The following is a 144,179-nucleotide window of genomic DNA, read 5'->3' on the forward strand; positions in this document are numbered from 1 at the left end:
TTGCACACAATATTTCATCAGAAAGCTTCGAGAAAGGATCCTCATAACTACACCATGAACATTTTTTTTTTCTGTTGGTCGTTTCAGGTTGCAGGTTAATAAGGTTAATAAATACCACACGTGCTCTTTGCAACAGCAGAGCAACAATTACAGAAGCCTCGTTTCGCACCTTCAGTTTTCACCAGTTTAACAGAAGATGTTCCATTCTAAGAAGATCTTGTCTGACCGCTCAACAACTTTTGGTGAGACCCAATTAAGAGTAGCTGATATAAACGTGCCAAGTCAGAGTTTACGTCATAAGCTGCCAGTCATGTATTGATATCAGGGGCAGTTTATTTTGTTCCTTGCGAGTGATTATCATTATGTGGATGATAGCAAAGAGGGAAAAAAAACAAACAAAACAGTATAAAACATGGATGTTAGGACACAGGATGCACAGTTCACTACAGACAGATCCTCACAGCAGGAAAGTTTATTGTGGGAACACCATCCTTACTTTATGTTTGTGTTTGTTGTATTCTTGGATGGGTGCTCTGTTAACTGCAATTTCCAATGTGTGAACCTGTTCACCCACATGGCAATAAAACCTTCATTCATTACTCTTCACTCTTTTGCTCTGACCCATTACCTGCTCTTACAGTTTCTCAATCTATTTCTAAATATGTTTCTCTTTTCCACGATTCAATACATGCTAATGTCGACATGTTCAGGTTATTAGGTCAATGTAAACATTTAGCTACATAGACTGAACTTTGTTCCATGCTTTCTCGTAATACATTTACACACAATTCAGTACCATGAACAGACTTTAAGGGGCAGAGGAAGAAAAGAAAGGAAAAAAGAAAAGTACATACCTAGTTACAACTCTGCTTTGGGGTAAATTTTTGCTCCAATTCACCAGCATAACATTTGAAGTAACTGCCGTGTCCCTTGAGCCAATCCAACAGTGAGGACAGGAGTCTCTCTTTAGGGCAAATATGAGCATGGAAGTGTCTTATTAGAGAGCAAGCATAGTAGTGATGCATTATTGTAATAGCAGCTGCACCTTAGGTAATCTATCTTCATGCTTGACACACTTGTAACCTACGCTGTTGGCTCCAGATGGTTAAAAATTCAAAACTTGCCACACAAGAACTCAGTTACACATTTCAGCAAACCACTGTGCTGTACTTCTGTACATGTTCTACATGAAAACAGTCCCTGTGAAGTATCGTGCAGCTGTGCTGACAAATCAAACACTGCTGATCTACTGGGATGTTCCCACGCAACCATCTCAGGAGTTTACAGAGAACGATCTGAAATAGAAAATATCCAGAGAGTGATCCTTGTTCATGTCAGAGGCCAGAGGGCAAATGCCTGACTGCTTTGAACTTTGAGGAAGGCAACAGTAACTCAAATCACCATTGGTTACAACCAAGGTATGCAGAAGAGCATCTCTGAACACACAGAACCTTGAAGATGATGGACTACAGCAGCAGCAGAAGACCATAACTGGTGCCACTCCTGTCAGCTAAGAACAGGTAACTGAAGCTACAGTTTACATGTGCTCACTAAAACTGGACAATAGAAGACTGAAAAAAGATGCCTGGTCTGGTTCTGCCCTGACATTCAGATGGTAGGGTCAGAATTTTGAGCAAACCCAGCCTGGATCCATCCTGCCTTGTACCGGTTCAGGCTGGTGGTGGGGAAATTTTTGTGGCAGACTTTGGGCCCTGTTCTGCCAGCTGAGCTTTTTAAAAATGCCCTAGCCTACCTGAGTACTGTTGCTGTGGTATGCTGTGGTCAGAGAGGGATAGATGTAAAGTGTACCCATCTTGTGTCATAATATACTTGAGGAAAAGACCTTAAACATAGTAAATCTCTAGAAAAAAAATATACAGATGTACTCATCATTATAGGTAATTCTAATAACTGCCATTTATTAGTATACTGACATATTACAAGCATTGTAACAGTACACAATTTGTAACATTGGGATTTTCTTTCTGTTTAACAAATAACAGATGGACTCTAAAACGTTTTAAGGTGCAAAGCCATGCAATTTGATGCCTGTGGCCTCACGCCTTTTTTGTCTGTCAAAAGGTGGAGCAAAGAGGTCCACACAAAGATAAATGTACAGTACAATGCCCATCACTCATTCATGCCTACAGTCAACATATAGGAGGTACCAATCTTTCATTCATGCTGGTGCACATGTACAAGACCCTAGCATACAAGACGATGGTACATCTCAGACTTGTCTGTAAGAGAGATTGTGCTCTATTGAACAAGAAACTAATATCTCTTTAACAGTTGCCCATAGTTTGAAGTATTTAAATCTGACCATCATCCTCCTCTTAACCACATGTTGCCTGAAAGCTCAAGGCTCTGCCTCCTATTCTACTCTTAAGTATCCTAGGAACCTGTCTGAGAGCGAAGTGCTCTGTTGGGGTGATATGGTACTGTGAGGTCTTTGAGATAAGATGGTGCCTGATTATTCAAGACCTTGTATGTGAGGAGAAGGATTTAGATTCTATTCTAGATTTAACAGGGAGCCAATGAAGAGAAGCCAATATGGGAGAAATCTGCTCTCTCTTTCTAGTCCCTGTCAGTACTCTAGCTGCAGCATTTTGGATCAGCTGAAGGCTTTTCAGGGAGCTTTTAGGACAGCCTGATAATAATGAATTACAATAGTCCAGCCTAGAAGTAATAAATGCATGAATTAGCTTTTCAACATCAGTTAGAGAAAGGATGTTTCTAATTTTAGAAATATTGCACAAATGCAAAAAAAAGCGGTCCTACATATTTGTTTAATATGTTTGATTATTAAAATGTATCTGGTGGTCACAAAATTGTCTTACATCTCCATCCTTACCTTACCCAGCTCAGACACTGTGTGTAACATTAAATTGTTATGAGAACTGAGGGTAGCTGTTTCTTATTAAATCAAGGACCAATCATCATAAAACATGTTTTACCATAAAATTAATCTATGTCTGGATTCAGGGATATGTATGATGAGTTATTCATTGTGACATTTGTCATGCAGAAGAGATGGAAATGACAGACTGGCGGGACACAGCACCACAGAGACAGCTGTACGAGGGTCTTCCATTAGAACTATAAAATAAGAAAGGACCGAGTGCCGAGGTCGCTCACCACTCACTCCTCAGCTTTTGGCTCACAATATTCCTTGGACATTTCAGATGCTCTATCAGGACCAATTCAATAGCATCTGAAGGAACAATCTATCAGGTGAACTGTGGACTCAGCAGGGAGAGCATCCATTTCTCATGGAGTCACTCAGAGCACCTGGGGTGATTTAAGATCAACCACCGTGCCTGCTGATGCAGTGCACGGCCGCTGAAGGCATTATTTCAGGACGCATCTTAATCACGAGGTCTGCTGAAAGAATGATTTCATGCATTTATCCAGTGACAAACACATCAGCAGAACAAAGATGTATTCTCCGTGCTAAAACTTTTGATGCCCTTTGAAGAATTAAAATTTACTCGGATGTGTGTGGGTGTGTGTGGGTGTGTGTGTGCGTGTGTGTGCATGCGTGTCTCTCTTAATAAAAATGTGAAGTGGTGATAACTGTAAATTTTATCTTATACATTACTTGCAGTCAGAAAATTCAGCTCAACAGTAATATTTGTGCTGTACCGTCATAAAAACTTGACAGTCACACAGTCAGACATTATGAAACGTTAGAACATTTTTCTCTTCATCTTAAAACCTGGGCTAAAGTCCTGGTAGTGATAATGTGCTGTGTAACCTCAGACAGACTCAGACATTGTTGCTAAACCAATATTAAAATTATGACTCATTATGACAATCCTTGGTAATTTTTAATAAACCTTACACCAAGTTGACATGTATGATTAGACAATGCAGAAAAAGCTTTATACAGCATTATAAATGCTGTATAGAAATGATCTCACTGACACTGAAGAAACCTGACCTTTCAGGTGTGTTTCAATACCACTGATCTCAGTGATATCCCAACTTTGTATAATGTTTTGGTTTATGACCAAGTGGCTGCAAAAGCATCAGCTGTGCTTTTTGTTTATAGCAAATGTTTGCATGGTAACACTATGGAGGGAGGGCGACTCCATCCTGCACTGCGGAAGAGTAACAGTCTTCATCCACTACAGACAGGACTCATTTTCTTATTTTATCAGTGCTTTTATGGCCACTCAAAAATGAAGTACAACTACATATGTAGACTCCATCTTTTGATGCCCTTTGACAATGAAAAAACAGGAGTATTAAAAATACTAATATCTCTAAAACTCATTCACACACTACAGAAAATTAAAGTAATTCAAATTAAACTAGGCTCTCAATTTAGAAGCGAGTCAAGCAGATTTTAGAGTGTAATTAAAAAAAAAAAGTCTATGCATGAAACAAAGTATGGGATATTAGAATAACTTGAGGGATGCAGCCACATGTACTGTAAGTTGCCTTTACCATCCATGTCTTGTTGATGGATAATTTACTTTCTTGTTATCATATTTTTCAAAATGTTAGTCAAGAGAATACCACTCAAAGAATAAATGAGATGCTGCGTTTGGAAAATGTTTAAAAATATCAGATTACTGATTGTATTGTCATTTTTATCCATTTCTGTACGCGCTTGCAGAAAACCACAGATTCATACACACACACACGTAAAACTGGCTCCTGTCTCCGCAAAGAGGAGCACACGTCTCTCAGCGCGACATCTGAATAACCAGCTCTCGTTTAGCTCCACAATGAAACAGGTGTTCAGATCCTATAGCCCAGCAGGGGTGTGATGTGAGTGGGTGGGAGAAAGTGGGGGGTGGGGGCTTCATCTGCTGTTTGAAAATATGTGACAGTAAATATCAGCTTTATAGATAATGCATACAAGCTGTGATTTATTTTGTTAAAATAATGGGAGTATTATTGATTACTGTAGGTTTTCTTTGGTTTAATGGTCGGAAGTTTTGATGTTGTAACACATTTTTTTGGCGCTTTAACCCAGTGAGAGGAAGCGTGTGTGCAGTCGTCCCATCTGTTTTCGTCTTCCTGTGGTATCTCTCATCTCAGCTGCTTGCCTGCCTGCCAACCATCTTTGCCATGAAGTGGGGATGTTTCCTACAGGCTCTGCAATGCACACGGAGAGCCCTCCTCTAACACACAGCATCCAGGCCAAAAGCTGTCTCCAGCTCTGTGCCATTACGGCTCTCAGTCAGGAAAATGAAATGTCAAGCACAAGAGTTTTATTTTTACACTTTAGAAACTTGTACTAATAATTGAGGAAAATCTGTGATTTCTGTGCACTCAAAAGGTAATAACACCATGCGCTTTGTACAGTAGGATCACTCAGTGTTTGATGATATAAAGGCTGGCTAAATTGGTTTTACTGTATTCACCACATTATTCCACACTCTGGTGTACTGAAATGCCTGAATTAAAGGCATTCTTGATGTTATGTCTTATAAATAATTACATGATGAATCAAACTACATGAGTTATCATTGCTGTTTTATCATCTTCAATTTTTAAGCAAAGTGTCCATCCATCCACCCTCCTATCTTCAATATAAATGTCAATTACCATTTTATGAAGTGTTCTGTAGTGCCATCTGGAGGCCATTGTGATTGTCAGTGGAAATTAAGTATGAGGATGCCACTGGGCTAGAGTCATATCAATGCCTAACACCTTTGGATGAGAGCGTGGATAGGACCTTTAGGAATGTAATTTACTCAGGTGCTTTAATGAAGTACAGATTTAAAGTACTTTTATGATTATTAAATGATTATCCAACCCGTAATCATGTTTGTGCAGCACCACTGTTTTCCTTTACACCAGTTTTATTTGTGATTGACACACCTCTCTGCACACCAACTCATCCCAAACCATCTACGCTGCAGGTTTAAATCAAATGTTTGTGGAGGCCGGGTCATCTGACGGAGAACTTCATCACTTTGCTTCCCGGTCCAGTAATTCCTGATGGTTGGAGCAATGGAGAAGAGTATCCTTTAGTTTTAAACCACTGGTTTGGGCTCTAATCTGAGGTGCTGTCAGTCAGCAGGTTACTCTAATGAACTACTAATTCATTTAGATTTGGCAAATTAAAAGTTGCAGTTAATAAAATTACTGTTCCCTGAATTCCATTGAGCTGCTGCACTCAGGTCCTCAGTACTGTGCATGCTGTCATAGCGTCACTGCGTTGTGGACAGCACAGAGCCATCACTGTGATTACTAACACCTGTGCTTTACTTGCATTAAGAGAGTTTTGATAGGTGCGTATATGTTTGTGGACCTCACACCACTAGATGGCAGCAGGTCCAAATAATCTGTAACCTGCCTTCAGCTGCTGTCTGTGTTTACTCCTGTCTGTTCCTTTCTGTGTCTGTGATGTCACAATGTCTCCATCGAAATCATTGAACTTTCATTTTGCTTTGTTATATCCTGGTCTGTGTTACATTGATTATTATATACCGTTATTATTATATACTGTATTATATTGCAATACTATGTAATATAGGCATGCTGTTCAGAGTGTCTTCACAGGCAAGTTTACATTAGTACGATGTGGCATATCTTAAATGAGCCATATTCAAAACATCCTTGGATCCTGTGCAGCCTCCATTGTGCTATTATGTATCTACTGCCTCAACTACTGAGGTCGACACTGAGACCATTTTATTAAAATAAAATGAATATGGTTTCAGCTTTCCAATTAAAGGTCGAATGCTGAGAAGGTGAGTACCATGTTATGACTCCACAATTTACATGGAAACAATAAATTAGCATAAATTAAGCAAAATACAGTAATTTTATACTAATCACAATATTTATATTATGTCATGTACTTTCTGCTTAAATACTGAGGAGTTTGTTTGTTTTTTTAACAAATATTAATATTTAACAAATAATCCATCGTAACCAACAACTTGAAATACCAAGAGGAAACCAGAAAGTAACAGGACTAAATTCTAAAGATTAAATACAGAGCGATAAAGAGCCAGACAAAATACAGATATGAAATATGAAGGAATTCAAACACCCTGGAATACTAAGAACCCGGAATCAACAAGAATCAAACAACACTAAAAACGATTGAACTGAAGATCCTAAACAACCAAAATCTAAATTAAACAGTTCTTAAAGACTCAAGAGTCCAAAAATACAAAACTGAGAGTCTAAAACTCTCAGACATCTCTCTCTCTCTCTCTCTCTCTGTCTCAGGTAGCAGCACCTGTGTCAGGTGAACCCCTTGATTAAAGCCCTGTGGCATAACTAGCATCAACATCATGGCTCATTTTTCCTAAATGTTGACAAACAATGTAAAATACCAAAATTATGAAAATACCTCAATATGTACCTTCATAAATGAATGTGGCCCTAACCTTCAGAAAGAAGGATATCATATATCCCAAAATATCAAATTACTGGTTTACGTTTTCTAAACTAAACGGAACCTTTAAAGATAATTTCTCTTAAAGACAAAATTCTATCAAAAGGCTAAAATCATTTAGGTGCATTTCCAAACACTTTATGAAATATGTGAAAGTCTCCTGGTTTGTTTGTTTTGTTTTAAGCTCAAGTGAATATTCGGAAATATTTTATGTGGATTTACGAAACAGTTTTCTAATGTCTGGAATACTCCATTTTGTTGTTGGGATGCCCCATTAAAGTCCTCCACTCGACTAATGGATGTGAATGTTTACATCAGGTGTTTGAGCAGACAAACAGTCCCCCTGTGAAGATGACCACGAGTGAAGCACTGAAAGAATACCGTGTCCATTTACTGGCCTGGGGGGGGGGGGCAAGATTGCCTGAAGAAAGGATATGGATAAATAAAACAAAAACAAAAATCAATGTGCTGCTAAGGAGACTTCACCATGTTGTTATTGGTTAATTGCATCTCACAAACAACAGCGTGAAAAGCCTCGCTGGCAATAAATCCATTTACTCTGTTTCAAGTCACTTCACATCTTTCAGAAACTGGTGAGCGACACTGATGATTGATAATATCAGCCAACCTGTCATTAAAGCAAGCATGCAAAAAACACACTGTTCCAGCTAAGCTGTGCCAAACAATATTATATGCACATCCCTTCCTACACTTCTGTGATGCATCAGTAACAAATGCATCAGCTACCAACTCTGAATGTCTTTGTTACACAAGTAAATGATAAGAAAAACAATTTAAGCTACTTCCTTTGACTGGTTCAGTGCTTTCAGGCAACATTTTCAGGGTGAGGGAAAGGGGATTGATTGTTTGATTGATTGGGGAAAGGAGAAACCTGTTCCCTCTTATCCAATCAACATTCCCGGCTGGCTACATTATGGATTCCTGTGGGGTGGAAGATGACGTGCCTGGCTAGACTGTTGATGGAGGAGACACATTTGGCTTACTGACACCAGGATTTCTCCGAATTGGACCTGGAGAAACCTGGCTTGTCGTTACAATTCAGGAAGTGTGGGTAGCTGTCTGGGCCTTGGTAAAGCTGCTTATGATGGGAGTGCAGAAAGGTACAGACTCAAACTCAGACTCAGTATTTCTGGAGCTGATTTGGAGGACCAAGGCAAGCCACTGTGTAGGAGAAGTTTGGCTGTGGTCACGCTTGGAGAGGAGATGGGCACCATCAAGCAAGTCAAGCCCAGAGAAAAGACATGAGAAACGAGCAACACAAAGCAAAGCAAGAGACTGGATCGGTTGAGGCCTGGGTCAACAACAGCCACGCTCTCCATTGGAGGTACCCAGGATGGAAGTGTCAAGTATGCTACTGGGACCAAAACCAAGACTCTAAGATTGACTCGAGATCAAGTCACTATTGGCACATGGAATGTCCGCACTCTGTATGCCCCTGGGAAATTAAAGTAACTGGAGCATGCCCTACCGATGGAATATCATATATATATATATATATATATATATATATATATATATATATATATATATATATATATATATATATCCTGCCTGGATAAGGCAGAAATTAGAAGTTGACAATGTGGAATACATTTTTGCTGTTAAGGAACTGAGATGTTTGCACACAATGCAACGCGTTCTGGCTCTGTCCACCAACACAAAACTTCTGGACAGAAGCAACCACCAAACTTTCTCAAACCTCAGTCCTCTTGGCATCCACTGTGTTTTGGAGCTGAATGCGTTCTCATGTAGCGTAAATGAAATCTCTGGTCATAAGCAGTGTTTTTGAGCTGTGCTGTGTTGTGGAAATTGAGCAGAATAACATGAAACACAATTAGTTAATCTCTATTTGCTTTTAATTGAGAGAGTCTGTAACAAGCAGTCCGACATTAAACGTAGCGGTGAACGTTTTAACCTGTTAACTGGCCGAACCACAATCACCTGAAAAAAACTACGCTCTCTGGTTATTATTGGCTCTGTTAAACCCACGTCATTGCTCGTTAACTGTCCTCCGGGATGTAGTGCATTTTATATGAAAGGCTAGACCCTCCCATTTTGATTGACACCTCATTCGGCCAATCATATGAAGAAATGGTTTTTCCAGAGCCAATAATAACCAGGGGGTGTCACGTAGCGTTTCGGTTGATTTTGGTGCAGCCTGTTACATGATTGGCCGAAAGAGGTGTCAATCAAAATAGGAGGGTCTAGCCTGCCATATAAAATGCACTGCATCCGTCCTGTAAGCGGAGTGGACGCAGTGCATTTTGTGTGGCTGTCCTCCATCTCTGAGGGGAGAGAAGCTAGAGATTTGAGGCGCCAGCATAGTCGCTGCCCCAAAACTGTGGAATTATCTCCCTTTGCATATCAGGCAGGCTGACTCACTCTCTGCTTTTAAATGCCCTCTTAAAACACATTTCTTCTCTTTGGCTTTTAACTCAGTCTGAGATGTTGGTTCTTATTGTTTTAATTGTGGTTTTACTTTTTTATATATGTATTTTAAACCTGTTTGCTCTTACTTGTGTACAGCACCTTGGCCTTGATTTTAAAGTGCTTTACAAATAAAATTGAGCTGAGTTGAGAGAGTTGAGGATTGCATAGTCTCTGGGATGAGCTGTCTGCAAACTCTGATAAATATTGGCATACAAAGATAACTGGAGACTGTGCTTGGATGAGGAAGGACTGTTAGAGTTGCCGTAGTTTTAGCATTGATGATCATAGTTCCATATTATTAGGACTGCCGTATGATCCCGTGTGGTTTAGGTCTTTTTCAGCATCCTATAGATAGAAGGGTCTCTCGTACCATGGTTTGTCTTTCATCTGCTTCATTTATTCATGTCCCTTAGACTGCTTCTGAATGACAGTACTGACAGTGACTCAGCATTAATGATGATACTTTGGGGGCTAACATGGTTGGAGCTTTTTTCATGGATGTCTTGATCTTATTTGTTCACGTGGAGGATTATTTTGACCCTGCACTTAGTGGAGATGCAGGTATGCGGGACCTCCCTAAGAGAGGGAGTCCTGGTTTCTGTCCTGGTATCTCTGTCTCCAACACCAATGGGACCTGTTTGTCCAAACTGCTGCATATATCTTTCTGAACTGCGTGTGACCTGTATAGGATGGCTGGAAGGGGCTGAACAATGTAATGCGATGCTCTAAGATTTGCTTTGTATCCTTTGTTTCATAAAATTCCTCATTGCATCACTGGGTGCTCTGTATTGACCCAATTCCTTCTTGCAAGAATACATTTTCTAAAGACAACTATGACAGTAGAATCTCTCTCTTTTTTTCTTTTTTTTTTAATTCAATTCACTAATATTTCCACACCAAAACATCACACTGATGGGCTGGAAGAAGCTGACTTTTTATTGAGAATTTCATTCTTTCTGCTTTACTCTATGGAAAATGCTGTATAAGATTTGCAGAAAAAAAGCATTAAGTTGGCTTTGATGCTCCAGTGTAAACATTTTTAATGTGATTTAAGATGAGGCTTAACATTGATACTTTTAACATTGGTAACAGGCTTAACATTGTATTTGGACAAATCAGCCTTTTAGTAAAAAAAATCTTGTTCACATAAACTATTAAGCAAAATTAGGGCTACACTGTGGAGTTTGAGCTCCAGGCTGTGGTAGTTTAATATCTATGAAAATCAAACCAGCTCCCAGTCATCAGCTTCAGCAGTGACCTGAGGCAGAAGCACAGACGTACAGAAAGAGCACAGTTTAACTAGGAGTATCAGGTTATTTGCCTTAACGACTTGTAACGGTGCTATTCAAATATCAGTCTGTTAAACAAGGTTCTGTATTTATAGCTGCAGTTGGAAATTATATCTTTGCATGTACAAAACTTTAAAACATCACCCAGCAATATACAGTGACTATATAATATATAATGACTGCAGCCATAAATGCAATTTTCAGTGAAATATGGCAAACCAGGTCTGTTAGCAGGAATACAATCACATACAAATAAATCATAATGCAGAAACTGCAAAACACAATTACCAACCTTTACTATTTACATTGACACCACAGCCCCCGATATTACAATTTATGCAGATGCATGTTCAGATATACAAAATTATAAACATATAAAGACATTCTAAAAATCCCGTAGGAAATATGCCAAAAACATACAAAACAAAGCACAGTAGTGCTGGTCTAATCTACATGAATATATCAGAATCACTCAAAGCATTAAACAGATGATGAACATAAAACTAAGATCAGATCTTTATGGAATGCATTAACATGGATGTGGGACTTGAGGCAGACTATGAATCAGGACCAATCAGGACTAAAAAAGCAGATCAGGATTTTCTATAATTATCACTCTGACCTCTGACCAATCTGGTGAAGATCAAGTACATCAATATACTTCATCTGTTCTCTGTCTTCCAGTCATTCTGGACTGAAGTGCCCCTAAATGGAAAAAGTCAAATAAACGTCCCATCTGACCTGCTGTGGGCAAAGAAAAACCCCTCAGCACAGAGTTTACACTGTATGCACGCTGTGGCATAGTAACAGCAAAGCTTCAAACATTAAAGCAGAGCTTTTAAAATGTTCACACTTAATATCACATTCATTTACATCCTTTAGAATCAGTTGCTCTGTTACATTGTTGCGCATGCAAACATCCTAAAGCAGAAATAATAATGTCAAACTTTGCAGCATTAAAATCCACTGACACACTTCTTGAGCTGTTACTCGTTGTTGGTGGTGTGTGTTTCACTGCTCGGCTTAGGAGCTGAGTTTTTAGCCTTTCTCAGTGACATCACAAACCACAGGAAGACGAAGAAACCTGCGTGGCATAAAGGAGGGGAGAGAGTGAAGTAAAGGTTTAGACTGTACAGGAAATACAAATTTAACTGTGCTGTAAGTCACTGTTTATCTATACACAGTAAAAATAAAAGAAAGAAATGTCATCTCAAAAATCTGCTGCACATGCAAGCATATATTTTAATATTATTCAGCATTCATTCATAACACTGGAAGACTCCCAAACTGGCTGGTAAAAAAAAGTTGCTCTATTAACTACCTGTCATTGGCAGGTACACCAATTATGGAGAGAGAACCAACAGGTTCTCTCTCCATAAAAGGGCTAACACAAAATTCAGTCTTTTATAACTTTGCAACATTTGCTTGCATATGGCCCCTCAGAGCTCAGCTGCAGTACCTTCATGTCCCACCAGGGGACACTGACCCACATTTTGGGAATCTATACATGTGATATTAAATCGACTATATCAGAAAAAAATGTTCCTATCTGACCTCTTAGAATCAGCTTATTTTTCTTTTTAAGCATACATTAACCTTTGTATCTTTAATGAAACCATGCCTAAATGCATTAAGAGGCTTAAAAACTGCAATCAAATAACATGCAAATATTAGATTTTCTAAGTTCCTGTTTGGCTTAATAATTGATCAGCTTTATTTTGTCTGAGTAAGGAGAATACCTTAGTTTAAAGAGCCTGCACTCATAAAGTTACCAACAGTCGGGCCGTGATTGGAGAAATTTCCTCGGTCTCGGCCTTTTAGTAAAAAATAATTAGAATCTTGTTCACATAAACTATTAAGTGAAAATAGGGCTGCACTGTGGAGGCTGAGCTCCAGGCTGTGGTAACTTAACATCTATGAAAATCAAACCAGCTCCCAATCATCAACTTCAGCAGTGATCTGAGACAGAAGCACAGATGTACAGAGTACAGTTTAACTAGGAGCATCAGGTTATTTGACTTAATCACTTGTAACAATGTTACTCGAATGTGCGTCTGTTAAACAAGGTTCTGTCTTTATAGCTGCAGTTAGAAATTATATCTTTACATTAACAGAATCACTGACGCACCCACTGTGGAAAAGTTGCAGCAATCTTTCACTCCAGCTTATTAATCAACCAGACACCTAGAGAGACTTGTTTACCTCCTTACTCAGAATTTGTTCTGATCTGATTTAGATCCATCCATCTTTTGCTTATCCGAGGCCTGGTCTCCCCAGCCACTTCCACAGCTCACCCAGAGGGACCCCAAGGCGTTCCCAGGCCAGCTGAGAAATACAATCTCTCCAGCGTGTCATGGGTCTGCCCCGGGGCTTCCTCCCGGTAGGACATGCCAGGAACACCTCACCCAAGAAGAGCCCAGGAGGCATCCTAGTCAGATGCCCGAATCACCTCAACGTGCTCCTTTTAATGTGGAGGAGCAGCAGCTCTACTTTGAGCCCCTCCCAAATTGCCAGCCACCCTTCGGGGGAAGCTCATTTCTGCCGCTTGTATTCGTGATCTTATTCTTTCGGTCACTACCCAAGGCTCGTGACCATAGGTGAGGGTAGGTACGTAGATTGACCGGTAAATTGACAGCTTCACTTTCACACTCAGCTCCCTCTTCACCACGACAGACCGGTGCAGCATCCACATCACTGCAGACACAGCCCCCATCTGTCCGTCGATCTCCTGCTCCCTTCTCCCGTCACTCGTGAACAAGACCCCAGGATACTTAAACTCCTTCACCTGGGGTGGCAACTCCACCCTTTTCCATCTGAGGACCATGGCCTCAGATTTAGAGGTGCTAACTCTCATGGCAGCTGCTTCACACTCATTTGCGAACCATTCTGCTGCGAGCTGGACGCCACCACCTGATGAAGCCAACAGAACTGTATCATCCGCAAAAAGCAGAGATGAGATTCTGAGGCCACCAAGATGAAGCCTTCCACCACATGGCTATATCTAGGGAATCTGGCTATAAAAATTATGAACAGAATCAGTGAAAAAGGGCAGCCCTGTTGAAGTCCAATACCCACAGGAAATGAGTCCAACTTATTGCTGGCAATACGGACCAAGCTCTCACTGCAGTTTGTGCAATGTTGCAGAGGTGTGTCAACCAAGACAGCCGTACAACATCCAGAGCCTTCAGGAACTCAGGGTGAATCGCACCTGACTATAGCTTCAGTTGAAGTCAGTAGGGCCAACCAGCACTATAGATCATTAATGTCATGTCAATTTTATTTCTAGAGCACATTTAAAAACCTTGTTGACCAAAGTGCTTTACAATATCAACTACAAAAATAGGCAAGATAACTCCATATGTGAATAAAATAGAATAAAATAGAACAGCGGGAATGTGTATGTTATGAAGTGCCACTCATGTTAGCTTAGTCCGTAAAAATGCTCCACCTAAGGCCTTTAAGGCCGTTTCACACCGGATGCGTTGCGTAAAAACAACATGAAATTCAGAATCTTTCAGATGCGAACCTGTAACCTACATACACACCGGACGCGCTGCATTTTTGCGACTAAATTGCCCTCATAAAACGCACTGTGAAAGAAAGGAAGCTGACATCAAACAATGATGTAATGAGGTTGTGATTTTTCTAAACAAGAGAAGGAAGAAAAAGAGATTCTGGGTTCATCCAACACATTAGAAAGCGGCAGCAGTGAGAGTTTCATGGTTTGATCCAGGAGTTGAAGCTGCATCACGGATGCTTTCGCACACATTTCATATCATCAGTGGGCAGTTGTTGTTGACAGAGTTGGGATCACATGTGAGGAGGCAGAGAATAATTTCAGAGAGCCGACTGACTCAGAGCAGCGTGTAGCTGTGTGTCTGAGGTAAAATAGTACGAGTTTACTGTTCCCACGTGACTGTATATTCAGTACATCAGTGCGCGTTTTGAGCTATGAACCCACATGTTGCTAAATGCAGCGCTCTGATTTATTCGCAAAAACGCAGCGCGTCCGGTGTGTATATAGGTTACATGACAAGTTCACATCTGAAAGATTCGAAATTTGGCTCGTCTTTTCCCGGGATTTGATTCATGTCATTTTAGGGGAAAATATTAAACCCTATCACTCACCCACTGAGTGAAATTAAAACAGTCAATAAGGGCGAGGAAATCCTTTACCAGTGGTCCAGACTCACAACAAACATGGATGTTAAAATCACAGACAATTAAAACACGGTCATATTTCAACATGAGGCACCTCAATAAGTCACCAAAGTCCTGGATAAACTCCTTAACCCCTTAACTGGCAGCAAAAAAATCACCTGACAAAAACTACATAACGCCTTCTGGTCATTATTGGCTCTGAACAACCCATTTCATAGCCTATTAATCGGCTGCGTCTGGTCCGCGGGCCGAATGAAGTGCATTTATATGGCAGGCTAGACCCGCCCATTTTGACTGACACCTCATTCGGCCAATCATGTTAAGAAATGGGTTTCCCAGAGCCAATAATACTCAGAGGGCGTCACGTAGCTTTGTCAGGTGATTTGGTGCAGCCAGTTACATGATTGGCCGAATGACGTGTCAATAAAAATGGGAGGGTCTAGCCTGCCATATAAAAGGGACTACAAACGGCCCGTCACCGGGCCCTTGCCAGTTAAGGGGTTAATACCTTTAGGTGGATGATACAACAGTGCACAGAGAACTGAGGGAGAAGAGTTCAGTTCCAAAAGCTGCACCTCGAAGCTGGGATAGAAGACAGGTGAAAGCTGCTGGCAGTGAAAATCGCATTTAAATATTGATGCTAACCATCCACCTTTGCCAGTGGTCTGAGGAGAGTTAAAAAAATGAACAATCGAGGGGAGAAGTTCTGAGAAAGAAGACAAATCACCAAGTCAAAGCCATGCCAGGAACACAAAATCCAGATCTAAGGAGTTGAAAAGGTCATTTAAGATGAAAGTCTTGTTTACCAGTGATCTGGTATTCAACAGAGCCACCCGAAGCCTGGTCATGCTAGTACTAGCAGGAGCATGTTCCAACAGGCAAAGATTTCCGGGACTGACGCCACCTCTGGAGGATCGCACCCACTGCCAGACAGGAGGAGGCCCCTCCGGCTGGTCCAACAGAACAAGAGGACCAACAAGCTGGATCCAGCACTGGCATCTGAATCTGAACCAATGCCAGAGTGCAGGAAAAGAAGGCAACAGATCTGTAATAATATGACAGTTTGTCGATCCAACAGATTTCATGTTCGGCTGCTTTCAGCACTGCTGGTATTTGTTTAGACTCTTTTGCTCCAGTTGATCTTTCAGAGTTAACTTCAATAGTTACTTCCTCCAAACCAGCAACATGTTTGTTAGATCCCATTCCTACTAGACTGTTCAAAGAAGTCTTTCCAATTATTGATGCTTCAATCTTAAAAATGATCAATCAGTCTTTATTAGTTGGCTATGTACCACAGACCTTCAAGGTGGCTGTAATTAAACCTCTGCTTAAAAAGCCATCACTTGACCCAGCTGTCTTAGCTAATTATAGGCCAATCTCCAACCTTCCTTTTCTCTCAAAGATTCTTGATAGAGTAGTTGTAAAACAGCTAACTGATCATCTGCAGAGGAACGGTTTATTTGAAGAGTTTTAGTCAGGTTTCAGAATTTATCACAGTACAGAAACAGCATTAGTGAAGGTTACCAATGATCTTCTTAGAGCCTCTGACAGTGGACTCATCTCTGTTCTTGTCCTGTTGGACCTCAGTGCAGCTTTGATACTGTTGACCATAACATTTTATTACAGAGATTAGAGCTTCCTATAGGTATTAAAGGTACTGCACTGCAGTGGTTTGAATCATATTTATCTCATAGACTCCAATTTGTTCATGTAAATGGGGAGTCTTCTTCACACACTAAGGTTAATTATGGAGTTCCACAGGGTTCTGTGCTAGGACCAATTTTATTTACATTATACATGCTTCCCTTAGGCAGTATTATTAGAAAGCACTGCATCAATTTTCATTGTTATGCAGATGATACTCAGCTTTACCTATCAATGAAGCCAGATGACACACATCAATTAGTTAAACTGCAGGAATGTCTTAAAGATATTAAGGCCTGGATGACCTCTAATTTCCTGCTTCTAAATTCAGATAAAACTAAAATTCTTGTTCTCGGCCCCACAAATCTTAGAAACATGGTGTCTAACCAGATACTTACTCTGGATGGCATTACTTTGGCCTCCAGTAACACTGTGAGAAATCTTGGAGTCCTTTTTGACCAGGATATGTCCTTCAATGCACATATTAAACAAATATGTAGGACCGCTTTTTTGCATTTGCGCAATATTTCTAAAATTAGAAACATGCTTTCTCAGAGTGATGCTGAAAAGCTCATTCATGCATTTATTACTTCTAGGCTGGATTATTGTAATTCATTATTATCAGGCTGTCCTAAAAGCTTCCTGAAAAGCCTTCAGCTGATCCAAAATGCTGCAGCTAGAGTACTGACAGGGACTAGAAAGAGAGAGCAGATTTCTCCCATATTGGCTTCTCTTCATTGGCTCCCTGTTAAATCTAGAATAGAATTTAAAATCCTTCTCCTCACATACAAGGTCTTGAATAATCAGGCACCATCTTATCTCAAAGACCTCATAGTACCATATCACCCCAACAGAGCACTTCGCTCTCAGACTGCTGGCTTACTTGTGGTTCCTAGGATACTTAAGAGTAGAATGGGAGGCAGAGCCTTCAGCTTTCAGGCGCCTCTTCTGTGGAACCAGCTTCCAGCTTGGATTCGGGAGACAGACACCCTCTCTATTTTTAAGATTAGGCTTAAAACTTTCCTTTATGATAAAGCTTATAGTTAGGGCTGGATCAGGTGACCCTGAACCATCCCTTAGTTATGCTGCTATAGGCCTAGTCTGCTGGGGGGTTCACATAATGCACTGTTTCTCATTCACCTTATTTACTTTGTTTATACTCCACTCTGCATTTAATCATTAATTGATATTAATCTCTGGCTCTCTTCCACAGCATGTCTTTCTCTCCCCTCAGCCCAACCGGTCGCGGCAGATGACCCCCCTCCCTGAGCCTGGTTCTGCTGGAGGTTTCTTCCTGTTAAAAGGGAGTTTTTCCTTCCCACTGTCACCAAGTGCTGCTCATAGGGGGTCGTTTTGACTGTTGGGTTTTCTCTGTATTATTGTAGGGTCTTTACCCACAATACAAAGCGCCTTGAGGCGACTGTTTGTTGTGATTTGGCGCTATATAAATAAAATTGAATTGAATTGAATTGAATTGAATTTCGGGTAAGTCTTGATGCTGAGGGAAATTAGTTTTTATGAAGTTTCAAATACACTCATGGTATATGGTTGCGCTTACCATATGTACATTTATTTCCCTGAGAAACTTCGTCTTAGACTGGAAAAAAAAAACCATCACTGATTAATGGCACAGAAGCTCATAATGTTTGGTGTCATCGGGAACTTGGTGTTCTCCATGTGTAGCTGAACGGTCAACCACACATGGAGACTACACAATGATAGAATGGAGACTCCGAGGTCATCTGAACACCCAGCTGTTGAAATTCTCTGTTTTCCACATTTCTTGTTTTGTATATGATGTAATCAAGACTGATAAAGTTGTGACTATCCTGAGCTGAAGAAGAAAGTGTGAGCACTTCATGTCATATCCAGTAACACACTGGGCATGGTGTGGAGTTCTGACCCAGATTAATCTGTAAATTGTGACAAATGGCTAATTAAATTTAATAATTAAACTCCTTATTCTGTTTGTTTTGTGTCATTCCTGTTCGATAAACGAACACGCAGAAACCTAAAAGGCTTAAGCAGCAGCTCATATTTTTTCAAATTTCTTCAATGCATACCTGGATGCCGCCCTGTTTTCCCCGTCTTTTGAGCGATTTCTAGGGGGAAAGGGGAGTGGTAGGCGGAGTAGACACTGAGGTATCCCTACCAATAATGGAGGAAGATTTCTTGGTGTATTTCTCAGATTGTATGTTTGCAGTTTAGTCGGACGAAGACTCAGAAGTGTTAGACGATCATAAACGAGTACAGCAGAGCCATCAGGACAGCATAAAAGGAGACTCAACAACAGCAGAGAAAGGAGCCCAGGGAGATGGAGACGACCCACCGTGCACACTGATGCCATTTTCAAACTTTCTATGACAGTGGAAAGTGGTACTCTACTCACCACCTGATGGTTTGCCAGAATAGCTTCAAGGCCGTCCAAAAGTCATTTTCAGTGGTCTCATGGAACTCCTCACACACCCAAATTTTTGCTTCAACCACCGTCCAAGCCATGTTCCACTTGGCCTGCTGGTACCTGTCAGCTGCCTCCAGAGGCCCACAAGCAACCAAGCCCGATAGGACTCCTTCAGCTTGATGGCGCCCTTCCCCTCATCACCATCTTGTTTGGGGATTACCAACACGATAGGCACCAACCACCTGGCAGCCACAGCTTGGAGCAGCAGCCTCAACAATGGATGTGTGGAACGTGGTTCAGTTGGACTCAATGCCCTCAGCCTCCCTCGGAATGCTGTCGAAGTTCTGCTGGAGGCGGGAGTTGGAAGATCTCGGAGACTGGAGACTGGAATGCCCTTCTTCAGATGTTTTGCAGCCCGAAACGTTGCTTCTTTTAAATACTGATGGATTAAAAATTCTCAAGGAGCTTTTTGGTGTGCGGACCTCCTCCTTTTTTATCGAGTTTTGCTTGGATCCAGCACCCTGGTTAAATTTTTTGTGCGTGTTTCTCTTTTGGGTTCAGATCAGGCAGGCCGTTCCTCTCAGTCACACTCCTCCAGGTCTCACTGTCATTGCCCACGAGAACGCTGAAGTCTCCCAGCAGGATGATTGAGTCACCGGGTGGAGCACCCTTGAGCGCCCCACCCAGCGACTCCAAAAATGGTGGTTTCTCTGATCTGTCATTTGGCACATAAGTGCAAAAAAAGTCAGGACCTGTTCCCTGGCCCAAAGTCGCAGGGAAGCAATGATCTCGTCTACCAGTAAAAACTCCAACGTACAGGCAGCAAGCTCAGGGGATACAAGATTACCCACCACAGCTTGACGCCTCTCAAGGAGAGCAACTCCAGACTGGAACAGAGTCCAGCACCTCTCTAGGAGACTGGTTCCAGAGCCCAGCACCTCTCTAGGAGACTGGTTCCAGAGCCCAGCACCTCTCTAGGAGACTGGTTCCAGAGCCCAGCACCTCTCTAGGAGACTGGTTCCAGAGCCCAGGCCATGCATTGAGGTGAGCCCAACTATATCTAGCTGGTATCTCTCAACCTCACGCGCTAGCTCAGGCTCCTTCCCCACCAGAGAGGTGACATTCCTTGTCCCAATAGCCAGCCTCGATAACCGGGGATTGGTCCACCAGGGCCTCTGCCCTTGGCCTCCGCCTGACACACACTGCACCCCACCCCTACGACATCTCCTGTGGGTGGTGGACCTATAGGAGGGTGGGCCCATGCCGTCATTTTGGGCTGCCCCTGACCGGGCACCATGGGATAATGCCTGGCCACCAGACACTCTCCCTCAAGCTCCCTCCCCAGGCCTGGCTCCAGGGTGGGGCCCCAGTAACCCCATCCCGAGCAGGGTAAACAGTTCCTTTGATGACTCTTTCATAGGGTTTTCTGAATCGCTATTCATTGCCCCCAGCATAGCTCCTAGGATCACTGGGACACACAGACCCCTCCACCACAATATGGTGGTGATTCATGGAGGAGTGTTCATTTCACATAAGATAACAAAATCATGTACATGTTGAAAATGAACACACATACACAAACACACATTACAGAAGTGAGCTGAATGAATGAGAGTGGATTGTACTGACCTTGCAGTGGGTTCAGGATACAGAAGAGGTAGAGGACAACAGTGTTCACTTGACCAAATGCGAAGAAGATCAGGCCCCAGGTAATGCCGAGCAGGGCGCTGACACCCAGCAGGGGACAAATACTTTGCCCGACTTTCTTACGGTGAAGCTGCCCGAACTGGTTTGCCAAACACAGACAGACACACGACACAGCTGGTTAGAGACAATCTGAAACTAGTCTTTGAAACGTGTGACAACAAAAACTCTTCTTCAGTGTCTAGACTGTAACTCCAAATGGAGTTCTCTGGACTTTCTTGTTCTCTTACAGCAGGGATCCTCAAATCCAGGCCTTGAGAGCCCCTGTCCTGCAGGTTTTAGATGTGTCTCTGCTTCAACACACCTGAGTCAAATATAGAAGTCATTAGCAGGACTCTGGAAAAATTGACTGCATACTGAGGAGGTAATTCAGCCTTTTGATTCAGGTGTGTTGGATCAGGGACACATATAAAACCTGAAGGACACTGGCTCTCAAGGCCTGGATTTGAGGATCCCTGTCTTACAGTGTGTTTAATGGAAACTAAATTTTTAGTACTAATTTTAAAATATTACCAGAATATGAACAGTTTATTTTATAGGCCAGATTAAGTGACCCATCATACAGTATTTGTATCATGATAAAATAATATTGTATACCTTTCTCATTGCCAGTATATTTGATGCCAATTTGTTGGCAAGAACAGTTTATTGTTGGTTTGGGGGGTTTTCAGGGGATTTATGGACATGAAAAGATTTGAAAATTAAAATAATTATTTAGGCTTAAAGTTAATTTTAAAAAGATTACAAGAATAACGCGCACCTCTGTGTTATAACCAACATTCAAAACACGCTTGACTGTCACCATAAACATGATCATATTAAAGACGAACGCCATGGTGAAGATCCCTGTTGTCGTCACCGTCTTCACTATTTTATTAGTTATATAGCATCTACAAAGAAAGGAGACAGAGATTTAGTCTCACACACAAAAGTCAGATAGGAATTTTTTTAATATAAATGTAGATGACTCTGTGTTTCAGCTTAAATTAACGTCTTGGTGAAAAGAGCTTTGCTTTGTCTTTTTATGTGTACTTTTTCATTTTCAACACTGAAATATATATAGAAACTCTAATACACATGCAAAACAATTAATAAGTTAACATGAATAAAACATGAGTACAACATTTAAAAAAAAATTTAAAAACAGTAAAAAATTTTATTTTTTAAAATATTTAAATAAATAAGTCAACATGAATTATAATTCCTAATTTTACATGCTTACAAATTTTCTCCTTACATTTGAGCGTCTTCATCATGTGACCAGTCTGGAGAGACACGGCCATAAAAGCGTCTGTCTATGCCCACCACCACTGACACGATGACCGCAGGGAGACCTGAAACATAAGAATTGATATACAAGTTTGCTGACTGGTAACCACAGCTTCCTGTTTTTGAAGGATTTCCACTCACCCCATCCCACCACGCTGAGTTTGAGCAGGTATCTGCTGACACCAATGTTGAAGATTTTGATTAACAGAAGGTAGAGATGGAACCCCTCCAAGGCCATCCAGCTGAAAGTGGCCAGCAGGGAGTAATGAAGGGCAAGAGCCATGTAGAAACAAAGCCAGTGGGAGGTCTGTGCTGCTGCAGCTGTATGACTGGGCAGGAAGTGCAGGTTGAGGAGGATCAGGGCAATTACGAGGTTGATGTGGATCTTCATAGAGGCATCTTCTCTGAGTTTCCTGTTAGACAGAGGAATGGTGACAAACAAAACCAAGACGGGAAAAAGAGGATGGAGATACTTTTGATTACAGTGAGAAGAATGCAACCAGAGGAGAATAAATTACCGAATTATGATGAAGAGTAAAACAGTGACGACCAGGGCAAAGAGAGAAACGCTGCAGCCAATCAGAGTAATGTATGCTAGTATCTCCTGGTCTGTCTTTGAGACGGAACCAGTTTCCTGTGGAGAAAAATAACTTTCATGTTATTTTGTCACATTATCAGTGAAATTGAGGTTTTGTGGTATTTTAAGTTTTATTTACTTTATTTACTTGGTGCACAAATTCTGATCTTGGTGGTGCATTCATTTAAGATGATTATCAACAGTTTTTAAGGTGGTTACCTTTAGCATTTCTCAAATGCACTCTGCAACATTTAAGAGGGAAATGCTGTTTTTAACATTTATTTAGTAAGTGCTGTTGTCACAGCTGGCATTTAAATTTTAATACATACTGGTTCAGTAAATCAGCTCCAAGGCTGCTAGTTCAAACTTTGTGTTAGAGGTTTACAATCGCTATGGAGAGAATCTCTGGGGTTTGGGTGGAGGGGGGGCATCTACTGTACACTTTTCTGTTAAGTTTGATTTGAGGATAATATTTGGTAAACAATAACGTGAAGGTTTTGTGTGAAACAGATGAAAACAAGCAAGAGTGGAAACTCTTCGTTTTCATTCAGTTGCACGTGTAGAGGGTTGAAATGATCTCACTTCTGAGATTAAGTATCAAACGGTGATAAAGATAAAAACAGTCACCCCTAAAGTTTTTTTGTTTTGTTACATTTGTAAATTTGACTGTCATTTAAGCACTGTTGTGAGTCCTGTGCAGTTTCACGTATTATGGTGCCATCCCACAGCAGGACGCTAGAGGGCGTATCGCGCTCGGGGTATGGAGTAGCTTTGGGGCACAGAGGAAGAATAAAACTTCCTGTTATGAAGCTACGATAGCTCAACGTGTGTGCCTTTTGCTATTCTCTACCACAGGTCAGTAAAAACACCTTACAATGACTGTGCAATACAGACCATATGTGTAGAGAAGGTTGTTATGAGAGACTTGTACAGGCCGGCAAAAGAAGCCGTTTGTGAAGCGATTGGTGTGTAAATCGTGGCTTATTGATGTATGCTAAGCGATGCTAATGCTAGCGGACTTGGCTAATGTGGAGTAGAGTGGGGAAGCTAACCAAAACTAAATGAGAAACTGCTGGACTCACATGTGAACTTTTACTCATGTGCACTCTATAAACAGTCATATGTTATTCTTCTGGTTATGATGTTTAGTTAAAGTACAGTTTTGGTGGTTTAATACCGAAACCAGTAATGTAATTTGGTAAGGTGACTTAGTGAGTAATGGCGACTGTCGATGAATGACTCTTGATGAGAGAGAAGCGCCATTAAAGGAGCATTGCATTTTATATAGCTGATAGTTTGCATTATAGCATTAGATGTGTTTGTTTTATGAACAAAGCTAATTAATTTTGTAAACAAAATGGAACAACAGCTAAAGGTATGTAAAAATACAGTTCATTCAGGCACTTAATGCTGTAATAGGTGTTTCAATGGTTAAAAGCAAATGTGTTACTGTCTGTTACACATGTAGTTAAAAGGATCGAGTTAAGAACAGCAGTATGAGTGTGTTATGTGTTTATCTTTAAAATGAATGAGTTCTTGTTGTACATTGTGATTATAATTTGTTGATGGACTCAAAGAGACTCTACTGAATAGTTTTATGAAGTTGTGGAAATGTTTTGTGATTCATATTGTCTTGACTCAGGAGCACGATGGCCATGTTTTGTAAAAGAGACTAAAGTGAAAGGCCATTGGTTTATATTCAGTTTAGTAACACTTGAGGTATGTTTATAGATTTTCTGGTGAAGAATAAAACTTCCTGTTATGAAGCTACGATAGCTCAACGTGTGTGCCTTTTGCTATTCTCTACCACAGCACCACACGTTGGCACAGGAAGCCAGTTGCCCCTCAGACGACAAACCTAGGGAGGCAACAAATTTGGGGGCTCGTCCGGGATTAGCGCCCCCTGGTGGACGGGTGCTAATCAGTCAAGAACTGTGGGAGTCACATCCCTCTGATTAACAGAGCTAGCAACCAAAGCAACTGACTCCAGCAATCCACCAATGGCGACTCTACACGACCTACGGTGGGAGATCCAGCAGCAACTTCACCAGCTGACCAGTGCTGCCAACAGAGACTTGCTCTGTCAACTTGCAGTTTCCTGCAAAGAAGAAGGGGGTGACGATTTTCCTGGTGATGATGCCACGGAGGTGGAGTTCTTTGATTTCATCACTGACTTCTTGAGAAGCAAACGACTAAAGAATCTCGAGGATCAGGGGATGTCTCGTCTGCTGGTGTTTCGTGACCTCATCGATGAACTGCAAGCGGCACAGGTAACTGTTGAACACAACCACGCGTCTGATGAAGAGGATGCTGCTTCGGTATCAGAGACTGAACCACCTGTAGTAGCATCAGTAGTGAGTAAGAAAGTATCAAAATCAGTATTTGCTGATCCAGCGACTGGTTTAATAAAACTGACTGATGTAGCTGCATTGTTACCACATAGAGACTTTAAGATGCATGGTGGTCACATCTCAGATTTGGACTCTGACTTGAGTTTTAACAGTATGTGTAAGCAAATAGACGAAGGGCTGGCCGAGGGTTTCTCAGAGGCTGAAATTTTAAGGACCGTGCTTAAGATAATTAAGCCTGGTACCTTAAAAGACATGCTTATGACCAAAGATAGCCTGACCCTGGCTGAGCTAAAGCGTTTCCTCAAAGCACACCTTAGGGATAAAAGCAGTACTGAATTATTCCAGGAATTGAGTAACGCAAAACAACATGACAGAGAGAGCCCACAACAGTTTATGTACAGACTGATGGGGGTGAAACAACGTATTATGTTTGCTTCTAAACAAGGTACAGACTTTCAATATGACAGCAAACTGGTGCAAGGAGTGTTTCTTCATTCACTCTACCAGGGAATGAATGAAAAATGCTCATACATCAGACGAGACCTTCAACCCCATATCTCAGACATGGGTGTGACTGATGACTTTATTCTCGAAGTGATTACGAGGTCACTGAGAGAAGACACAGAGAGGAAAACTAGGTTGGGCCAGGCCTATAAACAAAAGACAATCAGTGTCAACACCGCCCAGCAGGATAGCGATAGACAAAATGCAGGTCAGATGCAAGCCGAGGTACAGGCTAATCGCACTGCTATACAGGAGCTGACTGCACAAGTGTCATCTTTGGCCAGGAGCTTAGAGAAAGCCCTCACACCTGTTGTGAATGTGGCAACAGAAAACACTTATCTGCCTCCGCCACGTCCAAAACAGCCAGCCAAGCCGGAAGTTAAAGGCAAATGCCACCAGTGTACATCCCAAGGAAATGACACTTGCTCACACTGTTTCCGGTGTGGAAAAGAGGGACACAGGGCTATTGGCTGCTTACAGAAGGGTAATCTGTCGGGAAACCGGGTGAGGTCACTGGGGGGGGACCACCAGTGACCGCAGATAATGCAGAGTCCCCCATTACAGAGAGGCTGCACCCTAAAGAGGAAATCTCATCTACCAAGTCCACCAAACCACACCAAGTGTCCAGAAGGGAGCGTGTGGCCCAGCTGATTGGTGGTAGGTGCATGGTAACATGCTGCTTGGATGGGGTCAAACTCCAGATGCTATTGGACAGTGGGGCCCAGGTAAGCATAGTGGATAAGTCTTGGGTGCAGAAAGCTTTACCCAATGTACCAATTCAACCACTAGAAAGCCTACTGCAAGACCACCCCCTCAAAGTCACTGCAGCTAATGGAACAGATGTACCTTTCGATGGGTGGATAGAAGTCCTTCTTGAAATCACAAGTAGCAAACATGGCTCAGTTGCTCTTCATGTCCCGATGCTAGTGAGCCAAGCGGGTGTGAGCAGCCCATTACTAGGTTTCAACGTAATCCAAGAGATTATTGCAGGAAACAGTGATCAGACTGCTAAGGCCAATTTAGTGGATCTATTGTCAGAGGCTATGAAAATTAAGAAAAATAGCATTGAAACTCTTGTCTCTGTTGTTCACACAATGCCACACCAGGAAGAGTCAGAACGCTCAACAGTGAGAGTGGGAAAGAAAGGACTCACCATCCACAGCAGTCGGGTCTGCGAGGTGAGATGTCGAATTAGAGCTTTTCCTGCAGGTGGAGTCATGTTGTTTGAGCCAGATATAGAGTGTAGCTTGCCAGATGGGTTGGAGTTGTTTCCTGCTCTTGTTGATGTACCGGCTGGTGCCTCTAAGATTGTAAGAATCCCAATCCAAAATCCCACAAAGCATGATGTTTTCTTGCCTCCGAAAGCAGTCTTGGGATTCATCGAGGAAATTGTTGAAAGTACACCGGTGAACATTCATCCAGTTACCCAGAAGTCAACAGAGCCACTCAGTGACCCTCTCCTCTGCACTACTCAAGTAAGTTCAAACCATGATGGATGGAGTGAGGGAAGAGGAAATTACAGGACTGCCCAGGGTGAAGAAAAATGGCACCCTGATGTCAGTTTAGACCATCTGTCTGAGTCTGACCAAAGCAAGGTACGGCAATTGCTTTATGAGGAATCAGATGTGTTTGCTCGTGATGAAGGACACATTGGATGCATCCCTGGCTTACAACTAAAAATCAACACAACCGACAATACTCCAGTCCAGAAGAGCTACAATTCCATCCCACGACCACTGTATAAAGAGGTAAAGGACTACATCCAAAACCTCTTAAACAGGGGGTGGATCAGGAAATCTGTGTCGGCCTATTCCTCGCCAGTGGTGTGTGTGCGGAAGAAGGACAACAGTCTGCGCCTTTGTGTTGACTTCCGGGAGCTCAACCGTAAGACCATCCCAGACCGTCATCCACTACCGAGGATCCAAGATCTGTTGGACAGCCTGGGGGGCAACTCATGGTTCTCCATCCTGGATCAAGGGAGTGCATACCATCAAGGTTTTGTGACTGAGGAATCAAGACACTTAACAGCCTTTAGCACCCCGTGGGGACTCTACGAATGGGTGCGAATACCCTTCGGATTGACAAACGCTCCAGCCGCCTTTCAGAGGTGCATGGAGGGAGTCTTAGAGGGCATCAGAGATGAGTGCTGTGTGCCTTATTTGGATGATGTCCTTTGTTATTCAAAAACCTTTGATGAACATGTGAACCATCTGAGACAAGTATTTCACCAAATGCGACAACATGGTATCAAGCTTCGGCCCACCAAATGTGAACTCTTCAAGAAACAGATCCGATACATCGGTCGAATGGTTTCAGGAGAAGGGATTCAGATCGACCCGAAGGATTTGGAAGCAGTCTTGGCCCTGAAAGATAAGAAACCCCGCACTGTCGGAGAGATCCGGACATTGCTTGGATTTCTGAGTTATTACCGGTCCTTTATCCAAGACTTCTCACGATTGGCAAGACCCTTGTTTGAACTTCTCCAGAGCCCAACTGAGACAAGCAGTGCCGTCCGACCTCAGTCTGGTAAGGGAAAGGGTCAAGTAATTAAAGGGAACAAGGGACAACTCCCCTCCCGTACACCTGTAACTTGGACTAATGAACATCAAACTGTGGTATCAAGGTTGGTGGAGATGCTGACAAACCCTCCCATCTTAGCCTATCCAGACTTTGATCTTCCATTTGTGCTACACACAGACGCGTCAAATGAAGGACTAGGAGCTGTGTTATACCAACACCAAAACAACAAACTGCGCGTCATTGGGTACGGGTCTAGAACCTTAACACCTGCCGAGAGGAATTGCCACCTACACTCTGGCAAACTTGAGTTCCTGGCCCTTAAATGGGCTATTTGCGACAAGTTCCGGGATTACCTGTATTATGCACCAACCTTCACAGTCTATACAGACAATAATCCCTTGACCTACATCCTGAATTCAGCAAGACTAAACGCTGTGGGTCACAGGTGGGTTGGGGAATTGGCCGACTTCCATTTTGATATCAAGTATAGACCCGGAAAGAAGAATGCGGACGCTGACATGTTGTCCAGGTACCCAGTGAACCTTCAGCAGCAGATGGAGGATCATACAGAAACGATGTCACCAGAGGTGGTCTCTGCAGTGTGGCAGGGAACCAAAATGGCACAAAATGATGAGGTCCCCTGGGTTGCTGCATTGCAATTAAACGTTGATGATGGAAACACTGTGCCTTCAAACGGTGTCTCAAGCATCATACCCAAAGATATCAGAGCAGCACAACAAGAAGATCCAGCTATTAGAGAGGTTGTGTCTCTGAAGCAGAGAACATGGACTCCGAATGAAAAAGAGAAGAGAGCAATGTGTAAACAGACAAGGAGACTACTCTATGAGTGGAACAAGCTAGAGGTAGAAAATGGACTACTCTATCGGAAAACACATCAAAACGTACAACTGGTCCTCCCGGAAAAGCTCAAATTGGAGGTACTGAAGAGCTTGCATGACGACATGGGGCATGTAGGTTCAGACAAGGTTATCCACCTTGCCCGAGAACGGTTCTACTGGCCGTATATGCAACAGGATATTGAGGACTATGTGACAAAAAAATGCCCTTGCATAAAACAGAAACATCCCAGTGTCCCACAAAGAGCTCCAATGGCATCCCTCACCAGCAGTGCACCATTTGAGCTAGTTTCCATTGACTACTTGCACCTGGAGCCAAGCAAAGGAGGGTATGAGTACATCCTTGTCCTTGTCGACCACTTTACGCGCTTTGCACAGGCATACCCAACAAGGAACAAATCGGGAAAGACAGCTGCTGAAAAGTTATTTCAGGACTTTATTCCTCGGTTTGGGTATCCAGAAAAGTTGCATCACGATCAAGGACGTGAGTTCGAGAACAGCCTGTTCCAAAGACTACAACAACTGTCAGGAATTGCACATTCACGAACCACCCCTTACCATCCTCAATGCAATCCAGTGGAACGACTAAATCGGACACTTCTCCAAATACTGCGTACCCTACGAGAAGAGAAAAAGAGTGAATGGAAAGATCATTTGCCTCAGATTGTGCACGCATATAATTGCACAAGACATGAAGCAACAGGATACTCTCCATTTTTCCTCTTGTATGGCAGGGCTCCACGGTTGCCAGTCGATTTGCTGTTTAGCCAAAGGAAAGAGACTGAGGCACGTAACCACCAAACCTTTGTACAAAAATGGGCCGAGAGGATGCGAGTGGCTTATCAAATAGCTGCAGACAACAGCCTTAAGTCCTCAGCCAAAGGCAAGAAACAGTACGATAGACGTGTAAAAGGGGTCACTCTCCAGCCAGGTGATAGGGTATTGGTGAAAAATCTGTCAGAGAGAGGAGGGCCAGGGAAATTGCGTGCCTATTGGGAGAAGGTCGTACATCGCGTGGTGGAGAGAGTGAGAGATGGGCCAGTCTATAAGGTGCAGCCAGAGAGAGGAAGTAAGACCATGCGCGTTCTGCATAGAAATCTACTGCTGCCAGTAAATGACCTACCTCTTGAAGAAGAACTTCCTGTGGACGAAAAGACCAGACGGAAGGGACAAAAACAACCTGAAAAATATGTTGACCAAACAGCAACAAGTAGCTCTGATGAGGAAGATGAGTATACTTACCATCGTGACCTCCGGAGCAGGATCCCATGCTACAGACTCGCAGACCCTTGCCAGCAAGATCCTGTTATTCTACAGGAGCGTCCTCAGCAACGGGAAACTGTCATGGCACAGCGGAAATCGCTAACTCAGCGCAAGTTAAATGCAACAGCCAGAGAGTTCTGTCCTACTAACAGGCAAGAATCTGAGGGAGAGCAGGACATTGTGGAGACTGAGGAGTTGGTCAAAACAAGGTCTGACCAAGTGGATGAAACGGATGGAGGAAACATAGGAGAAAACGACAAGGTAAGGAGGTCACAGAGGAGAGGGCGACCAGCAGAAAAACTCACATATGACACTCTGGGTCAGCCATCATACCGCCATTGGAGAACGGACATGAACGCCCTCTCAGCCAGCCAACCCTACGTGTCCAATCCCGGCTTTCCATCCTCCTTTTACCCCATCCATCCCCAACCATACTACCACAACTGGTACACTCTCATACACTGACGGGTCCACACAAATAGAAACAAATGTCAGGAGACATTCTTTGAGTGGGAGAGAGTGTAGAGGGTTGAAATGATCTCACTTCTGAGATTAAGTATCAAACGGTGATAAAGATAAAAACAGTCACCCCTAAAGTTTTTTTGTTTTGTTACATTTGTAAATTTGACTGTCATTTAAGCACTGTTGTGAGTCCTGTGCAGTTTCACGTATTATGGTGCCATCCCACAGCAGGACGCTAGAGGGCGTATCGCGCTCGGGGTATGGAGTAGCTTTGGGGCACAGAGGAAGAATAAAACTTCCTGTTATGAAGCTACGATAGCTCAACGTGTGTGCCTTTTGCTATTCTCTACCACAGGTCAGTAAAAACACCTTACAATGACTGTGCAATACAGACCATATGTGTAGAGAAGGTTGTTATGAGAGACTTGTACAGGCCGGCAAAAGAAGCCGTTTGTGAAGCGATTGGTGTGTAAATCGTGGCTTATTGATGTATGCTAAGCGATGCTAATGCTAGCGGACTTGGCTAATGTGGAGTAGAGTGGGGAAGCTAACCAAAACTAAATGAGAAACTGCTGGACTCACATGTGAACTTTTACTCATGTGCACTCTATAAACAGTCATATGTTATTCTTCTGGTTATGATGTTTAGTTAAAGTACAGTTTTGGTGGTTTAATACCGAAACCAGTAATGTAATTTGGTAAGGTGACTTAGTGAGTAATGGCGACTGTCGATGAATGACTCTTGATGAGAGAGAAGCGCCATTAAAGGAGCATTGCATTTTATATAGCTGATAGTTTGCATTATAGCATTAGATGTGTTTGTTTTATGAACAAAGCTAATTAATTGTGTAAACAAAATGGAACAACAGCTAAAGGTATGTAAAAATACAGTTCATTCAGGCACTTAATGCTGTAATAGGTGTTTCAATGGTTAAAAGCAAATGTGTTACTGTCTGTTACACATGTAGTTAAAAGGATCGAGTTAAGAACAGCAGTATGAGTGTGTTATGTGTTTATCTTTAAAATGAATGAGTTCTTGTTGTACATTGTGATTATAATTTGTTGATGGACTCAAAGAGACTCTACTGAATAGTTTTATGAAGTTGTGGAAATGTTTTGTGATTCATATTGTCTTGACTCAGGAGCACGATGGCCATGTTTTGTAAAAGAGACTAAAGTGAAAGGCCATTGGTTTATATTCAGTTTAGTAACACTTGAGGTATGTTTATAGATTTTCTGGTGAAGAATAAAACTTCCTGTTATGAAGCTACGATAGCTCAACGTGTGTGCCTTTTGCTATTCTCTACCACAGCACCACACGTTGGCACAGGAAGCCAGTTGCCCCTCAGACGACAAACCTAGGGAGGCAACACACGCTTATAGTTGCTCAATAATTGTGTACACACAGATATTCTCCTACAAAAGCCAAAATCTCACTTTTACTTTCTGAAGTATTAAGGTTTTACTTCATGGATTCCCCAAGAGCACTGTAAATTTATAAAGACCACAAGACTCCATTTAGCAGTGGACCTCAAATATGAAACTTACACATACTCATAAATAAACCTGTCAAGTTTAAAGCAGATATGATTAAAGATTTTAGAAGTAACTGAAGAGCGGAATTAGCCCAATTTTTTGCCTATAATTTGTTGTTCACTGTAATCTGTATAATAAAAACAGAGCAGTCCTACCATGAGCACACCGAAGTACGTGAAATGGTTACAGGAACAGGTGACGTTATTCTGACCAGGTGTCCAATGAGTGGAGCAGCCCTCATGACTAAAATCTTATAAGTCAAACAAACAGATGAGATGCTGTCACATCTGAATTACATCAGCTCACTCAGAAATATGTTTAGTAATTTAATTTACAATACACACAGTTATGCTACACAATCCTGTTTATGACAGATGTGATGCTTGGTTACTCACTGTTTGTGGAAAAATTAAAGAACTGACAGGAAGGTCTTTGGTTTTCCTATGACACACACACACACACACACACACACACACACACACACACACACACACACACACTTTTCACTTTTTTTTTACTATTATTTAAACATTTATACAATGACCAATTACATAGTTTTTATATTTTTTACAAGCAAAACAAAAAATGGTGCTGTTTTAAAAATGATATAAAGCTACAGAGGGCAAGAATGAAGTAAATGATTAAATTGTAGTTACATTTATAGCGGTGGTAAAGTTCATGGTGATGTTGACAGGATCCTCGAGTCCTCTTATTTCCTTATCCTGCACACTCAGGATTACCAGTCTTTGATCATGTACTTCATATAAGACTCCCACATCACTCTACAATGCAGCACATTAATCAGTCAGTTTGAAAGTTTGTCCATTACTGTTTATGTAATATTTCCTCACAATCCTGACTGGAAAAAGCTGCTCAGTAATCTAGTTTCAATACACAAAAATAAAATGTTATGTAAGATTTTCTAACTATTCTAATTATGTTAAAGGGGAAAAGCTACCTGGTGATCCACTCACAGTATTTTTAATCAAAGTCATCTACATCCCAGTAAAAACACAGGGTCAGTCTCTTCTACTGTAATGACTTCTTCCATAAAAATTTCCCTAAATTTCTATTGATTTACATCTTTGGAAAAAAAAAAGTACCTCTTCCTGTTTTGTAAACAGCCTGCGCAATGTGTGAACCTGCTGATGAACCTTTTTTTTTTATAAGACACACTAAATAGGTGTGTGTTATATCACAAATATACTGTATGTTTTTACTGCAGCATTTAGATATGTTAGTATCTTAATTAGATTTCTAATATATAATAACTGCAAAACACTGATCACATATTCAACATTCTGAAATAAATTCTGAATTATTTTCATTCATTTAATTTAATGAAGTTTGTCCTCTCATGGTTAAAAGTTTCCTGTCAATCGTAAAATCATGTGTGTGAATTTACAGTTGTTGGTAAAACCAAATCAAATAAAGTGTTGCCAAAGACACAAATTAACATTAGAGTTTAAACAAATGCAGTCTGACCCTGTTGGTTTCAGGCAGCTTATACAGAGCGAAGATGATCTTGTCATGTGGTTCAATATTCAGGTCCTTTGGTAGTTGAACACGCACTTTGCTGTTGGTGACGCCCTTCAAGTTTGCCTGTATCATTGGCAGAAACAGAAAGAAAAGCTTTGTATCAGCATAAAGGAATCTCATAGCTACTCCTGATGGTATTTGAGCTGAATGAAATATGAATAGCATACATTTTCATTATTTGTTAATTTTTGAAATATATGATAAGAAAATAATATGATCTGATAATTGTGGTCAAAGCAATGTCACAGATATCAAAGCAGTAACTCTTGCAATTATTATTGTAGGGGCTTTACCTTACAATATGAAGTGCCTTGAGGCCACTGTTTGTTGTGATTTGGTGTTATATAAATAAAATAAAATTGAAATAACTCAGTAAAATGATTCATTTGAGATCAAAATGTGTAAATATTTTAAAAATTTGTCATTTAGTAGTCTTTGTTCGCAGCCCAGACCAAGGAATTAATTAGACATGATTGATTTTTCTGAATTTCTTTTTTTTTTTTACCTCATCCTCACTGACATAAATTGCAAGGCCGTTAAAGGGACCACTGGATTTGAACACGAGGGCCACAAAATTGCTAGAGTGTTTTGTTGTAACATTCGCTGTTACATCAAGTGTGCCTAAAAGATTCTCCACGTTCTGCATGGCTCTGGTGGGGAAAGACAAGAATATATATTAAAATGCATTATTGTAATTTACACTCTTCCATTAATTCTTAATAGAACATTCTTAAATATACTTTAATAATAACCTCTGCTCTTCATGTTTTACTCTCCCGTACAGTATATTTGATCAAAGACATTTTATAAATTACTCACAGACACAAACATCAAATCCCAACAAATAATAAAATAAGTTCAGTGTTAAAAGAGTAAAATGCTTACGTAACAGGGTTTCCTTTAGATGAACCGTCCAAAATGTTTGTTGTATACCTCAAACAGCAGTTGGCTGTAAAGTAGATCAAAGGAAACAGATAACACCAGGGGTTAAAGTAAGCCGGTACGGTCCGGTACTGCGTACCACTAAAAGATTCTGCACCTGGTACCTGGAAGAGGGGGAGCGGCTCTCTGCTGTAAAGCTGTCATTCAGAACCGGTCACAGCTGCACTTTGGGGCAGAATAGATCTGCTAGCAATAAGCAGTCTAAAACATGACTTAATCAGTCAATAAAAAGCTTTGGTTTTTTTTTTTTGTTTGTTTGTTTGTTTGTTTTTCTCATTTCAAATTGTTTTTGAACTGTTCGTGCTGTGCTGGAGCCTCAATTCTCCAGCTTCTCTCACCTCAGAGCTGGAGGCATGCTTTAAAACTTTCACCATACATTTAGCCTGTTAACTGGCCACGCATTTAGTGCATTTTATATCACAGGCTAGCTAGACCCTTTTATTTTGATTGACACCTCATTCGGCCAATCATGTAAATGGCCGTACCAAAATCCCTTGAAAAAAACATGTGTGATGCCCTTTGATTATTATTGGCTCTGGAAAATCCATTTCTAAACATGATTGGCTGAATGAGGTGTCAATCAAAGTGAGAGGGTCTAGCCTCTCACTACAGCACTACATGCTTCCTGCGGACAGGACATGGCTAGGCTATGACATGGGTTTTCTGGAGCCAGTAATAACCAGAGGGCGACATGTAGTTTTTCCAGGTGATTTTGGTGCGGCCAGTTAACAGGTTAATGTCTGTCTGCTCAATACAAAACATCCCAATTAAAAGCAAAGAGAGATTAACTAATTGTGTTTCATGTTATTCTGATCAATTTCAACAACACAGCACAGCTTGAAAACACTGCTTATAACCGGAGATTTCATTTACACTACAGGAGAGGGCATTTACCTCCAAAACACAATGGTTTCCAAGAGGATTGAGGTTTGACAAGAAGCCAGAATGCATGGAGGTGGTCATCAGTTGTGTTAAGTGTACAGTGTGTGCAAACATCCCAGTTACTTAACAACTGAAAAAATATATTCCACACTGTCAAGTGCTTCTAATTTCTGCCTTATACAGGTAGGCAACAATAAAGTTTTATATACACTGCTCAAAAAAATAAAGGGAACACTTAAACAACACAATATAACTCCAAGTAAATCAAACTTCTGTGAAATCAAACTGTCCACTTAGGAAGCAACACTGATTGACAATCAATTTCACATGCTGTTGTGCAAATAGAATAGACAACAGGTGGAAATTATTGGCAATAAGCAAGACCCACTCAATAAAGGAGTGGTTCTGCAAGTGGAGACCACAGACCACTTCTCAGTACTGATGCTTTCTGCCTGATGTTTTGGTCACTTTTGAATGTTGGTGGTGCTTTCACACTCGTGGTAGCATGAGACGGACTTTACAACCCACACAAGTGGCTCAGGTAGTGCAGCTCATCCAGGATGGCACATCAACGTGAGCTGTGTGTTCAGAGGCTGGAGGCGCTACCAGGAGACAGACCAGTACACCAGGAGACGTGGAGGAGGACGTAGGAGGGCAACAACCCAGCAGCAGGACCGCTACCTCTGCCTTTTTGCAAGGAGGAACAGGAGGAGCACTGCCAGAGCCCTGCGAAATGACCTCCAGCAGGCCACAAATGTGCATGTGTCTGCACAAACGGCTAAAAACCGACTCTATGAGGATGGTATGAGGGCCCGACGTCCACAGATGGGGGTTGTGCTCACAGCCCAACACCGTGCAAGACGCTTGGCATTTGCCAGAGAACACCAGGATTGGCAAATTCGCCACTGCCGCCCTGTGCTCTTCACAGATGAAAGCAGGTTCACACTGAGCACATGTGACAGACGTGACAGAGTCTGGAGACGCCGTGGAGAGCGATCTGCTGCCTGCAACATCCTTCAGCATGACCGGTTTGGCAGTGGGTCAGTAATGGTGTGGGGTGGCATTTCTTTGGAGGGCCGCACAGCCCTCCATGTGCTCGCCAGAGGTAGCATGACTGCCATTAGGTACCGAGATGAGATCCTCAGACCCCTTGTGAGACCATATGCTGGTGCGGTTGGCCCTGGGTTCCTCCTAATGCAGGACAATGCTAGACCTCATGTGGCTGGAGTGTGTCAGCAGTTCCTGCAAGATGAAGGCATTGACACTATGGACTGGCTCGCCCATTCCCCAGACCTGAATCTGACTGAGCACATCTGGGACATCATGTCTCGCTCCATCCACCAATGTCACGTTGCACCACAGACTGTCCAGGAGTTGGCGGATGCTTTAGTCCAGGTCTGGGAGGAGATCCCTCAGGAGACCATCTACCACCTCATCAGGAGCATGCCCAGGCGTTGTAGGGAGGTCATACAGGCACGTGGAGGCCACACACAATACTGAGCCTCATTTTGACTTGTTTTAAGGACATTACATCAAAGTTGGATCAGCTTGTAGTGTGTTTTTCCACTTTAATTTTGTGTGTGACTCCAAATCCAGGCCTCCATTGGTTAATAAATTTGATTTCCATTGATTATTTTTGTGTGATTTTGTTGTCAGCACATTCAACTTTGGACAGAACAAAGTATTCAATGAGAATATTTCATTCATTCAGATCTAGGATGTGTTATTTGAGTGTTCCCTTTATTTTTTTGATATATATATATATATATATATATATATATATATATATATATATATATATAATGTTTTTGAAATAATTCAGGAACCACAGAACCTCTGGACTACAGCCTAATAGTATATTTATTGCTGCTGTCAACAGGATGTTTATAGAATCTAAAATGAATCTATTCATTCATTTTCTTTTCTTTTCTATTCCTGCTGTCATAGGGTGAGAGGGAGGGTACACCCTGAACAGGGCTAACACAGAGAGGTAGGTACATTCACACCTATGGCCAATCTAGACTAGACATAGACTAGCCTTTTTCGCTGTGAGGTGATCAACACACCACCGTGCCGCTCGGATATGTATTTAGTATTTATGAAATTCAACTAAAAGTTGTCCCCCCAACAGCAAAGACATTTCTAGTTAAAGTTACAGAAATGTAGTAAATTACTTACTAAAAGTTTCATTACAAACTGAACTACAATAATTTCCGCAGGAACCATTTCCTGACACACAGTTCCAGGAAAAAAGATCGCGAGATACAAAAGCCACCAGCCACCAGAGCATGCACCACTTTATCCTGGGAAATGAAGAGAATCAGATTAGAACAAGAAAGCTCACTGCTGTCACTTTACATGCTATAAGTAAAAATAATAAACTGATTCATTTAGATTTATATTTTAGCTGTACAGGCACTGGAATACATTTTTAGTAGTCTGGTGTTTAAATAACTACCAACCCCAAAAATCTAGGACAAGTAAATAAAAACATTTGCATGATGCACATAAAAATACAAACAAAAACAATACACACATGTAAGATAAGATAGGATAGGATAGGATAGGATAAAATATATTTTATTGATTGCACAAAGGGGAAATTAAAGGTAACAGACTATCCATCAAACAATCAAACAAGACAATGCAGGAGGGTGGGGTGGGGTGTGGAAAGGGAGGCTGGGAGGGAGGGAGGGAGCCAGCAGAGGCGAGTAGTTCAGGGGATACTGTGGAGCCAGTCCCAGCTCCCCCCTCGGCTAACAGTTCCTGATAAGAGGTGGAATATTCATCAGCAGCCTTGGTCGCCAGGGATACCAGTTAGCACGGGTCAAAAGAGACGGATGGTGCATCTGTTTACATAACATCCAGGAGAAAATGAGATTACCAGCTATTCAAGGCCAGCCAGGGAGGCCAAATTTCAAATAAACACAATTTGTTAACACAAAACATCAAATTAATCAGTGACACGGGCTGTCACTGATTAATTTGCTGACAGCCCTACAGTCTCGCTGGAGAAAAACTTTCAATGGTGAAAAAAATTCCAATCATTCAAATTTTCTTGGGTCCATCCTCGCCATGCAGAGACAGACAACTTCTCCAAGTTTTAATCCATTCTGCATGCGGACACGGCCTGCGAGCCTCAAGCCTCGCCTCCAAATTGCAGTTCAGTTCCAGCAGATACTGACTCTGAGTTTGTACTGATCTGCACATACCATCACACTGGTCAGGAAGCCCTACCAAGGCCCAAACGACTGCCCAGACTTTCCGAATTTCGCGATAAAACAGGTATCCCCCCATGTCCAATCAGAAGAAATCCTGTTATCAATATGCCAAATATGTATGCATCTTCCATGTCCTTAGTTGACAACAGCCAGGCACGTAATCTTCCATTCTCCCCAGGAGCCAGCCGGGTACGTCCCACTTGGACACGAGGGTTCTCCTTTTTCCCAGTCTCTTCTTGGAGACAATTTGATCAATAGCGTTGAGAGACCAGCTGACCAAAATACATAATTTTAATTTCCAGTTTGGAAGATGTGTAAAGAGAGGCTCTAAAAAGCGTAGCAAAGCAGGGCAGAAAAGGAGATGGTTGGGAGAGAAAGACAAGGCGGCCACCTCCACTGAGAGAAGAAAGAGACACTTTAAATAAAAACACTAAACAGTAAAGTGCAATACAGAAAGCTAAAAGATGTTTTTAAACTAAAGAGAACAAGAATATAGCCTACCCTTGCATGATGCTGGGTCTCCTTGTACAAATGATTTCACCTAAAAAGAATACAGAACACAGTTGGTGTGACAGCAGGAAAACAGGCAAATGAGCAAACCTGCTGGAACTGATAAGGTTTATGGAACGTTTTTAAAATGGCATGTAAATGACCAGAGACAGGAGTAAGCATCAACTTATCAAAAGCTAAAAATACCTTTGGGGCTAATCCTCTGTTGCCACTGAGTCTTCATTAAATGAAGGATGACAGAATGTATTTTTTTTTCCTGTCTGGCAGCTTTTCCAATCAGAATCATCATCTGAATGCACTTTTGTGTCAAACATATTTGCTTTTCCAAGAATTCAATTAAATTCAATTTTATTTATATAGCGCCAAATCACGAGAAATAGTCATCTCGAGGCGCTTTGTATTGTAGGTAAAAACTCTACAATAATACAGAGAAAACCCAAGAGTCAAAACAACCCCCTATGATCAAGCACTTTCAACAGTGGGAAGGAAAAACTCCCTTTTGACAGGAAGAAACCTCCATCAGAACCAGGCTCAGGGAGGGGGGGTCATCTGCTGTGACCTGCTGAGGGGAGGGAGACAGGACAAAAGACATGCTGTGGAAGAGAGCCAGAGATTAATAATAGCTAATGATTAAATGCAGAGTGGAGTACAAATGGAGTAAAAAGAGGTGAATGAAAAAACACAGTGCATCATGGGAACCCCTCAGCAGCCAGACATCCAGATACTAGGGTTACATACCTACATACACAAACATACACAAAGTACTTCCTGGACTTGAGGTTTGGGTATTTCCAAATATTATTTCCAAATATTCCATATATTGACCAGATATTATATATTATTCACTGGGCAATACACTACACCAGCTGAGGGTTTTCAGAGGTGGACGTTAACCTGTGTAAGCTTAGGTTAAATTTGTGCGTCTCAAATGACTATTCCATTTTTTTTCCCAACCTTTGCCTTTGAATTCTTTCCTGCTCTTCCTCATTCCACCACCAAATACCTTCTTAGCAGTTTCTCTCACCACTTCAGCTGTACTTTCCCACTTATCTGGTGACTCTTCCCTGCCACCCAGAGCCTGTCTCCCAATCTACCCTCTTCAAGATTGTACATTCTGCATTAGATGTAGTCTATCTGTCCTCCACTCTTGTGTTACCCTGTGTTCCTCCCGCTTGTTCACCAAAGCCATTTCCATCCTCTTTGAAAATTTCCATAACCATCAGCCCATCTGCATTTCTCTCCTTAACACCTGTCCATACCTGTCCAACATCTGCTCCTCACCTCTGTTACTTTCACCTACGTCCCCATTAAAGTCTGCTCCAGCCTAAAGCCTGCTTAAAGCCTGCTCACCAATTCCCCCCCGGATGCCCTCTCTGATGCAACTCTCCCCTTTTTTCTGGGACTGGCACTGCGAGTGCGCTGGCTTCTGGTGTCTGTGGCCAACAATAATTATAATTATTATGTAGCAAGTTGTGCATTACAGCCTGGAATTAACATTTGTTGTGACTCTACCCTCAACTCTAACTAGCCTCTAGTAGCCAAAGCACCACACTTGAGTTTCAGCCATGGGCATTAATGATTATTAAAGCGTTATCCGTTCTTGTGTTATAGCAATCGTAACCTTCAAAAAGAAACTGTGGATAGTTTTGGAGCCACAATATTTGTATAAAGGAGGTCTGGGTGGATGAATGGGTCAACAAGACACTGGACTTACACATGACAGACTGTATCATCTCCCATTTCCAACTAACAGCCAACATTCTTTTAATGCACAGTCATTCCATAATCTTGAATGTATGATTTATTAATCTTAATGATGACAACAAAGGGCCACTGAGTGTTTCCTGTTCCTAATCAAAAGCTATTTCTGTAAATATGACTATTTTTTCTTAACTATCTGTGCTACACTTCCTGATTCAGGAAATGCTTCCATGGGTCACATTCGAAGGACATGGAAGAACAACCTGTTGTGAGTCAACATCATGTTACATACAGGGGTTGGACAATGAAACTGAAACACCTGGTTTTAGACCACAACATCCCTTTCAGACAGCTTCCTCTTGCGTCCACAGTTAATCCTGTTGGATGTGGTTCGTCCTTCTTGGTGGTATGCTGACATTACCCTGGATACCGTGGCTCTTGATACATCACAAAGACATGCTGTCTTGGTCACAGATGCACCAGCAAGACGTGCACCAACAATCTGTCCTCTTTTGAACTCTGGTATGTCACCCATAATGTTGTGTGCATTGCAATATTTTGAGCAAAACTGTGCTCTTACCCTGCTAATTGGACCTTCACACTCTGCTCTTACTGGTGCAATGTGCAATTGATGAAGATTGGCCACCAGGCTGGTCCAATTTAGCCATGAAACCTCCCACACTAAAATGAGGTGTTTCAGTTTCATTGTCCAACCCCTGTATTTACATATTATTTGCATATTGCTCAAAGCATGAGCAATTTGGAAAGCAACAGACCTGCTCACACTACAAGTTATCAATGCCACTGCTGTAAAAATAAATTCAGAAAGTGATCTATTACTATAGATAGTAATAGGGTCTAGAGTTCTAATGAATCTTAAAGGAAACACATATTAAATTCAAAGAAGAGAAAATCAGCAACTACAACTAGAACAGGACACCGCAGAAAACCAGCCTTCAAAGTTGGACAGGAAATGGCCAATAGAAGCCAAAATATCCCCCATCATCAATTTTAGAGACTGCACCCACCTGGAGCAAACAGTGGTGTAGCAATTATAGTTAGTATTATTATTACTAAGTAGTAATATGGCGCCAGTGTGTTCGGCAGGCCGTCGACCTCTCGTTACTTTGTTTGTGTTTTTATTGTTTTCATGTTCAGTATTGTGCGCTGAGTCTCTGCTTGTATATGATCGCCAGTCTCTCCTGGACATTCAGCTTCGAGCCGAAAGTTTAGGTGTAATTGATTATGGTGGACACGATACTCTGCCCCCACACCTATTGAGTGTTCCAACTCACCTCTTCCGGGCATTGGATTTGTGCTCTCGGCGAAAGCGCCGCCGTTACCGTGGCAAGCGTGGTGGACAGCTGGTGAAACTCAAGGGCTGCCTGGCACGCTCGGCCCCCATGGTTCCAGTGAATAACGGATTGCTGTTCTCTATGCCACGGCGTTTTCTGGATCCGATCGACACTGGCCTGCTGCTCGTCTCTAGCGTGGATAGGTGCACCCTGTCACGTCCCCCCTGCTTCTCTGGGCTCCGCCAGCGTGGAGTTAACCCGAGGAATCTGAAGACACTACCTCGGGTCCCTCGGTCTGCTAAGCCACAGGCCGTGGCCCCAGTTAGGTTCGGCTTGGTTAACGCCAGGTCTCTGGCAAATAAAACCTTCATTGTAAGGGACTTCATCACTTCCAGTAGCCTGGATTTTCTCTGTATAACGGAGACCTGGATCGAGGCTGGTGATTCCAGTGTTTTTGTGGAGCTTTTACCGTCTGGATTCTCCTACTTAAGTTCCCCTCGGACTTCCAGACGGGGAGGAGGAACGGCAGCTGTTTACAAGAACAACTTCAAATGTAAGCCACGTCATATACCATCCTCAAGCTTCGAGGTAACTTTATTTGAAGTGAATTGTTCTAACCCGGTGCTGTGTGCCGTCGTCTACCATCCCCCGAAATTTGACAAGGACTTTCTAGGTGAATTTTCTGATTTTTTTATCAGGTATAATGACTGAGTATGATCATGTGCTTATACTTGGAGATTTTAATATTCATGTATGTTGTCCTGCGAAACCGATGGCGAAGGACTTTCTTACTCTTATAGACTCTTTTAATTTGGTGCAGTGGGTGACCGGCCCCACACATGAACATGGTCATTCATTGGATCTTATTCTCTCTTATGGCTTGCCTGTGACTGATCTAGAAATAAGTGATAATATTATCTCTGATCATATGCCTGTTCTGTTAAATGTTGTTCTATCTGCTGCCACAGTTAAACCTCTCCTTCCCGCTGGTCGGTGTCGAGTTTTTAACTCTTCTACTCTTGCACAGTTTTCTGCTGCCTTTGAGCAGCTTAACGTTCCCTCTGACTTAGATACAGAGCAACTAAGTCTCTGGTTGGACGGATCTTGTAAGTGTATTTTGGATGCTGTAGCACCTAAGAAAATCATGCAGTCCAAAGTAAAAACTTATCCGTGGCTTAATGACAAAACTCGCACCGCCAGGCGGGAATGCCGTAAGGCTGAACGTAAATGGAAGAAGGACAATTTGCAAGTTTCCTTCCAGATCCTCAAAAACTGTTGGCGACACTATCAGAACACCGTCAAGGAAGAAAAAAGGGAATACCTATCCAAGATTATTGTGTCCCATCGTGATAACTCACGTATGTTGTTTAAAATGATTGATTATGCCCTTAATGCCCCACGGCCTGCCTGTGTAGAGGCATGTCCTAAAGCATGTGATGATTTTCTGCACTTTTTTAAAGATAGGGTAGCTGCTGCAAGAGCCCTTATTTTACCACCTATTTGTGATCCTTCCTGTATGGCTCCTTATCCAGCCCTGTTTGAAAAATGTGAATCAGTGAATCTGACTTTTTTAAAGGATATAGTCGAACATATCAAGCCATCAGGTTCTCCTCGTGACCCTGCTCCCCCTCAGTTTCTTAAGGAGGCCTTTTCCAGCATAGGACAGATTATTCTTGATATTGTAAACAACAGCCTGCTGTCAGGTACAGTTCCTGCGAGTTTTAAGCACGCTGTGGTGCAACCTCTTCTTCAGAAACCCGGCCTTGATCAAACAGTTTTAGCTAATTTTAGACCTATTTCTAAGTTGCCTTTTATCTCCAAAGTTTTAGAGAAAGTTGTTTCCACTCAGGTTACGTCCTATCTAGACGAACATAACATTGCGGAAGTTTTTCAGTCAGGTTTTAAGGCCCTGCACCGTACGGAGTCTGCGTTAGTGCGAGTTTTTAATGATATTTTCAGGGCAAATGATGCCAGGGAGCATGTTGTTCTTGTTCTCCTCGACCTAACTGCAGCGTTCGACACAGTGGACCACAGTATTTTATTAGCTCGTTTACGAACCCAGTTTGGCTTCAGTGGCACCGCATTAGAATGGCTTAGGTCTTATCTGGCAGACAGAACCATGTCTGTAAGGTTAGTCGATTTTGAGTCTTCATCTGCTCCCCTACTTTATGGGGTCCCTCAAGGCTCAATCCTCGGTCCCCTGCTCTTCTCACTTTACTTGCTCCCATTGGGCTCAATACTTAGAAAACATGGGATCGCCTTTCACTATTATGCAGACGATAGCCAGATATACATGCCCTTAAAAAAAGGTACTCACTCGATTAAGGCGTTATTGCTGTGTCTTGAAGACATTAAGGCATGGTTGGCCTTAAATTTCCTAAATTTTAATGATAAGAAGACTGAGGTAATGGTGTTTTGCCCCAGTGGCTCCTACGCAACATCTTCCATTGACCTGGGGCCCTTGGCACCTTATTTAAGGCAGACCATCTCAAACTTAGGTGTAAAAATTGATAGCGACTTTAAAATGAATTCCCAGGTCAGGGCAGTGGTTAAGTCCTGTTTTTACCATCTTAGGCAACTGGCAAAGATTAAACCGATCCTTTCAAAACCACATTTTGAAACAGTGATCCATGCCTTCATTACATCTCGGCTTGACTACTGTAATGCTCTTTACCTTGGAATTAGTCAATCCTCCCTTAAGCGCCTTCAGCTCGTCCAGAATGCTGCTGCGCGGCTTCTGATGGGCGGCCAGAACGAGAGAGCATATCACTCCTATTCTGGCTTCACTACACTGGTTGCCAGTACATTTTAGAGTTCATTTTAAGATTCTCTTATTTGTTTTTAAATGTTTACATGGTCTTGCCCCATCTTATCTCTGTGAGCTATTAAACCCATACCTCCCAGCTCGTTGCCTCAGGTCGGCTGATCACCTGCTCCTAGAGGTACCAAGGTCGAAGTTGAAGCTCAGGGGTGACAGAGCTTTTAGTGTTGCTGCTCCTAAACTATGGAACAACTTGCCGTTGCATATTAGGAGCGCTCCTTTATTGGCGACTTTTAAAACTGCTCTTAAGACACATTTTTATTCCCTGGCTTTTAATACATGCTGAGACTCGTTTTATTCGTATTATTTGTTTTATTGTGTTGGTGCTTATTGTCGTTGTTGTCATTGTTATGTGTATTAGTTTATTTGACTTCTATCTGTACAGCACTTTGTTGCAATTGCTGTTGTTTTAAAGTGCTTTATAAATAAAGTAGTAGTAGTAGTAGTAGTAGTAGTAGTACTAAGGTGTAAGACAGCCAGAGCTTAATAATAACTAATTATTAAATTAATAATTAAATGGAGAGTGCTGAATAAACACATAGAGAGTAAAAAGAAGTGAGTTAAAAAGAAACAGTCATGGGAACCCTCCCATCAGCCCAGGCCTGACTATAAACTTTATCACAAAGGAAAGTTTTAAGCCTAATCTGTAGGGGGGGAAAAAAATGATAGTTTAATGTTTTAAAAAGTACACATGCCTTCAAAATAAAACAAAACAAAAATAAATAAATATATTAAAAAAACAGACAACATTTGGATCTGTACATATAAGCAAATGATTACTGATGCAGAGTTAAAAACAATATTACAGCCATAATCTTAAAAGAAAGCTAAATTCGATCTCTAACATAAAGAGAACCAAAGTGTAGCCAACCTGTTCAAATGATCTGATTTGAGAAAAATACAGAACACAGCTGATGTGACAGCAGGAAAACAGCAAATGAGTAACCATGCTGAAATAGAAGGGATTCATAGGATGCTGTTGATATGTCACGTAAATGACTTTATGAAAAGGAAGCATCAATATACACACAGCAAAAAACACTGATCTTATCTCCCACTGAGTATACAGCAAATACAGGTGATATCACATTATTGAAAAATATTACACTGACTGGACGCTGCATATACATTCTGTTCACACAGTCAGCACTAAGTTATCCTTTTAGAAGCTAATTTATCTTGAATTTAAAAAAAAAAGTCTTTATCTTATACTGATTGCTGTATGTCACTGATATGACCAGCAGATGGCAGTAGTACAATTAAAAAAATAATAAAAAGCAAGTTGAATATAAATTATGAATCTTCCAGTTTTGTGTATATTGTAATTTTCCACATTTTATCACAAGAAAAAAAAAGTCAGAATTAAAGCATGGAGGACTGTATCACATTTTGTGTCTTGATTTAAAAATTTGCAGTTATATTTATTTCTGCAGTGTCAACAAAATGCATGAGTGTGATGCCAGGCCAGAGACGGGGTTTTGGTGTGAGATGTTTGAACATAATGTCATTATATCAACTTGAATTCAAGTCTAATGTAGATTTATAGACCAACCATATATTCAATGATTGTGTTCGTTGCACTTGCTATTTTATCCATCAATGGAGCTCTCCAGGCAATCCGACTGAGGTGCATTTAGAGCAGAATTTTCAACTTTAAAAAGAAAATGGGGAGTGTGACAGAAGAAAAAGTATTTTGATATAGCGGCTTTCACAGTTTTCTGATAAAAACGCCAGCTGTCACGTAACAACTGGAAGGACACCTGTAACCAAGGGCGCAGGAAGGAGTTTACTATCCGTAAATACTCGGAGCAAAGTATAAAAACTGCTATTTGATCTTTTACTTTTTTCTTTTTCAAATGTTTCTTGGAACAACAGTGTTGTGTACACCTATATTATTGCATGTATAATTAAATATATGTTAGGGGTGGGACTCGATTAAAAAAATTAATCTAATTAATTACAAGCTTTGTAATTAATTAATCGAAATGAATCGCATTTTAATCGCATTTCAATATTTGACATGAGAAATATTAATTTAAGTTTAGTTGATGAATAAATCAATATACATAAGCTTAAACTTCAAAATGTTGTTTATTTTCCCACCAGTCTACTACACAGACCAACGAAGGGTGGAAGTTCTCCTGTGATAAGCAAACACCTGAAATTAAATTAGCATCATAACTGGATAGTTTTATTCAACATTAATGTCTCACTTGTTATAGTTGGAAATTAATCATTCTCTCAGCTGTATTCCTTGATGTTGTTATGCTTGTTTTAACAGCTTATTTTGAATTAAAGACTTAAAATTAAACCACAAAAAGGAGAAAAAGTTCGTTCTCCGTTTAACAGCTGCTTTTACACAGCTGTGCTTCGCACTCATGGTTGCTAGGCGACAGGAGCGGTGACGGCAGGTGACGCTGATATGAAGGCTAGCCGCTCACTTCCGGCCTTTGTGGTGTTCGTGGGCTGCGAAAGACGTGGGCCGGGTCCTTCGCAGGATGCGGCCCCTAATTTGGACATTGTGCGTCGATATAATCTGTATGCCGGGAACTCGCGCACTGAGAAACGTTCCACGGTGCAAAGTGCGATTAAAATGCGTTAAAATTTTTAACACGTTAATTTCCCCGTAATTAATTAATCGAAATTAACGCGTTAAAGTCCCAGCCCTAATATATATATATTTTATAAACATAAAATGTGGAAAAACCACCAAACAAAATGGCTTGAGTCTTTTATGAAGCATAATGTCATTCCAGGCTGTAGGGCTTACTTTATCAGCTGGCCGCACTGGTACTAGTACAAAGGAGTATTGGGGCCACATTGAGAAAAAAAAATGAATTGTGCATTTTGAGAATAAATTCAAAATTTTTAGAAAAAAATCAAAATGTGCAGATTAAAGTCATTTCAAGTCAAACAACTGCCACGACGCATCTGTTATCCCCTCCAGAATGTCTTGTATAAAGAGTTAGTGAAACTATACTTTAGAATCGGCTTTAGTAACAAGGAAATGATTTCTCTTTTAGTACATAAACACAATGTAGTAATAAGTATGAGGACGTTAAAGAGAGAGTGCAGAAAGCTGCATCTGCTCAGAAGGAAAACCCACACAAACTGGCAACGGTTAGATGGAAGGATGGCTGCACCTTCGTACAGTACAGAGGGGACATGTAGGACCACAAGACACAATAACACAGCTGATCAAGTTGTTTCTACCCAAGGCATTTTGTAGAGAGTGTAGCAGCTGTGCCCATTATTTGACTTGAAATGATGACTTCGACGATTTTGACTTTATTCTCAAAATGCATAAAATGATTTTTTTTTCTCAATGTGGCCCTCACACTCCTTCATATACTAGCAAGCTAAATGTTTCAGCAGCACAAAAATAATTTAGTAACGCGCAGAACTTACTAAATTTAAGTTTGATATGTTTTATTGGTCAAAAAAAATTAATAATGGTCAAAAATGCATTTATGTAGGTTGACTGGCAACAGAATTGGTTCTGACATGAAAAAATCCTCACAGATAATGTAATGAACAAATTATTCACTTTTTAAGCTAAAAAAAACCCCAGATATTAAAAAACTCTAATCTAATAAATCTAAAATAAATATCAATAAAAATAATAATAAGCAAAAGAAATAAATAAAAGTGATACCTCTCGCATTTAATAGACAAGCTGTGTGCCTCTTTACAGCCCTGCATTTAGCCAAACAAAAGGTTAAAAACATTGGCCTCAGCAGAAGAGCCAAAATGATTTTGCTGCCTCTCATTTGAAATTCACTGCAAATTGACTTCTTGTCCAGTAAGTAAACTTTATCCTGTGTATGAAAGTAAACTGACAAACAGCCAACAGACCGTTTTACCTCATTCAGAGTTTCTGACTCCTGCCGCTGTCTCCGGCTCCCAAACGCGCAGAGCCGTTCAGAGGGGGGCGGGGGGAGCGCAGTGCCATGACGCTATGTTGCGCCTTCAAAATAAAAGCACGCGAGTTAAAAAATTTTCTCCTCCGCGGTGTAATTTCTGGGTGGGACAAATGCGCCTGTCTCCAATATTGGAGGAGACACGTCCCCCCCGGTTCCCACGCCTATACCTGTAACCTGTCCTTCTTCCACTTTCGCTCAGCTCTCCTGCACTCGCGCCTGGCAGCGCGCGTAGCGTCATTTATCCAGGGCTCAAATCAAGGTTTGGAAAATCTAATTTTCAGCGGAACCACGGTATCTAAGACAGTCTGGGAGGTTGAGTTGAATCGAAAGGTAAATTCCTCGACATCTGAATTAAAGCCGAGAGACTCAGTATTGCTGATTGCATTAAAGGCTGCGGAGAACTGAGCGGCACTGGAGGAATTAAAAACACGACAGCGCTGTGTAGCAGTGCGAGATTTCACCATATGACAAAAGAAAGGCATGTCAAAGACAACGGGCTTATGGTCAGAAAAAACAGCATCACAAACCTCCATGTTAGAACCAGTAAAACTATACGTTAGAACAAGGTCGAGAGTGTGCCCATGTTCTTGTGTTGGACTAGATACAGACTGCACCAGGGTTATAATAGTTTTGGATTTTACATTATAGTTTAGTTTTAGTTAGTTTTTACTTTTTTTTTCTCTAATTCAGTTAGTTTTAATTAGTTTCAGAGTGGTTTTTCTCGTTTTTATTAGTTTTTATTTTTGGTTTCATGCGTAGTTTTAGTTAGTTTCAGTTAGTTTCAGTATTAGTTTTAGTATTTTCATACCTAATCAGGTGCAAGATTCAAGGCGCAAAAGTGACTATTGTGTAATGAAAACTTGACAAAAAGATACCATTTAAAGAAATATATTCAACAACCAACTGTTCACAAGACATGCTAAATTTGTGTAATATTAAGGACACACATGAACATCAGCAGGAAGAAACAAAGAAAAATATGAACTCCCAAACTCAATAAATTCTACAATAAACTCCACAATAAAGTTCAGCATCAGCGCAGCAGATTAATAACACCTACATGTGGTGTTTGACAAAAACAAACTCTTTGAAGGAGTCAAAGCTCAAATCCAGCTGCATCCTGATGTTCTCACCACCTGAAGCTGCTTCTGTTTTGGAGCTAGCTTGGTTAGATGCTGCTAATTAAACTTGCAGGGTCTTTGCGGCCTCTGTACACAACCCACGGAAGTTGTCGACCTCATGTCCACATTTATGCGTGTGTAGCTGGATTGTGTGTGTTAATTACCTTATTGTCGTGTGCAGGTGTTTGTACTCAAAGAACCTCCATACGGGACTCTGCCTCAGCCATTACTTTGCGGACCAGCGCGGTGAGCGCACGCACATGCGCACTCACACAGTTGTCCTGTGGCGCTCCCAGCTTAAACTCAGAGAGCGGAAAAAATGATTTCATATCAATCCACAAGGCTTAAAAAAAAAAAACAAGTAAATGAAAGTCAGTTTATCAATAATTTCAGTTAGTTTTAGTTAGTTTTGTAAACTCACAATTCAGTTTTAATTAGTTATCCTTTTTTCCTTTTAATTATAGTTTTTATTTATTTCAGTTAACGACAATGTTTTTTCAATTTCAGTTTTCGTTATTTCGTTCGTTTTCGTTAACTATAATAACCCTGGACTGCACAAAATTAAGAGTCAATAAGATGTAGAAAATCACTGGCCAGCGGCTTCAAGGGACAGCATACATGAATATTAAAATCACCAACTATTAAAATCCGATTATAGTTTGGCATTATTCCTGCCAGGAAGTCAGCAAAGTCACCAATGAAATCTTAGTTAAACTTGGGTGGTCTGTATACAACAGCGCACAACACCGGGGAGGCAGAGCAAAGTTCAAATAAGTTCACGGCCACAGAGGTAGAGAAAGGAGAGACCTGTCGGTTGCACCTCATCCGAGCTGAACACAGGAACCAGAGAGGAGGCAATCGGATCCAGGAAGCACCACGACAGAGACGTCGACCCAGTATCTTCAGAGAAGGTGACAGGAGAACACGCCAAACTGGTTTTAAGTTTTATGAACCTGCCGCTGTGTTTCCCACGATGTCTGCGCCTTCTGCACGCAGCTAAAACGTTAATGATCCCACAACAGGGAAATTTGCATGTTACAGCAGCTCAAGTACAAAGGATGAAATAAAATAAAATAGAATAAAAATAGAGAACACTATATACATAAAATATATATCAATACACATATACACACATATACATCAAAACATTATATATGCTTGTGTTTGTGTATGTGCCGCAGACCTGTTTCTATTGGGGCCTCTTAGCCAGGTCATGTCTGTAAATGAGAACTGGTTCTCAAACATTAAGGTTAAAAAAACCTAGGTCTGTTAACAGGAATATTATTATATATATACAGTAAAAACAGCAAAATAATGTAAAATTTCCAGTTTTTATTGCTCATACTGACACTGCAGCTTTTATGAATTAGCAAGGTATTTAGAAATACATGTTCAAATGTACAAACTGGAACAGAAAAGGTTCATATTTTGATAAAGTTACTAAAGTTAGTTACTAAAAATTACTAAATTTCTAAAAATCTTAAAACGGATTACAATAAAATATGCAATAAATACACAATACAACACAATGCTAACAATGTAATCAACATAACAATATCAGAATCTCTCAAAGTATTAAACTAGTGGCAGGTGAGCTTCATTTAAAACCGAGATCAGATCTTCATGCAGTGCAGAAAAGTGGCCATGTGACTTGAAGGAGAATAACCATAAAGGATCTTTTTCTGTAGTTATTCCTTTGACCTCTGGACAATCCAGTGAGAGTTGGTGCACAAGATATATTCGATCTTTTCTCCATCTTCCAGTCATTCTGGATTCTCTTTCCTGCATCGACTTTCACCACCAGAAGTGCCAGAAATGAAGAAGTTTAAATGTGTAGCCATCCTATGTAAGCCGGTCTTGGGAATGATAAACTCCTTACCACAAAGTTTCAAATATTAGAGCGGAGTTGTTAAAATGTTCATGCTGTCACATTAATTTACATCATTTAGAATCAGTTGCTCCCTGATCTGTTACAGTGTTGTGTTTTTAAATGTCCTGATCTAAAACAGAAACAGTATTGCCACACTTTACTGTATAATGCTGTACATTCCACCAACACGCTTCTTGGCATGTTTCTAGTAGTTTGAAGCTGGTTGATGGTGCTGGGTGTTTCACTGCTCGTCGGAGGAGCTGAGTTTTTAGCTTTTCTCAGTGACATCACAAACCACAGGAAGATGAAGAAGCCTGCACGACACAAAGGAGAGAGTGAAGCAAAGGATCACAGTGAGTACAGGAAGTTCTATGGGTGTGTAAATTATACAAATGAAACTGATAATTCATCTGTATCAGGTTAATGTTTATCCATAATCATCCAAAATCAATTACACATTCTTGATACTGGACGTTTCTACACTGATGCGGTAGAGATGATATCTTTTAGATTGAAACATATTATTTTACCTTAAATATTTTTTTGCTAAATTTTAGCATATAATGTAATTAATATTTGAAATTCAACAACAACAGCGAAAAGAAAAAAGAAAAAACTTCACTGCCATTAAGGCTTGGAATGTGTGTAATTGCAATTGCAGGACAGGTGCAGCCCACTGCTCCCTCAGAAGATGGGTCAAAGCACAAGGGAAAAAACAGACCAATCACTGGTGGGGTGGTGACTCCTGTCATTGGTGAAAATATAAAATAAATGTAGAAGTCAGGATAACATTAAAGCTCCATTTCATAACAGTAAAACCTCCAGCAGACATCTTATTACCTTCTGCAAAACTACTTTACCCTAATTTGGTGGCCTTACCCTAAATTTTCATGCAAATACTTTTAGTCACCCCTGGATTAGTAAACATATAATACATATTCCAGCAACACTATGTTTTCAATACTAACAATACTCATTAAGTCAAATCGACATTAAGCAGGGTGCCCGGGTGGCTTAATGGTAAAGCCGGTGACCACATGCATATGCCGCATTGCAGTGTGCGTGGAGCAGGCTCGAGTCCCAGCCTGCCGCCCACGTGTCCTCCCCCAATTTCCTGCCTTCCTCCACTGCTAACAAAGCTGCTGTGGCCCAAAGAATTGATATTAAGCATCATGTAAGAGATTGATGTTCTATGATTTTCTTTAACATTATTACAAATACTTTGTAGGAACCACATCCTAGAAAAAGTCACACACAAAAAAATTCCATGGTAAACAAATTAGATAAAGTACTGTACTCTTGTACAAGGGTATATACCACATAATGTCTTTATATTTATACAATCTATAACAATAAGCCAGGTATAATATATACTTACAAGGTATTCATAGCTTATTTTACTCGTGTGTACAGGATTTTTACTAATAATGCACTCATACTACATAATCTGCTGAAATCAAAGCATTGTGTATAGCATCAGTATAATCATAAGGCAATCATGTTGTTTACATTTGAGCAATATTGCTGAGCACATGGCTTTAATATTGCTCAGTCATGAATCAGTCTATTATTTATGGAAACCCTGACAGCATGATAGACAAGGCTCAGCTAGTCAGAAGTTGGCATCACAGGCTAATCAATAAGGCTGCAGCCTAGAACTGATGTTACTATAAACAGACTGACTCTTTATCTACAAATTTGGGAGTCCCAGTTTCTCACTATTTGCTCAGTGACATAGTGTTGCTGTAGCAACGCTTAAAAATAGAGAGGGTGTCTGTCTCCTGAATCCAAGCTGGAAGCTGGTTCCACAGAAGAGGGGCCTGAAAGCTGAAGGCTCTGCCTCCCATTCTACTCTTAAGTATGCTAGGAACCACAAGTACGCCAGCAGTCTGAGAGAGAAGTGCTCTATTTGGGTGATATAGGACTATGAGGTCTTTGAGATAAGATGGGGCCTGATTATTCAAGACCTTGTATGTGAGGAGAAGAATTTTAAATTCTATTCTAGATTTAACAGGGAGCCAATGAAGAGAAGCCAATATGGGAGAAATCTGCTCTCTCTTTCTAGTCCCTGTCAGTACTCTAGCTGCAGCATTTTGGATCAGCTGAAGGCTTTTCAGGGAGCTTTTAGGACAGCCTGATAATAATGAATTACAATAGTCCAGCCTAGAAGTAATAAATGCATGAATTAGCTTTTCAGCATCACTCTGAGAAAGGATGTTTCTAATTTTAGAAATATTGCACAAATGCAAAAAAGCGGTCCTACATATTTGTTTAATATGTGCATTGAAGGACATATCCTGGTCAAAAATGACTCCACTCCTCAAATTTCTCACAGTGTTACTGGAGGCCAAAGTAATGCCATCCAGAGTAAGTATCTGGTTAGACACCATGTTTCTAAGATTTGTGGGGCCGAGTACAAGAATTTCAGTTTGATCTGAATTTAGAAGCAGGAAATTAGAGGTCATCCAGGCCTTAATGTCTTTAAGACATTCCTGCAGTTTAACTAATTATGTGTGTCATCTGGTTTCATGGATAGATAAAGATGGGTATCATCTGCATAACAATGAAAATGTATGCAATATTTTTTAATAATACTGCCTAAGGGAAGCATGTATAATGTAAATAAAATTGGTCCTAGCACAGAACCCTGTGGAACTCCATAATTAACCTTCATGTGAAGAAGACTCCCCATTTACATGAACAAATTGGAGTCTATGAGATAAATATGATTCAAACCACTGCAGTGCAGTACCTTTAATACCTATAGGAAGCTCTAATCTCTGTAATAAAATGTTATGGTCAACAATAGCACGCTGTGTCCACTGTCAGAGGCTGTAAGAAGATCATTTGTAACCTTCACTAATGCTGTTTCTGTACTGTGATGAATTCTGAAACCTGACTGAAACTCTTCAAATAAACCGTTCCTCTGCAGATGATCAGTTAGCTGTTTTACAACTACTCTTTCAAGAATCTTTGAGAGAAAACTAATAAAGACAGATTGATCACATTAAAGATTAAAGCATCAATTAACGGTAGGACTTCTTTGAACAGTCTAGTAGGAATGGGCTCTAATAAACATGTTGCTGGTTTGGAGGAAGTAACTATTAAAGTTAACATAAGCCAGCAGTTCTGAAAGTAGCTGAACATAGAGATAAGTCTTTGAGATGATTATGAATAATTTTTTTCTAATGCCTAAAATTTTATTTGTGAAGAAATTCATGAAGTCACTACTAGTTAAAGGAAAGAATACTCGGCTCTACAGAGCTCTGACTCTTTGTTGGCCTGGCTTCAGTGCTGAAAAGAATCCTGGGGTTGTTCTTATTTTGTTTCCTTTCTTTTTTTTTTTAGTCTGTCATGTCTGGCAGTTTTCACAAATGTAATCCTGATTTGAAAGCATTATTGTACCAAACATATTTGCTTTTACAAAAAGAGCTCTATAAGTTCTCTATAGGCTACTCTTGATAATTTTTGTCATTTCTTTTATTCATTCAATAATTTTGATTATTGTCCACAAAATATGACTGCCATGTCAGACAGGCATGAAGGAAAGTGAGAAGAAGAGAGAAAAAGAGGGAAGAAACCAAAAGGGGAATTCTTATTTTCTTCAATTAATGATGAATAGTAAGATGTCGTAGCTGTTGTTGGTTTTAATTTTAGGGGTCTCCATGTTCTTTTCGACCGAAAATTCAAACCCAATTAAATTCAAAGTTTCCACAAAAATCACTGGCATGAGCATGTTCCAGTGCAGGCTGTTTATTAGACATCTTAGTTACACAAAACACAGACAGGAAGAGAAGAAGAAAAGGACAGGAAAGGGAAGGGAAGAGCAAAAAAGTAAGACGTGAGACAAAGTGCAGCCAACATTTAAAACTTTGGACAGTTTTAGAAAGGGCTTAAAGACTTTTCTTTTTATAAGAGCTTTTAATCTTTGTGCATAATTTTTAGCTATTTTATCTACACCCTGGTGTATTTTAATTTACAGCATGGTCTGTTATTTAGTGTGTTTTATATTTTTACTGTTTTTATAATGTTTTTTGTTTTGTAGCACTTTGAAGTTTTTTTTAAAAATGTAAAGTGCATTATAAATTAAAGGTATTATTATTATTATTTATATCTTAAAGATGGTAACTGCCTACTTGCCTTTGACCCCTCCTAATTTACATAAAATCTCAACCCCTGAAACTTGAACCCCAACCAATCACCTGTTGAGGCTCTGCCCACTCGTGTCCCACGTGGGCTAAAGAATCAAAAGTCACCAGGGTACCTCAATGATTTAAAACAGAGCTGGCAGGTGTCATAATGAAGGATCTTCTTTCTATTAAAACCTCTGCTAATCTATGTTACAAAAACACAAGCGGATCTGCAGAACTCCTTGTTTGGAGCCTACCTGTCATAAGACTTCCTAAAATACAACATGAGGTTACAACAGTCATGTGAACCAAAGATTTTCCTGCATATGAGTAATAGATATAACAGGCCGTACCTTTACCCCAGTAACCTTAATGTATTCGGTGTTCATTAATTCAGTGTTTGAAACTAATGTGCTTTTAATACATGATATAAAAATAGTGACAGTAAATGTAAATATAAAGGTGATTAAAAATCCACAACACTGTACGGAGGTCTTTTTTATAGAACAACAAACTCTTTTTCCAGGCTAAATGAGCATCTTCTAATTTAGTGAGACGCCATTCCCTCTCCAGCTTTCGGGTTATCTGCTTTAAGCTGTGCGTTTGTGAATTATACCACGGAGTCAGGCACTTCTGATTTGAAGCTTTCCTTTTCAGAGGAGCCACAGTATCCAAAGTCGTACGCCGTGAGGATATAAAACTATTGACGAGATAATTGACCTCACTGGGAGCAGAGTTTAGGTAGCTGCTCTGCACTGTGTTGGCACTGAAGAGCATAATAATGAAGAAATTAGATCCTTAAACTTAGTTACAGCACTTTCACAAAGACTTCTACTGTAATAAAACTTATTCCTCACTGCTATGTAATCCATTAAAGTAAATGTAAATGTTATTAAGAAGTGATCAGAATTTGGAGACTTCTGAGTCAGTGAGGGACAGAAAGTTACAGGAGGTCACTGAACAAACTGCTCTCCATTATGGACAACCCATCTCACCCACTCCACTCCACACTAATGAGGCAGCAGAGCTCCTTCTCCCTCAGACTGATTCAATCTCACTGCCAGAACACTTCAGGAAGTCATTCCTACCGTTCTCCATAAAACTGTATAATATCTCTTCTTTCTGTGACAGGTAAACACACCTGTCAGGACATACAGTAAGATCCTACACACACATTTTTGTATTATATCCTCTTGCTGTCATGGTCCAGGGTCCGGTGGACCCTGTGTGTTTTTGGTTTGGCTTTAATTTATCTGTTCTGGGGTTTTTCTTTTGTTGTGGGTTTTTTTATTCCTTGTGTTTCCCAGTGTTCAGTGTCAGGTCTACGTCTCTGTTCCCTTGTGTCACTTGCTGTTTTATTTTGACAGTCACGTGTTCCCTGTGCTTTGTGTTTAGATTTGCTTCCCCTTTGTCATTAGATTCATTTGGTTCACCTGTAATTCCCTGTTGTTTTCACTTGGCCTGATTTCCTTGTGTGTATTTAAGCCCTCAGTTTTCCTCTGTTCATTTTTGCGTCATCGTCCCCCCCCCTCCTGTGTTCCCCTCTTAGCTGTGTGCATGCCAGTTTAGTATTTTTGTGTTTTCTTTCTCCCAGGCTTCGTGGGTGCTTTTTGCCTTGGTTGAGATTTTGTTGCATTTTTGAGTTTTTGTTTGTTTAAGATTTGTGAGCCTCCAGCAATGAAGCTGTTGAGAGTAAAGCTCCGGTTCATGCGTCCTGCATTTGGGTCCACCCCTTCCCAGCACACAGCCTGCAGCGTGACAGTTGCTGCTGTATTCCAGATTCTTTGTGTACATATTCTGATTCATAGTGTATATATTATATATTATTTATCAATGCAATTTGCACTACTCTCTGTACAATGTCAGCCTTAATATAACTCCACTTTACCTATGTTTTTATATTTTATCTATTTTTGTCTCTATATGTAAAGCTTTGCACTCATTGTTGGCACTTTCACTTTGATGTTTAGTTATTGTATATTGTATTATTTTCTTGCTGCTGTAACAATAATTTTCCTTGTGGGATCAATAAAGTATCTATCTACCAGGCGAGAGGGGGGCTTTTGGGGAAAACTGTTAGGTCCTCAGTTTCCATTCCATATCTCAGAACAAGATCCAGAGTATGATTAAAGTGGTGGCTCGGCTCCTTTACATTTTAAGAGAAGGTAAGTGCATCTAATAATAGATTAAATGCAGTCATTTTCAGCATCTATGGATGTTAAAATCACCCACTACAATGATTTTATCTGAACTGAGCACTAAATCAGATAAAAAAAATCTGAGAAATCAGACAGAAACTCTGAGTAAGGACCAGGTGGACGATAGACAATAACAAATAAAACAGGTTTTTGAATTTTCCAGTTAGGATGGATGAGACTAAGAGTCAGGCTTTCAAAAGAATTAAAACTTTGTCTGAGTCTTTGATTCATCATGACTATGCTAACCATGACTAGGCTGGAATTGTGCTACAAGCTAAGTTTGCATGTGTGGGCTTATGTCTTATGAAGTGATATATATGTATATGTCCTGTATTTCTGTTTCTTTCAGAACCACAGGCCCACAAAGACATACAGCCCACATTATCCAGGTGTATCATTCCATCCATTCTGCAATAAATCTTCAGTGAGGAATATTCTGGACTGTGCATTCTGATCGATGCCCCTCAGCGGCAATATCTCCAGCTGAATTCAGTTAACTATGCCCACCAGAACACTATGGGACTGCAGTTTGAACCAATTCCATAAAATGGTCTTTATATGTAATTTAAGGTGTACAAATATTTACATTTTTCTAATAAATATTTTCTGGTAATTTGTAAATCAATTTCATCCATCTATTTTCTTATCCAGCTTGGGACTGCAGGAGCTTATCCCAGCTGTCAGAGGGCATAGGTCAAGGAACACCCTGGACCATTAACACAAAATTGAAAATGTTATTCTAACTTTAGAAAACTTTACATAATTTTATTGTAAATGACTCCTCACAGCCTACCTGCAGTATCTTCTTCTCACACCTGGGGACACTTTGGGAATCTATGTGAGCATTCTATATTTAATGTGAATGTTAACAAAATGTGGAAAAATAATCACATCTTGACCCCTTACAATCAGCAGACTTTTTATATACAATAAATTCTTTGTATTTGAACAAGGAATACAAACGTTTACCTTCATGCAATGAAAATCTTCAGTTAAGATGCTGCAATACATAAGAATGGGCAAAATGTTTTGTTTTTGTTTTTAAATTTTCATTATCTTTTCCAGCATCTTTGAACCCTCATTATTTTACTACAGTTTGTTTCATATAACCAACTTTGAGCATCAGTTTCTGGGATGTATCATAGTATCATAATCAAAACTACACCAAATTAATGTCTGTCACATAGATAGTATGTATGCTTTACCAAGTGGATTTTTTGAAATATAATCAGAACAGGTTATACGAGAAGCTTCATGTTTATCTTGATTTTGATAAAAGGCTAATTCAACAGAGAATCACATAGTAGCAGATTGTACTGACCTTGCACGGAGTTCAGGATGCTGAAAAGGTAGATGCCAGGAGTGGTCAGGTCTCCAAATGAGAAGAAGACCAGACCCCAGGTAATGCCAAGCAGAGCACTGACTCCCAGCAGGGGACAAATATGCTGCCCGACTCTTTTACGGTCAATCTGTCCAAATTAATTTGCCATAGACAGAAAGACACAGGACACAGCAGGTTATAGAAAAACGGAAACTAACTGAGTCCTTGAACTGCATTTTAAGAGTAATCACAAAAACTGTTTGTTCAGTTTGTTTAAAATTGTGTTTTCTGGACTCACTTGCTCAATTATAGGGTCTTTAATGGAACCTAAATTTTAAGTATTTATTTTAAAACTTTATTGTACAGTAGGAGAGTGATCCCCGATAGGTGGAGCACACCTTCTGGTCTCCCTTCTTAAAGATGGGGACCACCACCCCGGTCAGTCAAACCTGTGGCACTGCCCCAGATCTCAATGCAGTGTTGCAGAGGTGTGTCAACTAAGACAGTCCTACAACATCGAGAGCCTTCAGAAACTCAGTGTGAATCTCATCCACCCCAGGGGCCCTGCCACCACGGGGTTGTTTAACCACCTCAGGGACCTCACCCCCAGTGATAGGCAAGTCATCCCCCTCATCCCCAGACTCAGCTACAGAAGGCGTGTAGGTGGGATTAAGGAGGTCCTTGAAGTATTCCTTCCACCGCCTGACTATAGCATCAGTTGAAGTCAGCAATGCCCCACCCGCACTATAAACCATGTGAGTAGAGCACCGTTTTCCCCTCCTGAGCCACCTGAAGATTTGCCAAAATTTCTTCAAGGCCAACCAAAAGTCTTTCTCCATGGCCTCACTGAACTCCTCCCACACCCGATTTTTTGCTTCAGCCGCTGCCCGAGCTGCATTCCGCTTGGCCTGCCAGTACCCGTCAGCTGCCTCCAGAGGCTAATCAAGCCTGATAGAACTCCTTCTTCAGCTTGATGGCTTCATTCGCCTCTGGTGACCACCATCTGGTTTGGCTATTACCACCACAACAGGCACCGACCACCTTGCAGCCACAGCTCTGAGCAGCAGCCTCAACAATGGAGGTTCAGATCATGGTCCATTCAGACTCGGTGTTCTAAGCCTCCCTCGTAATGCTGTCAAAGTTCTGCCTGGAGGTGGGAGTTGAAGATCTTGTGCACTGGGGCCTCTGCCAGGTGTTCCCAGTGCACCGTCACAATATGTTTAGGTGTGCTGGGTCCGTCCAGCATCCTCCCCCGCCACCTGATCCAACTCACCACCAGGTGGTGATCAGTTGACAGCTCAGCTCCTCTCTTCATCCGAGTGTCCAGAACATACGGCCGCAGATCTGATGATACGATTACAAAATCGATCATCGACCTGTGACCTATTACACACCTATGTGTCCTGGTGCCACATGTACTTATGGACATGATGTTTATTATGGACAAACTGTGGTTTGCATATAAGTCCAATAACAAAACACCATTCTTGACCGGGCAGGCTATTCTTCCCAATCACGCCCTTCCAGGTCTCACTGTCATAGCTCACTTGAGTGTTGAAGTGATGGAGTCACCTCAGTCACCCCATTCAGCAACTCCAACAAGGGTGGGTACTCTGAACTGCCATTCGGTGCATAATCACAAACAACAGTCAGGACCCGTGTGCAGGGAAGCAACCCTCTCATGCCCTTTGTCACAGATTCTGTTCATAATTTTTATGGACAGAATTTCTAGGTGTAGCCAGGTGGTGGAAGGCTTCTGCTTTTGTGGCTGCAGAGTCTCATCTCTGCTCTTTGCGGATGATGCAGTCCTGTTGGCTTCATCAGGTGATGGCCTCCAGTTCACAGTAGAATGGTTTGCAGCTGAGTGTTAAGCAGTTTGGGTGAGAATTATCACCTCTATGTCTGAGGCCATGGTCCTCAGCCAGAAAAAAGTGGAGTGCCAACTCCGGCTCAGGGACGAGTTGCTGCCCCAGATGGAGGAGTTCAAGGATTTCAGGGTCTTGTGCACAAGTGATGAGAGAAGGGAACAGGAGGTCTACAGATGCATCGAGGCTGCATCTGCACTGATGCGGCTGCTGTACCTGTCTGTCATGGTGAAGAGTGAGCTGAGAGTAAAAGCAAAACTGTCAATTCACTGGTCCATCATTGTCTCTACCCTCACCTATGGTCATGAGCCTTGGGTAGTGACCAAAAAAATTATCGTGAATACAAGCAGCACGAATGAGCTTCCTCCAAAGGGTGGCTGGTCTTAGAGATAGGGTGAGGAGCGTAGCCATTAAGGAGGGGCTCAAAGTAGAGCCGCTGCTCTTCCACATTGAAAGTAGCCATTTGAAGTAGTGCAGGTATCTGACTAGGATGCCTCCTGGGTGAGGTGTTGCGGGCATGTCCTACCAGGAGGAGGTCCCGGAGCAGACCCAGAACACACTGGAGAGATTATATCTCTCAGCTGGCCAAGCTGATGGAGGCGGATGGGGAGAGGGAGGCCTGGGCTTCTATTCTGCTACGACCCGGCCCCGGATAAATGGAAGAAAATGGATGGATGGATGGATGGACTGACTTGTATAGTGCCAGTCAAAAGTTTGGACACACTTTCCCAAAGTGTATCCAAACTTTTGACTGGTAAAAAAAAAAGAAAAAAGAAGAATTAATCAACCCTTTATACATTATTTCTACCACGTAAAAAGAAAATGGGATTTTTTATTTAAAAAATGAGGTTGGTTGCAGGTAAAACTAGTTAATTGTTGGTTTGAGGTTTTAAAGGGACAGTCTGACATGGAAGATTATAAATGAATTGGCTTATCTAGCCTTAGATCCTTTAAAAAGGGTGACAAAATTACCTTGTTGTGATGCCTAACACTGAAAACACGTCTGACTGTCACCAAAAACATGATCATGTTAAAGAGGAACACCATGGAGAACAGTCCAAGTGTAGTACCATCTTCACAATATCATTGGTGATATAACATCTACAACGAAAGTAAAAGGATGATTTCATATCTCACACTGAAAAGTCAGAAAGGCATTCTGTAACAGAAATGTTGGAAAATCAAAATATACAGAAACTCTGATCCACATACAAAGAGTTATTAAATATAAATTAAATCTAGATTTTGCATGCTGGCAAATTTGTTCCTTACACTGCAGTATCATTGGAGTTAGACGTGTCCAGAGGGACACGACCACAAAACTCTGTGTCTATGATCACCACCACTGACACAATGACTGCAGCGACACCTGAAACATGCAAGTTGATCAGTCACTGGGCTTCTCAAGGATTTCAGAGTCCTGTTGTAGTTATTGGTTTGAAGATCAATAAATACAACTTCCTGTTTTAAGTATTCCACTCACCCCATCCCACCACACAGAGTTTGAGCAGGTATCTGCTGACATAGATGTCGAAGACTTTGACAACAAGAAGGTAGAGGCTGAACCCCTCCAAAGCCATCCAGATGAAAGTGGCCAGCAGGGAGTAGTGAAGTAAAAGAGCCATATAAAAACAAAGTCCAGTGGAGGACCCTGCTGCCACTGTCTGACTGGGCAGGAAGTGCAGGTTGAGGAGGATCAGGGCAATTACAAGGTTGATGTAGACCTTCATAGAAACATCTCCTCTGAGTTTTCTTTCAGACAGAGATGTGATCCATGGTAAGTGACAACTTTTGACAAAGGTATTAATAAAAGCAAGAAAAAAATTGGGTACGGTTGTAAGATGAGAGTTGATGGGAGCAGAACAGGAGGGACTAATAAAAATGTGGAGGAGGGGAGGATTTAAGTGTGAAGAATGTCATACTGCAGAAATCAAATAAATTACCTATTTGTGATGAAGAGCAAAGCCGTGATGACCAGGGCAAAAAGAAAAAGACTACAGCCAATCAGAGAAATATAAGTTAAAATCTTCTGGTCTGTAGATGAGAGGGAATCTGGAGAAGCAGGTAACTGTGGAGAAAATACACTTCCACATTATTTTTGCAGCATTTCTATGCACCCTGCAATTAAATTTGTAACACATTGTGTTTGAGGGTTATTTTTGGCAAGAAATTACTGTTGTAAGTTATGTATACTTTAAAAAGGCGTCTGTTTTAACATGCAGTACTGTGTAAAAGTTTTGAGTCACCCCTCATTTCTTTATATTTTGCTTCCAAGGAGCCAGACTTTCTTGTAATTATTTAAAATGGTTCTCCAGGCTTTCTGAAGGTCTTTCAAAGTGTTTCTTTGGACATTGGCTGTTTTTTCACTCAGTTTTAGTGCAGTCCTCCCACCTGACAATTTTCAGGTACAAGAAGTGTACTTTTGTTTCTGAAGCCACTTAACACAGACCTGTGAATCATTCAAGTGTAAAAAAGCACCTAACTTAAAGGGATGAACCAGTGTTGCAGCTACACATAGCAGATGACCTATCAGTGTACCATTAGGCACTTTGTTACTAGTAGCACTGCACGAAAAGAGGCATATCCGTCCCCGTATACTGACGCGGGCGCACCTAGTTATCGTCAGCTTTCGTCAGCATACGGGGCAGCGCATATTCGTTCGCCTGAGACGGATATGGTCGTTTACGTACCACTAGAATCAGCGGGGGGTAGAGGTACGGGGGGGAGCCGGCAGGCGCGAGGTGTTAACGACTCCACTTTACATATGAATAGCAGCGCCTCAAGCCGAAGCAGCTACAAGAGACCCACGTGGCTTCTCAGTCATTGGATGATAAAAATGACATCACAATTCAGTATTCACATGTGATTGGTTGGTAGATCTGTCCCCCCATTGGCCTTTATAAAGACAGGCCTGGGTAAGCCCCTCCCTAATAAATAATAACCCAGTAATAAAAATTATTTTTAATTATTATTTCTGTGATACTCCAGACTGGAACAGAGTCCAGCCCTTCTCCAGGAGACTGGTTCCAGAGCCCAGGCCATGCGTTGAGGTGAGCCCAACTATGTCTAGCTGGTATCTCTCAACCTCACGCACTAGCTCAGGCTCCTTCCCCACCAGAGAGGTGACATTCCATGTCCCAACAGCCAGTTTCGATAGCCGGGGATCGGTCCGCCAGGGCCTCCGCCCTCGGCCACTGCCCGACACACATTGCACCCGACCCCTACGACACCTCCTGCGGGTGGTGGGCCTGCAGGAGGGTGGGCCCATGTAACCTCTTCGGGCTGCGCCCGGCCAAGCACCACGGGCTAATGCCTGGCCACCAGACGCTCTCCCTCGAGCTCCCTCCCCAGGCCTGGCTCCAGGGTGGGGCCCCGGTAACCCTATCCCGGGCAGGGTAAACTGTTCCCTTGTTTTTTCACTCATAAGGGTCTTCTGAACCGCTCTTTGTCTGGACCCTCACCCAGGACCAGTTTGCCATGGGAGACCCTGCCAGGGGGACAAGCCCCCAGACAACATAGCTCCTGGGATCACTGGGACACACAAACCCCTCCACCACGATAAGGTGGCGATTCACGGAGGAATCTGGGCTGCACTGCATCACCTTTTTATTAAAAAGGTGATGCAGTGCAGTGGTGGGCCGTCAGGGCCTGCAAGGCCTTCTCTGCTGGCCTAAAAAAATATCTGAATCACAGACTGATGTTAATTATATCCTGTCCATCAATACTTGTTAAATTATTCCAAATGGTTTGTATGGTTCCTTTCACAGCTTTTCCTGTGGTCGTGCTGTTTCCAGACGTGTATTTTTATATTAAAGCATTTAACCAATCACATTTCAGCCATCATTTGTTGCCTGGAGGCCTTCATAATCAGTTCTGCGGGCCCCGTAGTACAAAAATAAGTGTCGATCAAACAGTTTGATCAACCAATCAGATTACGAGTTGGCAACACCGAGGCCCTCTAGCAGGCGTACGGTAACATCAGCATATTCATACACTTTGATTGGATAGTCAGTGTACTAGCCAGAGCTAGCAAACTGCATCTGTAGCCAGCTGCACAAGCAAAAATATGGTTGTGTTGATTTTATAGCTGTTTTGTCAACCCACAATGGCTGAAGGAGAAGAAATGGATTTGGTTGCAGATTTATTGCCAAAGCCAAGACGGACTTTTCAAGAAGAGCTGGACATCATTAAGAAAGGTCGGGCAACTCCGAAGCTAGCAAGCCTGTCACAACCGGGAAAAGGATGTGTCCACCACTTTCAGTCCACTAATTACGAGCGGTACCACTGGCTCACAGGCCCCGAGGAACACTGCAAATTGTATTGCTGGGAGTGCTTGTTGTTTGCCACTGATCGACATGGTGTTTGGAGCCACACTGGGTTTGTAAATTTGACTTGCCTAACCGAGGCAGCAACGAGACACCAAAGCACTGCCGGACACTTACAAGCAAAACATTCGGGGACACCAGAGCGGATCAGCTGAGCGAGCAAGTGCGCAGGGAAGCGGAGCTCCACGACGTAAAGGTGAAGAATAATAGGGAAATCTTAAAGAGACTGTTAGATTGGCTTTTTTTTGGGGGGGGGGGCAAGCAGGAACTTTCATTTCGGGGTCACGATGACTAAAATGTTTCTCTCTTAATAATAATTTTATGAGGTTGTTATCAATGCATTTTTATATGTGTCGCAGCTGTAGCGGCAGTAAAAGCAGACTTGTGCACCTTGGGTTTGTTTCTTCGGTAAATGCTTTTATTCTGGCTACATGAGCTCTCAATCTGCGATGCAACAGCTCTTTCTACTGCATTTCTGCACAAAAAGATGTTTTTATTGCCATAAAATAGTTATTGAGGGTGGAGTGATTCAGGCGGATCACTACTGAAGGCGTAGGTGTGAAATGCACGGCCGCCACTGCTTTTTATATACATTTTGGGTTGTTCAAAAGAAGCCAGATTTTATAGAAAGTTAAAAAAAAAACAATAAGTAATATTTTCCAAAAACAAAACTGCATTTCCAAGCTAACTACACAAATACAGCAGACCAACAAAACAATCCAATACGTCTTACCGGCTTCCTTCTTGCACGACACCGGGCAGAGTTTTTAATGGCTGCCGGACCGTGAGGCTGACTGTAGCGGAAGCTGCGGTGAACCGTCTGTAGGTTTTTCAAGAAGCTGAAAAACATTTTTGTACATTGTAAATAAACACAGTGTAAACACAGTGCATACATAAACAATATTCAGGCAAAAAAAGATACTTACACACAATTATATCACTGTCCACGCATTAGAAACCCACTGGCGTTGCGAGGCGAACAGTCTGTGAAAAAAAACGTGAAAATAAATAAGAGTAAAAACATTTGACGTTCTTCTCTCCTCCACACATTGAATACTGCTGCTTTGTTTCTGATTCTTACCTCTGCAGAGGATCATACCGGCTTTTATTGGATTCAGAGTTGTGCAGGCCGCAAACTGCTTCCTGTAAGATGAAATAAAAATAAGAAACCAAATCACAATACGTCTGTCAGCTTACTGTGACCATTCCTCCACTCTTAGTATTTTTGTTTTAGAAACGACCAAGTCTTACCGCAGTTTTCGGATCGTGCTGCCGTCTTTTCCTCGAGTCCTTCTGTAGGTGAGGCTTTGTTAGAGCATCGAATCGCTACACAATAGACGCCATGTTGTCTTTCAGTCGCGGTCGTACAAACTTGAGTAACTGAGTCGATAACCCATCACTGCAGCCAGCAGCGTCTTCTCGTCTGCAGTGGGGCTGGTTGAGGCTGGCCGGTAGAGAGGCCCGCTTTCACCGGGAGCTTCTGGGGTGTTGAAATATAGACGACGTCCTCCATTGTCGTACCGGGAAAGCAGCATAGACAAAAACCGCCATTCAGTTTGAACGGAAGAGAAGGAAGGCACTGATTGGTCCTACAGACCTTCAGCGTGATCCCGCACGTGATCTGTATTGTCCAATCACAGGCGAGGAAGCTGCCACACGGAAATTAAATTCATTTCATTTCAAGTGAATTCAATTTTATTTATATAGCAGCAAATCACAACAGTCGCCTCAAGGCGCTTTGTATTGTGGATAAAGACCCTACAATAATACAGAGAAAACCCAACAGTCAAAATGACCCCCTATGAGCTGGAAGATGTGTTGTTCACACATCCACTGTCTGTTTAAGCAGGACAACTGAGAAGGTGACTGTTGCATTAAAATTTTCCTTATTTTTTTTTTTATTTACCTTTTTACGTTTACATTTTTCTCATGAAGGTTTTGCTGATATCTCTTATGTACATCCATATATAGCAAAATAAAAGTTTATACATTTTCGTATTCCATCTGCCTTGGTAGTCTTTAATGTCACTAATGCATGTGAACATTCACTGAACGTTTATAGCAGCGTTCATGGGATGTTGTCTGAATGTTCAATGCTAGCTGGGAAGCCACTGCACAGGAGAGGATGATGGTGTGACAGACTTTTTGTTACAGTGAATTAGACTGAAAACTGAGTATGCTTTTCAATGAAAATAATGCTTGTGGTGTTACCAAAATCAAGTTATAGCCTTTGTTTATCTCCCTCAGTCACTAAAGTTCAGGGTTCACAAAAAACTCCATGACAAAGGCTCACAGACAGAAGCTCACAGACAGAAGCTCACAGCCTTATTGGAAAAAGGGACAAAAGCTGAAAACTTCCAAAAATATATTTCCAACTAGATAATTCAAATTTATAAATTAGAATGATTTCTTGTGAGATTAGTCTTGTTTGAATGTTTCGCTGTAGAAATAAAAATATGTTGGTTACAACTTGGGAGGGGTAGACCACTGGTGAGTACTGGTGACCACTGGTGAGTACTTGATTTGCATTTGTATGACTCACAGAAACCTCCTTTACATATGAGAGCCTGCCCTAGACCTGAGGAGAGGGGGGGAGCTGAGGGAGCACTGACACAGAGAGTCCACGGCAGTTTCCCTACAGTTTACTGTTCTGGCCAAAGCCTCCTGCTGAGAGCCCTAAAGCTCAAGGCGCGCAGCAATATTACATACAAGAAACTGTCGAAAACCCCACTTTTCATGCAGTGAAACTTGATGCAAATTCAGGATTTTGGCAAATACCTTTGTCCAGGGAGTCAGCTCTTCTGACAACCTTCATCACACCGTTTGGAAGATACTGTTTCAACAGACTTTGCTTCGGCATCTCCTCAGCTCCAGAGCATTTTCAAAGAAGAATGTCTCAGCTCCTGGAGGGACTGGATGGAGTTGTCTGCCAAATGGATGACATCTTGGTGTATGCCACCACACAGACCCAGCATGACAAGCGACTTGTGGCAGTCCTTGAACAGCTTGTAAAAGCAGGGGTGACATTAAAAAGTGAAAAATGTGAATTCGCAAAGTCCTCCATCAAATTCCTGGGACAAATCATTGACAGTGCAGGCGTCAGAGCAGACCCAGAAAAAGTAACCGCTGTCAACAAGATGGAAGCACCCACTGATGTGAGTGGAGTAAGGCGATTCTTGGAAATGGTTAATCACCTAGGAAAATACCTTCCCTACCTAGCAGAGAAAACACAGCCGTTGAGGGAACTGCTCAGCACTAAAAACATGTGGTGCTGGAGCGAGGCTCAACAGACAGCGTTTGATGGTATTAAATCAGAACTGAGCAAACCACCAAGTTTGGCACTCTACAACCCTAAAGCTCAAACAACGGTGTCGGCTGATGCATCTTCGTATGGATTGGGAGCAGTGCTGCTCCAGAAACAGGAGGATGGCACAACCAAGCCAGTGGCATTTGCCTCAAGAGCACTAATCTCCACAGAGCAAAGATATGCCCAGATTGAGAAGGAAGCATTAGCCATAACCTGGGCATGTGAACGATTTTCTGATTTTCTTATTGGAATTGAGTTTCATGTTGAGACAGATCACAAGCCACTGGTACCACTCTTGGGCTCAAAGAACCTGGATGAACTGCCACCACGTGTGGGTGGGTTTTGGACAGTGGAGGAATACTGTTTGTAAATCTGTCGGTGGTACAAAAACAGGACTCTTGTCTTCTCCCTCTGACAGACAGACAGAGATCATATTTTAAAGGCATTTTAAAGTATTTTTATGCTTCAAGACCTGAAACCTAAAAGACAATTTAAGTGAGTTACGCAAGTGATTTAAATCTCTCCCTAAAATTGTCACATGAAGCAGAACTGACCTGAAATACCTCAGAGCACTAAACCACACATACACACACCACAGAACCAGTCCGCTAAGACCTGCAAAGCAGTCTGAAGACCAGACTACAGTTCTGCAGGAAGACATTCACTTGTCACACGTCGCTTTGCCTCTGACACTTTCAGATGCTTCAATTGCTCAGCTCAAAGCTGAGAGGTTTCAGCACCAGCCTGGTTTGCATCTCCGGCAGTTTTTTCACCTGTTGTCAGGAGGCTACACTTCACTCATACAGCTCAATCTGCAGCAGAAACCTAATTTGTTCTCTGTATGTGCAACGATGCAACTTTTTAATGTCTCTGCTTTAGCTTAACTGATCTTTTCTTGCTAGTGTTGCATTAAAATGACAGCCACCTGATCGCCTCTGTATATTATGCTCACATCAGTGATATTGGTAAAGAGGTGTCGGCATGTATGGTGTGTGGATAAAAAAAAAAAAAAAATCCTCATTCATGCTGTGGAGGTTTTTGTCCTCTAAACTCGGGTCCTCTACTAGAGGCCTGGGAGCTTGAAGGTCCTGTACAGTATCTTAGCTGTTCCCAGGACTGCGCTCTTCTGGACAGAGATCTCAGATGTCATTCCTGGAATCTTCTGGAGCCCCGAGTGTTCTGATTACCACGAGGACCACTGTTACCTTCAGCTTCCACAATCTCTCTAGGTCTTCTTTCAGCCTGTGGTCTCTGGAGCTTGAAAAAGGCGACTGGACTTCTTTTTGTTTCTTGAAGACGTTTCACCTCTCATCCGAAAGGCTTCTTCAGTTCTCAACCAAATGGTGGAGAGACCCAGGTATTTAAACCCCTGTGGGCGTAGTCCCCTGGAGGTGGTTATGACCCTCTATTGATCATGTGCGTGAACACATGTGCCCAGGTGTGAAGGGGGCGTGGGTCATATTTAATCAGTGGTTTCAGTTGAAACCAATTTAGCCTTTTTCAAGCTCCAGAGACTACTATGACCTGGATGACTGAGAATCTACACAGACTTTCAGCCTGTGGTATTTGTCAAGCTTCTTGTGTTCCTTCTTCTTGATGTTACTGTTGCTTGGTATTGCAGCATCTATCACTCCAGCTTTTTTCCTCTTCTTGTCCACTACTATGTCTGGTTGATTAGCCATCACCAGCTGGTTCGTCTGTAACTGGAAATCCCACAGGATCTTAGCGCAGTCATTCGACCACCCTTGGTGCGTATCCAATTTTGACCTTGGGACTTCCAGTTCATACTCAGCACAGATGTATATTATGCCAGCCACTTGTTATGGTGTTCCATGCCTGCTGCTGTTATCTGTTGGATTGTCTCAGGGGCATCTCTGGACAGCCTGCACCTGGGGTCTTGCCTGGTGTGGTACACCCCAGCCTCTATCGATCTTGTACTCAGAGCTTGTTCTTGTGCTGCCATGGTTAGTGCCTCTGTGCTGTCTTTCCGTCCAGCTTTGTCCAGCCATTGGTAGGATTTTTCTATATCAGCCACTTCTTCTATCTGCTGGTGGTACACGCCGTGCAAAGGCCTGTCCTTTCATGATGGTTCCTGTTCTTGCTCCTCTTCTTCTTTCTCGGGTTTCTGATGCCTGAGATACTCACTAAGCACATGATGCTTTGTGTCCATCTTCCTGATGTACTCATGGATCTTTGTTGTTTCATCTAGGACAGTGGTTCTGACACTCACTCACTCACTCACTCAGCCTCCTTCCTTCTGCTTAGCGTACAGTCTCAGGGTGTTGGATTTGGTGAAACCCTCCATGCATGGGAAGGAGCTTTCTTGTCTTGATTTCAGTGGCTTCTATTTCCTTCTTTGGCCAACTTATTATCCCAGCAGAGTATCTGACGACTGGCAGGGTGTAGGTTTTGATTGCCCGGATCTTGTTCTTTCCATTCAGCTGACTCTTCAGGACTTGCCTTAGGGTGGCTGATGTTTGCTCCATTCCGTGGTCTGTATTCGTTGCCAGTCTTGCTGATGATCTGGCTGAGGGGATTCAGGTTTATGCAGAACAGCAGTGGGGACAGAGCTTCTCCTTGGTAAATCCTGCACTTGATGGTGACTTGTGCAATTGGCTTGAAGTTGGCCTCTAGTGTTGTTCTCCACATCCCCATTGAGTTCCTGATGAAGGCTCTGAGGGTCCTGTTGATCGTAGGGATGTTCCTGGTGACTAATTTATTAGTCGACTGAACAAGGCAAAAGTATTAGACTAACCGACTAGTACTTCTGTTACTAACTAGGGACAATAATGACGATTAGTTGTCTAGTCGCGCACATCCCTAGTTGATCTTGTACAGCTGTAGGAATTCCATGACCCATGTGTGCAGCATTGAGTCATAGGCTTTCAATCCATGCAGTGCACAGGTTGGTCAGTCTGGTCTCCAGTGACTGCTCGATCTACTAGTAGCTGGTGTTTTGCTCCCCTGGTATCTCTGCCAATTCCTTTCTGGGCCCTGCTCATGTGCCTGCTCATCTAAGCTGCTCTGATGCCTGACAGGAGTTTCCATACTGTGCTGAGGCAGGTTATTGGCCAGTAGTTGGATGGGACCGGTTTCTTATGGGGATCCTTGGAGATCAGGACTGTCCGGCCTTCAGCCAGCCATTTGGGGTGTGTCCTAGCTTTAGCAGCTAATTTTTTGTGTTGTCAGGTGCTCGTGGAGTGCAGTTAGCTTCTTTAGCCAAGGTATATACAGGTTTGAGGTCTGTGGTCAGAAGACCTCCAGGGAGCCAAGTAAAAACTAGCAGCTCCCTGGAAGCTGTCTGGAGCAGCCTGAGAGGACAACCTCAAATGGGAAGAGAGCCAAATTGAAATCAAATAAAGCTTTTCATTTTTATGGACCGGTGCCCCCCCCCCCCCCAAAAAAAAAAAATCACAGCTGTATCTTCCTTGGATTAACAGGGTGAATACCAGGGTTATAATAGTTTTGGATTTTACATTATAGTTTAGTTTTAGTTAGTTTTTACTTTTATTTCTCTAATTCAGTTAGTTTTAATTAGTTTTCAGAGAGGTTTTGCTCGTTTTTATTAGGGCCCGAGCACGAACTGTGCGAAGGCCCTATTGTAATTGCTTCGTTTATTATTAGGGCCCGAGCACGAACTGTGCGAAGGCCCTATTGTAATTGCTTCGTTTATTATTATTATTATTATTATTTTTTTTTTTTTTTTTATTATTTTTATTTTTATTATTATTAAGGAAAATGAATTGGCTTTTTGGGGGGTTTATCATATTCAAAAACTCATGAAACTTTGCACATGCGTCACACCTGGTGAAAATTTAAGTATTTTAATGGGCTCGGGCAAGGGCGCGCCCAAATGGCTCGCTAGCGCCCCCTAAACTGGAGCCCCACCGCTGTGTTTCACGTACATGAATGAAACTTCATACACATGTATATCATGTCCAGGCGCACAAAAAATCCTCTTGGAGCCATGCCCTAAACCCAACAGGAAGTCCGCCATTTTGAATTAATTATGCAAATTTGGCGATTTGCAGCCCTCACACTTTTTCTAATAACTCAGAGGTTTTAGACGTTATCATCTTCATATTTGGTTTGTCTAACCTACACCCCCAGGGGAATCTAAATCTCGAAAATGGTGAGTTTTTGCCAAGGGGGAGGGGTCCTTATGCCCCTTTGAACTTTGATCATTCGCCATGAAATTTTGATTGCCTCTCATTCATACCTACATGATCCAATGTGCATCAAACTTCTCCAGTAGGATGACGGTGCCCCCCTGAACACATACATATGACAATATTTAATATCAGTCGCAGCGCCACCTAGTGGGAACAGGAAATGTCATATTTTACACTTGGAGGTCCAGCTCCAAGGTGGTTTAGCAGAACCATCTCAAATTTCACCTGGAAAGCCTTAAGAAGTTGGACTTACTGTGTTTTCAAAACTGTGAGTTTTTGACAAAAGGGCGTGACCCTTATGGGACGGCAAAGTTCGATGATTCGCCATGAACACAAAAAGGGCTGTAACTCAAAGCCAACTTGCCCAATCTGGCTCAAACTTCAGTCGTGTGATAAGCATGCTGCCCTGAACACACTCATATGCATAAAGTCCATAAATGTTAGAGCGCCGCCTAGTGGCAGCTCGGAATATCTTAAAATAGCAAGTTTTTTGAGTAGCCCCGGAGCTACGTTTTATCTACATGTATGAAAATGTACAGGCTCATGTAACATACTAAGACGTACAAAAAAGTCTCTTGGACCCATACCCCAAACCCTACAGGAAGTCGGCCATCTTCAATTGAAGGTGTCAATTTTTGCCATTTCCACGCCTGCTATTTGAACGAACTTGTCCTAGGGCATTTGACCCAGTGAGACCAAATTTGCTCCACATCATCTAGACAAGGAGCCCATCAAATATTGTGGAAATCTTTACAAAATATTAAATGGCCTTATCACACCAGGCCATTGAAATTGGCCTTCGTTTTTCTCCCTCACCACCAAAATTGTTTGTGCACTTGTTCGCACATGCTTTGTCTGATCAGGCTGAAAATTTAATCACTCATGTACACACCCAGGCTGAATCCATAACTACAGATTCAAGACTGTAGGCGCAATAGCGCCCCCTACAGAAGCAAATGAAAATTTGTATGACGTCCACATAATTAGTTTTGCTCTGAAATGCATGAAACTATCTTTCACCATTCCTTACGAAATCCTCATCAATTTGATAAGCCTCCTGCCCTGAACACATTGATATGCATAAAGTCCATAAATGTTACAGCGCCACCTACTGGCAGCTTGAAATATCATAAAATAGCATGTTTTTTAGCTAGCCCCAGAGCTACATTATATCTACAGCTCTGAAATTCTGCACACTCATGTAACATCCTAAGACGTACAAAAAAGTCTCTTGGAGCTATACTGGAAACCCTACAGGAAGTCCAGCATCTTCAATTGAAAGTGTCAATTTTTGTCAATTTTTGCCATTTTCAGGCCTGCTATTTGAATGAACTCCTCCTAGGGAATTTCAGCCAGTGAGACCAAATTGGCTCCAGATCATCTAGACAAACAGCCCATCAAATATTGTGGAAATCTTGACAAAATATTAAATGGTGTTGTCACACCAGGCCATTAAATTTGGCCTTTGTTTTTCTCCCTCACCACCAAAATTGTTTGTGCACTTGTTCGCACATGCTTTGTCTGATCAGGCTGAAAATTTAATCACTCATGTACACACCCAGGCTGAATCCATAACTACAGATTCAAGACTGTAGGCGCAATAGCGCCCCCTACAGAAGCAAATGAAAATTTGTATGACCGTCCACAGAATTAGTTTTGCTCTGAAATACATGAAATATCTTTCACCATTCCTTACAAAATCCTCATCTATTTGATAAGCCTCCTGCCCTGAACACATTGATATGCATAAAGTCCATAAACGTTAGAGCGCCCCCTACTGGCAGCTTTAAATATCATAATATACCATGTTTTTTAGCTAGCCCCTGAGTTACATTTTATCTACAGCGCTGAAATTTTGCACACTCATGTAACATCCTAAGACATACAAAAAAGTCTCTTGGAGCCATACTCCAAACCCTACAGGAAGTCCAGCATCTTCAATTGAAAGTGTCAATTTTTGCCATTTTCAGGCCTGCTATTTGAATGAACTCCTCCTAGGGCATTTCACCCAGTGAGACCAAATTGGCTCCACATCATCTAGACAAACAGCCCATCAAAAAAGTCAATCAGACCCATGCCCTATTTTGCATGCTGGAGCCGTGACCACACCCCCAAATATTCCATTGCGTCTATGCCGAGAGCAAAAGATACCTTTTCCTATAAAAGAATTCAACTTTCTAGAGACCCATCACGATCACAAAACCTCCGAGTGCGGCACGGGTCGACGAGCGCCACAGGTCGACGCGCGCGGAGTGCGAGGGCCCGATATCACCGCTTGCGGTTTTAATTATTATTATTATTTTTTTTTTTTTTTTTTTTTTTTTATTATTATTCAGGCAAATGAATTGGCTTTTTGGGGGCTTTATCATATTCAAAAACTCATGAAACTTTGCACATGCGTCACACCTGGTGAAAATTTAAGTATTTTAATGGGCTCGGGCAAGGGCGCGCCCAAATGGCTCGCTAGCGCCCCCTAAACTGGAGCCCCACCGCTGTGTTTCACGTACATGAATGAAACTTCATACACATGTATATCATGTCCAGGCGCACAAAAAATCCTCTTGGAGCCATGCCCTAAACCCAACAGGAAGTCCGCCATTTTGAATTAATTATGCAAATTTGGCGATTTGCAGCCCTCACACTTTTTCTAATAACTCAGAGGTTTTAGACGTTATCATCTTCATATTTGGTTTGTCTACCCTACACCCCCAGGGGAATCTAAATCTCGAAAATGGTGAGTTTTTGCCAAGGGGGAGGGGTCCTTATGCCCCTTTGAACTTTGATCATTCGCCATGAAATTTTGATTGCCTCTCATTCATACCTACATGATCCAATGTGCATCAAACTTCTCCAGTAGGATGAGGGTGCCCCCCTGAACACATACATATGACAATATTTAATATCAGTCGCAGCGCCACCTAGTGGGAACAGGAAATGTCATATTTTACACTTGGAGGTCCAGCTCCAAGGTGGTTTAGCAGAACCATCTCAAATTTCACCTGGAAAGCCTTAAGAAGTTGGACTTACTGTGTTTTCAAAACTGTGAGTTTTTGACAAAAGGGCGTGACCCTTATGGGACGGCAAAGTTCGATGATTCGCCATGAACACAAAAATGGCTGTAACTCAAAGCCAACTTGCCCAATCTGGCTCAAACTTCAGTGGTGTGATAAGCATGCTGCCCTGAACACACTGATATGCATAAAGTCCATAAACGTTAGAGCGCCGCCTAGTGGCAGCTCGGAATATCTTAAAATAGCAAGTTTTTTGAGTAGCCCCGGAGCTACGTTTTATCTACATGTATGAAAATGTACAGGCTCGTGTAGCATCCTAAGACGTACAAAAAAGTCTCTTGGACCCATACCCCAAACCCTACAGGAAGTCGGCCATCTTCAATTGAAGGTGTCAATTTTTGCCATTTCCACGCCTGCTATTTGAACGAACTCGTCCTAGGGCATTTGACCCAGTGAGACCAAATTTGCTCCACATCATCTAGACAAGTAGCCCATCAAATATTGTGGAAATCTTTACAAAATATTAAATGGCCTTATCACACCAGGCCATTGAAGTTGGCCTTCGTTTTTCTCCCTCACCACCAAAATTGTTTGTGCACTTGTTCGCACATGCTTTGTCTGATCAGGCTGAAAATTTAATCACTCATGTACACACCCAGGCTGAATCCATAACTACAGATTCAAGACTGTAGGCGCAATAGCGCCCCCTACAGAAGCAAATGAAAATTTGTATGACCGTCCACAGAATTAGTTTTGCTCTGAAATACATGAAATATCTTTCACCATTCCTTACAAAATCCTCATCTATTTGATAAGCCTCCTGCCCTGAACACATTGATATGCATAAAGTCCATAAACGTTAGAGCGCCCCCTACTGGCAGCTTTAAATATCATAATATACCATGTTTTTTAGCTAGCCCCTGAGTTACATTTTATCTACAGCTCTGAAATTTTGCACACTCATGTAACATCCTAAGACATACAAAAAAGTCTCTTGGAGCCATACTCCAAACCCTACAGGAAGTCCAGCATCTTCAATTGAAAGTGTCAATTTTTGCCATTTTCAGGCCTGCTATTTGAATGAACTCCTCCTAGGGCATTTCACCCAGTGAGACCAAATTGGCTCCACATCATCTAGACAAACAGCCCATCAAAAAAGTCAATCAGACCCATGCCCTATTTTGCATGCTGGAGCCGTGACCACACCCCCAAATATTCCATTGCGTCTATGCCGAGAGCAAAAGATACCTTTTCCTATAAAAGAATTCAACTTTCTAGAGACCCATCACGATCACAAAACCTCCGAGTGCGGCACGGGTCGACGAGCGCCACAGGTCGACGCGCGCGGAGTGCGAGGGCCCGATATCACCGCTTGCGGTTTTAATTAGTTTTTATTTTTGGTTTCATGCTTAGTTTTAGTTAGTTTCAGTTAGTTTCAGTATTAGTTTTAGTATTTTCATACCTGATCAGGTGCAAGATTCAAGGCGCAAAAGTGACTATTGTGTAATGAAAACTTGACAAAAGATACAGTTTAAAGAAATATAGTCAACAACCAACTGTTCACAAGACATGCTAAATTTGTGTAATATTAAGGACACACATGAACATCAACAGGGAGAAACAAAGAAAAACATGAACTCCCAAACTCAATAAATTCTACAATAAACTCCACAATAAACTTCAGCATCAGTGCAGCAGATTAATAACGCCTACATGTGGTGTTAAACAAAAACAAACTCTTTGAAGGAGTCAAAGGTCAAATCCATCTGCATCCTGATGTTCTCACCACCTGAAGCTGCTTCTGTTTTGGAGCTAGCTTGGTTAGATGCTCGCTAATTAAACCTGCAGGGTCTTTGCGGCCTCTGTACACAAGCTACAGAAGTTGCCGACCTCATGTCCGCATTTATGCTTGTGTAGCTGGATTGTGTGTGTTAATTACCTTGTGGTCGTGTGCAGGTGTTTGTACTCAAAGAACCTCCATACGGGACTCTGCCGCTTTCTCGGCAGACCGCAGCCATTACTTTGCGGACCAGCGCGGCGAGCACACGCACATGCGCACTCACACAGTTGTCCTGTGGCGCTCCCAGCTTAAACTCGGAGAGCGGAAACAATGATTTCATATCAATCCACAAGGCTTAAAAAACCCCCCCAAAAAAACAAGTAAATGAAAGTCAGTTTATCGATAATTTCAGTTAGTTTTAGTTAGTTTTGTAAACTCACAATTCAGTTTTAATTAGTTATCGTTTTTTCCTTTTAATTATAGTTTTTATTTATTTCAGTTAACGACAATGTTTTTTCAATTTCAGTTTTCGTTATTTCGCTCGTTTTCGTTAACTATAATAACCCTGGTGAATACCTTCTCACAGGCTGATCAGGTGCTGAGTGAGTTACCATTATTAATTTGTCACCATCAGCAGCTAATGCTGGACTGCAGAGTGCTGAATATGAATCTGCAGAACACGTGTGCATCTGAACCTCCTCTTTCATTCATTCACCACCTCTCTCTCTCTCTGTGCCTGAAGGTCTCTCGGCCACAGCTCAGCCTGTCAAGTGCTGCTCAGCTGTAATGCTCTTACACTAATCTGTTCTCAGATCAGATTTACAGCAGCTCTCCAGGTTTAAACAATGTGTGCGTGTGTGTGTTTGTGTTTGTGTGTGTGTGTGTGTGTGTACCTCGGGGTTGTAGAAGGCTGCGATGACCCGTCGGAGGCGGTTGGCATAAACCTGAAGCCAGGTGAGCAGCACCATCAGCAGAAGGGAACCCACACAGCTCATGTAGAACTCAGCAGAGAGTGTGGAGGGGGGGGTACATACACTCTGAGGGGGAGACAGGAAGAGGTGTGGGACACGTGTGTGTCAGAGCTTCTATGAAGTGTGTTGCAGCCAAAAGTAGAAACAGCTGACAGCAGGAAGTATCCCCCTCTGCTGGTGTAGCTGAATATAAAATACACAATGTGGCCAAAAGTATGTGGACACACACTATGAGGAAAAACTGGTGACGACCATCAGATATTCTGCAGTCAAAATCAATAGTAACAAAGATTCAGACACGAATGATTTATAAAACATTTACTCCTACTTTGGATAAATTAAGAATGATCCAAAAGCTGAGGCTGTAACTCACAGACACATCTGTACTTGAATCAGTGTAAACTAAATTCTGTGATCCTGTGAGCAAACAGCACCAATCTGACTGAAAGCTTCTGATTCTGAAGCAGATCTATGAGACACAGTAATGATTTCATTAGTGAGTTAATCATTTAAACATAACATGAAAATGTGTATTTAATTATGAATCGTGTTGTCAGGACAGCAGTATTGTTATATACTACCCCTTAGCAGTCTTATTTTCAGCCTCAGTCTGATTCACTGCTTCTTCAATAATTTGATCACTATGAGTAAATATTAAAAGCATATTGTGTGACCTTTGACCTGTGACCCACCCTGGCTGTTGAGGCTGGACGAGCTGTTTAAGCTCGGGCCATCATGGTGTCCCCGTCCACTCTCATGCCAAACTGATGACTACCTGCAGAGAAGTCACACAGTGATTATTCCAGTGAGTTTAATAAGCAGCATTTCTGACCCACAAACTTTCAGAGTTTTGCTCTTTAAGGACGTGTGAAAAATGAACAACTTTGAAAGGTGTTAACCTCATATTTATCCATATTTATTTTTTCAGCTCTTTCATTTTGAAAAAAAATCCTCCCACAGCAGAATCTGTGTGTGGCTCACATCACACATCACCAACACACTTTACAGGCATCACCCTGCTTTAACTGCTGGTTCAGCAGCAGCTCCAAACTCACTCAGAGCTAATGCTGAAATCACAGATGTCCTGTGATTGGGATTTAAGACTGGAGCGGTGTATATATACACACACACACACACACACACACACACACACACACACACACACACACACACACACACACACACACACATCTGAATTGGCTGATTTATTACAGTGGCAGAATATAATTAGAGTTTGCCATCTTGGCTCCAAGCTCATCACTCCCTGTAAACACCCCCTCAACCCTTCAGGTGGTCACTGAGAGGACAGCAGTGGGAAGATGGGAAATTCTGCAGCTTAAAACACGGACCCAGAAGAAACCCGCCAGGAGAACACAGCCTCTGAGGAGGTTCAAAATCAGAACCTGAAATGCTTTTTATTTAATGTTATCAAAAATAGGAAAATGCAAACTTAAAATCTAACAATAAAATTTGTATTTGATCCATTTCTTCTTGTATTTGGCCGAATACAGACTGGGTCCTGAAACTGCACCTTACATCTAGGAGAAACAGTACCATATGTACCGTTTGCTGCTTGGGAGCATATATGTACCTTTCTGACCCCACAAGAGGTACATATAGTTACCTCAAGGTCCAATAATTAGCCCCAGTAGATTGAACCTGTAGGGACGGGAATCAGCTATTACTGTGCCCCTGTTTTTTTCAAGATGGCGCCGCGCACAGACGCAGCGGCTCACGGCTCTTCCTTTCCTCCAGTCTCATTGTACATCCTGCATAATGACAATAAAGGCATTCTATTCTATTTCTGAGAGTGCAGCTCTCTTATTGGACCAATTCGAAACATGTCTCAGATTATTTTCTCTAAAGCACTGTGACTTCACTCTGAATACATGAATAAATACTAACACGAATCAAGATTCTCCACATTGCTCTTGAACACACCACTTGTGTGACCTCCTTGGGGTAAATTTTCAGACTGCAGGGTTCGACCAGGTTGTTTCTCCCTGATTTCTCCAGAGGCAACAGGAAGCGCTTCCCCTAAACGCAACACAGGAGATCATGAGACGGTCAGACCGGGAAATGGATAGAAGTGAGGATGATGTGGATGAGGATGATACCGCTTTCTGTCTGCGGGCATCAATCTGTCTGAAGTAGGTGGTGATGTAGACGTCAAAAAAAATGTCCTTCCTGTACAGTTTGAGGTACCTATACGTCCTGCAGAGGAGACAAGAAGGTGGAGATAAAGGCGGGACTCCCAATGTGACAAAGATGCTGATGAATGTGAGTGTCTGTCTGTCTCTCTGTGTTAGGCTAACGACCAATACAGGGCGGATCCTGCCTCTCGCCCATTTGATTCTGAAACTCTTTCGTATTTCTAAAGTTTATCTTTAAGGACATCTTTTAACCAATCTGATGTTTTCCATTAGAAAAAAAAAAACTGCACAGATTTTGCTCTTCATGCTACCAGAAGATGTTGGCTGAGCATCATATTAAGAGGAAGTCAATAAAGTCAAACTAAAGTCAAGCGAACAACAATAACTGACAAACGTGTTGTACGCTACTCACTGTCACCTTGTGGCTCAAAGTGGTATTACACCAAAGTACAGCCCAACCCTACTTCAGTTTCATTGTTACAACACAACATAGCATTTGAGGCCATATTTAAAATGATAATTTTTTTTCAGATTCATGCTATGACTTTAATACAGCTCTTCTTCTTGCTTGGCCTAAGGAACATTTTTAATTTGTAGCGCCTGAAACCTTTGAACTTTATCTCTGGTCTGTTTCTGAGGGCTGACTTACTGTCGCACTGCTTTAAAGTTTTGGCGATGACCTCCTCCTTGGTGCTGTTCCTGGTGCTGAAATCTGCTTTATTATCCTGGAATAGAAGCCAAAGATGGATCAGAGACCCCTTCGGTTTCACCACATCCACTGAAAAAACCCAACAACAAAAAACAACTGTCTGTTTTGTATCTGTATCATTCTACATGATTAGTTCAGCTCTGCCCAAACTGGAAACCAGCCTGGACAACATGAAAGGATGTGCAGGACAATCATTCTTCTTTCTTTCCTTTTTATTCCCAGCTCACATTCATGGCAGCAGCTGATGAGCTGGTTAGTTAGTTATGCTGATAACCTTTAAAGAAAGAAAAGTATATGCAATCATCTCATAACTCTTAAGGTTATTATGTTAAATTAGGCAAATGTCTATTTAATCGTTACTTTGAAACCTATGCTTACAATACCCAAATCAAAATGAAAAATCAATTTGTTTGCAGAATCAAACACATCATAAACTGATCAAGCTACACCGCTAATCTAACATAAATCTAAACTTTAGATAAACTAAGTCCGTTCCAGTGGTGCCTTCATAGTGCTCCATGAACTTGTCAGGTAAATAGGTTTTTTGTGAAGGAAGACACCTTAAAAAAGTAAAACATTTAATATTTTAAAGAATCAGAAAAATTACACACATGCATGTGGGGACTCAGAAGAGACAGCCTGTGTGTGTGCGCTCTCTCTCTGAGCCCGTGTTCCTGTCCAACCAAAACATTTTTATACTCCTATACTCCTTTTATGACCGCCCCTCCCTGAGCCTGGTTCTGCTGGAGGTTTCTTCCTGTTAAAAGGGAGTTTTTCCTTCCCACTGTCGCCAAGTGCTGCTCATAGGGGGTCGTTTTGACTGTTGGGTTTTCTCTGTATTATTGTAGGGTCTTTACCCACAATACAAAGCGCCTTGAGGCGACAGTTTGTTGTGATTTGGCGCTATATAAATAAAACTGAATTGAATTGAATTGTTATCTAAGCATAAACAGTCTCTGGGCGCTATGAGTTGACCTTCGTTATTCAGTCTTGTTCTGGCTGGTTTTCATGACTCAGATTCCTCTCAGTCATAGGCACATCTTCTTCCTGATGTTCTAATTTAATCAATACAGTGAAATCTTGTCCAGATTAACGACAGATCATAGTGATGCTGGCGATGTTCTAATTGTACGTTCTGTGGCCGGTCCTCAAGATAAGATGCACTGAAACAGAGAAGTTAGTACTTTCTGATCTGTTGCTCTCTGTCTGTATTATTTAATTGTTTATTATTTGGTTGATCCACTGTTAATTATTTAATTTACTGGAGTTTACCTTAAACATATGTCCTTTATTCACTGAGTAAAAAATAATCCCTAACAAACACGTCCTTCCCTCATCCCCAGGTATTATGCCACACCCTTTTGAGGTGGAGTAATCACACAGGTGAACTGACTTCATCTAACGAGCTTCATTCCTTTAAAAACTGAATGAACTGTTTCTCAGATGCATTCAGTTACCTGAGTTTTAGCTCAACAGTCAGATAAATGCTCTGTGGATGTTCGTATCTGCAGACTGGTTGGACCTCCACTTTCTCTGAGATCACCATGAAGTTTGAGGTAGAGATTCCCACTCCACGTGGCACCGCAGCAGTGTAAAACCTCAGCCTTCTCCCACCATGACATGAAATTATGATAAAGTTTGGGCCAAATATTCATAATACCCAGAAGATAAATCCAGTCAACATGATTGATGCACTGCTGCCAAACTCAGGCCTCCAATTTTGTCTAAACTGATGGTTTTTTTCCATTTGTTGATTCCGTTGGCCACCATGGAATGTTACTTTGACAACGGACATTTTCCTCACGTTATTAAACTTGATGAAACTCTAACAGTTTTAAGTTGAAACATAAAATTACACACAGCTACAAACAGGTTAGCTCGGACCACGTTGCTAGGCTATCATGCAGTGATTGTAACATACCTACTCCAAATGATTGTCTGAGCTGCGTCTTTGTGCTCTTACCTTCAGAGTTTGTGTTGTTTTCTATCATGCGGGGCTTAACTGGCTTCCTAGCACAGCCAGCCCCCAGGTGTGTTGCTGGAGATCTTACCTGTGCCGCTCGCAGCTCCAAACAGGGCTCTGGTGGTTCGTTGAACCATCGGAGAGGCCTCTGCTGGGCTGAGGAGGACCCGTCCGATGGCTGAAAGCAGGTAGATTTCAACAAAAATTTAGTCCAACTTTGCCCGATTATGTCTACCAGTGGAAACTGAGTCAGAACTCATTTTACGAAAAAAAAATTGTTAGATGAAGTATGCAATCTGGTGAATCCTAATTCTGATTTTATGCCAAAGTATGATATAGGCCTTATTAGGGACTGTGAACCTGTTGTTATCAGACTGAAATCTTCTTTTTGCCCTTGTCAAAAACAATATCCTCTCAAACCAGAGGCTGTTGCTGGTATAACACCAGTGTTTAACTCTTTACTGACTACTGGGGTGGCTGTAGCTCAGTAGGTAGAGCAGGTCACCTACTGATCGGAAGGTCAGCGGTTCGATTCCTGGCTACTCCAGGCTACATGCCAATGTATCCTTGGGCAAGATACTTAACCCCAAGTTGCTCTCCGACCGTCCTGTCGGAGTGTGAATGTGTGTGAATGTTAGCTAATTAAAAGCACTTAGCTTAGTAAAACATGGAAGTGCTTGTATGAATGGGAGTGCATGGGTGAATGTAAAACATGTTGTATAAGCGCTTTGAGTGCTCTGACTCTGAGTAGAAAAGCGCTCTATAAGAACTAGTCCATTTACCATTACTGGAGATATTGTTTCATGTCTTTCTTCTCTGTAACCCTCCCTAACCCTAACTTCTCTAATTTGGAGTTGCTGGGAAACTTCAGCTTACCCGACCTGTCACAGGCAGGTACACCTGTGCAGGTCACCAGCCTGTCACAGGGGTAACACAGAGAGACAGACAACCATCCACATTCACACTTAGGAGCAATTTAAAATCGCCAGTTAACCTAACCCCATTAACTGCATGTCGTTGAACTGTGGGAGGAAACCAGAGAAAATCCAAGTAGATACGGGGAGAACATGCAAACTCCACGCACAAGGCCCTGGTGGTGGGTTCAAACCCAGGACCTTCTTCCTGACTGACAGCCTCAACACTGCACAGCAGCCACACACATTACAGAAGTGAGCTGAATGAATGAGAGTGGATTGCACTGACCTTGCAGTGGGTTCAGGATACAGAAGACGTAGAGGACAACAGTGTTCACTTGACCAAATGCAAAGAAGATCAGGCCCCAGGTAATGCCGAGCAGGGCGCTGACACCCAGCAGGGGACAAATACTTTGCCTGACTTTCTTACGGTGAAGCTGCCCAAACTGGTTTGCCAAACACAGACAGACACACGACACAGCAGGTTAGAGACAATCTGAAACTAACAGTCTTTGAAATGTGTGACAACAAAAACTCTTCTTCAGTGTCTGGACTGTAACTCCAAATGGAGTTCTCTGGACTTTCTTGTTCTCTTACAGACACAGTGTTGGTTTGATGGGTTTTCAGGGGATAAAAGGACATGGAAGGATTTGGAAATTACTAAAATTATTTAGGCTTAAAGTTCATTTTAAAAAGATTACAAGAATAACACGCACCTCTGTGTTATAACCAACATTCACAACACGCTTGACTGTCACCATAAACATGATCATATTAAAGAGGAAGGCCATGGTGAAGATCCCTGTTGTCGTCACCGTCTTCACTATTTTATTAGTTATGTAGCATCTACAAAGAAAGGAGACAGAGATTTAGTCTCACACAGAAATGTAGATGACTCAGTGTTTCAGCTTAAATTAGCTTCTTGGTGAAATGAGCTTTGCTTTTTCTTTTTCTGTGTACTCTTTCATTTTCAACCTTGAAATATATAAAATCTCTAATACACATGCAAAACAGTTAATAAGGCAACATGAATTATAATTCCTAATTTTACATGCTTGCAAATTTTCTCCTTACAGTTGAGCGTCTTCATCATGTGACCAGTCTGGAGAGACACGGCCATAAAAGCGTCTGTCTATGCCCACCACCACTGACACGATGACCGCAGGGAGACCTGAAACATAAGAATTGATATACAAGTTTGCTGACTGGTAACCACAGCTTCCTGTTTTTGAAGGATTTCCACTCACCCCATCCCACCACGCTGAGTTTGAGCAGGTATCTGCTGACACTAATGTTGAAGATTTTGATTAACAGAAGGTAGAGATGGAACCCCTCCAAGGCCATCCAGCTGAAAGTGGCCAGCAGGGAGTAATGAAGGGCAAGAGCCATGTAGAAACAAAGCCAGTGGGAGGTCTGTGCTGCTGCAGCTGTATGACTGGGCAGGAAGTGCAGGTTGAGGAGGATCAGGGCAATTACGAGGTTGATGTGGATCTTCATAGAGGAATTGTTGGGTTCGAAGCCGACACTCCCGTTACCTTTTGGCAGGAGAAAAATAACCCCAATGGAGCGAGATGGCTCCTCAGCCGGAGAGCAAGACTTCTTAAAAAATCACTGGAGATGGGCAGGTTTCGCTACCAGGGTTTATTAACAGACAAAGTTTCAAAAAGCAAAAGCAAGCAGAAGCCTCCCGGGAGTTTGTGCCTTAGCAGTTAGCAAGAAAAGAACGGACAGTAACAGCACCCACACCGCACGTACACTGCCCCAACTACCGCTACCCATCCTCTTATATACTCTCTGCCGTTCTTTGTCTAAGGTTTTGTGCACAGTCAGCGATTTACAAACATTCATTAGAAACTGTCATTAATACTACTGTCATTATCTGAAAGGGCACAAACATCCCGGAGCATTTTCAATACATCAACAAGACAGTAAGAAAAATTCATCATATTAATTGTCAGCCATAACCTCCTTGAGGCCATCCTAAGGCACTCTTGGAGAAGGATTTACACTCTTCACACATACACTTGACCAGATATGAGGACGAAAATGAGGCCCATTTTGCCCCCGGACCTGTTGCATGGACAGATTTATACTTTCTTGATTTGCATTTCCAAAGTTTTTGGCTGTGCTACACAAGCAAGTTAGCCTTCGGCTAGATTCACCGGACAGAATTATCCCTATATCCAGTATAAATCAAAAAATGGGCAAACAGGATGACTGGTGTCCTGTACACGAACCCAAAATCGGGCAGTTTTATGAGTTGAGACCCCTTAGCATGAATTTAATGAGCAACAGGTTCATCACGGGGCTAGGGCAGAAGATGAGTATGCTCTGAGGATGGTCTGAGAGTGCCTGCTGGGTGACAGCAGACTATTAGGGAGGGGTAGCAGAGCTTCTAGGGCCCTGAACACAAATAAGAGCAACTCAAACAGGCCTCAATTTTCCTGCTACACAATATGCATTTATTACATTGTGGAAAGCAGTTTAGCTGCAAATAAACAGAAGTGGGAATAATACCTTTAAATATCAGTATGGTTGATAAAAATAAATCCCAACAGAATCTTCTCTGAGTGTCCTCAGGACGGGAAAAAGAGGATGGAGATACTTTTGATTACAGTGAGAAGAATGCAACCAGAGGAGAATAAATTACCGAATTATGATGAAGAGTAAAACAGTGACGACCAGGGCAAAGAGAGAAACGCTGTATGCTGTAGGTATGCTAGTATGTCCTGGTCTGTTTTTGAGAGGGAACCAGTTTCCTGTGGAGAAGCAGACATCTGTGGAGAAAAATACACTTTCATGTTACATTATTAGTGAAATTTAAGTTTTGAGCTATTATAATTTTTAATGATTCTATATTTACTCATTGCACAAATTATCAACTTGGTGGTGCATTCCTTTAAGATGATTATCAAGAGGTTTTATTTAACAAGGTGTTTACCGTTAGCATTTTTATCATCTACTCTGCAACATTTCAGTGGAGAATGGTTTTTTTTTGGCCACAGCAGCTTTTGTCTACAGTGGAGAGAGACAGGAAATGGGGGAAAGATACGGGGGAAGACACGGGGGCAAATTGGCGACGGGCCGGGACGCAAACCCGCGCCGCCCGCACTGCGTGTATGTGGTCGCCGGCTTCACCACTAAGCCACCCAGGCGCCCAAAGGAGAATGTTTTGAACATTTATTTAGGTGCTGTTGTCACAATTGGCAGTTAAATTTTAATAAATACTAGTTCAGTAAATCAGCTCCAAGTTTGCTGGTTATAACATTAAACTGCTAATTAAATGTTAACATATCAGAAATAAAATACTCACAATAAATATATGAAATACTGATTTGTACATAATGGCCAGTTTTAATTCTTTCAAATACTATTATTTTTATTATTTTTTTACTTTGTGGGTTTTGGATATTTACAATGAGGTTGTATTTAAAGTTGCTATGGAGAGAATCTGTTTTTTGTTTTGTTTTTGAACATCTACTGGTAACACTGTGCTGTGATAGTTAATGTACACTTTTGTGTTTAACGAGTTAGACTTGAGAGTCATTTTTGGTAAGCAGTGTCTTTAAATACTGTACGAAGGCATATTTCTCTTCATACAGTATGAAACAACAGAATGCAATAAAATGAGTAAAAACATTCATTGCTATGTGAATTGCATACAGACTCAAAAGAAAATAATCTAAATTTAGAGAAATATATCATATATCAACTGCAAGTTTCAACTGCTTTGGTTGGTGTTAATTTAAAAAACCCCAAAAAACAACAGTTGCACCAGAGGGGCAACAATGAGAAAACCCTCAAAATAGGAATGATTTTGCAGGTGGAGGCCACTGAGATTTTTTTCTTTCTGTCCCCATCTTTTTGGATTCTTTTTTCACCACAGAGGCTGCACAGGCAGCCCAGCTAATCCAGGCCATTGCCAGAAGGTTTGTTCCATTTCCTAGCACAGTCTCAAGAGCATGGAGGAGAGTCCAGCAGACAAGAAGTTACTCTAGGAGAGCTGGACAGGGCCATAGAGGTCCTTAACTCATCAGAAGGACCAGTATCTGCTACTTTGTGCAGGGAGGAACAGGATGAGCGCTGACAGAGCTACAAAAATACCTCCAGCAGGACATTGGTGTGAATGTCTCTGACCAAACAATCAGAAACAGACATCATAAAGGTGGCCTGAGAGCCTGATGTCCTCAAGTGGGCCCTGTCCTCACCACCCAGCACCATGGAGCCCAATTGGCATTTGCCATAGAATACCAAAATTGGCAGGTTCACCACTGGGGCTCACTGCCTTTCACATATGAGACCAGGTACACCCTGAGCACATGTGACTGATGTGTAACATTATTCGGCATGCCTGGTTTGGTGGTGGGTCTGTGATGGTCTGTAGAGGCATACCCATGGAGGGACACACAGACCACTACAGGCTAGGCAATGGCACCCTGACTGCCAGCAGGTATTGAGATGAAATTCTAGAACCTGCTGTTAGACCTTAAGCTGGCCCAGTGGGTACTGGGTTTCTTCTGCTGTTTGACAGCGTCCAGCCTCATGTGGTGAGAGTATGGAGGCAGTTCCTGGAGGAATTGATAGTTTTGAATGCTTGCCTGACCTAAATCCAACAGAACACCGCTGGGAAATTATGTTGCGGTCCATCTGATGCTTCCACCTTTTACCTCAGTGTCCCAGAGCTCAGTGGACCATTTGTTGTTACATTAGGAGCTTGTCAGGCATGCAAGCACAAAGGGGGGCATACATACTGGTAATTCTTATTTGCACAGCAGTGAGGTAAAAACCCCACCCTACCCTTCTGGTATAGACCTTCCCAGGACAGCTAAGTAGTGTGATCCCCTACAGTTGGAGCACATCCCCCAGTCTGCTGTTTTAAAGAGTGGCAGACCAACCACCAAGCTGTGCCAATCCAGAGACACTGCTTCAAATGTCCACATGACGTTGCAGAGGCGTGTAAAACCAAGACAACCATACAATATGCAGGTCCTTAAGAAACTCAGGGCAAATCTCACCCACCAAAGGTGCAAACAATAGTCAAGATCTGTTCCTCAACCCATGGACTCATGGAAGCAACGTTCTCATTCACTAGTAAAAACCCCACAGTACAGGCAACAAGGGATATAAGAATACCCATCCCTGCCCACATACACTGAAGGAAACTCCAGACCGGTACAGAGTCTAACCCTTCTCCAGGAGACTGGTTCCAGAGCCTAAGCCATACATTGAGGTGAATCAGACTATAGCTAGTCACACACTAACTCAAGCTAGTGTGTGAGGTTCCAGGTCCTGAAAGCCAGCTTCAATAGCATAAGATCAGACTGCCACGACCTCTGCAATTCACCGCTACTCAACAGCCATTGCATCCAACCTTTACGGTGCCTCCTGTGGGCAGTGGCACTACAGAAGGGTTGGCGCCACCAGGCAATCTCCCTCGAGCTCCTTCTTTCGCCTGGCTCCAGGGTGGGGCCCTGGAAATCATATCCTGGTCTGGGTAACTTGGACCCTGGATTTATTTCCTTCTGAACTGCGCTTCATCTGGCTGCTCACACAGGACCGATTTGCCGTGGGGCAACACCTTCCCCCCAACAACACAGTCTGTGGGATCACTGGGAGACATAAATCCTTTGTGACGCTGGGTTGAGTTCAGTGGTGGTGAGGAGGTGGCAGATGTACTGAGCAGATCAAAAACTCACAGCCACGCTGGTAATGGAAATTCCACAGTGTTTGTCCTTTATTAAACATACCCTTCACCGACCCTACAAAGCCCGATTGAATGGCTGCGGCATTATCATACATGAAATAAGCAGCGTTCATACAACTCACAACGTTACTAAGAGTTGGGGAGATAAAACTATAGGTCCATGCATCTATCTGCCGAATGTTTCTCCCACACTCACTACAGAGGAGCGGTGGCTCATACTTGTGACATCACTAACAAAAGAGACACCACACAATTACAACTTTCAAAACCCTCCACCCATTATATTTTGTGTAATAACAAAGACCAGTCCTACCATCAGCACACCAAAGTATGTGAAATGGTCGCAGGAACAGGTGACATTATTCTGACCAGATGTCCAAATTGTGCGGCAGCCGTCCTCACTAAATTCTGGTAAGTCAAACAGAAAGATCATTTATACGTGAGATGTTGTCACATATGAATTACATCAGCTCACTCAAAAATCTGTAATGCTGAGTGAAACCAGAAACCATGATTACCATTTACAGAAAACATAGTTATGTTACACAATACTATTTATGACAGATGTGATGCTTGGTTACTCACTGTTTGTTGAAAAATTTAAGAACTGGCAGAAGGGAGTTTGGGTTTCCTGTACCACACACAGAAAAATAAAATTTCAAAATGTATGCTTGCATATATGTAACTGTTTACTGACATTTACAGACAAAAATAAAATACAAATACATTTAAATGTAACTCGGTATTACACAAATATATTTCAATTGTTACAAACATTTATTTTACCTGCAAAATACAAAAATTCTTTGTGTCATTTTTAAAAATCATATAAAATCATAGAGGGTACGAGTTAAGCAAATGAGAAAATTGTAGTTACATTTATATCCGTGGTAAATTTCATGGTGATGTTGACAGGATTCTTAAGTCCTGATATTTTCTTGCCCTGCACACTCAGGATTACCAGTCTTCGATCATATATTTTATTAAAGACTCCCACATCACTCTGCAATGCAACACAGTCATCAGTTAGTTTTAAGTTTGTCCATTACAGTTTATGTAATATTTTTTCACTCTCCTGACTGTGAAAAGCTGCCCAGTGATCTAGTTTCACTGTTATCAAAGTAATTTACATCTTATTAAAAACATCTTGATTTTTTTCTGCTGTTTCTATTTCCTCTAAAATTTGTATTCAAATTTTGTATCGCTTTGCATTTTGATTTACATCTTAGTGAAACACTTCCTCTACACCACTGTGTGTGAGTACATCTTCCTGTTTTGTAAAACCTTTTAGCCTGCATGCAATGCGAACATGATGACTAACCTTTATACTATAGTGATTGTAATGTATGTTCGTATGTTTGTATGTTCCCTATCTCCTCCTAGATGAGGAGACCAATCTCAGTGAAACTTTGCATGAACATTGCCCAGAGCACTGTGAGTGCCAACATCTATATGGTGTATACAAATACAGTGCTCAAATCAGATCCCAATGGGGAAAAATAAATCTATATATCTATACTGATGAGGACTGGATAATGTGTTAGAAACAAAAGCAAAGTCATTTGATGGAAATGAAAATGATCAACCTACAGAAGGCTGAATTCAAGTGAAAAAATAATGAAGCAAGCATTTTGGCAAAATTTCATTGCAGCAGTTCCTTCTGAGTCAGTGAAATCTCCACAACCTAACCAGCAGAGAGCTCTCACCCACCATCCTTACATCAGGGCAGCAGACAGCTCAGCCCATCCACCTGAGCCCCCATGACTGCCTCTCACAAAATAACAAGCGGCAGAGGATAAGACCCGTGAGATGGGTCGTACTGGAGTGATTAAACCCTCTGACGGCCCAAGGGCATTCTCTGTTGTCTTGGTGAGGAAGAAGAATGGCAGCTGGTGGTTCTGTGTGCAAGAAGGACTCTTATAAAGGATGCATTCAATCATATTGCAGGTTCCAGCAGGTTCATCTCCCTTGACCTGCAAAGCGGCTGCTGGAAAGTAGAGCTTGCCTCTGTAGCAAGACCAAAAACTTTCTTCACCATCAGGCAGGCGCTGTGGCAGTTCAAAGTAATGCCATTTGGACTCTGCAATGCTCCAGCAACATTTGAAAGACTAATGAAGAGAGTGCTGTGGACATTCCTCATAGCTGCTGTGTGGTCTATTTCATCCGTACCCTAAGTTGAACCGAGAAAAACTACTGCTTTACTCGACATGAGCTGCTGGCTGTAGTACTGGCCATACAGCAATTCCATCCCTACTTGATTGGCGGCCATTTCCTCCTCTGCAGTGACCATGCTTCCCTGACCTGGCTCCTAAACTTCAAGCTCCAGGAAGGCCAAGTGGCCTGGGGTCGACATTTGCCCCTGGTCCTTTGGTGCTACCAAACATTGTTCCTATTTGTGTTTGGTTTTCTTTTATGTTAACAAACCTGCATTCCTGGGGTTGAGCAGTGTATGGAACACAGGAACTGCAACTGTTGCCCGAGATCTGTGTCTCTTCCTTCCACCTGAGCTTGCCACAATATTACAGTTTATACAGCACATGTACATGTGTCACAGGTCCATTGATTATTGATTATTTCTTTTAGTACAGTGGTGTACAGTTTTTTTTTACCACCTTCTAACATTCCAGTGTAAACTGATGAGCAAATCAGGCCAGTCTTCACTGCAATCTTTCCAAATTATTTTGGAAAGTATTTTTCAAAGAACTGTACTAATTAGGGATATTGTGGGCAATTTTCATTGTTAATTTTATTCAGTTGTAGATCGCCCTGTGTCCTCCCATCTTTAGGAAGTCTGGACACCTCTAAGAATGTCATGGAACAGCTGTGTGGCAAATAGGATTAGGACCCCTACAACTACAGCAATTCAGTCCCTGTACAACTGCACTGAGAGCTTGGTCCGTATAGCAGGCAATAAGTTGGACTTCTTTCCTGTAGGTGTTGGACTTTGCCGGGCTGCCCTTTGTCACTGATTCTATTCATAATTTTTCTGGACAGAATTTCTAGGTGTAGCAAGTGGTGGAAGGCTTCTGCCTCGGTGGTCTCAGAGTCTCGTCTCTGGTCTTTATGGATGATGCGGTCCTGTTGGCTTCATCAGGTGGTGGCCTCCAGCTCGCAGTGGAATGGCTCGCAGCCGAGTGTGAAGCTGCTTGCAAGAGAATCAGCACCTCTAAGTCTGAGGCCATGGTTCTCATCTGGAAAAGGGTGGAGTGCCCACTCCGGCTCAGGGACGAGCTGCTCTCCCAGGTGGAGAAGTTGAAGTATCTCTGGGTCTTGTTCATGAGTAATGAGAGAAGAGAATGAGAAATCGACAGACGGCTCGGGGCTGCATCTGCAGTGATGCAGAAGATGCACCGGTCTGTCGCAGTGATGAAGGAGCTGAGCGTAAAAGTGAAGCTGTCGATTTACCGGTCAATTTATGTCTCAACCCTGACCTATGGTCATGAGCTTTGAGTAGTGACCTAAAGAATAAGATCACGAATAGAAGCGGCAGAAATGAGCTGCTTCCTCCGTTAGAGATAGGGTGAGGAGCACAGCCAGTCAGGAGGGGCTCAAAGTAGAGCCACTGCTCCTCCACATTAAACTGAGCCAGTTGAGGTGGTTCGGGCATCTGACTGGATGCCTCCCGGGCACCTCTAGGGTGAGGTGTTCTGGGCATGTCCCACCGGAAGGAGGCCTCGGGGCAGACCCAGGACACGCTGGGGAGATTATATCTCTTGGCTGACCGGCGAACACCTTGGGGCCCCTCTGGATGAGCAGGTGGAGGTGGCTGGGGAGAGGGAGGTCTGGGCTTCTCTGCTTAGGCTGCTGCCCTTGTGACCCGGCCTGGGATAAATGGAAGAAATAGTATGGATGGATGAATTTACTCTTCAAAACATTATTTTCAAAATCATTATAATTTGTTTTAAAATATTTTTCTCATTGGGTTGATAGGGTGATCCAACTGCTTTAAAGTAAATTCCTCATCATTTTCTCATTAATGTGTGGACTTAATATAACTGAGTGAAAACAACCATGAGTGGCAGTATTAAATTTATAGTGTAACTATACGGCAAGTTTGGGATACATTCGCCCGTGTTGGACTACAGCTAATTACAGCACATTAAGAACTTTATATAACAAGTGTAATCTCTGACCGTGTTTGTTTCAGGTAACTTAATGTTGGCGAACACAATCTTCTTCAACAATTCAACATCCAGTCCTTCCGACAGTTCAACACTTACTGTGCTGTTGGGGACATCCTTCAATCCTGCCTGTGTCATCACCAGAAACAGAATGAGAAAATGTTTTTCTTGTAATTAATTAATTTTTTCTTTAGATAACAGCTATTGCAAACAATTAAGGCATTTAAAAAAAACTATATAATACAAGAGAATAATATGACTTGTTATTGGTGTTTAAGGAAAAGTCTGTATCAAATAAAGCAGGCCACCTAATAAACCATTAAAATCCATCAGCTGAAAGCCAAACCATAGCTGTGCATAATTTGAAGGTATATTGTCTAGAAGATGTTGAGGTATTTCTGTCTAGACCAAAGTGTTGATATTATTGATATTGCTGAAAATCTACAAGCAAGTGTAAAAGCCACTGTGATTCTGACTTGTTTACCTGGTTGTCACTGGAATAAATTGTAAGGCCTTGGAAGGGAACACTGAGTTTAAGCAGGAGGACCACAATATTGCCATCATATAATGATACGGTCTCATTTATTTCCATGTCCTCGAGAGTCTTTTCGAGGTCTTTCACGGCGCTTGTGGAAAAGGAGAAGAAAATATTTTCTTTCACCATTTTGATTCATGCTCTTTCATTTCTTCCATACTTTTAACCCCAGTCCTCTGCATTTCTTCCAAAATTACTCACCAACACAGAAGCGCACACAAACTCAACATATTCAAAAAAAGAAGAGGTAATATGTTCTGAGACAAGACTGAAAATGCTTACTTGATAGTGCCATTAGAGAGTTTGTCTGCCACAAAGATGTCTTTTAATTCCATACATTTCACAGCACCAGGACTCTGCAAAGTAAAATAAAGGAAAACCATTTAACAAGTTGAATAAACGTGTGCTGATCAGCTATCAGGAGTGTTCCTGGACATTTTCAATCTGTCCCTGCGGCTGGCCATGGTTCCTGAGTGCCTCAAGTCCTCCGTCATCATACTGGTACCGAAGAAGACGTCCATCACCTGCCTGAATGATTACCGGCCTGTTGCTTTGACCCCGGTAATCATGAAGTGCTTCGAGCGGATCCTTCTGAGGTATATTAGAGACACCATCCCCGCTGACCTGGACAGCCTTCAGTTCACCTACAGAGGGAATCGGTCAACAGAGGATGCTGTCTCCATCACCCTGCACACAGCCCTGACCCACCTGCAGCATCCCAACACCTACATCAGGATGCTATTTATAGACTTCAGCTCAGCATTTAACACTGTCATCCCAGACAAGCTGGCGCAGAAACTATGTGAGGTGGGTCTGCCTGTGTCACTGGATCAGAGACTTCCTCACCAACAGGTCTCAGGTGGTGAGAATAGGTGAGGCAACATCGTCCCCTCTGGTCCTTAACACGGGCACGCCGCAGGGTTGTGTGCTCAGTCCAGCCCTCTTCACCCTGTTCACACACGACTGTGTTGCCATCCACCCCACGAACACGGTGGTGAAGTACGCGGATGACACCACATTAGTAGGGTCTCATTTCAGACAACAATGAGACCCACTACAGAGAGGAGATCCAGCGGCTCACCCAGTGGTGTTCAGCCAACAACCCTGTGCTGAACACAGGAAAAACCAAGGAGGTCATTGTGGACTTTAGGAGGTCCAGGAAGACGGACCACACCCCCCTCCTCATAGACGGAGAGGCAGTGGAGCGTGTGGACAACATCAAGTTCCTGGGCCTCCACATCACATCTGACCTCTCCTGGTCCAACAACAAAGACTCTTCTTCCTCAGGAAACTGAAACGGGCTGGACTCTCATCTCAGCTGCTCGTGAACTTCTACCGGGCCACAATTGAAAGCGGACTCTGCCTTAATGTGACAGTGTGGTATGGCACTGGTGGTAAGAACAGCACAGGGCATTGTGGGCAGCCCCCTCCCAGACCTGGACTGTATATATGCAGGCCGGGTGAAAAGGAGAGCCAGAGCCATTGTCACAGACCCCAGCTATCCGGGCCCCAGACTGTTTGCACCACTTCCATCAGGAAAGCGGTACAGAAACATACGGACTACCACCAACGGACTGAGGAACAGTTTCTTCCCCAGAGCTCCCCCAAAAGGAACACACACACTCACCCCCCCACTACAGCCACTCCCACTTAATAAGGGGGAGGCTGGAAATTACTTCCTTCCTGCTATTCTGCACATTTTATTTTATTTTATTCTAACTTTAACTTATTGTGTATTTTACTATTGTTTTTGTTTATGTATAGTGTATATATGTCTTTTTAAATGGTAGCTGCAATGAAAATTTCACTGAACGTTCAGTGACAATAAAGCAATCTAATCTAATCTAATCTAATCTAATCTAATCTAATCTAATCTAATCTAATCTAATCTAATCTAATCTAATCTAAAAGCCCCACAAGTTCCCAGAATCTGCCAAAAGTTCAGCTCAGAACACATTTGGTTCCTTTTACCATGTATTTATACCAAAGACTGCATTAAAGAAGTAGACGTGTAGTGATGACAGTGATGCTGGACTCCAAGGGTCATGGTGAGCTATGCATGAAGCATGGTTATGGGTAGTGTCTTTCACAATTTTATGGAAGTTATGACTTCTGCAGACCATTTTTGAGTCTTTCACAGTATTTATCATTTTAAGAAAAGAGATAACATTTCTACAGTATGGAAACTTCTTTCATATTCAAGACAACGTTAAAAATGTATATTAAATCAATTAACTGTTTAAGAAGTTCCTGATACACAGTTCTGAGAGAACATGTCATGATACACTAAAGACAGCAGCCACCAGAATATACACCACTTCATCCTGTAAAGTTAAGAGAAGTTTTTTAGATTAAAAAAAAAAACCTCTAGGTGATAGTCAAATAATAGATGTCAAACAGTTCATGGGGTATATTAATAAAATGGGTTGAAAGATTTAGATTAACATTATCCACAAAGCAAAAGAATCAGTGTTTACCCTTTTAATATGTGAAGGTTTTTCAGTTGACATATTATTGATGTGAATTTTCCTGGCAGGGCAGATACAAAGTCAATCATACCTGTCACCATTGTCCAGTTGAAGGGGGGAAAAAAATCGCAGTGTGACACATGAAGTCTCATTGATTACATCTTTTAGATCATTTAATCATTGTGGTGTAGCACCCTGGCAGACCTAACTTTATACTATGGGTTAGGTGCTTGTTTTGATGCACCTTTAGCAATGTAACTGAGAATGCCTGAATACAAAGATTAAGAGGTATGACACAAATTTGTTGTCTATATAGTGTACAAACTATCGGTGAAGCACACTTTCATACTCTGTAATGGAACTATGCCAAACTAATTGCAAATACCCCATCACATTGAATGCTACACACACACACACACACACTACACTGATAAAAATGATTCTGCGGTGAAGTAAATCTAACATAACTGAATCTGTGAAATCAACAATAAAAAATCAAGTTAGTATCTTTACACAAATATACATAGTATTGTGGTCAAAAACATTTGTTCAAGATACAAGACATTGTAAGTTTTTTCAGAAAATAAATTGTTTAAGTACTGAGAGGCAATCTTTTTAAGTTCATCCACACAACAAAAAACAATCTTGTTATCTTTACTGCGTTTCATCTGTGCTGTTCATTTGGTATAGACCCTTTTCACATGACGTCACACAACTTCCGTTCGGCCTCGATGCTGGGGCTCTTTACTTCCGGTGGGTGGAGTTTACGCAGTCTAATACATTTGCCACAAATAAGGTATTAGGATATACTATGACATGCAGACAAGTTTTCACTGACAACACGTTCAAAACTGGACAAAGGCTACAAATTCTTCATTGAACATCATGGAGGTACGTGGTTTTGTCTTTTCTAGCTGTTAATTAATAGGATACCATTAGTCAATTTATTAGCTAGCTAACATTACATGACCTTTCTGCTTTGCAAATAGAACGTCTTTAGGCTCTAATCTTGATCAGATCCTTATAGCATATCCAGGGTTGCAACCTGTCACCATAAATAAGCAATCGTTTGTTATTTGGCAGTTAAATGTGGTTTCTCGGTGCTGCCTGAGCATCCTGCAGTTTCGGTTGCCTACAGTACATATATATTCTCAAAAAACTATATAGCTCCTCCGGGCTACATGTCAAAGAATCCACTGGCAAGATATTGAACCCCAAGTTGCTCTCTGACAAAAGCATTAGAGTATGAATGTGTTTGAATGTTAAACAATAAAAGCACTTAGCTTAGTTACTCATGGAAGTGAATGGGTAAATGTGAACGTGTTGTTTGAGTGCTCACACAGAGTAGAAAAGCACTATATAAGAACTAGTCAATTTACCAAATAGTTATGCTTTACACGTACCTGCAAAAATCAAGTTAATTCTACTTAAGGAAAATCATTAAATACATTTAACAAAATGAAATAATTTATACAAAGGTTTTTTTTTGTTTGATCTACATAATGAAATGAAATTGCTTTTACTTGCAAATTTCATTTACTACATTGAAAAAGTTGAGTGATTTATACAAAGTTTAGTTTTGCTTAATCTAATTAACAAAATTAAGTTCACTTTACTTGGATTTTATATTTCATGTAAAGAAATAAGTAAGAACAATCTTGCTTGATCAACATAAATAAATTATGCAAATAGTTGCCTTAATTTTATTATGTAGATAGGGCAGGATATTTTTATCAGTGTGTATATATATATATATATAGATAAAACTTAGCACAGCCTACCTCTGCATGTTGCTGAGTCCCTGTAGAAATTATTTCATATTAAAAGAATACGAGATGCCACAGCAGGAAAAAGGCAAATGAGTAACCGTGGTGAAATTTTGAAAGTATAATTAATTTACATACTTTATTTGGAAGGTGACATGCAACAACATGCAAATTTTACTTGGGGAACAAAAACCTAAAGTGTGAACTGACAGAAGGCTACAGTGCCTGTATTTATAGTTTACAGTAAAAACAGGCTTTGTAATTTGTAATGCTACTGTAACCATTATTTATACACAGTCTGCGGGTACACTGTATTAGAGCGTCAGTATACAGGATATTACTGCACCAGAAGGAAAGCAGAGAGGGAAAAGGGAAAGATTAAGAGGGAGAAACCTTGTGGTTACAGGGTCACCTCAAGGGTCAGTGACATAATGTGATTCTGAAAGGGCAGCCAAACTTTAAAAATTTTATTGTCAAAGCCTCTTACAGAATGAGGGAATTGATTATTGCAGATTTATGAAATGTAAGGTTCATTGCAGAGGTGGACTGTTCTAATCAGGGAAAGAAGGTTAAGAAGTCTGAGGGGGATTTTTTACACAATCAATAAGGCCTAAAAGAAAGAGACCATATATGCATATATAGTTTAGCAGAGCAGGACAGACACCACAATGGCAACCGCGTGCACTCCCCAGAGGAGGAAGGAGGGAGACCACAGACGGAGTCCCCACGGTCAAAGGGCAAGAGTCCAGAGAGCCAGAGGTGACGAGCAGCGCCCCCCCCCCCCCCCCCAGCAGGCCGGCACCCCCAGCACGAGCCGAACACGCGGCCCCCAAGGCCTCTGAGGATTAGGTGGCTGCTATTCAGATCGACAGTTTTAGATGGGTTTCTTGCACAAATGCAGTTCTAGCATTTAATTGTTTTAGGTGATTAATTACCTTTTTTATTAGAATATCATGAAAAAGTTGATTTATTTCAGTAATTCCATTCAAAAAGTGAAACTTATATATTATATCCATTTATTACACACAGACTGATATATTTCAAATGTTTATTTCTTTTCATTTTGATGATTATAACTGACAACTAATGAAAACCCCAAATTCAGTATCTCAGAAAATTAGAATATTACTTAAGACCAATACAAAAAAAGGATTTTTAGAAATGTTGGCCAACTGAAAAGTATGAACATGAAAAGTATGAGCATGTACAGCACTCAGTACTTAGTTGGGGCTCCTTTGGCCTGGATTCCTGCAGCAATGCGGCGTGGCATGGAGTCGATCACTCTGTGGCACTGCTCAGGTGTTATGAGAGCCCAGGCTGCTCTGATAGTGGCCTTCAGCTCTTCTGAATTGTTGGGTCTGGTCTATGAGGTTAAGGTCAGGTGAGTTTGCTGGCCAATTAAGAACAGGGATACCATGGTCCTTAAAGCAGGTACTGGTAGCTTTGGCACTGTGTGCAGGTGCCAAGTCCTGTTGGAAAATGAAATCTGCATCTCCATAAAGTTGGTCAGCAGCAGGAAGCATGAAGTGCTCTAAAACTTCCTGGTGGATGGCTGCGTTGACCTTGGACCTCAGAAAACACAGTGGATCAACACCAGCAGATGACACGGCACCCCAAACCATCACTGACTGTAGTAACTTTACACTGGACCTCAGCCAGTGTGGATTCTGTGCCTCTCCTCTCTTCCTCCAGACTCTGGGACCTTGATTTCCAAAGGAAATGCAACATTGACTTTGATCAGAGAACATAACTTTGGAGCACTCAGCAGCAGTCCAGTCCTTTTTGTCTTTAGTCCAGGAGAGACGCTTCTGACGCCGTCTCTTGTTCAAGAGTGGCTCGACACGAGGACAGCGACAGCTGAAACCATGTCTGCATACGTCTGTGTGTGGTGGTTCTTGAAGCACTGACTCCAGCTGCAGTCCACTCTTTGTAAATCTCCCCCACATTTTTGAATAGCTTTTGTTTCAAAATCCTCTCCAGGGTGCAGTTATCCCTGTTGTTGTACACTTTTTCCACCACATCTTTTCCTTCCCTTCGCCTCTCTATTAATGTGCTTGGACACAGAGCTCTGTGAACAGCCAGCCTCTTTAGCAATGAGCTTTGGTGTCTTCCCTCCCTGTGCGAGGTGTCAAAGGTTGTCTTTTGGACAACTGTCAAGTCAGCAGTCTTCCCCATGATTGTGTAGCCTACAGAACTAGACTGAGAGACCATTTAAAGGCCTTTGCAGGTGTTTGGAGTTAATTAGCTGATTAGAGTGTGGCACCAGGTATTGAACCACAATATTCTAATTTTCTGAGATAGTAAATTTGGGGTTTTCATTAGTTGTCAGTTATATTCATCAAAATTAAAGGAAATAAACATTTGAAATATATCAGTCTGTGTGTAATGAATAAATATAATATACAAGTTTCACTTTTTGAATGGAATTACTGAAATAAATCAACTTTTTCATTGATATTCTAATTTTATGACCAGCACCTGTAAGTCAAGACAGAGAAAACTTTCCAGAAACTTTAAAGAGGGAAAAATGACCTGGATGAAGGACCAAACAGAGCCATCAAAAAAAGTTATTTCATAAAGTTAATAAAAATAAAATAAAAAATGCCAACTTTGCCAAAGCTACTTTCAGCTTTGGCAAACTGAACTTTTTTCTTTTCCGTCGCATTACTTTATTAGTTTTGATTTTTCAAAGGGGCTTTGAATTGTCAGTTAAGTTTTTGTTTTCTATTTAGTTCACCTATCTCCATTATTATTCTGCCTATTCTACATTTTTTATAGTTATTATCCTCAAAATATGCAAGGTTATTATTATTATTATTATTATTATTATTTACCTTTAGTTACTTTTCTTGAAGACTAATACATGTTTATCTTTTAGGATGGTTTCAGCTGAACAGGAAAGAACAGCCTCCTTTGTACTGGGAGGAGCCCCACGCTGGGTCGGAGTCGCTGACAGCGGTATGAGGCTGCTGTTTGCAGTCGGTCACCATGCTGTCGCTGGGACACTAAAACAGACCCTGATGTGGTCCCCCAGCCACCAAGGTTTATCCCAAAAAGAGTGCTTGGTGTCAGCTTTACTATCTATCACACAGGCCCCAAAACACCTGGACATTTGTATTATAAAAGGGACAATATATAAAAAACGGAGAGAGCGAGGCTCAAAATCTTTTTGTACATAGTTATTATAGTTCATATGTCAAGTTCATGTTGTCTTACAGTCAGTCTTTTTTTTATTTACTTTAAACTGTTGCTACAGTGTGTTCACACTGTAATATAAAATAACTGCAAGATATTGAAAGCTTAGGTTATTCTGAAAAAAATTTAGAGTCATAGTATGATTTCTGACTCTTTTATAGTTAAAATTATAAAATAAGTCCAGGCAGAGTTAATGTCCTCACTCAGACGCCTTCAGAACTGAAAATAAATAAATAAATAATTCAAAATAATCACATCTGGCTCCTCTGGCTCACTGCCATTTGGTCTGTCATCTGAAAATGACTGAAAACTGCCCTGCTCTGACTTCCTCAACAGTCAATCATTACTGCCAGAGAATAAAGTACTGACTGTATTTGGACAAATTGTCATGTCCTGGGCCATTGGCCCAGCGTTTTTGTGTTAGTTTATTTCCTGAGTGTGTCCTCCCAGTAGGTTGATGTCTTGTGTTTCCTAGTGTTGTGATATGTCTGCGTCTCTGTCCTGAGTCTGTGCCTGTTCCCCGTGTTTAGTCAGTATGTTCCTTGGTTTGTCACTTCCTGTTTATTTTGACAGTCTGGTTTTCCTGTGCTTTGTGTTCAGCTTTGCTTCCCCTGTGTAATTAGTTTCATTTGCCTCACCTGTTGTTCCCTGCTGTTTCCTCTTGCCCTGATTACCCAGTGTGTATTTAAGCCCTCAGTTTCCATGTGTTCCTTGTCGCGTCGTTGACGTTGTGTGCCCGTGTGTTCCTGTGTTCCCTGTGCCTGCCCTCCGTCTCCCTTCCGAGGTTTTTTTGGTATTTGTGTTCCCCCCTTACCTGAATAAACGCCCTTTTAAGTTACCTCTGGAGTCCTGCGTTTTTGCCCTTCCTCGCCCGTTTCCTCCCCGGCCATGACACAAATCTCCTTGGCTTCAGCCTTTTAGTAAAAAAAATCTTGTTCACATAAACTATTAAGCAAAATTAGGGCTACACTGTGGAGTTTGAGGTCCAGGCTGTGGTAGTTTAACATCTATGAAAATCAAACCAGCTCCCAGTCATCAGCTTCAGCAGTGACCTGAGGCAGAAGCACAGACGTACAGAAAGAGCACAGTTTAACTAGGAGTATCAGGTTATTTGCCTTAACGACTTGTAACGGTGCTATTCAAATATCAGTCTGTTAAACAAGGTTCTGTATTTATAGCTGCAGTTGGAAATTATATCTTTGGATGTACAATACTTTAAAACATCACCCAGCAATATACAGTGACTATATAATATATAATGACTGCAGCCATAAATGCAATTTTCAGTGAAATATGGCAAACCAGGTCTGTTAGCAGGAATACAATCAGATACAAATAAATCATAATACAGAAACTGCAAAACACAATTACCAACTTGTATTGCTTATATTGACACCACAGCCCCCGATATTACAATTTATGCAGATGCATGTTCAGATATACAAAATTATATAGATATACAAAAATATATAGCTAAAGACATTTTTTAAATCCCATAGTAAATATGCCAAAAATATACAAAAAAAAGCACAGCAGTGCTGGTCTAATCTACATGAAAATATCAGAATCACTCAAAGCACTAAACAGATGATGAACATAAAACTAAGATCAGATCTTTATGGAATGCATTAACATGGATGTGGGACTTGAGGCAGAATATGAATCAGGACCAATCAGGACTAAAAAGCAGATCAGAATTTTCTATAATTATCACTCTGTCCTCTGACCAATCTGGTGAAGATCAAGTACATCAACTGTACGCACATTACATCACACTGTATGCACGCTGTGGCATAGTAACAGCAAAGCTTCAAACATTAAAGCAGAGCTTTTAAAAAGTTCACACTTAATATCAAATTCATTTACATCCTTTAGAATCAGTTATTCTGTTACATTGTTGCGCATGCAAACATCCTAAAGCAGAAATAATAATGTCAAACTTTGCAGCATTAAAATCCACTGACACACTTCTTGAGCTGTTACTTGTTGTTGGTGGTGTGTGTTTCACTGCTCGGCTTAGGAGCTGAGTTTTTAGCCTTTCTCAGTGACATCACAAACCACAGGAAGACGAAGAAACCTGCGTGGCATAAAGGAGGGGAAAGAGTGAAGTAAAGGTTTAGACTGTACAGGAAATACAAATTTAACTGTGCTGTAAGTCACTGTTTATCTATACACAGTAAAAATAAAAGAAAGAAATGTCATCTCAAAATCTGCTGCACATGCAAGCATATATTTTAATATTATTTACCATTCACTCATAACACTGGAAGACTCCCAAACTGGCTGGTAAAAAAAGTTGCTGCTAATAACTGTCTGTCATTGGTGCCGCCTGGACAGGTTCCCAGTCCATAAAAGGCCCGACGCAAAATTCAAAGTCTTTTATAACTGCAAGATTTTCTAGTATCTGGCCCGTCAGACATAAACTGACCCACACTTTGGGAATCTATACTGTTATTTCATATTACACTGTGTGCACAATTATTAGGCAAGTGAGTATTTTGACCATGTAATCATTTTTAGGCATATTTCCTAACTCCAAGCTGGATAAACTGGAATGCTTAATAGATTTAAGCATAACAGGTGATGTGTATCTATGTAATGAGGGAGGGTGTGGCCTAAGGAGGTCAATACCCTATATCAAGGTGTGCATAATTATTAGGCAGCTTTTTTCTTTGGGTAAAATGGGCCAAAAAAATGAGATTTAACTGACTCTGAAAAGTCAAAAATTACCAAAAGTCTCTCAGAGGGATGCAGCACTCTTGAAATTGCTAAGATATTGGGGTGTGATCACAGAACCATCAAACGTTTTGTTGCAAATAGTCAACAGGGTTACAGGAAACGTGTTGAGAAAAAAAGACGCAAATTAACTTCCAAGGATTTGAGAAGAATCAAGCATGAAGCTACCAGGAACCCATTATCTTCCAGTTCTGTCATATTCCAGAACTGCAACCTACCTGGAGTACCTAGAAATACAAGATGTTCAGTGCTCAGAGACATGGACAAGGTAAGGAAGGCTGAAACCCAACCACCAACGAACAAGACACATAAATTGAAGCGTCTAGACTGGGCCAAGAAATGTCTGAAGACAGATGTTTCAAAGGTTTTATGGACTGATGAAATGAGAGTGACTCGTGACGGACCAGATGGATGGCCCGTGGCTGGATCAGAAATGGGCACAGAGCTCCACTTTGAGTCAGACGCCAGCAAGGGGGAGGTGGGGTACTGGTATGGGCTGGTATTATTAAAGATGAGCTGGTTGGACCTTTTCGGGTTGAAGATGTGCTCAAACTCAACTCCCAAGTCTACTGCCAGTTTTTAGAAGACACTTTCTTTAAGCAGTGGTTCAGGAATAAGTCTGCATCTTTCAAAAAGACCATGATTTTCACGCAGGACAATACTCCATCACATGCATCCAAGTACTCCTCTACACGGCTAGCCAGTAAAGGTGTTAAAGATGAAAAACCTATGACATGGCCCCCTTCCTCACCGGACCTGAACCCAACTGAGAACTTGTTTTAAAGGGAAGATTTACAGTGAAGGCAAACAGTACAGCTCTCTGAACAGTGTCTGGGAGGCTGTGGTTGCTGCTGCACAAAAAAGTTGATCATCAACTGATCAAGAAACTGACAGACTCCATGAATGGAAGCTTATCACTGTTATTGAAAAGAAGGGTGGCTATATTGGTCACTGATTTTATATATATATATATATATATATATATATATATATATATATATATATATATATATATATATATATATATATTAGAAATGTTTATTGGAAAGTTTGTGAGCGTTTTGTTTATAATTCTTACTTGAACAGATGAAAATAAAAAAGTGAGATGGGAAACGGTGTGTTTTTCATTTAACTGCGTAATAATTCTGCACAATAATAGTTGCCCAATAACTGTGCACATATAGATATTCTCCTAAGAAAGCCAAAACCTCACTTTTGCTTTCTTAAACATTCATGTTTGAGGTTTATTAACATTTTGGATTAACCACGAGCACTGTAGTTGGTGATAATAAGGATAATCCTTAAAAAATAAGACTTGCCTAATAATTGTGCACACAGTGTAGATTGACTATATCAGAAAAGACACTCCTATCAGACCTCTTAGAATTAGCTATTTTTTTAAAATATACAATAACTCTTGTATCATTAATGAAATCATGCCTAAATGCATTAAGACTCTTAATGCCTAAATGCATTAAGTGTCTTAAAAACTACAATCAAATAACATACAAATATTAGATTTTCTAAGTTCCTGTTTGGTTTAATAACTTTATTTGTCTCAGAAAGGAGAACACATTAATTTAAATGAGCTTGAACTCATAAAGCTACCAACAGTCAGATTGTGATTGGACAAATTTCCTTGGCCTCAGCCTTTTAGTGAAAAATAATTAGAATGTTGTTCACATGAACTATTGAGCAAAACTAGTGCTACACTGTGGAGGTTGAGCTACAAACTGTGGTAGCTTAATGTCAGTCATCAGCTTCAGCAGTGACCTGAGACAGAAGCACAGATGTACAGAAAGAACACAGTTTAACTTAGGAGCATCAGGTTATTTGACTTAATCACTTGTAACAATGTTACTCGAATGTCAGTCTGTTAAACAAGGTTCTGTCTTTACAGCTGCAGTTGGAAATGATATCTTTACATTAACAGAATCACTGACACACACACTGTGGAGAAGATTGTACTGACCTTGCAGTGGGTTCAGGATACAGAAGACGTAGAGGACAACAGTGTTCACTTGACCGAATGCGAAGAAGATCAGGCCCCAGGTAATGCCGAGCAGGGCGCTGACACCCAGCAGGGGAAGAATATTTTGCCCGACTTTCTTACGGTGAAGCTGCCCAAACTGGTTTGCCAAACACAGACAGACACACGACACAGCAGGTTAGAGACAATCTGAAACTAACAGTCTTTGAAATGTGTGACAACAAAAACTCTTCTTCAGTGTCTGGACTGTAACTCCAAATGGAGTTCTCTGGACTTTCTTGTTCTCTTACAGACACAGTGTTGGTTTGATGGGTTTTCAGGGGATAAAAGGACATGGAAGGATTTGGAAATTACTAAAATTATTTAGGCTTAAAGTTCATTTTAAAAAGATTACAAGAATAACACGCACCTCTGTGTTATAACCAACATTCACAACACGCTTGACTGTCACCATAAACATGATCATATTAAAGAGGAAGGCCATGGTGAAGATCCCTGTTGTCGTCACCGTCTTCACTATTTTATTAGTTATGTAGCATCTACAAAGAAAGGAGACAGAGATTTAGTCTCACACAGAAATGTAGATGACTCAGTGTTTCAGCTTAAATTAGCTTCTTGGTGAAATGAGCTTTGCTTTGTCTTTTTCTGTGTACTCTTTCATTTTCAACCTTGAAATATATAAAATCTCTAATACACATGCAAAACAGTTAATAAGTCAACATGAATTATAATTCCTAATTTTACATGTTTACAAATTTTCTCCTTACATTTGAGCGTCTTCATCATGTGACCAGTCTGGAGAGACACGGCCATAAAAGCGTCTGTCTATGCCCACCACCACTGACACGATGACTGCAGGGAGACCTGAAACATAAGAATTGATATACAAGTTTGCTGACTGGAAACCACAGCTTCCTGTTTTTGAAGGATTTCCACTCACCCCATCCCACCACGCTGAGTTTGAGCAGGTATCTGCTGACACTAATGTTGAAGATTTTGATTAACAGAAGGTAGAGATGGAACCCCTCCAAGGCCATCCAGCTGAAAGTGGCCAGCAGGGAGTAATGAAGGGCAAGAGCCATGTAGAAACAAAGCCAGTGGGAGGTCTGTGCTGCTGCAGCTGTATGACTGGGCAGGAAGTGCAGGTTGAGGAGGATCAGGGCAATTACGAGGTTGATGTGGATCTTCATAGAGGAATCTTCTCTGAGTGTCCTGTTAGACAGAGGAATGGTGACAAACAAAACCAAGACGGGAAAAAGAGGATGGAGATACTTTTGATTACAGTGAGAAGAATGCAACCAGAGGAGAATAAATTACTGAATTATGATGAAGAGTAAAACAGTGACGACCAGGGCAAAGAGAGAAACGCTGCAGCCAATCAGAGTAATGTATGCTAGTATCTCCTGGTCTGTCTTTGAGACGGAACCAGTTTCCTGTGGAGAAAAATACACTTTCATGTTATTTTGTCACATTATCAGTGAAATTGAGGTTTTGCGGTATTTTAAGTTTTATTTACTTTATTTACTTGGTGCACAAATTCTGATCTTGGTGGTGCATTCATTTAAGAAGATTATCAACAGTTTTTATTTTACATTTTACAAAAGTCCAAACCTCCTTTTTGCTTTGTTAAATATTCAGATTTGACTTTATTATCATTTTGGATTGCCCAAGAGCACTGTAGTTGTTCTATAAAAAAAATTAATCTTCAAAAATGTAATTTCCCTAATAATTGTGAAAACAGTGAAGAGGTGTTCATACTGTTGTCACACTGATGATCAGTTAATCCAGTCTGATTAGCAGCACCTGGCTGCTGCTTATCTTAATTGCTGTGGGAAAAGCAATTACGTGCTGAGTTTTTCACAGGACTGCAGAGTCATGTTTTTTTTTTTTTTTTTTTTACATCAGTGTAGAATTTAATTTATAAAGACCACAAGACTCCATTTAGCAGTGGACCACAAATATGAAACTTACACATACTCATAAATAAACCTGTCAAGTTTAAAGCAAATATGATTTTAGAAGATTTTAGAAGTAACTGAAGAGCAGATGGTGTGATTTCTGAAATTAGCCCAATTTTTTGCCTATAATTTGTTGTTCACTGTAATCTGTATAATAAAAACAGAGCAGTCCTACCATGAGCACACCGAAGTACGTGAAATGGTTACAGGAACAGGTGACGTTATTCTGACCAGGTGTCCAATGAGTGGAGCAGCCCTCACGACTAAAATCTTATAAGTCAAACAAACAGATGAGATGCTGTCACGTCTGAATTACATCAGCTCACTCAGAAATATGTCATGCTTAGTAATTTAATTTACAATACACACAGTTATGCTACACAATCCTGTTTATGACAGATGTGATGCTTGGTTACTCACTGTTTGTGGAAAAATTAAAGAACTGACAGGAAGGTCTTTGGTTTTCCTGTGACACACACACACACACACACACACACACACACACACACACACACACACACACACACACACACACACACACTTACATTTTTGTTTTACTATTATTGAAAAAATATACAATGACTAATTATATAATTTTTAGCAAATAAGCTACAGAGGGCAAGAATGAAGTAAATGATTAAATTGTAGTTACATTTATAGCGGTGGTAAAGTTCATGGTGATGTTGACAGGATCCTCGAGTCCTCTTATTTCCTTATCCTGCACACTCAGGATTACCAGTCTTTCATCATGTACTTCATATAAGACTCCCACATCACTCTACAATGCAGCACATTAATCAGTCAGTTTGAAAGTTTGTCCATTACTGTTTATGTAATATTTCCTCACAATCCTGACTGGAAAAAGCTGCTCAGTAATCTAGTTTCAATACACAAAAATAAAATGTTATGTAAGATTTTCTAACTATTCTAATTATGTTAAAGGGGAAAAGCTACCTGGTGATCCACTCGCACTATTTTTAATCAGTCATCTACATCCCAGTAAAAACACAGGGTCAGTCTCTCCTACTTCCGTAAAAATTTCCCTAAATTTCTATTGATTTACATCTTTGGAAAAAAAAAAGTACCTCTTCCTGTTTTGTAAACAGCCTGCGCAATGTGTGAACCTGCTGATGAACCTTTTTTTTATAAGACACACTAAATAGGTGTGTGTTATATCACAAATATACTGTATGTTTTTACTGCAGCATTTAGATATGTTAGTATCTTAATTAGATTTCTAATATATAATAACTGCAAAACACTGATCACATACTCAACATTCTGAAATAAATTCTGAATTATTTTCATTCATTTAATTTAATGAAGTTTGTCCTCTCATGGTTAAAAGTTTCCTGTCAATCGTAAAATCATGTGTGTGAATTTACAGTTGTTGGTAAAACCAAATCAAATAAAGTGTTGCCAAAGACACAAATTAACATTAGAGTTTAAACAAATGCAGTCTGACCCTGTTGGTTTCAGGCAGCTTATACAGAGCGAAGATGATCTTGTCATGTGGTTCAATATTCAGGTCCTTTGGTAGTTGAACACGCACTTTGCTGTTGGTGACTTCAGTCAAATTTGCCTGTATCATTGGCAGAAACAGAAAGAGAAGCTTTGTATCAGCATAAAGGAATCTCATAGCTACTGTACACCTGATGGTATTTGAGATGAATGAAATATGAATAGCATACATTTCTATTAATTGTTAAATGTTGAAATACCTGATGAGACAATAATATGATCTGCTAATGGTGCTCAAGGCACGGTGACAGATATCAAAGCAGGAACTCAGTAAAATGATTCATTTGAGATTTGTATATTTTTTAAAGATTTGTCATTTAGTAGTTTTGAGATATATCAGCCCAGACAGACATTTGCTAGACATGATTGATTTTTCCTAAAAGTCTCCCAGGAAATGAAAACAATACTGTGATTTTTTTTTTTTTTTACCTCATTCTCACTGGCATAAATTTCAAGGCCGTTAAAGGGACCACTGGATTTGAACACGAGGGCCACAACATTGTCAAAGTATTTTGTTGTAACATTCGCTGTTACATCAAATGCGCCTAAAAGATTCTCCAGGCTCTTCATGGCTCTGGTGGGAAAAGACAAGAATATATGAAAATGCACTATTTTGCTTTACATCCTTTCATTAATTCCGTAACAGAATATTATTAAATATTACTTTAACCTTAAGCTTCTGCTCCTCATGTTTTACTCTCCTGTATAACATATTTCATCAAAGATGTTTCTCACTGACACAAACACCAAATCCCAACAAATTATAAAATAAGTTCAGTATTAAAGGAATAAAATGCTTACACAACAGGGTTGTCTTGGTTTGAACCTTTCAAAGTGGCTGTTGTATAATTCAAACAGCAGTCAGCTGTACAGCAGATCAAAGGAAACAGATAACACCCACATAAAAATACTTAATTTATGTATCAAAGTTTCAGTGCAAAACACACATTGTTCAGTCTATCATGCACTTGTACCCATAGAGTACTGTATATAAAAGCAGTGCATGAAAATAATTACATTCACACCTCTGGCCAGTTTAGACTGTGGGAGCAAACTGGAGTACCAGGAGGGAAAACTTTAAATCGGGGGGTATGCACAACTGTGCCACTTGGATATATAAAGATTATTCATGAAATTCAACTAAAAGTTGTCCCCCAACGGCAATTATATTTCAAATAAAGTTACAGAAATGTATTAAATTACTTACTATAACTTTCGTTACAAGCTGAACTACAATAATTCCCGCAGAAAACATTTCCTGACACACAGTTCCAGGAGAAAAGATCATGAGATACAAAAGCCACCAGCCACCAGAGCATGCACCACTTCATCCTGGGAAATGAGGAGAATCAGATCAGAACAAGAAAGCTCACTGCTGTCATGAAAACAGTTCACATGCTATAGTAAAAATAATAAACCGATTCATTTAGATTTAGACTTTAGCTGTACAGGAATACATTTTTAGTAATCTGGTGTTTAAATAACTACCAACCCAATTCCAAAAAATCTAGGACAAGTAAATAAAAACATTTGCATGATGCACAAACACAAAAAATAAACACAGATTATTTAAAAACACTAAAGTGCAATACAGAAAGCTAAAAGACATAAAGCAACATAAAGAGAACAAGAATATAGCCTACCATTGCATGATGCTGGGGCTCCTTATACAAATGATTTCACCTGAAAAGAATACAGGACACAGTTGGTGGGACTGCAGGAAAACAGGCAAATGAGCAAACCTGTTGGAACTGAAAAGGTTTATGGAACGTTTTTAAAATGACATGTAAATGACCAGAGACAGGAGTAAGCATCAACTTATCAAAAGCTAAAAATACCTTCATCGCTAATCCTCTGTTGCCACTGAGTCTACAGTAAATGAAGACGGCATAATGTTTTTATTTTTAAACCTGGTTTGTCTGGCAGGTTTTGCAAGAAGAGCATTATAAATTCTGTATAAACTCCTCCTGATGTTTTCTTTTTATTTTATTTATTTATTAATTTCTGTTGTTCAGACAACTGCACGTCTAATATGACACTGCCAGAATCGACAGGCAGGAAAAAGAGCAAGAAAGAAAAAAGGGTGAGAAAATAAGATCCATGTGCCTCACACATGGATCCTGGAATGCCTAGAATGGTACCAGATCAACAGAACTCAACAGGAATGGGGAGAACAACTCTAGAGGTCAACTTCAAGATGGTAACTTGTGCAAGGCTTAGTGTACCCATTAAGCCTTGCACAAGTTACCATCAAGTGCAGAATTTGCAAAGGAGAGGCTCTGTCCCTACTGCTGTTCTGCATAGGCCTGAACCCCCCATCCAGATAATCAACAAGACTGGCTATGGATACAAACCATGGAATGGAGCAACCATTCTGTGGGACTTCCAGATACAGACACACTGGTGATGGCTAACCAACTGGACATAGTAGTGGTGGAACAGAGACTGAGAGCCAGGTCTTGCCACCCAGCATCAGTGTCTTACCTCACAAATTCGCTTCTGGAAGAATGGTCAAAGATTCCCACAAACACTTAAACACTGTGGAAAGCCTTCCTAGAAAAGTTGAAGCTGTTATACCGGCTAAGGATGGGCCGACATTAAACCCTGTGGATTAAGAATTGGATGTTACTCAAGTGTGTGAAGGTAGACAAGTGAATACTTTTGGCCATATAGTGTATCCACCAACTACAAGAGTATACTGTTATTGCGGTCTAGTCTTACATGTTTAACGCTTTGTGACAGATTGTACTGCAGCATTCTGTCGAGTTGCATCCATTCTGATACTGACACTCTCTGCTCCTCTGACAGTTCTGTTGTTGTGAGCTTAAATGGTTCAAGGAGTCATTCATGAATGAGTCCATACTCACAACTTGTCAGAGGAACAGTATCACTTTTGATATTGGCAAGTGTGGCACCCACAGGCTCACGTTGCTCATACAGAACGTCAAATGTGCATCTCCAGTTTCTCTCTGGCCTTACAGCTGGATATGAGCAATCCAACTAACAGGTAAGCCACCTGTTGAAATGGCAGAGAAATCCACCAAAGCCTCATTTAACCATGGTCAAGTGATGTGGGTGTTTTGCAAGTCAGAGCAGTGTTTCTTTTTTTTTTTTTTTTTTTTTTTAGCCTGTCATGTCTGGCATCTTTCACAATCGGAATGATGATCCGAATGCACTGATGTACCAAACATATTTGCTTTGACAAGAACAGCTCTATATGTTTCCTATAGGCTCTTCTTGTTAATGTTTGCAATTTTATTTTTATTTATCTATCTTTTTATTTAGTTATTCATGCCAAGTCTGACAGGCAACAAGGAAGGGGCAAGAACAAGAGGTGGGGGGGAGAAAAGAAGGGGGGGGGGGGGGAAGAAAGGAGATAGAGAGAAAAAAAATAAATAAATAAATAAAAGGGGTTGATATACTCATACACACACACACACACACACACACATCCATACACACACCCATATGCACCTACATATACACACATACACACACACAAGTTTATTGTTTGTAGTAATGTGTGTGTATGCGCCTTTGTCATGCAATGTATTCGATAATGAGGGCGAGAAACTGCAACCATGCCCCCCGCGATCCAGAGGCAGATAGGGAAGGACCCAGGGGACCCAGGCCATCCACAGCACAGGAGCTCAGAAGACTTGGGGCCACACATCCCGATGGCAACCGCGTACACTCCCCAGAAGAGGAAGGAGGGAGGCTACAGACGGAACCCCCACAATCCAGGGGCTAGAGTCCAGAGAGCCAGAGGCGACGGGCAGCCCACCCCCCCCGGCAGGCCGGCACCCCCAGCACGAGCCAGGCATGCGGCCCTCGAGGCCCCAAGCGCCCGAGAGCAGCCCGACACCCGGCAGAGCCCCCCCACGCGCCAAAGAGGCCCAAGCCCACCCCCAGGCCACGGCCGCCAAGGGAGCAGGCCAAAGACCATGCCGAGACATCCGGCCACACACCCCGGGACCCACGGGCACCCACACCCCAGGGGCGGCAGTGACGACCAGTGGGGAGCAGCGTGGAGCGGTAGGGAGGGGTAACTCCCACCCTCCGTGTCCCACAGGTGCCAAGGCTTGGCAAGCCACCAACCCAGGCCCAGCTGTCCACACACACACACTCTCACAAGCACGCACGTACACACACACACACACGTACCAGTCATTCCCTCATGTACACACACGCACATACACACGCACGCACATTCGCATGCACCAGTCACACACTCATGTATACACACTCACACTCACACGCACATACACACACACACACGTACCAGTCGTTCCCTCATGTACACACACGCACATACACACGCACGCACATTCGCATGCACCAGTCACACACTCATGCATACGCACATGTAACAAACATGGACACCTAATGTGGGAGAGCGGGTACCAGCACCAAGCCAGCGGCAACCCAGGGAAGCAGCCAACCCAGCCCCGAACAATGATCCAGTCCCCATCCCAGGCGGGGTGCATGGAACTGGGGTGTGTGAAGGCCCGCCCGCCCCCTCCTCCCACTCAGCGTGTTGGGGGGGTGATGTGAGTGTATGTACTGAGAAGAATGTGTATGGCTGTGTGAAAACTACAGTGCTTTTAAAATTGGAGGGACAGATGTAATATGAGCACTGAATAACAGCGCCCATCCACACTGTCCCCCCAAGGCCCTCAATGTCTAAAATGTAAATAAAATTGAGGTGCAGGCAGCAGTGAACAGACAAGTGGGGCCACCTCAGCAGTGCCACCCACTAACCACTGTGTGACACACCTGCCCCCCAAGGCCCTATATGTACTATGATGTGTTGTGAGCTGTATAATGCAATTAAAAAAAGGAGGAGTGGGACATCACGCAGCACAGCGAGCAGAGCCGAGGTGATGGCCCTACTCACTGCAGCACGAGCCCCCCTCCCCCGAGAACCTATGTGTGCATAATGTGATGTTAAACTGAGTGGGAGGAGGGGAGGGGCCCGGATAAATATGACCGGGAGGCAGAGGACTACCCCCCGGAGGAAGAGGCACTAGGCACCCCAGTTCCCTACACCCCCCCGCAGCCCAGGGAAGGCAGGTCCAGGGCCTGAAGTGACCGCACCCCCAGGACGCCACCGTACTCCAGGCCGGCACCCACAGAGCAGTGTTTCTAAATAACACATAAATTTTGAGCATCCTAGTTCTTTGTCATTTCCTCGCCTGGGGCCAAATCTTAGAAACATGGTGTCTAACCAGATATTTACTCTGGATGGCATTACTTTGGCCTCCAGTAACACTGTGAGAAATCTTGGAGTCATTTTTGACCAGGATATGTCCTTCAATGCACATATTAAACAAATATATAGGACCGCTTTTTTTGCATTTGCACAATATTTCTAAAATTAGAAACATCCTTTCTCAGAGTGATGCTGAAAAGCTAATCCATGCATTTATTACTTCTAGCCTGGACTATTGTAATTCATTATTATCAGGCTGTCCTAAAAGCTCCCTGAAAAGCCTTCAGCTGATCCAAAATGCTGCAGCTAGAGTACTGACAGGGACTAGAAAGAGAGAGCAGATTTCTCCCATATTGGCTTCTCTTCATTGGCTCCCTGTTAAATCTAGAATAGAATTTAAAATCCTTCTCCTCACCTACAAGGTCTTGAATAATCAGGCCCCATCTTATCTCAAAGACCTCATAGTACCATATCACCCCAACAGAGCACTTCTCTCTCAGACTGCTGGCTTACTTGTGGTTCCTAGGATACTTAAGGGTAGAATGGGAGGCAGAGCCTTCAGCTTTCAGGCCCCTCTTCTGTGGAACCAGCTCCCAGCTTGGATTCAGGAGACAGACACCCTCTCTATTTTTAAGATTAGGCTTAAAACTTTCCTTTATGATCAAGCTTATAGTTAGGGCTGGATCAGGTGACCCTGAACCCTCCCTTAGTTATGCTGCTATAGGCCTAGGCTGCTGGGGGGTTCCCACAATAGACTGTTTCTTTTCATTCACCTTATTTACTTTGTTTATACTCCACTCTGCATTTAATCATTAGTTATTATTAATCTCTATCTCTCTTCCACAGCATGTCTTTTGTCCTATTTCTCTCCCCTCAGCCCAACCTGTCACAGCAGATGACCCGTGTGCCGTGTGTTTCCTGGCTCTGTGTTTTCCCATATTGTTTCCAAGTTTCCTGGTTATTGTATTTCTGGCTCCAGTCCAGCCTTGTGTATATTTAATATTTCACCCTGTGAATAAAAGCTAAGTTAAGTCTGCTCCTCTCCACACAGCTGACCCTTGATGTTTTATATGCATTAGAATGGGTCATTATTAAATAGACACAGATTTGATGTGTTATAATAAGAATAAAGACATTTTGACACCTTCTAGAGGCCAAGGTACCATAGATGCATTTCTTCCATGATGATTAATAAAGAATTGTCCTTTCTTATTTCTATATCTGGAGACATATTTGAAACATGATTATTCAGTTCTTGCAACACAAAATCTATGTGAAGAAGTCAGAGTGCATGGGTGGGTCAAAAATACTGGACTTTTTAATGGTGCTCAGTTGTGATACAGTTATTATAGTGGGTGACTTTAACATCCATGTAAATGCTGAAAACAAAAATGTCAACGCTGCATTTAATTCTTTATTAGGCTCAGTTGGCTTCTCTCAAACGGTACATGAGCCTCCACACTCTCAGTCTCATCCTGATATATCAAAAGAAACTTGACATTTCAAAGTTTTTCCTGAAAATCCTCGTTTGCCTGATTATTTCTTACACAGTGCTGGGGAAAATGCTAACGCAGTAGAAGTCTATCGTGAAGTGTTTTAATTACATGTCAGTAAGTGTTATTTTCATGATTGCCGCAGACAAAGCTTGTGTGAATGTGTGTGAGAGGAAAAACATCCTGCAGTAGTTTAGTATTAAATGTGCTTGAAGTGCTTTGGTGGGTAACTCAGAAAAAGCCTTCCTATGGTCATGAAGTCTAGCTTATTGGAAGCCAGTCAGGAAAGCCATGAACAGTTACTATGTAAGTCAACTGATTTATTAGAACCACAACTCAACGTTAAAATATGAATCTGATCAATTATAATTTCATATTTCATCTTTTAGGATCATAATACTTATCCATAGAGTTACCTGGATAAGATGAAGTCCTGCTTCACTGTACTGGCCTCTGGTGTCATGAACACATAGAGAGCGGGTTTTGATAAAATCAGCTTAGTTAACTGCATAACTTAACAGTTTGATTCAGTTTCTGTTGAACAATGTACTGTACTAGCTACAGCTGAGTTTGAATCTTCACCTGCATATCAGCTTGAAACCAGTATGATGACTGGATTTAAAATCAATTTTTAGTGAAGTTTGAACTGTTGCTTTAAATCCAGTAACTCAGGTTTGCCAACAGAAACATGATCATGTGTACATCATAGTGTAGAAACAATGAAAGATCATAAATATCCAGCTTTTATTGTTCAGATCGACATCACAAACTTAATGAATTAACAGTGTATGCTCAGATATAGAAAATGGCTAAAAAACTTAATTATAGATATAATATAAAGTACTCCTCCGTGAATCGCGACCTTATCGTTGTGGAGGGGTTTGTGTGTCCCAGTGATCCCGGGAGCTATGTTGCCCGGGGGCTTGTCCCCCTGGTAGGGTCCCCCATGGCAAACTGGTCCTGGGTGAGGGTCCAGACAAAGAGCGGTTCAGAAGACCCCTATGTTTGTAACAGCAAGGGAACAGTTTACCCTGCCCGGGATAGGGTTACCGGGGCCCCACCCTGGAGCCAGGCCTGGGGAGGGAGCTCGAGAGATAGCGTCTGGTGGTCGGGCATTAGCCCGTGTTGCTCGGCTGGGCGGAACCCAAAGTGGTTACATGGGCCCACCCTCCTGTAGGCCCACCACCCGCAGGAGGCGTCTTAGGGGTCGGGTGCAGTGTGTGTCGGACAGTGGCCGAGGGCAGAGGCCCTGGCGGACTAATCCCCGGCTATCAAGACTGGCTATTGGGAAATGGAGTGTCACCTCTCTGGTGGGGAAAAAGCCTGAGCTAGTGTGTGATGTAGAGAGATACCAGCTAGATATAGTTGGGCTCACCTCAACGCATGGCCTGGGCTCTGGAACCAGTCTCCTGGAGAGGGGCTAGACTCTGTTCCAGTCTGGAGTTGCCCTCAGTAAGAGGCGGCGAGCTGGGGTGGGTATTCTTGTATCCCCCCCGGCTTGCTGCCTGTACGTCGAAGTTTCACCGGTGGACGAGAGGGTTGTTTCCCTGCGCCTTTGGGCTGGGCAAGGGGTCCTGACTGTTGTTTGCGCTTATGTGTCGAATGACAGTTCAGAGTACCCACCCTTTTAGGAGTCGCTGGGTGGGGTGCTGGAGAGTGCTCCATCTGGTGACTCCATAGTCTTGCTGGGAGACTTCAACGCTCACGTGGGCAATGACAGTGAGACTTGGAGGGGCATGATTGGGAGGAACGGCCTGCCTGGTCTGAGCTCAAATGGTGTTTTGTTGTTGGACTTCTGTGCAAACCACAGTTTGTCCATAACGAACACCATGTTCAAACATAAGGATGTCCATAAGTGCACATGGCACCAGGACACCCTAGGTTGCAGGTCGATGATCAGTGCTAATCATATCATCAGATCTGTGCCGTATGTTCTGGACACTCGGGTGATGAGAGAAGCTGAGCTGTCAACTGATCACCACCTGGTGGTGAGTTGGATCAGGTGGCGGGGGAAGATGCTGGACAGACCTGGCGCACCTAAATGTATTGTGAGGGTGCGCTGGGAACACCTGGCAGAAGCCCCAGTCCGGGAGATCTTCAACTCCCACCTCCGGCAGAACTTCGACCTCATTCCGAGGGAGGTTGAGGACTTTGAGGGGGTGAGGTCACTGAGGCAGTGAAACAACTCAGGGCAGGGCCCCTGGGGTGGACGAGATTCGCCCTGAGTTCCTGAAGGCTCTTGATGTTGTAGGGCTGTCTTTGTTGACACGCCTCTGCAACATCGCGTGGAGATCTGGGGCAGTGCCATTGGATTGGCAGCCCGGGGTGGACCCCATCTTTAAGAAGGGAGACCGGAGGGTGTGCTCCAACTTTCGGGGGATCACACTCCTCAGCCTCCCCGGTAAGTGCTGTAAAGGAGGGTCCGTCCGTTAGTCGAACCTCGGATCCAGGAGGAACAATGCAGTTTTAGTCCTGTTTGCGGAACGCTGGACCAGCTCTTTAACCTCTCAAGGATATTCGAGTGTGCGTGGGAGTTTGCCAAACCAGTCTACATGTGTTTTGTGGACTTGGAGAAGGCATTCGACCGTGTCCCTCGGGGTATCCTGTGGGAGGTTCTGCTGGAGTATGGGGTGTCTGGCCTGTTGTTGCAGGGCATTCAGTCTCTGTACAACCGCAGTGAGAGCTTGGTCCGTATAGCCGGTAAAAAGTCGGATTCGTTTCCTGTGGGTGTCGGACTCCGTCAGGGCTGCCCTTTGTCACAGATTCTGTTCATAACTTTTATGGACAGAATTTCTAGGCGTAGCCAGGTGGCGGAAGGCTTCTTCCTTGGTGGCCTCAGAGTCTCATCTCTGCAGATGATGCAGTCCTGTTGGCTTCATCAAGGGGTGGCCTCCAGCTCGCAGTGGAATGGTTCGCAGCCAAGTGTGAAGTGGCCGGCATGAGAATCAGCGCCTCTAAGTCTGAGGCCATGGTCCTCAGCCGGAAAAGGGTGGAGTGCCCTCTCCGGGTCAGGAACGAGTTCTTGCCCCAAGTGGAGGAGTTCAAGTATCTCGGGATCTTGTTCACGAGTGACGGGAGAAGGGAGCGGGAGATCGACAGACGGATTGGGGCTGCTTCTGCAGTGATGCAGACGCTGCACCGGTCTATTGTGGTGAAGACGGAGCTTAGTGTAAAAGCGAAGCTCTCGATTTACCGGTCGATCTACGTTCCTACCCTCACCTATGGTCACGAGCTTTGGGTTGTGACCAAAAGAATAAGATCACGAATACAAGTGGCAGAAATGAGTTTCCTTCAAAGGGTGGCTGGCCTCTTCCTTAGAGATAAGGTGAGAACTGCAGCCATCCAGGAGGGGCTCAGAGTAGAGCCGCTGCTCCTCCACATTGAAAGGAGCCAGTTGAGGTGGCTCGGGCATCTGATTAGGATGCCTCCTGGACGCCTCTTGGGTGAGGCGTTCGGGGCATGTCCCACCGGGAGGAGGCCCTGTGGTCGACCCAGGACATGCTGGAGAGATTATATCTCTTGGCTGGCCTGGGAACGCCTTGGAGGAGGTGGCTGGGGAGAGGGAAGCCTGGGCTTCTCTGCTTAGGCTCCTGCCTCCGCGACCCAGCCCCGGATAAGCGGAAGAGAATGGATGGATATAATGTTAACACATGATGAAAAAATTATAACTGCATAGACTGTAAAAATATCTGAAATTGGTATTACAATAAAGTATTTATTAATGTACTGTACAGCACAATAATGTTGGTGTAATCAACATAACAGAAATCTCAGAGGCTAAACCTTCCAAACCAAGATGACATCATGTTTTCTTCCTCAACAACATAATCTTGATATATATATATGTATATATGAAGAGAGAGAGAGAAATCCAAAGCACCTTTCCTTCATATTTGGATAGTTCGTATTATAAGTTCTGTGTCATTTCTCTCAGGTAGGGACCTTCCTAAGAGAAAGTGACTATTCAAACAGACCCTAGGTTCTGAAGAGATGCTACATCTCTCTCAGGGATTCCCCAAAATGGTTCATCATTGCTGTTCTTGAGCTTTAGTTTGAATTATTATTGTGGGTTTATTTTTGTTATTGTTTCTATGATTATTCTTGGATTTCTCTCATTCTGTTTTCAGCTCACTCACTCTGGGATCAGTCTAGTTTCTGAAATGTTTTGTTGCTGTCTCTGTGTTTTGTTTTGGTAGTCCTGCGTCCTGTTGTCTCGTTATCTAGATTCTTATCACCTGTGCATCGATGCCCCCACCTGTGTTCATTCTCCTCCGTCTCCCCTCCATTCTTTGTTGCCTCGTACAGTGTTTGTGTCCTGTCTATTCCTAGAGTGTGTGTGTGTGTGTGTGTGTGTGTGTGTGTGTCCCTCCTAGTGCTCTTTGGATTTAGTTTCTTTGTATTTTCTGAACTCTGCTTAGACTTTTTCTTTTCACAACACATTTTTGTTAATGAAAACATGATCACAAAAAGCAGAAACAAAAACATCACACCTTTTTCATCTGTGGTTTCTTGATATTGATGCCATGATGTTGTGTTTGAAGGAATTCTTGGTCGTTATAAAATAACATAAGGTTTATTACAAAAAGACAATGCCAAAATACAGACGCTCGAGACATCTGGGTGAGAGAAAGCAATGAACTTCTGCACACAGAACAAAAATCATTACAGTCTTATATATGCTTTAACATCTAGGGCACACGTTGTCACACAGACTGGTTTCTACCAGTTTTGAATGAATGAATGAGTTTATTGCCATGTGGGTGAACAAGTTCACACATTGGAAATTGCAGTTACAGAACACCATCCAAGAATACACAAAACACAACACACATGGGGGATATGTGTCCTTGGGTCATCCAGCCGACTTGCAGCGCTACCTTTGGCAGGAGGAGAAAACAACACATCATGGGGAAGTTAGGTTAAAAAAAAAGTCATCTGGTACAGTGCTCAAAAAGAGCACTATACCAGGGTCCAAAAAAACCACCTTAGCAAAGCATTTGCACATGTAAAGCTAGGACAGCGGCGGTAGGTGAGGTCAGGTCAGGAGGGAATGCAGACGGAGATGAGAGGTGGGGGCATTGTGGAGCCAGATGCCAGGTTCCAGCCAAAACAGTTCGCTGATAGTGGTGGAATTTCATCAGCGGCCGTGGTACACCAGACCCAGCTTCACAAATCACAACGCGGAGTGGGGGGTAGAGCAGCCGCACACAGAGCCCTGGAGAGAGATATGGTTGCCAACCCAAGGCCGGCAGGGGAGCCGAATTCCTGATAACAAATGTTGTTTTGGAACAGGCTGCTTGTTTTTCCAACAGCCTTCAGTCTTACTGGGAAACCATTCAAAAATCCAATATTCCAAATTCGTTGATTGCCGTCCTCACTGTGCAGAACCGAACTATATCTCCTGATCTAACCCCTCTCGCCTGCGAGCCTGCTAATCTTGCGGCTCAGGTCCACCAGGCTTTGAGTCTGAGTTTGTACGGCTCTGCTCAGCCCTTCCACCTGGGTCGGCAGCCTCTGCAGATGTCGAACCACCGTCCAGATTTTCTTAATTTGCCAGTAAAGCAGGTATCCACCGAGCCCAAACAGAGAAGATGCCGCTACCAAAAAGCCGAATATATATGCGTCTTCCACGTCTTCCACTCCGAGGGCTGAGAAGCACACAGGTCTCCACGAGCTCCAAGAGTCGATGACGTATCTAACCGGGTCTGTTCCACTCGGACACGCAGGCTCCCCTGTCCCGGATCTCATAGTGGAAAAAATTTGATCAATGATGGAGAATGCCCAGTTTGCCAGATCCATGTTTCAATCTTGTTCTTATTCGGACAGTGTGTAAAAGACACTCTCACAGCAAGCAGCAAGCGGAGAGATGGGGAGGGCAGGGAGAGAGAGATAGTGCGACCGTCTCCGACAAGAGCAGGAAGAAGAAGATTTTTTGGAGGGACTCAGAGAATCCTCAGTTTTACAACTTTCCTTTTTGGTTAAGATAGACAGTGAAGACCCCAAATTGAGAACCCCCGTGCTGGAATTTTCCTATAGTTTAGGAGACAACACACATGCAGTTTCACATAGGCATTCAGACACTACACATCATTACCTATTACATCATAAATTCCACCAACACGGGAGCTCTTCCATGTGTGGATAGTTGTGTTTAAGCTACTGGCTAGTGCTGCGCATTTCATTGCTCATCCTCGCAGCTGCACTAGTTGCTGCATCAGTTGTTGCAGCAGTTGCTGTCCTTTTGCCCTTTCTCAGTGACATCGCAAACCACAGGAATATGAAGAAACCTGCACGGCACAAAGGAGAGAAAGCAGTTAATACTCAGACTATATGTGGCCACAGTTTGTGTATACACATTACAAACATCCATGCCAAAATTGTAATCAAGTATGTTAATGTTATGGCATGTGAAATGTAATTCTTGACACTTCACATGCTGTAATGTCCCAACAGGGGACTGCAGCTGACGCTTCAAATACTTAAAATTGCAGTAATAGAAGAAGAGAACCTTGCAGTGAGTTCAGGATGGAGAAGACGTAGAGCCCAGCAGTGGTCAGGTAGCCAAAAGAGAAGAAGATCAGGCCCCAGGTAATGCCGAGCAGGGTGATGACTCCCAGCAGGGTGAAAATGTCTTTCTTCTTGGCTCTGTCACGGTTACGCTGTCCAAACTGATTTACCAAATATGAAATGACAGAAAATTATAGAACATCCGACACCAGCAGGAAGAAAACTTGGACTGTGTAACAAGGAGGAGGCAAAAAAACAAATGACAAATTCCATAATAGTCCAAAGACAGGAAGATAAAAACTGAACACTAGGAAAAGAAAAAAACACAAGGAATACTGGAAAAGGTGGCAAAAGCACGGCAGGAAGTAAAGGAACATGGGAAGTATATGTGTGCACAAGTGAGTGATTAACTGATAGTGATGTGAGGCACATTAAACACAGGTTAGAGTGATTATCGTGCAGACAAAACTAACAAAGGGACGAGTGTTTACGCTCAGAAATAACTCAAACCTGAATACAACAGAAACCCAAACATTACACAGTTTAGAAACAAACAAGAAGCTGAATTAAAATTTATTAGAAAAATTAAGGGACTGACAACCTGTCATTCAGTTTGTGTATCCTTTTAAATAAAGATGCCATTGAATTTAATACTGGTTGGTAAGATCAGTTCATTGTGAGGTTTTAAGGGTTAGGGTGCTGATGGAGAAGGAAATTAGACTTTTATAGACTCTTCGAGACTTAAAGATAAAAACAAAAATAAAACAAGATGAACTTGTACCTCTTTGACACGGCGGAGAATAAAAACATGTCTGAGTGCCACCCCAAACAGGATCATGTTAACGAGGAAGACCACGCTGAACACCCCCAGTGTTGTCACGTACTTCACTGTTTCATTTTTTATATAACATCTACAAAGAAGGTGAGATCAGATGATATTTTAATCACTCGCCAGGTGATTTATGGAAATACTCAGATTCAGCTTCAGCAGATTATACAGCAGGTTCAATAGAATTTGATGCTTATCCATTTTTGTGCTTTTTTGTTGAAACAAATATCCAGAAACTCTAATGCACATATAAAACAGTTAACAAGTATAAGTTACATCAAGATTTTTCACATTTGCAGATTTGTTCCTTACATTGTGTCATTAGACGTGCTCAGAGGGGCTTGGCCATAAAAGTCTCTGTTTATGATCACCACCACTGACACAATGACTGCAGGGACACCTGGAACATTGAACTGAGCAGTTATTTAAATGTTTGCAGACTGATAACAGCTTCCTGCTTAAATTACTCCGCTTACCCCATCCCACCATGCTCAGTTTGAGCAGGTATCTCTGGACATAGATGTTGAAGACTTTGACTAAGAGGAGGTAGAGATGGAAGCCCTCCAAGGCCATCCAGCTGAAACCGGCCAGCAGGGAGTAATGAAGGAAAAGGGCCATGTACAAACAAAGTCCAGAGGAGGGCTGTGCTGACAGTGTGGAGCTTAGCAGGAAGTGCAGGTTGAGGAGCATCAGAGCAATTACAAGATTGATGTGGACCTTCATAGAAACATCTACTCTGAGTACTCTGTGAGACAGCAGTGCAGACTTGGTAAGTGACAATGTTCACGGTCAGGTCATGGATGAAAGTTAAACCATATTAAGTGGCAGAAGAAAAGAAGGATGACAGAAGTAAAGTATCATAAGAAAGGATGCCATTCACTGTAAGAAGACTGATGATCATATGAGAGAAGACTGCACTGGCTTTTCTTAAAGCAGTGAATAAATAAATCCAACAAATAGTCACCTGTTTGAGGTGAAGAGCAAAGTGGTGATGACCAAGGCACAAAGAGAGAGACTACAGCCAATCAGAGTAATATAATTTAGGATCTCGCTGTCTTCTTTTGAGATTTGAGCATTGATCTGTGGAGAAAACACACACACTCACATTATCATATCAATATATTTGCTTGTGGGAGGGAGCAGAAGAGGGGGTGATTTTTAACCAGTGCAGAGTTACACCTACTCAAACCGTCAGATGCTTGGATATAAAGCAGAACTAAACCTCTTACAACATCAGGCCGAGAGCTCCAAAGTAGCCACGCTCACACTGGCTGCTGGACCCTTTTTGACCTCCAGTTGTAAAAGAAGAAAATGATGATATGTTTGCAATCAAAAGAGCAGACTACCTCCTCCTCTTCTTTCTTGGGTTTCTGCTGCCTGAGGTATTCACTAAGCACATAATCATTTGTACTCAACTTCTGGATTTTGATGGTTCCCATTTGCCTGTGGGCTTCCGAGGCACGTGTATTGTGCCAACTATCTTACGAGTGATGCTCTGCATTGCTCATCCTCTGTATTGGGTCAGTGTCTACCACTTGCTAATCAGGGTGTTCTGTCACATTTTAATCTTTCTATTATAATCAACCTTTGTATGGTTGCCATTAGTCACTGAGTTTAATTTCAGATCTTAAGATGCAATGTGAATTTAAATGATCTTATAATTAGGAGGTGCACAAATTCTCAACAAGACTGACCAATTTTAATTTACATGTTTAAATTCAGTATTTTTGTTTTATGCTAATTTAAACATAGCAAATGTTTATTAATTTATTCAAAACTTTAATCCATTTTTTTAACCGTCATTGAGAACATGCTCTCTTTTAGAATTCTGTCCTGGTAAAAATGTGCAGCGCTTGTGTGATATCTCCTTATCCCAGCTGACTTAGGGTGAGAAACCAAAGGACACCTTGTGTTTAAATGAATTCTGCCATCAGTTTAAACCAAATAGCATCAGCTGACGCCTCCCTAACCGCTATGAACGGCCTGTCCAGCGTCTACACACAAAGTGGAGATGAAGCAGTCACTGTAGGAGAAACTCTGGCAACACAAAACAAGTTTTACCCCAAATTTAAAGAACAGCTCATCCAGAAATACAGAAATACAGGAGGCGAGAGATGGGGAAAGGAGAAGGATGGACGAGCTGAGACTTCAAATTATTAGTAAGATGTTCTATTTATGTTTTGTGGAAGAAAGTCCCCTCAACTCCAAATGGATGGCTCTATTGAATTCCATGTCATAGAACAAAAAAATCCAGTCTTACCATGAGCACACCAAAGTATGTGAGGTGGTCACAGGAACAGGTGAGGTTAGTCTGACCTCGTGTCCACAGGGTGTTGCAGCCATCTGAACTAAAGTCTGTAAAACAAAGAGATATTATGCTTAAGATGCTGCTACATCTGAATTAGACTCAACTTTCTGGTCCTGAGTGAAACATAAACATCAACAATTCCTGTTTATAAAAGACATAACTGTAGTACAAAATACTTGGTTACTCACTTCTTGTTGAAAAATTTAAGAACTGGCAGGATGGTTCTTGAGTTTCCTATAACACAATAATGCTGCATGTTTACACTTGTTTAATATTATGAAAATTATATCATTTTTACTAATCTTTAATGGGCCAAACACACAACATAATATGTTATGTAATACTGACATACGGTATGAATGGAAATTAAGTTGCAGTTACATTTATGTACTCGGTCATCTCCATGGTGATGTTGACGCGTTCACGCAGCCCTGATATGTTCTTGTCCTTTAGAGTCAGGCCAACCAACTGTCGATTATATAGTTCATGTGATGCTCCAAACAAGGTCTACAATACAGCAGACAGTCATGTTAATGAGACATTTTGTCTAAAACATTATTTTTAAGTAAGATTTTCTCACTATTCTGAAATGCTGCTACTGTGTTCAAAGGAAAAAGACAAACATGATCCAAAGTCAGTGTTTGATAGTTATTTACATGTTACATTCACCCCCACTCTAACTGTGCAATACCCACATGTGCAATATTATACTATTTATACTCAACAGTATCTATCACTCCTATATTGTGTAATATCCAAAATTCTTCAATACTCACCATCTTCATTATTATATGTGTATACTTGTTTTATTTTTTGTAACATATATATTTCATACATTCTCTTATTTTCTGTATATTTTTAAAGTATATTAGATTGTTATAATTTTACTTTAGAAAGTTTGACTTTCTGTTGCAGGGCACTGAACAGGATCTCCAATCTCATTGTACATCCTGTATAATGACAATAAAGGTATTCTATTCTATTGTATTCTATTGTATTCTATTCTATTCTATTCTATTCTATGTCATTAAAACTTGTGGGTATTCGTTCCTGGTGTGCCAACAAGTTTCTCTCTGTATTGATTTACATTTGCTGTGTTGCTGTAAAGAGAAATTGCAGAAGAGCACCGACTGTTTTTGACAAAATATTTTGGTCTCCATGACCGATGAAAATAGTGACCAAGCCTATTTTTGATAGTGATTCACGTTCCAAAAACAGTAATATAATATATGTATGTGTGTCTGGTCACTGAAATGTTATTTTTAACAATGAATGTGAAGATATATATATATATATATATATACCAATACACCAATAACCTGTGAACCACAGAACTGTGGTCCTTACTGCTGTTCCCGCTCACAAATATAATAACATGACATTATCAAAGGCAACTGCGCAGGTTAATATTGATAATAGTGATATTGGTGATATTTTTCTCAGTTGTTTAAGTACAGCAGTTGATCAGCTTGCAAAGAACTAGCTGTTTAACCCAATTTGTTTGGCCTTAATAGGAACATGAAAAAACTAAATACAGTTCCTGAGATGCCCCCTGTAAAGTTCTAGCTGCTGCACAAGTACAGCCAAAAAGGTCACAAATAAATGAGGGTGTGTTCTAAGGAGGCTTGCATATCTTCTTTTATTCACTTAAAAGTTTAGTAATGACTTAGAGGTTTAGTGAATCTGGGGCGTGGTATTCCTGTGAATGCTGCTTCCACCTTTTGTACACATCATAACAGCATCTTCGGGTAACCTTGTTGGGCTTGAGCTAAGAAATCCACTTGGTCTAAATTGTGTTGCCCTGTGTGCTAACCTGTATTCCAGGGATAAGGGACATGTGTAGATCTTAATGGTGGGTGCACTTGCAATTTATATCTTAAGAAATTAAACAATTAAAAGAAATAAATGAATTAAATGACAAACTGAGAGGGTGTAGGTTGAAGCTACAGCTCAAATAACACCTACCCCTGATTTCCTAATGAGTGAGATAATAATGAAACAAATAATTATTGTTCTAGCAAACAAAACCAACCAAGTGTGGTAGCTTATTCCTGCAGTGTAAATATTGGGCAGAATTAGTGTGCATGTTTTTGGACCACAGCTGCTTTTCTACAAATTTTATATAAGCGAGTGCAGATGCTGACCTCATTTGTTTTATTCCATTTAAACACGGTGAACAGAATCTTGTTATTTGGTTTGGCATCCAGTTCCTTCGGTAGCTGAACACTCACGGTGCTGTTGGGGACGGGCGTCACAGCTGTCTATATCATCAACATAATTCCAGAAACAGAAATGTTGCATGTGAATAATCTAATGGTATAATGTGACTCACATCTACTGCAAGTGATGGAGGTGGCTTTTGAAGGTATTTGAATGACAATTTATGACCTGACAGTTATTTTATATTATTGATTATAAACTGTAATATCAAATTTCACTGCAATCCATTCATGGCAGACATTTTTGCACAAAATTATTTAGATTATGATGAAGCTAAAGAAAAGGTGATCACCAGAGTCAGTGTGGTCAAATTGTGTCAGAGCAATGCACAAAATACAAATATTTGATTAGAGAATAATGTTAATACAGTTAATTGTGTTTAAAACAAAGTCACAGATCAACAAAGTCTGCACCAAATATTCATCCTCAGAGCTCATGATCTGGGACCAAGTACATATATGCTTCATTCAAAGGTAGTCAATTCAATATTCGAAAATATGACATCTAGTAGTTGCTGAGACATTTCAGTCAAGACCTAAATGTTGGACAGTGTTGATATTTGCTGAAAAACTGCCAGCCAGTTATGAAGACTTCACATTTGTTTTTCGTACCGTAGTCTCATCGGCATAAAATTCGAGGCCTTCAAAGGTATCGTTGGGTTGGTATATGAGGGCCACTAAATTGCATGAAGGGCTCGTTATGGTCCCGTGTACTTCTGCTTCTAGAAGAACCTTTTCTATGTTCTTTAAGGCTCTTAAAGAAAAAAGGACAAGAAAATGTTAACATGCATCACTTTGATTCACTCTTCATCCTTTACTCTCACATATGTATTGATCTAAGGCTGTTTGCAAATTGTTTATAAACAGAGAGACACAGATGCTCAGACAAAAAAATAAATTAACAAAATGTAATTGTTTACTCGATGGTGGCGTATGGGGCGTCTAAATGGCTGCATACAGACGTCAGACAGCAGTTGACTGTTAACGAAACAAAGGAAACACATCAGACCCTTTTTAATATCCACACCAATGATAAAATGTGATCAGTGTTTTCATATTCAGTGTGAACTAAAGGCTTCCTAATGGTGTAAGATTTACTGCCAAAAAGAAATAAACACAATATTCCACAATTTTAGGAGTAATCTTAATAGTAAACTTAATGGAAAATTTTTCTGAAAGCACAACCCAGTCTTGCATTTTGCTGTCAATCAATAAAATTAATAAATGAATAGTAAAGGAAATGACCGACTCAACAAGATAAACAGAAGGATTTTGGAAGTTGAGAGGAAACTGAGAAATACTGAGAAATATCTGAAAATGACTTCCATAATGTAATTTGAATAACAGCCAGGTTAGGACTGATGTCTGTACACAGGTACATGCCCCTCTGTTTCTGTCCATTTCTAATATTATTGTTGTTTGCACCACTGATGGCTTATTATTCAATGTCTGTAAACCCCCTGTTTGGGGGGGGCATCCTTCCTTCCTTCCTACCTACCAACCAATCATCCCCACAGGAATGACTATATTTGGATGAGAGGGATTAGCTGGTGAGTGGAGTGGGTAACTCTCTTGAGTCTAAGTGGTATTGTTTTTACATTAAAACCACGTATTACTCAGGTCCCCTTTGTGCTGAACTAAGCACCTAAATAGGCTGTTGTTATAGAGCAAACACAAAAGCAACAGCACAAAAGATTTAGGGAGTCGTCTGCTATAACAGACGTGACAGAGCACAGGGATGCCTCGGGTTGTTTTTTTTCTCTCTGTCTCTTTTTTTGGCAGGTGTTTCAGTGACTAATGTACTACAGCCTTCTTCTAACTTCTAGCAGTGCTAACTACCGCACCAGTGTGCTGCCCACAAGTCAAATATAGTGATCAATAATCAATATCAATGTCAACTGTAAAAGGTGAGAAAGGCTTTACAGGCTGTATTTGAGTTGTATGAGAATGTAGTATATGTGAGGACTGAAAGTGGAGAAAAGCTGAGCTGCAGTTCAAAACACAGCAACAAAAACCGGGTTCTGATTTCTGTGGTTGGACGGTTTTTAAATGTCATCCAGCACAAGAATTCAGCTTCGTCTCTGTGGACGATGTCATGTGATTTTTGCATTAGTCACATCAGCGGCGTAATGCTTGGACGTGTGTGTTTATGCTTTTGTTAATTAAGTTTATTTTTTAGATTTTGTGGAGTTTATCTATCAGTCATTTTCATCCATTTAATTTTATGTCATTATTTCTTGGTTGGGTATTGTTTCCTGTTTATTTGGGTTAGAGCTCATTGACTGTGGTTTCTTTAGTTTTTGGGGTTATTTATTCTAATCTCACTCAGTGTCAGTGTCACTTCCTGTTCTGTTTTAAGGGTGGTGACTCAAACTTTGACGTCACAACTTTATGGAAATTTTAAAGGTATGTTTACAGACATTACAGCATTTTGACACTTTCAGAGTATTTATAAGCTAGCATCTGGACCTGCTTTATCATAAAGAAAAAGACAATAGGGGAATTTACATACACTGTTAATAGTAAAAATTTCAGTTAATACATTAAAGTACTTACTCATTGTCTCATAAGGAAAACATGTATTTTCAGTCTTATTACTTGTACACTTTCCACAGATACCACTTCCTGATGCAAAATTCCCGGAGAACATGTCATGAGACACCAGCCACCAGAGTATCGCCCACTTAATCCTGTGAAATTAAGAAAATGCACTTATAGCAAAAAAACTATCTTTGCTTAACAAGCAGAGGATATTTGTCATGAAAGCAATTCATGAGCCAAATGAATTAAAAAATTGTTTGATTGATAACTTTGATCCATCCAGTGTGAAGACTCTCATAACAATATAATACTTCATCTTTCATATTTCTAACCATAGCTGCATGTAATCTATTGTAATTTTACAGCCACAGAATCTTTGTTGAATAAAAGTCTGGGTGGACGGACAGTTTAGATGTAAACACACGTAACACGGACTGTTACAGGGTCCACATCACCGCAGCTGCAGCCCCGATCCATCTCCCACTCCCCTCACTCATTCCACAGTAACTGGTACAAACAGAAGTTGAAAATTAGATTTGATATTTTTAGCTAAGAATCTATTTTTTTATTTCCAAAGAAGCAATTTTTTCATTAGCAGGTAATTAAGAGTTGATAACAGCATTTTTTTAATGTCATAAATTATAATAAATTATCCAAAAGGCAAAAATCTCTGTGACGGAGGAGACGACTATCAAATGGCCGTTGTATTTCTTTTCTTTGTTGAACTCTTCCATTCAGTAAAGGGTAAAGCTGTACCTTGCATATACAAATAAGATAGTGTATTACTTTCCATTAGTATTTGCATATGGGAAAATAAAACTGCATCCCAGTACAAAATGTTCCCTCTGTGAAAATATATGGTAAAAAAGCTTCTTTTTTTATTCCCTCAGTGGCTCGAGTAAAACTCTCGTGAACTTTTGACTTCAGGGTCTTACTTCAACCAGACACAACAAATAAATTTGAAGATAAATGTCATTCAGTATCACCAGCCTTTCACCTGTTCCTCAGCAACCAAATGATTAGTTTAATTTTGCTTTGTCAGCCCAAGCATTAGACGTGAAAGTTCATTTGATTTATGAGTACTGTATCGACAGGAGCAATTAAAGTTTTGTATTGGGGAGTTGAAAAATTATACTTTTTGATAGTATGGAGAAGTAGACAGATGTGTCCTTACCATGGCGCTACATGGTTACATATCGAGCCAGAAGAGAAAAAAAGGCACAGCATTAAATGTTCATATCATCTATTGATGTATTAACAAAGTAAGATAATGTCAACTGAACCTAAAATTGAAACTTATTTTTAACTTGGGAATATGTAATTAACCTTTGCATCTCATAATTTCTGATTTTCTTGGTCACCTCGCTGACACGCCACTCAAACTAGAATATATTCTAATATTTTTGATACATTCTCCTTGTACATATAGGTGTTGGGACTGCTGTCCCTCATAAATACTCACATAATATCACTCTTTATTACTGCAAATGATTTTCAAATTTTCCCCACCCTGATATGCAAAATACTGTGGAATGCTCCACGAACAAGAGCCTGAAATATTTATACTCCTCCACCTGGGCCAGCAACTCATCTCTGACCTGGAGTGGGCACTCCACCCTTTTCCGACTGAGGACCGTGGCCTCAGACTTAGAGGTGCTAGTCCTCGTGACAGCCAGTCACCTGTGAACTGTTCCTCTGTGAGCTGGAGGTCACCACCCCATGAAGCCAAAAGGCCCGCATCATCCACAAAAAGCAGAGATGAGATTCTGAGGCCACCGAGGAAGAAGCCTTCTGTTAGCTGGCTTTAATTCTGTCCATAAACATTTTGAACAGAATCATTGACAAAGGGCAGCCCTGACGAAGGCCAACACACACAGGAAACAAGTCCAAATTATAGCTGCCAGCACTGACCAAACTCCCCCTGTGGGTGTACAGGGACTGAATGGCTCATAACAACAGGCCAGACACCACACACTCCCACAACACCTCCAACAGGGTACCCCGAGGGCTGCGGTTGAATGCCTTCTCCATGTCCACAAAGCACACATGTAGACTGGATGGGCAAACTCCCACACACACTCAAATACCCTTAGGAATATTAAGTGCTGGTCCAGCATTCCATGATCGGGAGGAAAACTGTATTCTTGCTCTCATATCCGAGGTTCATCTAACAATCATCAATGTGACCAACACACCCGGTCTTATTATTTCCATCTCATTTCATTTCATGTGGAAAATTAGCAAACTTGATAGGTTATTGAACACTTTCAAATTCAGACACTAAAGTTTGATACTGATGCCTATATTTAAGGTAAAACCATCATTATGGTCTGCCGGGTCCAGTCCCAACAGTCAAGATGCTTTGGATTTCAGAGACTACACTTAGAACACCAATGATCCACAACTACATCTACTAGTACTGTTAGTACTACTGCTACTACAACAATTACTACTACTACTAATAATAACAATAAAAATGACAACAAAAAAACAATTAATCCTTTAACAGATTAATGGGGAAGAACAAACACAAAGGAATTACAGCTCTATCTATTTGTCATTTTTGTATGTTTAGTTAAATAGTCAGTTGGTATCTCTCCATCTCAATACTGACAGAATAAGGACAGAAGGTAAATTATTTATGTACTATAAAGAGAACCAAAACATAGCCTACCTTTTCATGTTGCTGATTCTCCTTGTATGTTATTATTATTATTATTAATTTGTAACTTCTGAAATGAATACAGAACACATGCGATATGATAGCAGGAAAAAGACAAATGAATAACCCCGCTGAACGGGAACAGGCTCATGAGAAGTTTAAATTACATGTAAATGTCATTCTGAGCTGGAAGGAGGAAGCATCAGTGGACAGAAAGCTGAACTAGCCCCTCCTTTGCCACTGAGCCTACACCAAATACAGGCTTACATCAAATAACCGAAGCATATTAGAAACTGCACATAGATTCTATTCACACAGATTCAGCACTCGGTCTTGTATTTTAGAAGATCATTTATCTCCAATTTTAAAGCAGTTCACTGGTCAGTTTTTTAGATTAAGACCTCATAGAACTTGGTTTATTGCAGCATGTCACTAGTTTGAACAAGAAAGGGCAGGACAAATGAATAAATAATGAGATTAAATATGAACCATGAATATTTATTTATGTTTGAAGTGTGATCACAAAGTTCTAGGAACAATCCATCCATCCATCCATCCATCCATCCATCTTCTTCTATTTATCCAATTCAGGGTTGTGAGGAGGTCTGGAGTCTAGTACACCCCGGTCACCAGTCTGTCCCAAGGCTAACACAGAGAGACAGAGAACCTTTCACACTTAGGTTTCTTCTCACAATCTATAGAACATGTCCAGAGTCCCAGTGAGGCACATTCGATTCCATTTTCAATGGACTTACCAACCATCACCTTACCAAAAGTGAGCCACAGTCTTGAAGAAAAAGGCCTGCCAAAAGACAAAGACTCACAACACTGAGAGGAGACCAAATGAGCTCCAGTGTTTTCCATCCAGTTTACAGTAGTTGAAAGAAATCAGTAAGACAAAATGTCCAGTAAAGTGATTTTCCAACAGTATAAAAAGTTTAAACAGAGTTCCAGCTCAGTTTGAGAATGACTGAGGGAAGCTGGGCCAAGAGTTTGCAGACACCATCAGCTGTCAGAGCTGTTTGCACAAGGGGTGATCAGAGGAGCCAAATCCAGCCAGCAGCAGTCGAGCACAGTGAGCAGTAACACCAGCCTTGGTTGGCAGTGACTGAGAGACTGGAACTATTGTAGGTCAGACTGATCTCTATGAGTAGTTTCTCATCTACAAAGAGCCAAATTCAAACCACAACAACAAAGATGACATCAAAAAAATCTTGGAATAATGCATTAACACTCACATCCTTGTGCGCATCTCTGTACAGTGCAGCACAGTGTTGTGTACTCATTCTGACAATTTAAGTTTCAGAATCTCTCAATAGTTGCACATTGTTGTTTAGTTTCTCTGCACACTGCTCTTCTCTTTTCCTAAGTCCTTATCTCAAATCTACTACAATCTTTTCTGTATTTCTCTCCTTAGGACCATACCTACCCAACACCTCCTCATCAGCTCTCTTCATCCACCACTTTTTCTAGCTGCCAGTTGTTAAAATAAATAAAAGATGGCGCCGGTGAGGTCAGCAGCCGTCGTACCTGCTCCTACGCTTTGTTTGTATATATTAGGTTTAGCTCTAATTTTGGACTTTATAATTCCGCCTGCTCTGTGTCATATCACGTATGACAGACAGACTCTTTTTAATATCAGAATACAGCACTCTGGCTGTATTCTGACACCTTTTTCTCCCGACCCGACTTGGCCTCAGGACATACTGCGTTTCCAGTGGGCCAGCTCAAACAAAGGACGGACCAGGTCACGGACAAGGCCCCGAGGGAAAAGAGCCGGCGTAAGAGAGAGGCTGAGGCGCAGAGCGCACCAAACGCCACTGCCGAGCATCCTGTTGGCTAATGTCCAGTCACTGGATAACAAGCTGGACGAACTCAGGGCCAGGATACAGTTTCAGAGGGACATAAGGGACTGCAACATCATCTGTCTCACGGAGACATGGCTGACTCCCCTCATACCGGACCACGCCGTACAGCCGTCGGAGTTCTTCAGTGTTCATCGCACGGACAGAACGAGGGAGTCTGGAAAATCAAGAGGAGGAGGTGTGTGCCTAATGATTAATAACAACTGGTGTGACAGTAGGAATGTTGTCCCTCTGAAACAATCATGTTCACCTAACCTGGAGCTCCTAACCTTGAAATGCCGTCCCCACTACCTGCCCCGCGAGTTCACTTCGGTCATCTTCAGCGCCGTCTATATTCCACCTCAGGCGGACACAAACACTGCACTATCCGAGCTACATGAGGCTATTTCCACCTATCAGGCTAACCAGCGTGATGCGGCTCTCATCGTAGCCGGGGACTTTAACAGTGCAAACTTGAAAAAGCTGATACCGGAGTTGATTCAACACATCGACTGCCCCACCAGAGGAGAGAGGACCCTAGACCACTGCTACTCTGCATTCAAAGATGGCTACAAAGCAAAGCCTCTTCCGCCTTTTGGGAAGTCTGACCACACCTCTGTACTTCTCATGCCGAAATACAAACAACGGCTCAGGCAGGAACCCCCTGCTGTGAGAGAAGTGACACGGTGGTCTGATCAAACAGAGGCCGCTCTGCAGGGTGCGTTGGATTCAACCGACTGGGACATGTTTCGCAGCAGCGCGGGCGGAGACATCGAGGAGTTTACGGAAACTGTTGTGGGATTTATTGGGAAAGTTGTTGAAGACACTTCACTTAGGAGGACCATCAGGACTTTTCCCAACCAGAAGCCGTGGGTGGATAAATCTGTCCGCGACGCCCTGAGGTCCCGCACCGTTGCCTACAACTCCGGCCTCGCCTCTGGGAAGATGGAGGACTACAAGGTTGCAGCATACAACGTCCGCAGAGCGGTGAAAGAGGCTAAACATCGCTACGGCCGCAGACTGGAACAGCAACTACAACAGTCTGACTCCAGGGGACTGTGGCAGGGACTACGCACCATCACGGACTACAAAGCACCACACACACACCCGGTGAGTGCCGACGCTTCTCTGGCTGATGAACTCAACATCTTCTTTGCGCGCTTTGAGTCGGGAAGCCGACAGCCCGCTGCGCTCCCGGCCGGAGGGGCGGAGACACTCACTGTGACGGAGCGCGACGTGAGGAGGGCGTTTAGACGTGTAAACACCAGGAAAGCGGCTGGACCAGACGGTATTAGTGGACGTGTCCTTAAGACCTGCGCTGACCAGCTGGCACCTGTGTTTACACTGATATTCAACCTCTCACTGAAACTGTGTGTGATTCCCACCTGCTTTAAAAAGTCCATCATAGTCCCTGTCCCAAAGAAACCACACCCCAGCAGCCCCAATGACTTCAGGCCCATAGCGCTCACCTCTGTGGTGATGAAGTGTTTTGAGAGACTCATCAAGGCATTCATCACCTCCTCACTGCCCACCACCCTCGACCCACTACAGTTTGCATACCGGCCAGACAGATCCACAGATGACGCCATATCCTTCCTCCTCCACAAGACCCTTTCACACATAGACACTGGTAAGGGGAACTATGTGAGAGTGCTGTTTGTAGATTACAGCTCAGCATTCAACACCATAGTTCCCTCCAGGCTGGTCTCTAAGCTGCTGGACCTGGGCCTGGGCCCATCCCTGTGCAGGTGGGTTCACAGCTTCCTGACCAGCAGACCACAGGTGGTACGAGTGGGTCACCTCACCTCATCCTCCCTCACCCTCAACACTGGATCCCCCCAAGGCTGTGTGCTCAGCCCTCTGCTGTACTCACTGTACACCCATGACTGCGAGGCCACGTCAGAGTCCAACGTCATCATCAAGTTTGCTGACGACACTGCTGTTGTGGGACTAATCTCTCACAATGAGGAGACAGCCTACAGGAGAGAGGTCTCCCGCCTGGAGAACTGGTGCCAGGAGAACCACCTCCTGCTCAACGTCAGCAAAACAAAGGAACTGATCGTGGACTTCAGCAGGAAGCAGCAGAGGGACTACCATCCACTTGTCATCAGTGGTGCTGAGGTGGAAAGAGTGGACACCTTCAAATACCTGGGAGTGACCATCTCACAGGACCTGTCCTGGACTCATCACATAAACATCACTGTGAAGAAGGCCAGACAGCGTCTCTACCTCCTCAGGCGGCTGAGAGACTTCAAGCTCCCACTCAAGGTGCTCAGGAACTTTTACACCTGCACCATCGAGAGCATCATGCGTGGGAGCATCACCACCTGGATGGGAAACTGCACCAAGCAGGACTTCATGGCCCTAAAAAGGGTGGTTCGTTCAGCTGAACGGACCATCAGAACCACCCTCCCCAACCTGCAGGACATTTACACCAAGCAGTGCAGGCTGAGGGCCATGAAGATCCTAAAACAGCCCAGCCACCCCCGGACACTCTCTCTTCTCCCTGCTCCCATTATTTTTATTCTTCTTATTTATATGTGTGTGTATATATGGTTGCAGGTACAAATACATTTCACTGTGCATTGTACTGTGTATACTGTGCATGTGACAATAAACACTATCTTATCTTATCTTATCTTAGCTGTTAGTTCATCATTTTGGGGGTTTTCAGGGAATAAGCCAACAGACAAGAGAGTAGGATATTACTATACTTTTCAGTACTTGGTGACAAGATGACAACATTAACATGTTCCTCTTCGCACTGTATATTTTGTAATTTTGTAATATTGTGCTATAGTTATAGCTCTAATATCTCTGTATATTTGCAATTGTATACTTGTATATTGTCATAGTTTTTATACTTATTTTTTTTTTTTCTGTAAGCACGAAGTACCGCAGCAATTTCCTAATGCTGTGAACCTGTTCACCCATATGGCAATAAAAACCTTCTGATTCTGATTCTGATTCGGTACGATGGACAATCAAAACACGTCTGAGTGTCACCCCAAATCTGATCATGATAAAGAGGAACACCAAGCTGAACAGTCCCACTGTAGTCACCGTCTTCATCCAATCATTGTTATAGAGCATCGACAAAGAAGAAGAGTAAAGATTTGATCTCTCTGAAAAAAGATCAAAAATAATTTCTGTAATAGAAAAGCTAATGCAAGTTATTCAGTTTTATTTCATCTTCTTTCACATTTAAACATGCAGGCATCTAGAAACTCTGATGCACATGCAGAACAGTTTACAAGTATAAGTTACTGTTGGATTCGAGGTCCGACACTTCCGTCACCCTTTTGCAGGAGAAAAATAGCCCCAATGGAGCGAGATGGCTCCTCAGCTGGAGAGCAAGACTTCTTTAAAAATCACTGGAGATGGGCAGGTTTTGTTACCAAGGTTTATTAACAGACAAAGTTACAAAAAGCAAAAGCAAGCAGAAGCCTCCCGGGAGTTTGTGCCTTAGCAGTTAGCAAGAGAAGAACGGACAGCAACAGCACCCACACCACACGTACACTGCCCCAAGTACTGCTACCCATCCCCTTATATACTCTCTGCCGTTCTTTGACTAAGGTTTTGTGCACAGTCAGCGATTTACAAACATTCATTAGAAACTGTCATTAATTATACTGTTATTATCTGAAAAGGCACAAACATCCCGGAGCATTTTCAATACATCAAGACAGTAAGAAAAATTCATCACAGTAATTGTCAGCCATAACCTCCTTGAGGCCATCCTAAGGCACTCTTGGAGAAGGATTTACGACTGCCCACACTCACGCTGACCAGATATGAGGGAGAATGAGCAGATATGAGGGAGAAAGTGAGGCCCATTTTGCCCCCAGACTTGTTGCATGGACAGATTTATACTTTCTTGATTTGCATTTCCAAAATCTTTGGCTGTGCTACATAAGCAAGTTAGCCTATGGCTAGGTCCACTGGACAGATTTATCACTATAACCAGTACAAATCAAAAATGGGCAAACAGGATGACTGGTGTCCTGTATGTAACCACCTAAGTTACTTATAGAGAAATCTCACCTCAGGATTTTCCTTCCAAGACTTAAAGTAAGGAAGCTTAATTGATTTGGGCCAGAAGGTTCGGCTACAGGAAGGAAGTGTGAAAAGAATGAGACTCGAACACAGGTTATGGTTTTGAAAAGTTGCCGGCTTGTGTATTTTAAAGAAAATATATTGTAACAAATAAAATAAATTTTAAATAAAAGTTTCTCTTCGGTACCAGTAATCTTATTTTACAATCACAGTCACTTTCAAAATTTTCCCGGGTGCACCCTTCTAAATTCACAACTTAGCTTTAGTTCAAACAAAACCTTTCCAATAGCAATATCGCACTGCTTCGATCTCACCAGCTGTATGCAACAGAACCTTATTTTGGAGGGGTGTTTCCAATCTGTCCATACCAGGTCCGCCTCCTGCCTGTGGAGTGTGCTGAGTCCGTAGAAGTCCTTAAAGCGTCTAAAAGTCCAGGGGGAACGTCAGTGTATGTGTGTGTGTGTGATAAGAGGACAGCAGGTGCAGAATGGTGTGGCAGAGATCCTTGTCGCAGCTGGCCTACCGCACTGTGCAGGGCAGCACGGGAAGAAGTTGTCTGGCTCGTCTGTGGGATTGGCTCGCCATCACATCACAAACAAAACAAAGCAAGAAAAAAAAACCTGACCTGTCAACGACAGCGTCATGAAGTACAATGAGTAACTGTTTCTTCAGGCTCAAAAGATTAAATATTTACAATCTCAATCACATTCTTAATAAAAAAACAGAACTTACTATTGTAAACCTTTTTCTTTGATAAATTTTAAAATACTTTACTCACACTGAACTCAAAAATTGCAAATAAGCCAGGAACAAGTAAAATAATTTGCTCACCGATCTCACGAGAGGACAGCGCAACACAAAATGGCGCCGCCTCCGACCTCTGACTCTCTACAACCAGAAATACAGAGGGAACCGATCGAGTTAACATTCGTGAACTCAATGCATCACTCCAGCAGTTTATATGCACAAAATCATGCTTAGCATTGGTAACGTTGCTAACTACTTACTATATATCGCTTTTTGTGCTCTTTTTCAATGAATCTCCGTCTCCCTTTTCCTTAACAGCTCGCTCAGCATCGGAGTCGCAGCCGGAAAGACAGAGGAAAGCCCGCCCCCCGCGAAGGAAGTGGTGGGCGGGGCAATGCGCCACTAGGCAGCAGCCCATTGGCTAAAGCGATGCATGTGTTTTTTTTCTTTCAGCTACTGATTATAACAATAATCGACCATAAATAAAACATAACTGTTAAACCAAAAGCATTTTTATGTTTATGAGGGTCAAGGGCATTTTTTATTAAAGCCCTATTTAAATGTGGGTTACACCCTCCCCACTTTGATGGTATGCACGTCCCTGTGCATTCGAATGGTTAAGCTGTTGCATAGAGTTTGCAATAGCTTCATTTAGGCTATTAAACACTGCATTAACAACATGCAGTAAGGGGTTACCTAATGTTGAATACTGTAACCTTTCTGGTCTCTGATGTGACCTTTGAGATCGACGAGGAACGTCTTGAGTTTCTTGAGAGCTAAGTGATAAACCAGATGAACTAGGTTGCTCAACAATAACTGTTTCCTGTTCACTGAGACACTCTGACAGTGTCACATTTCCATTTGGCAGAACTTTTTCACTAGTCTGCTGGTTTTCCTCCATAGGATCCTCAACTTGAATATCATTTTCCACAGATCCAGGTTCAGGTAAGCTTACACCATCAGGTGAGTTTTCACATTCCTTGATCTTCTCCGTTTGTTTGTCTCTGTCTGTTGGGTTGTCACATTCGGTAGGATTGTCACATTCGGTAGGATTGTCACATCCGGTAGGATTGTCACATCCGGTAGGATTGTCACATTCGGTGTTAGGGAATTGTTCAGTTAAGTTGACATGTTCGGTGGGTACAACAAGAGTTGGCGACATTTCAGGTGGTTTGGCAGAAGGAAAAGAGGACACGGGTATCCAGGTAGGTATCGGTGAGTACTCTGACTCTGATTCATAGTCACTCTCATCCTCCTCGACAACAGTTTGCCTTGTCTTGCGCTTAGTCTGCGGCTTCTGGGAACTCCTTTCTGTTAGATCTGCGGTGGGTACAAAATTGCAAGGGAGAAGCAAGTCTCGGTGTAGTGTTCGGACTGGTCTCTCTTTCCCTTCCGGTTTAACTGTATAGACCGGTAGTTCACCTGCTTTCTTCAGGACCACATGAACATCATTCTCCCATCTGTTTGCCAGCTTATGCTTTCCTCTCAGTCTGACATTACGAACGAGGACTCTGTCACCCACTTCGAGAGTTGAGTCAACCACTTGTTTGTCGAAGCGTGTTTTATTACGCTCAGCGTTCTTTTGTGCGTTTGAGGTTGCAATCTTAAAACTTTCCTCCAATCTATGCTTCAGATCACTGACATACTGTGAGTGTGACTTCTTCTGAGCATTAACAGGCAAGCCAAATACTAGGTCAATGGGAAGCTTTGGCTGCCTTCCAAACATGAGTTCATACGGTGAATAGCCTGTCACGTCATTCTTGGTACAGTTATATGCATGTACTAGAGGTTTTACATACTCTTTCCAATGCAACTTTTCATTGTCACTTAGAGTACCAAGCATTTGGAGAAGTGTCCTATTGAACCTTTCAACAGGATTGGCTCTGGGGTGATACGGTGTTGTGCGTATCTTTTTCATGCCAGTGATCCCGCATAGTTCACTTATTGTCTTTGATTCAAAATCTGGGCCTTGATCACTTAAGAGTTTGTCTGGGACACCATAATGAACAATAAAGTTCTCCCAGAGAGCTTTTGCAACAGTACGGGCGCGCTGGTTGGGTGTAGGGACAGCCACTGCAAACTTAGTGAAGTGATCAGTAATAACTAGTACATCTTTTGTGTTAGACTGGTCTGGTTCAATAGATAGATAATCCATACAGACTAACTCAAGGGGCCTACTTGCCTGAATGTTCACAAGAGGGGCTGCCCTTTCAGGTCTACACTTCCGGCGGACACAACGCTCACATGTACTGATCATTTTCTCAACTGATACCTGCATCTTTGGCCAATAAAACCTGGTCCGGACTAAATCGATAGTACGGTCAACTCCCAGGTGCCCCATGTTGTTATGGAGGTGTTGGAAAACCATGGGTCTCAGCTCCTCAGGTAACACAAGTTGAAAGGAGATATCTGGACCATTTTGTCGTCTGCGATAGAGAACTCCGTTTTGAAGTTCAAAACGATTGAGTTCACGCAGTAGCAGAGGTAGCTCGGGTAGTTCTGTTCTAAGACTGGAAGGTGGAGTCTGACCAGTTTCTAACTGAGTGATTACAGCATCAAGAGCAGGGTCTAACCTCTGCTTCCATCTGAGTTCCTCCTCTGTAATAGGTGGAACAAGAGGAAGACCACCTGAGTATTCCTCCTCAAAAGTGTCAGGGACAGCAGTAGCATGTAGCGCTAAAGACTCAACTAGAGCGAAACTTGGACAGGTGTGTGACTCTGAACCATGGCTTACAGTTGTAACTGTGTGCCTGTCACAGATAGCC

General features: G+C 41.7%; 3 protein-coding genes, 1 long non-coding RNA gene and 1 pseudogene across 4 annotated transcripts; all 5 read right to left on the reverse strand.

Moving 5' to 3' along the window:
* Window positions 1–10,944: 10,944 nt before the first annotated feature.
* Window positions 10,945–42,819, reverse strand: LOC115778258 (adhesion G-protein coupled receptor G2-like). Its single transcript, XM_030726317.1, has 10 exons — window positions 42,497–42,819; window positions 34,403–34,547; window positions 33,844–33,960; window positions 32,514–32,564; window positions 22,807–22,922; window positions 22,430–22,701; window positions 22,257–22,353; window positions 21,798–21,909; window positions 20,945–21,092; window positions 10,945–12,193 (listed from the first exon to the last, which is right to left on the reverse strand). Exons 1-10 carry the CDS (start codon window positions 42,817–42,819, stop codon window positions 12,096–12,098), a joined length of 1,479 nt encoding a protein of 492 aa, XP_030582177.1. The 3' UTR covers window positions 10,945–12,095.
* Window positions 42,820–51,079: 8,260 nt separating this feature from the next.
* Window positions 51,080–92,996, reverse strand: LOC115778259 (adhesion G-protein coupled receptor G1-like; annotated as a pseudogene).
* Window positions 92,997–104,770: 11,774 nt separating this feature from the next.
* On the reverse strand, window positions 104,771–110,179 carry LOC115778260 (adhesion G-protein coupled receptor G1-like). Its single transcript, XM_030726318.1, has 9 exons — window positions 110,128–110,179; window positions 109,896–109,941; window positions 109,651–109,745; window positions 108,835–108,950; window positions 108,458–108,729; window positions 108,285–108,381; window positions 107,945–108,056; window positions 107,500–107,647; window positions 104,771–104,868 (listed from the first exon to the last, which is right to left on the reverse strand). The coding sequence occupies exons 1-9, from the start codon at window positions 110,149–110,151 to the stop codon at window positions 104,771–104,773; spliced, it is 1,008 nt and encodes a 335-aa protein (XP_030582178.1). The 5' UTR covers window positions 110,152–110,179.
* A 13,678-nt stretch (window positions 110,180–123,857) lies between these two features.
* On the reverse strand, window positions 123,858–128,130 carry LOC115778261 (adhesion G-protein coupled receptor G1-like). Its single transcript, XM_030726319.1, has 11 exons — window positions 128,122–128,130; window positions 127,727–127,852; window positions 127,534–127,579; window positions 127,298–127,392; window positions 126,002–126,117; window positions 125,514–125,782; window positions 125,350–125,437; window positions 124,984–125,119; window positions 124,416–124,431; window positions 124,210–124,344; window positions 123,858–123,988 (listed from the first exon to the last, which is right to left on the reverse strand). Exons 1-11 carry the CDS (start codon window positions 128,128–128,130, stop codon window positions 123,858–123,860), a joined length of 1,167 nt encoding a protein of 388 aa, XP_030582179.1.
* Window positions 128,131–141,144: 13,014 nt separating this feature from the next.
* On the reverse strand, window positions 141,145–141,742 carry LOC115800314 (uncharacterized). Its single transcript, XR_004021659.1, has 3 exons — window positions 141,675–141,742; window positions 141,499–141,555; window positions 141,145–141,292 (listed from the first exon to the last, which is right to left on the reverse strand). It is a non-coding gene; the product is annotated as an uncharacterized LOC115800314 (long non-coding RNA).
* Between the last annotated feature and the right edge of the window lie 2,437 nt (window positions 141,743–144,179).

The sequence above is a fragment of the Archocentrus centrarchus genome, chromosome 3 (genome assembly GCF_007364275.1).
Source record: "Archocentrus centrarchus isolate MPI-CPG fArcCen1 chromosome 3, fArcCen1, whole genome shotgun sequence".
Taxonomy (NCBI): domain Eukaryota; kingdom Metazoa; phylum Chordata; class Actinopteri; order Cichliformes; family Cichlidae; genus Archocentrus; species Archocentrus centrarchus.

What these genes read in the sequence shown, in the direction of transcription:
- LOC115778260 (XM_030726318.1), bottom strand. Translation starts at nt 110,151, where the DNA reads ATGAACTTTACCACCGCTATAAAT. An exon ending in ACTTTACCACCGCTATAAAT is followed by an intron (nt 109,942 to 110,127) that starts GTAACTACAATT and finishes TGTGTGTCACAG; the next exon opens with GAAAACCAAAGACCTTCCTG. An exon ending in ACTCAGCGTGGTGGGATGGG is followed by an intron (nt 108,382 to 108,457) that starts GTGAGTGGAAAT and finishes CTTATGTTTCAG; the next exon opens with GTCTCCCTGCAGTCATCGTG.
- LOC115778258 (XM_030726317.1), bottom strand. Translation starts at nt 42,819, where the DNA reads ATGAAGGTTTTATTTGCCAGAGACCTGGCGTTAACCAAGCCGAACCTA. An exon ending in CGTACTTCGGTGTGCTCATG is followed by an intron (nt 22,923 to 32,513) that starts GTAGGACTGCTC and finishes TTTTCTCCACAG; the next exon opens with GAAACTGGTTCCGTCTCAAA. An exon ending in TATCCTGAACCCACTGCAAG is followed by an intron (nt 12,194 to 20,944) that starts GTCAGTACAATC and finishes TATGCCACGCAG; the next exon opens with GTTTCTTCGTCTTCCTGTGG.
- LOC115778261 (XM_030726319.1), bottom strand. An exon ending in TTGCTCTTCACCTCAAACAG is followed by an intron (nt 125,783 to 126,001) that starts GTGACTATTTGT and finishes GCTGTCTCACAG; the next exon opens with AGTACTCAGAGTAGATGTTT. An exon ending in ACTGAGCATGGTGGGATGGG is followed by an intron (nt 125,438 to 125,513) that starts GTAAGCGGAGTA and finishes TCAATGTTCCAG; the next exon opens with GTGTCCCTGCAGTCATTGTG.